The sequence below is a fragment of the Pleurodeles waltl genome, chromosome 1_1 (assembly GCF_031143425.1).
Source record: "Pleurodeles waltl isolate 20211129_DDA chromosome 1_1, aPleWal1.hap1.20221129, whole genome shotgun sequence".
NCBI classification, from domain to species: Eukaryota; Metazoa; Chordata; class Amphibia; order Caudata; family Salamandridae; genus Pleurodeles; species Pleurodeles waltl.
In genome coordinates, this window is record NC_090436.1 from 632737313 (window position 1) to 632881491 (window position 144179).

The window sequence follows — 144179 nt, forward strand, 5'->3', positions numbered from 1 at the left end:
TCAGCAATAAAGTTGTCTCTACCGGGTATATATTCTAATTCAAAGAAATGCATTTGCAATTTGGAAGCAAGTCTTGCCAGTCTTGGAGATAAATTCCGCCCACCGCCTGGTTGTAAAATATTTACTAGAGGTTTATGGTCCGTACGCAATTTAAACTTCCTTCCCCACTCGTACATTCAGAATCTTTCCACAGCCCATGAAGGTGCTAACAGTTCTTTTTCAATCACTGAGTAATTTCTCTTAGATTGTGAAAAAGTGCGCGAGGCATAATCTACAATCCACTTCTCAGAACTATTTTTCTGCGATAAAACAGCCCCAATGTCATAATTACTTGCGTCAACCGCAATCACACAATCAGCATTTGTTACAAATGGTTTCAAACACGGGGAATGCACAATTTCTCGTTTGTTGCAATCAAAACATTCCGATTGTTCCTGCCCCCATACAAATTGAACATTTTTCTTAAAAAAATGTCTTAAATTCTCCACTTTGGTTGCATAATTTTCTATGAACTGTGAATAAAATTCGGTGAGACCCAAAAATGACATCAATCGTTCCTTACATTCTGGTTTAGGAGCTTCTACAATAGCTTTCACATGACTCACTTTAGGACGAGTACCTTCAGAGGAAATAACATGTCCTAAATATTCCACCTGAGGCTGGCCAAATCTACACTTATCTTTCCTTACAGTTAAGCCATTTTTGCCAAGCAATGTTAAAACATTGTGACCTGTGTAACTTCCAGGATTTACATCAGAAGATATTAACTCTCTACCAGGCCACAAGTTCCTAAACTTACTCAAACACATGATCGTAAACCACGCACACAAATCAACCATGGCCTCCTTCCACGGAATACCCGACTTTAAGGCCAGTTGTATAGTTTCTTTAACAACTCTGTTAAATCTTTCAACAAGTCCATTCGAGGAAGGATTATACAAGGCTACCCTGACATGTTTAATACCATTCCTTTCCAAAAATGCCACAATTTTTTCAGAAGTAAACTGCACACCATTTTCAGATACTAATATCTCTGGGACCTCTTCTCTAGGAGATTCATTTTCCAAAAATTCTATGACAACTTCAGTGGAGATTTTGCTTACAAACTCAAACTCTGGGCATTTGGAAAAATAATCCATCAAAACAACAGCATAAGCTTCTCTTGCTTGCAAAGTGGAAAACGGACCTATAAAATCAAAAGCTAATTTCCTCCAAGGCCTATCAGGTAGTTCATCCGGCAATAATGGTGCAGAACACGGTTTGGCACTCTTGTCACTTTGGACACAAACAGCACAATTTCGCACAAACCTGTTTACCATTACGTCCACACCTGGCCACCAGAAAAATTCCTTAACTTGCCATTTATTCCGGGACATTCCACTATGTCCAACATGACTCCTTCTCACTAAACCATCACATACCCCTTTCGGGGGAATTATTCTGTCTCCACGCATGATTATACCATTTTCTAAACTAAGTTAATTCTGTAATTTCCACAACACTGCACTCTCACCCCTGAAGGATCGCTCACTGGGCCACCCATTGCTTCTATATTTTCTAATCAACTGCATTTCGTTATCTTTCATCATTTCGTCTTCCCATACTTGTTCAGTTAACACTGTTTGTTCGGTCTCACTGTTCACCTCGGAACCAGATACTACATCAGCATACGTATATGCAACATCACATTCCATGTCCTCATGTGCGTCTTGAATAGGTAATCTGGACAATCCATCAGCAATAAAGTTGTCTCTACCGGGTATATATTCTATTTCAAAGAAATGCATTTGCAATTTGGAAGCAAGTCTTGTCAGTCTTGGAGATAAATTCCGCCCACCGCCTGGTTGTAAAATATTTACTAGAGGTTTATGGTCCGTAAGCAATTTAAACTTCCTTCCCCACACGTACATTCGGAATCTTTCCACAGCTCATGAAGATGCTAACAGTTCTTTCTCAATCACTGAGTAATTTCTCTTAGATTGTGAAAAAGTGCGCGAGGCATAATCTACAATCCACTTCTCACAACTATTTTTCTGCGATAAAACAGCCCCAATGCCATAATTACTTGCGTCAACCGCAATCACACAATCAGCATTTGTTACAAATGGTTTCAAACACGGGGAATGCACAAGTTCTCATTTGATGCAATCAAAACATTCAGATTGTTCCTGCCCCCATACAAATTGAACATTTTTCTTTAATAAATTTCTTAAATTCTCCACTTTGGTTGCATAATTTTCTATGAACCGTGAATAAAATTCGGTGAGACCCTTACAGTTAAGCCATTTTTGCAAAGCAATGTTAAAACATTCTTGAGAACTTTGTCGTGCTCCAGCTTGTGCTTACCATATATCAATATGTCGTCCTAGAACAGCCGCAGATGCTCTGGCAAGGCCAAAAGGCATCCTTTTGTATTGGAACACACCTTCAGTCGTTACAAATGGCGTATAATGCTTTGAACACTCATCCAGTTCAATCTGATGGTATGCACTAGACAAATCAATGGTGGAAAAACTTGAGGCTTGGCACACAGATGAAAACAATTCCCGCAAATTTGGAAATGGAAAGGTATGAACCCAAATCACCTCATTGAAAGATCTTAAGTCAACGCAAAATCTGAGATCTCCATTACTCTTAAGAGATAAAACTATCGGAGATATCCAGTCAGAACTTTCAGTCGGCTCGATGACATTTTTGTCACACAAATCCTTCAACAATTCCTTTAATTTAGGTCTATAATTCACCGAAACGTTGCGTAATTTATGCCTCACAGGGCTTGCATTTTCTTGTAGTATAAGTTTGTGTTTAAATCCTTTCAATTTACCTAAAGATTTCGAAAATACTGTAGGAAACCACTCATCTAACTTGTCGTACTGCAACTCTCCCAGGGAATCATGCTCCAATACAACATACACAAGATAAGGTTTTGTAGGATCAATCTTAATCCCTAATTCCTTTATGTGTGGCCATTCTAATATAGTTTGGCCCCTTTCAGCTACGTATAGTTTACCTTTGCACTGGTTCTGTCCAAACTCAATGCATACATTGGCATAACCAACTATAGGTATTTTGTGACCTGTGTAACTTCCAGGATTTACATCAGAAGATATTAAATCTCTACCAGGTCACAAGTTCCTAAACTTACTCAAACACATGATCGTAAACAACGCACACGAATCAACCATGGCGGTAACTACCATGCCGTCTATGCGAAAGTCACAGGTGGGTAATCCAGAAGACCGATCCAGAGAAATTTCATCACCATCAGGTAAAACACTCAAAACAACTTCTTGCATTCCCACACAATCATGATCTTCTTGCCTTGAAATGTAACTGACCCCCTTCAAATTACTCTTACACACTTTACTAAAGTGTCCTATTTTTTTACACAAATTGCAACACTTATTAAGTGCTGGACACTTCTTAGAATTTGTCAAGTGGTCGGCAGCACCACATCTGTAACAATACTTTGTAGTACTTTTTTTCCATTCAATTCTCCTTTTAACATTTTTCGAGTCTTTAGTTATAGCGCTAACATCAACTACACCATGCTCAGAATCATTCACATTTTTTCTCACAGTTTGTTTACATTTTTCAGACACTTGAATTGTACGCGCCACATCAATTGCATGTTTCAAAGACAAGTCACTATCACATGACCATAATTTCTCTTGAATTTTGCTAGACTTTGTTTTCATTAAAATCTGATCCCGCAAAACTTGGTTTTAGGACATTTGTTCAAAATTGCAAATAACAGCTAAACCTCTAAGAGCAGCTACAAATTGGTCAATATAATTCTTCATCCTGTTGTGATCTGGAATAAAATTTGTAGTGTTCCAATACTATGTTTATCTTTCTGCCATATCGTTCCTGAAGCTGCTTCTTAGCAAGTTCATAAACGTCGACATTTCCAACGTTCTCAAATGGTGCCAGTTTTTTTAATTCTCTCAATCCGATAGCGCCCAATCTATGTTTCAATAACACCTAATGTCTTTCAGGAGAACATTCCTGATCCTCTAAAACCTCTACGTAAGCTTTGAATAAGTCTATCCATAGTTCCCATTGAATAGGAGGTTCACCAGGTTCAGCAAGAAAAATGGTGGTGGTTGGATGTTTGACATTCTGACGTTATATATTGTTGTTACAATAGTACTGAATTTTCCACCAAAGTTTCAAAATGGAAAAGAAGAAAACAGGAGAGAAAAAATATATATATAAAATACTTCAATGTGAATCAAAACAACCAACAATGATTCACACATTAATTGCCATTGTAAAAATATATTAGGGTTAGAACACCAAAGTTACAAAATATCTAAAGCAGTTAATGGCTGTGTTGCATTATAACAAGGAATCCTTCTAAATTGCGTGTTCCAGTTAAAATCTAGTATAAGTTACTGTACAATTGCTGTACAATTGTATTAGTCTGAAGGGATACTTCAAGATGGCCGCCGCCGCTTCTGTGGACACGTTCTAGATGTTAGGGAATAAAACTGCACTTGTTCAATAAGCCGGTGATACTTCAAGATGGCCGCCGCTTCTCTAGACGTGTTCTAGAAGTTAAAAATGCATAAGATCGCGTCAAATTTCAGTTGCTCAGTAAGCGTCTCAATAAACTTCAATAAGCATAGTCGGAAATGTCTTTCGCAAATTCAAAAGTAGCGTGGATATCCGGCAGTGCCAATCCGTCGTCAATCCAGTCGTCCAGACATCGTTCGTCTGACTTCGACCATCAACGACTGTACTCGGTGCCGCAGGAAGGTAGAGAAAGTTCCCGCTCCTCGCCAATGTTGAGATCCAATAAGGTAAGGAACAAACTCAGTGCTGCGTAGTAATATTTATTGAGTAAAATCCGGAGAAAGCGGCACCGACTGAACAGAGCAAACTCCACTGCCAACTGCCGCAATTCCGTCACCCCACATTCCAATCCCCCAATTGCCAATATTCCACGTTCCAATTCCGACCATTCTAATACACGTTACCACACAGAGGCTTAGCTCAAAGGCAGGGGTGGATTGTAGTGGGGCTCCACAGCATCACTACCAGTGGCGGCCACCGCAAACCTCAAGGGGGGGCCATGGGTTGGGGTAGGTGGGGGAAAAATGGGACAGGCATGGGTGGAAAATAGAAATGTACCTGTCCTGGTGCCGGCCACCTCGCACCCCTTGTTCCTGCTGCTGATGGTGTCCCAGCAGGCCCTAGTATACCGGCACAGGCTCCCCACACAATCCTGGCACTGCTCTCATGCAATACCTGGCATGAGAGCAGCACCAGGATTAGTCTGAGCGTCTTGGTCTGTGGCTCAGACACTGCATGGGTGTCTGTGCTGTTTCCCCAACTTGGCTGTGTAACACAGCTGGGTTGGAGAAACCTAAGGGCACATTTACAAGCCCTTTGCACTCCTTAGTATCACTGTATCATCATTTGTTTTATGCTATGGTGGTGCTAAACAGGCCCTCACCCAGGGCTGCATTTACAAAGTGGTGCAATGGTGCTACTTTGTAAATCCTTGTGCCACATTATACCTGCCCAAGGTATAATGTATGCAAGGAAGGTGTTCCCCCGCAGGGAGGCCCAAGCAAATGGTGCAGTGAAATTCACAAGCTTTCACTTCACCAATCTAGTGTCATTTGTCAATGCCTACCGAGGGCATGCATTAAAGTGATGCTAGTGCTTTATCCTATGGGCCTCCATAAGGTTTGCTTGAGACGTGCGAACATTTTTGGTGCTAGTCTAGCAAAGCACCACAACTGCACCAAAACTTTTGGTGAAGTGTAGTAATGAGTGCCATGGTGTGCTGTATTGTAAATACAGCACTACCATAGTGTTGTTAGGGAGTGCAGGGCAGCAGAAGGAAAGGGGTGCAACAGAGCCGATGCACCAGTTCCTTGTAAAAATGCCCCTACGTGTGCGTCTGTTTGGCCGGTCTAAGCCAGCCGGCCAAACTAGCAGGCATACTTAAGTGTATTACACTCCACTCCTCCTTCACCCTCCCATGGCCCACCCCTGCCCCTTTCCGCATCCCGTCCTAGCTGAGCCAGCAGCTAAAAAAATCTAATGAAATATTGTTTTATTTTTCAATTGCTGGCTCTTAGCCAGTGAGGCAACGCTCTTCTGCCATTGCGGAGAAGCCACTGCTGATCACTACGCTGCCCGGCCCAGGGATCTGCTGAGCAGAGGAAAAACAAAGGTGGCAAGGGAGGAACGGAACTTCGATTAGTAAAGGGTTGTGGATGTCTATAAAGGCAGATACATACAAACAAGGGGAAATATGGGTATGCTTCCCCTCATGGGTCCTGCTTGAGGAGGAGGTATAAAATTTTTTAATTACTTATGAAAGTTGCCTTCAGGGTGGTGGGGTCTCCTCATAGTAAAATACCAGGAATCGGGAAGACAAATGAAGAGGTAATCCTCCTAATTCTCGCCTAAATTGCCTGATGTTACTGATTTGGAAATATGACCACTAACACTGTTTGAAATCACAACTATCCATAGTCCAGCACAAATACTTCTTAATTAGGCCTCTGAAACAAATTGTGATCAGTAGAGTCCATATTTAAGGGCTTAATACGCAGTCCCTGTTCACCTAGATTTAAACGTTCATGAGAAATTAATTGATGGGAGGTCTGAAGTAAGCATGCAATCATGACCTGCTTGACCAGAATATCCCATTCATTCAATTTGCCTCTCCCTACTCTCTGTTTAGTTGTTTTGTTCGGCGACGGCGGTGGACCCTGCATTTTGTGTCAGTGTGTATCTTGTGGGAGTGACTTAGACATTGATCTGCTTTCTCTCTGCAACAGATAATATCAGAGCACAATTGTATCTGCTTCTGCAGTGTTTTTTAGTGCAGAGCAAGTCAGAAGTCCGGGGAATGCTCGCGTTGTACAATACATGTTTAGAACTATCAGTTTATCTGAAAAAGACATGCTATAAGGAACACTATCAAATGCAGATTAATGACATTTTGGGAATATTCTACTCTTGATGAACACCGATACAAATCTTCTCAGCGTATTGTTACTAGGTGTTTCAATAAAATAACCAGCACCATAGTAAGCTGTGCATCACATAGCACAACAGCAGGTTGTGTGAACCCTCTAATTTGATTAGAATGCCATGATTCTCATCTCATTCTTGTCTGGTCCCACATTTAAAGTCTAACGATAATTGGGGAAGGGAAAGAGAGTCTGTTCTAGGTATCCATAACTTTAAGGCACAGGAAGCACAGTTATATTTTTTTCTTATTTTTCCAAACATCTGCAACTTTATGTCCTGCCAACTAAGATTGGGTTTGATGCTCAACTGTATTTATTTCACTTTATCCAGCTGTTCATCAACCCCACTAGTATCCGATTGAAGACACCCCTCCACCCAAGCACTTTTCATCTATGGCATGCACTGAAGCTGGCCTATCTATGTGTGGGAGAAGAAGACTGAAAGTAACACTTACTTAACTAATCACTGAGGTGAAATGAGGATGTGACTTGTTCAGTCTTCTGGGCTTGTAGGACCGATGTCAATGGACAGACCCATTCTCTTAACTGTCTGGAGCAGGTGATTCTGTAGTTTCACAGTTAGGTGGATCTTGTGTGATGTGACAGACTCCTGCCCTTTTGTATTGGATCCCCGAGGTCTGTGTGGTGTGCAAAGCATCCCCTTGTGGGAGCAGATATTGGTGGCCAGAGTAAACCTGATGAGGTTTCTAGTTGTGCTGCAGAAGTGGGTGCCTTTACCGGTTAATGAGAGAAAGGTCGGTGCCAACACAGAGACCAGAAATACTCTGTTTCGAGTACACAGCAGGCCTAACAGACATCGACTGGGGTGCATATAGAACTTTTTGGAATAAGAAACGACAGAGGTCAAGTGATGAAATGGTAGGAGGGAGGTGGTAATCTCTTTTCAAAGAGTATCCCCTGAGGATCTAGACCATAGAATATATACTCTGGGAAGCCTCACAAGTTTACAAGAGGGTCCAAAAAGTTAGAGATAGGCACATCTCTTTCGGTGGTGGATGGCTGTTGAAAACTAGAGTCCCTTTGCCAAGAAGACTGTCGTAAAGGTGAAAGCGATGACTTGTGAGGAATTTATGCTCTGCGAAGTAAGCAACATTGAATTAGCATCAACAGTGAGAAGTAAAGACCTTAGATTGTCCTCCATATATATTCACCCTGCGTGTCTTTCTCTGACAGAGGCTGACAGGAATCCATATGATCCAGCTTTAAAGAATAAGGGGGTTATTCTAACTTTGGAGGAGTGTTAATCCGTCCCAAAAGTGACGGTAAAGTGACGGATATACCACCATCCGTATTACGAGTTCCATAGGATATAATGGACTCGTAATACGGCTGGTGGTAAATCCGTCACTTTTCCGTCACTTTTGGGACGGATTAACACCTCCTCCAAAGTTAGAATAACCCCCTAAATCTGCATGGAATGGAATTGTGTGTCAGTCAGAAGAGCAATGGTCAAAGAGCCTTAAGTTACCTGACTCATTCAAAGGTTTCCCTTCACTCACGAATTGTCTTGAATGTACTGGAGTGGAAAGTTGACTTCCCCCCCCCTCGATTGATCATTTTGCCCGGGCGAGAAGGGATGTTAAAATTGGAGAATGATATTAAGGGTAATGATGATAACGAGGTTCCCAGAAGTGGTGACATAAAGGGACTCACAGACAAAATATAAGCAATAAGAGAAAAAGTCTGGAATGGGTGTCAGACCAAAATACCAGACTGAAGGGGTTGTAGGATTAGATGCATTAGAGATCTCAGTGATGCCTGGTAAAATATAGATTGATGTAAGAGCATAAATCGTAGAAGAGAGCCATAGATGCCCCACATAATGGAAAATTTATTGTTTTTAGAACAGTAAAAGAGAATGTAACTTTTGTTTTCTTAGTGATCCCAGAGCAAAACAAAAAAACTGGTGAAGGATTTTGTCAAAAACATTTTTGCAGATAAAGAGGATCACAAACATGGACTGGTAGAGCACATAAAAAACTAACAGCGCTAGAAGAATCCTGAGCATGATTGTGCCAAGTTTATACTGCTATACTAGGAATGCAAAAGAGCTAGAGAAACTGAGGGTCCAGCCATTAATATCTTACTATGAGGCTCAAATGATGATTTTCAAGGACTTACCCAAATATATCCTTGTGTAACTTAAGGAATGTAAAGCACTTGCTTTAAGATTGAAGGAGACATTATTAGGAGATTCCCATTCTCATTGTCATTGAAAGTGGGTGGCGAGCAATATCACTTAGTTACTTCTGCAGGCGTTATAAGTGCAAGACCTGGCCTCTTGACCTTTGTTCCCAGTCCAGTCCTTGGAGGAAAACAAGGCTGCCATAATTGTTCCGTAGCTAGCTAGAACTGCAAGGCAATGCTTTAAAGAAAAAAAGTATATTCAGCAGCACCAATTTGGAGTCTATCAGAGGACATCCCCAGGATGGATGGATCTCTTGAGAGCCAACTATACAGCACAGAAGCTTTCTGTGTCCAAAATGAGATTAAAAAAGAGAATATATCTCGCCAGCTAGAAGAAGCAATTTTGTTTCAATAACATTTTCTATTTTGGGGCTTATAAGGTACTCCAAGGTTTCATTGAGTTAACCAGATGTGACTTGACAGTAAGACCACCTTCAGTTCAGATACCTTGAGTATGACTTTGTTGTATTTGCGCGCGTAGCCTCGCGCACTGCCTCGCGACTAGAACCCCGATGGTGAAGGGGTTGCTAGGCGCTCGATGGCAGCGCGTGGACAACGCGAAGAGGACGGTTGGGAGACGGAGCAGCGAGCGGCTTTGCCCTGGGGGCGCTCGAAGACTTGGGATCTGTTTATGTTTATCAATTAAAATAAAAGCATTTTAATCTTACCGTGCTCCTCGCTTCCATCATTGTGGTGACGAGGTGGTCCGGTCTTCGAGCACTGCAGGCCCACGCATCAGCTGATGAGCAGCTTTCAACGAAGTCGCCTCCAGCGCCTGTCTCGGTGCCAGCAGGATCATTAGTGGATCTCCTCCTACACAAAGACGGCAGGCGTTTCCTGTCAGAAACCGGTTTACTCCACCTCGTGGGAGGGGTTTCCTGCTCCGGTGTTACTCCAACCAACCATGGAAATCACCTTTTGTGTTTTTCGATGTCGAGAGGTTACACAAGTGAAGGTGAGGCATTGCTAAAGAGGAGTTCGGTTCTGTAGCGCCTCTGCTGAACATTAAAAAAAAGTTAAGATTTAAAATTTTAAAAGGAAAAGAACACCTCTACTCCCTGTGGACGCGTAAAGGTCACTTGCAACACATTCAAAGAGATATTTATTTATCTTCAACTTACAAAAACATTTACAACAAAGGGCGTTACGTTTTTGTTTTTGTTTCCAGGAATATATATATATTTTTTTTTTGTGGGCACCATGCAATCCGTTCTCCCTCCACCACCATTTCTAGAGAGCCCTGGTGAACCACATATAGGGGGTCATTCTGACCCCGGCCGGCGGCGGAAGCCGCCGGCCTGGCTGGGACCGCCAGAATACCGCTGCGCGGTCAAAAGACTGCCGCGGGTATTCTGGGTTTCCCGCTGGGCTGGCGGGCGACCGCCAGAAGGCCGCCCGCCAGCCCAGCGGGAAACACCCTTCCATGAGGATGCCGGCTCCGAATGGAGCCGGCGGAGTGGAAGGGGTGCGACGGGTGCAGTTGCACCCGTCGCGATTTTCAGTGTCTGCATGGCAGACACTGAAAATCTTTGTGGGGCCCTGTTACGGGGGCCCCTGCAGTGCCCATGCCATTGGCATGGGCACTGCAGGGCCCCCCAGGGGCCCCACGACACCCCATACCGCCATCCTGTTCCTGGCGGCCAAAACCGCCAGGAACAGGATGGCGGTATGGGGGTCGGAATCCCCATGGCGGCGCAGCAAGCTGCGCCGCCATGGAGGATTCCCCAGGGCAGCGGGAAACCGGCGGTACACCGCCGGTTTTCCGTTTCTGACCACGGCTGTACCGCCCATGGGAGCACCGCCAGCCTGTTGGCGGTGCTCCCGCGGTCATTGGCCCTGGCGGATTTTACCGCCAGGGTTAGAATGACCCCCATAGTCTGGAAGCAATGGTATGATGCCTTTGAGACATATTTAGGGGCGATAGGGGCATCACGGTACAGACCAGAACGCAAAAAGTGTCTTCTTCTGCATTCCATTGGCTTCGAAGGGAGGGCTATTTTTAAGCACCTGCCGGACTTACAATTGGACGATGGTGAAATGGATGAGTACCAAGTAGCTGTGAAAAAAATGAGCATCAGGTTTGATGCACCTCCCAGCTTTGTGGTGGCTAGGCATACGTTTTTTAAGAGAGAACAACGCTCTGGCGAAGATGTTGACACTTATTTTTCGGCGTTGCGTCTTCTGGCTGCGGAATGTCATTTTGGAGAGCTGAGTGATCAACACATTAGAGACCAATTTATTTGTCAAGGGACAGACAAGTCTATCAGACAGAAATTGTTATCGTTGGACAATCCAACATTGATTGAAACTATAAGATTTGCAAAGAGCATTGAATCTTCGATCAAGTCCACCAGAGAAACAGAACAGGCAACGGCTAGCAGGGTTAACGCCGTCATCAACAGAGAAGATAAAAACCAATACTCAAAGCAAGTGGACAGAAGAACATTAGGTTTGCCAATTCGAAAGTTTTTTTTAAACAAAAGAATGTTTGTTTTAAATGTGGAAATGCGCCTCATCAAAAAGGGTTTAAGAGTTGTCCTGCATGGAATATCCAATGTAGGAATTGTGGCAAAGTTGGCCTTTTGCTAATGTGTGTCAAGGTGGAAAGCGTGAATCTGTTATGACAGTGATGGATGAGAATGAAGAAGCAGTAGAGCACCTCATGAGAGAGGTTCAGGATATGGTTCTAGTTGTTGATAGTGGAGTGGTTAAGTCTGGTGATCCAGATAACTGTGTGGAACCGTATGTGTGCATAAGAGTTGGTGACAAGTCCTTGCGTTTGCTTGTGGACTCAGGGGCTAGGATAACCATGATTACTCTAGACTTGTTTAAGCAGAATTGGAAACAGCGAGCTCTTGAGCCACCGGACAGGGCTCCAATGTCCTATGAAGGGAGGAAGATTGAGCTCCAAGGTTTTTTTGAGGAGATATTCTTGAGTTTAGGGGAAGACGTATACATGGGAAAGTCTATGTAGCAGCAAAAGGTTTGTACATTTTAGGTTGGTTCCATCAGGGTTTGTTTGGAATGGTGTTGCGACCAGGTACATCACAACAGGTTGCAGTGATTAGAGAAACGGATGTGATTGAAGGTCTACTCAACGAGTTTCCTAAAGTCTTCTCATGTGAATTGGGAAAGCTGAAAGGTTTTAAACATAAGATAAAAGTGAAAATGAATGCCGCCCCAGTCAAACATAAGATTAGGTCTGTGCCTTTCAGTGTGAGAGAAGATCTGGAAATAGAATTAGAAAGTTTACAGAAGAAGGGGATTATAGAACCCATTGAGTCCTCTTTGTGGCTTTCTCCATTGGTAGTAGCGAAGAAAAAGAATGGAGATTTGAGAATTTGTGTGGATCTGAGAGCGCTCAACAGAGAGATATGGGTGGACTCACATCCCTTACCTAATATAACAGAAATGTTGTCTACCATTAAAGGCGCAAAGGTGTTTACGAAGTTAGACTTGGCCAGTGCGTGTCATCAGGTGGAACTGGATCCGGATTCCGGGTATTTGACAGCATTTGTATCGCCTTTTGGTGTTTTCCAGTTTTATTGTGTGCCCTTTGGGCTGGCGTCTGCAGCCTCAGTGTTTAAAGGATTATGTGTACACTTTTAAAAGGTATTTCCAATGTGCTGGTGTTTCAGGACGATGTTCTAATTCACACCCCTGATCTACAGGTGCATAACAAGATCCTCAGACAGTTGTTGCAGAAATTCAAGGATCATGGCATCGTTCTTAGAAAGTGCCAGTTCATGAAATCCTCTGTGGAATATTTGGGTCACGTGATTAGTCAGGAGGGAGTTAGCCCAAAACCTGGTTTGAGTGATGCCATCAAGGCAGCACCCCCACCCACTGACAAAGCAGGGGTGAAAGTGTTTTTAGGCATGTGTGAGTTTTACTCTTGGTTCATACCGGAGTATGCTAGTCAGGTTAGAGTCTTGTGGAATTTATTGAAGGATAAGACCAGTTTTGAGTGGAGTGCTGAGTGTGAACGAGCGTTTGAGGATATCAAAGTCCTGTTAACACAAGCCAAAGTGCTAAAACCGTATGATCAACGGTTCCAATGTTGCCTAACGGTTGATGCCAGCAATATTGGACTGTGGGCTGTGTTGACTCAAACTGTTGAGAGGGAGAAAAACACCATTGGTTTTGCGTCTAGAGTGTTAAGGGCACCAGAGGTGCATTACTCCGTCATTGAAAAGGAGTTGTTGGCCTGTTTGGGCCATTGAAAAATTCAGAAGCTATGTGTGGGGGAGGCATTTCGTATTAAAAACTGATCATAAGCCTTTGGTTTCTATCTTAAAAGGGACAAACGATAAGACTGGTACACCTATGATTGCTAGGTTAGTAGCTAGACTGATGCAATACGATTTTGAGGTCATGCATATTCCTGGTGGAAGGAATATAAGAGCAGACTATTTGTCGAGATTTCCCAGTCAGACTAGCCCGACGACTGATGAAATGGTGGACGATGAATGTTGTATGATTGCAACGGTTGAGGTTGACCATGTCTGTGTTTGCTCTGAGACAGAGTGGAAGGAGAAGTTGACTGGAGACAATGACTTGTGTGCTGTAATGAGGTTCATTGTTGAAGGCTGGCCATATGAGAGAGATTTGACGATGGCGATTCAGCCATTTTGGAAAATTTCAGATGAACTTACAATTGAGGAGGGCATTCTTTTGAGAACTGATAAACTCATTCTTCCGGAGGAATTGAGGAGTTCAATAGTGAAGAAGGCGCATGAAGGCCATTTGGGGGCCACTATGACCAAAAGACGTATACGAGACAGCTTTTGGTGGCCACGTATGGACAGTGATATTGAGCAATTGGTAAAAAATTGTGCTGTGTGTTCCAATTCTGACAAGTGTTTGAAATCTGCGACACCACCCCTTAGTCCGATTGCGTGTCCTGGAGGTCCGTGGTGAAAATTGGGGGTGGATATGGTGGGACCCTTTTACTTGCTTAATTCCAGTCTACGGTATGCATACGTAATGGTGGATTATTTCTCGAAGTGGCCATATGTCAAATTTGTACAGGAGCCTAATGCTAGATCTTTAGTGACTTTCTTAAGAGAAGTGTTTATGAATGAGGGCTTTCCGGAAGAAATCATTTCGGACAATGGGGTTCAGTTCGTGTCTGAGGAGTTTAAAACATTTCTGAACCAAGGTTCAGTCAAACACCTGAGGTGTTCCCTCTATCAGCCTCAAACAAACGGTTTGGTGGAGAGATTCAACTGTGTGGTGGGGGACTGTACCAGGTGGGCATTGAAGAATGGGTGTGATGTGTTGGCGTCGGTACAGGCTATGCTTTGGTTTTACAGAACAACTCCTCATTCTACCACAGGGGTATCTCCTTTTGAAGCTCTGAAAGGGAGAAAGCCTAATACCCAAATCAAACCTGGGTGGATGTCTAAGTTTTTTTAACAAATGCTAGTCGGAGAACGTGCTGATGTTATCAAGGCCAATGTGGAAAGCAAGCAGTTTACACTAAAGAGATACTTTGACAATAAGAAAGGGGTTAAAGAGTCACTTATTGCCGAAGGTGATTGGGTAGTGATAAAACTGCCAACGTTTGTTAAGAAAGGTAATGCCAAGTTTTCCGAACCTGTTTCTGTTGAACGTGTTTTGGGCAATGCAGTGAGGGTTCAAGGCAACAAGTGGTGGAACAAATCCAAAGTGGTTAAACTGAAGGGGAACTGGGATCCTCAGGTTGTGACCAGGCGAGAGTTGGTGTTAAAATCGGACCTGAGTAAGAGTGGAGACGTTGGTCTTGTGTTGCGCAGGAGTGATAGAATACGAAAGTTACCTTGGAAACTGCATCAATGAGAGTATGGGTTACTATTCTGGAAACTGTGTCAACAATAATGTTTATCTTTAGCGTTTTAGTTCCATTGCTTTTATTTTTAGTGGGATGTTTGATAATATTTATGAAAAATGTATTAAAAAAACAATAAAACTCAATGTTGTATTTGCGCAAGTAGCCTTGCGCACTGCCTCATGACTAGAACCCCGAAGGTGAAGGGGTTGCTAGGCGCTCGACGGCAGCGCGTGGACAATGCGAAGAGGACGGTTGGGAGACGGAGCAGCGAGCAGCTTTGTCCTGGGGGCGCTCGAAGACTTAGGATCCGTTTATGCTTATAAATGAAAATAAAAGCATTTTAATCTTACCATGCTCCTGGCTTCCATCAGACTTCCTGCAGAATCCCTCGGACCTCAGATCAAAAGCTCAGGGAGGACTAAGTCACTTCTGGTAGCTGTGGTTAGAAGCAGACTCGATGGCTTGGTTGTTAAAGTACCTTCTAGTGCAAAGGGGGGAAGGCATTTGATTGAAAATTGAAAAAAGGAAAAACAGTAGTTTTATTCATTCGAGTTATTGCTGTTTTTCAGCAACTGGTTTACTTAGTTTGTAGTTCACTGATGTCACCAGTTCCTTAGCGACAGGATACATTTTTTGTCTTTTCAGCACAAAAATCATTGAAGCAAGCTTTCTGAACAAGGGAGGGTTCAAATATTCCTGATAGGCAAATTATTGAGGTACTAATGGCCCTAGCAAAAGTTTTCAAAAGTGGAATTATCATACTATTGGAAAATGATTAAAGAACAATTACTAAAATAATGATCATGTCTCTTCGTGATGGAGGATGTTTAATAGCTCTTCCTGTAAGCAGTCCTCATACACAAGTGCAACTAGTTGGCTTTCTGAGGACTTATCAGCTAGCATCCTGCTCTCCTCAATTCTCACTGATGGTGCCACCTCTCTGGTCATCCCTCATCCCCTTTGTGGTTCTTAGGGCCTGTTTTTCCAGCACACCTCAATGGTGAAACAACTATGATATCAAAGTCTTTCTTACTCTCCAGCATGCCGTATACTGACTGCTCAACCCTACAAGAGAATGCCCTCCATAGTCCAATTGGCAAAAGTGCACATGGTTTAATTATTGGTTCCTTTCCGGATCTCTGCCCCTTTTCGTCTTCTTTTCTTTCTTCAACTTTGTGATACCTCTTCTGGAGCCAAAAGTCACTTCCCGCAAGCTGAAATGTAACCATGTGCTTTTGTCAAAGGGCCATTCTTCCAGAATCCTCATAATGATATGTTGGTCATCAAGGGATGCTTTGGAAAAGTGTGTGCACCAACTTTAATCTATAGTAAGAAAATATCTGGGGGCTTGGTGCGCTGTGTATCAAACAGTGAAATGCGCCAATAAATAAAAAACAAATAGACATAAAAAATGAAATACATGCACAGGAAAATGGTCAGGGCATAATGTAGAACTGTGCTAAATCTTGTTTTGGATGCTAGTCATACTGTACCATGATTTGAATCAAGCAATACATGCCAAATAAATTTTTCACATTAAAAAATATTGGTCTCAGGACTGTATTGGTCCTCCTCCTGTATTGCACAAACTACAAGAAAAAGAAACATAGACCTTCTGTAATTTCCCTACAGGATGTTGTTTTATTTCCTGACCCAAATTAAACTAGCTGATTCATTTGGTTGACAAATCACCGGTTGCCTAATTGCTATATGCCAGTCCGTTTTAAGAGTCTGTGATTTGGGCCAAAAGTATCAGTCACACACAAAATAACACAAGGGCGGAATGTTAGTGCACCCTAACATCACGTGTATAAGAAAGAACACAATATTATCAGGTTATAGCAATATAGGCTCATTTGATTCTTACACTCTCCAGTGACATTTGTATTCTGATTTGATACACTACCGCACGCCATGGCTCTGTGATGATTGCATTCAGAGAACACCGTAAATTGAATGAAGGCGCAATCATAACATACGTCCCCACAGGCGGTGCAAAGCGGGGCACAGTACCCTCAGGATTCATTGCGTTTTCTTCAGCTTTTCCTCATGCAGATATCACACTCTTAGCAAAGGGCCCCATCAGATCTTTTCAATCCCCTCAATCCCCATTTAGTCTAGATCTGTGAAATATGCGTGATTTTCAAACATACTACGACAATGCGAGCCCCTTTCTGCCAATGTTACCGATCCCTGACTCGCCTGTGAGGTAGAAACACCACACTGTTTCGAATTCGATCCAAGCAAGCGTCTGAAATTCTTCATCGCACACGCTATTTGAAAATGCCTTTTGAGATTCTGTCAAAAATGTATTTTTGGCCAACTGCTTTTTCTATCCATTTGTCCAACACCAGAAAAAAACGTACTCTTTCTTTCCTTTCTAGAATTTTTCTATGGCGATTCAATTTCTCTACAGTTTGTCAAGAACAGGAAATAACGACTGTAAAGAGCGTGCCCAATGTGCCATCTAAGAACAATGAAAACATAGACTTTACATAGGATTCGTACATGTATGAGAGTGCAACTGTATTTGCTGAGTTCAATCCTCGCTCCACTGGCGTAACAATAGCCCCACTGCCACCAAGGTGCGGGGAGCGGGGCCCGAACTCCACAGGGCCTCTTCAGCACAGTACACTGTGTAGGGGCGGTAGGCCCCTGACCTGAAAGCTTCCGACTGTGTGGAGGAGGGGACTGTTCCATTTACTTTCCAGGGGGAAAGTGGGGCTCAAGTTTCCTCATGCCACTGCCTTGCTCAAACCCAAGATAGGATTCATGACCATTTACAAGGTAGAAGTTTTGGGGTTTATTAATGCTTATCATATGGAGGGTGTTGGAAATGGCCCTTTCTGCAGGGTTATCCCCAAACCTGTTCCCGTCCTCCTCCTATTTTTCTGACCCTTTTGTTGGCTTTAGGACACTGGGCACTTTACCACTGCTAATCAGTGCTAAAGTGCATGTGCTTTCTCCCCTAAAACATGGCGTGATTGGTTTACACCTGTTTAGCATAATTGATTTTCCTCTAAGTCCCTTGTAAAGTGGTATAACATCTACGAAGGGCCTGTAAATTAAATTCCTTTAGTGGGCCTGCAGTGCTGATTGTACCACCCACATCAGTAGCCTTTCAAACCTGTCTCAGGACTGTCACTACAGGCTGCAGGGTCTGCATGCGCAGTTTACTACCACCTTGACTGAACATTTCAAACCACTTGCCAAGGCTTAAACTCCTCTTTTATTACATCTGAGTCAACTCTAGGTAGGCCCTAGGTAGACCTATGGGCAGGGTGCAATGTAAGTAAAAGGTAGAACAAGTAACTTTATATTTGGCATGTCCTAGTAGTGGCAAACAGTCTATTTTGTTCTTCACTACGCTCATAGGTTAACATTGTGAAATCTCTTATATACATTTAGTAGGTATTTCTTTTTATATGAAAGGAGTAGAGTTGCTATATTTGGTATGTTTGGAATGGTAGTGAGAAGTACTGCTTACAGGTATAGTTAGACTTTACATTACTATTTTAGAAATGGCACTTTTAAAAAGTGGGCATTTCTCTGTTCTTGTAACTCTATGTGCTTTGTAGCCTGACTTTAATCCATGTCTAGGGCTAAGTGACAGCTAGAGCTGGTGCATACTCTCCAGACAGTCATAACATCGGAAGGGTTGGGTTTGATAACGGATACATCTGCATTCATCTACATACTGACAGTCTTCCCTGGCTGGAAGATGGAGAGGTCATTCACACCTTACATGTCAATAGGTTGTGTCCTGCCCTCACACAAAGGGCTGATTTACCCCCTACTGATGTCAGGAGCCAGGGCTGGGTTTAAAGGGGTTTTAAACTTGAAAGGTTTCTTTTGAAGGTACCCTGCACATCAAAGGCATTTGTGAGTATAGGTACAGGGGCTCTGATCCCATCTTTTTCAGAGCACATTTTGGATCTGGAGCTGACACTCTGTCAGAAGGACTCCTATGCTGCCCTAAGGACTCAGTTAGACAGCTCTTCTGCTGTTGCCCTCCTGCCTGCTACTTGCTGAGTGGCCTAAAGGACTCACTGGATTGCTTTTCTGTTGTTGACCTACTTCCGGCTGCTCCCTGACTCTGTTCTGCCAAGGCACCTTGTTGCTGCCAGGAGCGATCACTTTTAGGACTGCTGGTTCTGTTGTGCTGGTCTGTCTGCCTACTGCTGCCCAATGTGTGCCCAAGTGTTCCACAAGGGCATGCTGTTCTGCACTCTGCTGTTTTCCGCAGTCTTATCCTGAAAGATTGCCTCCGAGCACCCCTGCCATGGGGCTCTAGTTCCTTTGAGTTGAGCAGCAGTCTGCTCTACCCAAGGAGTTGTGATTGATCCTCTTGTGTCCTTAATTGGCACATGGGGAGCACTTCATGAATTAGAGATCTGCCTGTCCCTTCCACGCTTGCAGCCTTGAGCTAGCATCTTGAGGTTGTACTTCTCACTGTGCTGTGTCTGGGCTCTCTGTTTCCCACTGGGGGCTGATTACTGAGGCATGGGGCCTCATACGGAACTCTTCACCGACTGCTCAGGGAGCGCCTGCGTTGTGAGCACTTCCCCAGGACAAGTTGCCACGGCATGCCACCTTTTCCCCCAGTTCTATGTTCTGCAGGATGACAGAATCACTGATGCACCAGAATGAGCCCCGGCCTCATCAGGCAGGTTGCCCAACAACAAAGGAACCCTGCTAGTGTCAGCACTGGGCAGAGCACGTTCTATGACACCTCTGCATCGCTTAGGAGAGCAATGTGCAATGATGCGCTGTAGGAGGCTGGCCTGGCTTATAGTGGGTACCTGATGGTACTTACCCCTTGTGCCAGGTCCAGTTATTCCTTATTAGTAGATTGGTAGTGTTCTAGCAGCCTAGGCTGATAGAGGTAGCTATAGCAGAGCAGCTTAGGCTGAACTGGGAGACATGCAAAGCTCCTACTATACCACTTATATCATATAGCACTACATCATAAGAATCACAATACTCAGAGTTACTAAAAATAAAGGTACTTTATTTTAGTAACAATGTGTCAGAAATATCTCAGAGGATATACTCCCTTAGGAGGTAAGTAAAATACACAAAATATACACACAAACCAAAATCAGGTAAGTAAACAGTTAGAAAAGTAGTGCACACACTGTGGAACACAATAGGATGCAATAGACCTAGGGGCAACACAAACCATATACTCTAAAAGTGGAATGCGAACCACAACTAGTATAGTGTGTAGAGGGTCGCTGGGAGTGTAAGAAAGACACTAAGGGTGTCCAATATACCCCACCCTAAGACCCTGAAAAGTGGGAGTAAAGTGACCCTACTTCCCCAGAAACACACTAAAGTCGTAATAGGAGATTCTGCAAAGACAACAACTGACTGCAAAGCACTGAAGATGGATTCCTGGACCTGAGGACCTGTAAAGGAAGGGGACCAAGTATAAGAGTCACAAAAGTGTCCGGGGGGGCAGGAGCCCACTACACCCTGGATGAAGGTGCAAAAGGGCTGCCTCCGGGTGGAAGAAGCTGAAGATTCTGCAACAACGGAAGATGCCAGGAACTTTTCCTTTGCACAGAAGATGTCCCACAGTGTGTTGGAGGATGCAGAGTTGTTACCACGCAGAAAGACCGCAAACAAGCCTTGCTAGCTGTAAAGATCACGGTTGAAGAAAATGGGTGCTGCCTGGGCCCAGGAAGGACCAAGAGGTCGCCCCTTAGAGGAGGAGACAGAGGGGGAACTCAGAAGCACAGAGAGCCCATGCATAAGCATGCAGCACCCGCAGAAGCACTTGAATAGGCATTCAAGAAATCTGAGCACAGCAGTCGTCTCAACACTACAAAGGAGGGTCCCACGAAGTCGGTGGTCAACTCAGTGAGTTGAGCAATGCAGGACGGAGTGCTGGGGACCTGGGCTATGCTGTGTACAAAGGATTCCTGGCAAAAGTGCACATAAGCCCTAGCAGCTGCATATCACAACGTACACAGAATTACTGTCTGGCGTGGGGAGGCAAGGACTTACCTCCACCAAATTTGGACAGAAGGACCACTTGACTGTCAGGGTCACTTGGATCCAGCTCCTGTGTTCCAGGGACCACGCTCATCAAGATGAGTGGGAACCCAGAGGACTGGTGATGCAGAAGTTTGGTGCCTGCGTTAGCAGGGGGAAGATTCCATCGACCCACAGGAGATTTCTTCTTGGCTTCCAGTGCAGGGTGAAGGCAGACAGCTCTCAGAACATGCACCACCAGGAAACAGTTGAGAAAGCCGGCAGGATTAGGCACTACAATGTTGCTGGTAGTCGTCTTGCTACTTTGTTGTGGTTTTGCAGGCGTCCTGGAGCAGTCAGTGGTCGATCCTTGGCAGAAGTCGAAGAGGGAGATGCAGAGGAACTCTGGTGAGCTCCTGCATTTGTTATCTGACGTGAAACCCACAGTAGAGACCCTAAATAGCCCTCAAGGAGGATTGGCCACCTAACCAGGTCAGCACCTATCAGGAGGGGTCTCTGATGTCACCTGCTAGCACTGGCCACTCAGAGGCCTCCATTGTGCCCTAACACCTCTGCATTCAAGATGGCAGAGGTCTGGGACACACTAGAGGAGCTCTGGGCAACACCCCTGGGGTGGTGATGGATAGGGGAATGGTCACTCCCCTTTCCTTTGACCAGTTTCGCACCAGAGCAGAGGCTGTGGGATCCATGAACCGGTGTAGACTGGCTTATGCAAGGAGGGCACCATCTGTGCCCTTCAAAGCATTTCCAGAGGCTGGGGGAGGCTACGCCTCCCCAGCCCTTAACACCTATTTCCAAAGGGAGAGGGTGTAACACCCTCTCTCAGAGGAAATCCTTTGTTCTGCCTTTCTGGGACTGGGCTGCCCAGACCCCAGGAGGGAAGAAACCTGTCTGTGGGTTGGCAGCAGCAGTAGCTGCAGTGAAAACTCCGGAGAGCTAATTTGGCAGTATCCGGGGTCCATGCTGGAGCCCCGGGGATGCATGGGATTGGCACCCCAAAACCAGATTTGGCATGGGGACAATTCCATGATCTTAAACATGTTACATGGCCATATTTGGAGTTATCACTGTGAAGCTACATATAGGTATTGACCTATATGTAGTGCGCGCGTGTAATGGTGTCCCCGCACTCATAAAGTCAGGGGAAATTGCCCTGAACAATGTGGGGGCACCTTGGCTAGTGCCAGGGTGCCCTCACACTTAGTAACTTTGCACCTAACTTTCACCAAGTGAGGGTTAGACATATAATACCCTGGGTACATAGGTACCATATACTAGGGAATTATAAGGGTGTTCCAGTGTGCCAATCAGAATTGGTGAAAATGGTCACTAGCCTGCAGTGCCAATTTTAAAAGCAGAGAAAGCATAAGCACGGAGGTTCTGGTTAGCAGAGAGCCTCAGTGACAGTTAGGCACCCCACAGGGAACACAATCAGGCCACAAACTATGAGCACTGGGGTCCTGGCTAGCAGGGTTCCCGTGAGACATGTAAGACACACTGACAAATAGGTTTTAACTATGAGCACTGGCGTCCTGGCTAGCAGGATCCCAGTGAGACAGTAAAAACAACCTGACATATACTCACAAATAGGCCAGAAGTGGGGGTAATAAGGTTAGAAAGAGGCTACTTTCCTACAAGCGCGCTGGCACCATGAAGACAAGAAGTACCTGCACAGAGTGAAGGAGTTCAATCCTAGAGCCTGTCCCGAGATTACGGGGGGGCCAAAGCACGGTGCTCTTCACCCAGTTAAAGGTACTATGGGGACCGGGGAAGTATTGCCATTCCGCTCTCTTTCGTGGATGTCTGGTTTTCCTGCAGATTCACCGTGCATTTACGGGCAGCTGCTCTGTTTACTACTGCTTGCGGGGACCAAGCGAGGTCCTCACTGGGCCCTGCAGTATGTGAGTGTCCATTTGTTTGGTGACATATGATGTTTCTCATGTTTATTTCCTAGTCTGTCGCAATTCATGCTTCAGCTGTTAACTAATGTTATGATGCACATCATCTTGGTCATTGCCCTATCAGAGACTATCAAATTCCATTTCAATCTTTACATTATCCGTCGAATAGTTATGATCTATGTCATTTGGTTAATGATATATATATATTTATAAATAGGAACCATGTTTTTTTATAATCCTGTATGGGGCAGTGTTGCTCAAACGCTTTACACATTGCCTCTGAAGAGAAGCCTGACTGTTCTGTGCCAAGCTACCAGAGCATGAGCACAGGTTATCTTTGGTGTGTAACTTACTTGCCCTGACTAGAGTGGTGGGTTCTGCCTGGCTTAGGTGCCAGAAACCCAATTTCTAACAGAGGGCTAAAAGTCTTTGAAAAGGTAAGTTTTCTGATTCTTTCTCAATTGCACAAAGGTAGGATTAATTCTAATGCTGAATCCGATGTCACTAGCGACAAGGAGTGTGTAGATCCAGTCTGACAATGTCATGACTCGTAGAGTGCCATTGTCCGCTAGACATGGGTATTTAATAGACCAATCATCTAGAGGCACTTTTTCTCATTTCCTTGTGCAGAATGCAGATGATCTTAAATATGATGCACGTAGTTCATTCAGTTGAGAGTGATGTGGTTAAAGGTCTTTATACCTTTTTTGAGATAATATGTAATGTTGTGGTTTTCTTTACAAAGTGTGTTTTAAAAAAAAAAGTGGGAATAATTTGTGAGCAACCGCTCCCTATGCACTATCCCAAGATTAAACCTATACACATGACACATGGGAAGTTGCTCTTTTACATTCCTCGGCCCTAAGCTCTGAACACCTGAGATCTTGCACTTCGCTCCCCACTTTTCACAGACAAATAAAGACATGGCAGTTTTGAGTCACCTGAGCCAAGAGAAACTTTATCTTTTGTAAAAAGAGCCAGGAAACCCTGAGTGTGTAGCTGTTCATGCTATATATAAGCCTTTTAACTAACTAGCTAACTAACAATGAATCCATGTAATTGTGTATTATCTGTCAGCTGGAAGGCATACAGGGAGCGAGTCAGCAATCCTTATGTTTTGAAAAGCAGAATTGAATCTATGGATGATTCATGCTCTAGGTGAGAAGTAGGATTTCTGTCTTGGTCAGGTTGAACTTTAGATAGACACAGGCAAGATCCAATTCTGGCAATGTCCTGACTCCAAGCGTGTTAAGATAAAATCAAGGCAAGGTTTGAATCTCTAGATTGATTTTCAGGTAGAGTTGTGTTGAGGAATATGAACGCTGCTGTTAGTTGGGTTCCACTGGGATACACTTAGAGATTGAAGATGTAAGGAGGGTATGGTGGAGTCCTTGTCTATGCATAATAGGAGTTTTAAGGATCCTGAGGCTGGCATCAGGATGATTTGGTGGTAGTTGTCAAGATAGCAAGTAAATCATCACAAGGGCATAGCAAAGAAGACTACAAGTTTTTAGTATGTAAATCAGTACATACTGGTCAACTATGTCAAAGGCTGCAGACTGAGAAGTATCAGGAGTCAGGATGTGATAATTAGGAGAACAATGCTTTACTTTCTGAAGAGTGGCAGCCTTCATGTGTTAGATTGCGGAGGTTATTCTTGTTGATCGGATCTTGTAGTTGGAGGCTGCCTCCTCAATGATTTATCTGATAAAAGGTAGGTTGATGATGAGGCCATAAGTAATGAGATTGTCTGTGTTTAGTTGGTATATACAGCAATGGGCCATTTGACATGCTGAGGGAGGAGTTGACAATATAGAGGAAGGACATGAGTAAATCTTCATGTACAGACTTCATGAAGGATAATTGTAGAATATCATATTTGTAGATGGTACCTTTTAGGGAGTCGAGTTTGTTGGGGAATTCAGTTGTGGAAGGATGGATAAAGATCCTCACTAGGGGTGAAACATTGGTCATCATTAGGAAGTAGAGGTCCCTATTTAGGAAATATGTGGTTTCTACTTGTGTGAGTCTTTCCACTGAAGAAGTGATTGATAGTGTTATATCTGTTGAATGATTTTGGAATTGATGGGGAGGGGCCTGACCTAGTGCTTGCTTGGCTTGAAGAATACTTTGCAGTTTCTGGTCTGTTTGTTGTAGTTTTGTTAATGTTGTCTTCAACTGTAGTGATAAAGAATCTGCATTCAAACTGGAGTGTGTTGAGTTGGAGGAGGTCGTATGGGGCGTTGGTCGTCTCGATTTCTCCATTGAAATACTCGTTATCGCATCCTAAAAGTTAGACTTGAAGGAAAGTGTTTTTAATGATGTGTTGAAAACTAAGGGGGTCATTTTGACCCCGGCGGTCGGTGGTAATGTGGTAGTGATGCTGCCAACAAGCTGGCGCTACATACTTCCACATTATGACATTGGTGGGTTGGCTGAAGCCAACCTGCCAATGTAGCACTCCGACCACCATGGTGGTAGCAGCCGCCGGGCTGGAGATAAGAATCTCCAGCCTGGCGGCCGCTATCATCTTACCTCAGGAATTTTGACTCTGTCTACTGCCATGGTTTTTGTGGCAGTAGGCCCTATCAGTGACCGGGAATTCTATTCCCGGTCATAGATAGGAGGCACCTCCTCCTAAACACTCTCCAGATGACCCCCACCTCCTCCATTCACTCTCCCCCTTCCAATACCTCACCCCAACACACATACACGCAGACACGTGCCACGCATTCATGCACACATCCGTACCACATTCACACTGACACGAAGACACGCATTCACATATCAATTCATACATGCATTCTCACACAAGCATACACGAACGCAAACAACACTACACATACATTTTCAGTCACACACACACTCACAATTTCACGCCCACCCCACACACACAATACCGCCCCCCCCTGTTGTAGACCCAACTTACCTGTATCCTGGGAGTCTTCCGGCAGGGGAGTAGACGGGACTCTGCTACCGCCAGGAGCACCCGCCAGCAGAACACTGCCACGCTGTAATATTTGTCATAATGCGGTCTACTGGCGGTGTGCTGCTGGTGGCAGCAGCGCCACCTTAACGCCATCCGCCAACATGGCAACAGACAGATTTCCGCCTTTCTTGTGGCAGAAATCCGGCTGTCGTCATAATTTGGAGGACGGCTGTTAGCCACGGCGACTGTCTTTTGGCGGCTGTCACCACAGCGGTAGGCGGCATTTACCGCCATTGTCAAAATTAGGGCCTAAATGGTTAATCAGGGTGGAGTTTTATATGTCAAGAACTGCGTGATATGGGCTGGTAGGCATTGGGTACTAAAAAGATTCAGAAGTAAGCATTTATTTGCAAGCTGACAAGTAAATCCCCCACAGAGATTCAAACATAATTACATTCTATCATGTACAGTCTAACTTCCGTAATTCTGTTCCTATAACATATACCATTCACATGACCAAACACATTCCTCCCTCATAATAGATAAGACCTACAAAAGGACATACAAAACAACACTTAATAAGACACACAACAAGCAGGAACCACAACAACCAACAAAAAACACATTGAACACTTCAAACTGTGATGCACAAGACGGAGGTTCAAGACGCATAGGCCCATATTTAAGAAAAAGTGGCTTATCAGCTGTGATGCGCAACCTTTCTTGTGCCACCCTATTGGCACCGAACAACACAACTGTTGTGCCATATTTATAATACGGAGCACTGTGGCGGCCATTAGCACAATAACACCAACATTTTTTACTCTATTATGCGCTTTGCTACACTCACGTCAAAAAGTTTGACGCTAGTGCAGCAAAGTGTAAGGAGGCCTATTGGTTACTATGGGAGCATCATTTTAAGACCTGCTCTGAGTGTGTGTTAAAAATGATGCCAAAATGCGCAGTGAAATCTCTTAAAATTCACTGTGCCATTTTTACGGGTCTCCTAGCTCCGGAATGCCCCCTTGCTTACATTATGCCTGGCACAGGCATAATGTGGCTTAAGCAGAAAAGCCACTTTAGCCCTGCTTTAGCTTAAAAAGTGACGATTTGGTGGCGCTAAGGTGGCTCTAGGGGCTCCTAAATATGCCTCATAATTTTTGAACGTGCTAGGTGGAATAAATGTTTATTGGTGATTCTAAAACATGATTTATAACCGAGTAACCGACGAATAGTGGAGTCCATGCCTTGCCCGGAGGAAACGACAGGCAACTTCCCCTTGTTCCAATATTTCTCGTCTTCCAACCTCGCCATCTACAAGCTATTCATCTTGGAACCAGTCATCTTTGCCTTCAATAACAGAAATTGGAAGAGCTTGGTTAGCGTTGGGAGTAGTCTAAATGACCAACAGCAAACTTCATTTTTCAAATCAAATCTAAATCACTGCCCTCAGACAATGGAAAGCCCTTAATGACATTATTGCAACTCACCTCCAACCTATTGCTTGTTGAGTGACATAGTGAAGTGGTGGTGTGCTTAACACCTAAGCTCTTGAGAAGCTCCTAAACAAATATCTGCAGACAAATTGAGTATTATTGTCAGTAACCCATCAGGAACCCCTTCCTGAGTTGATAAACCAACTAAAAAAAACAATTACCTTGCTGATAGTGACAACATTGACAATAGGGCAGGGAAAGAGGAACCATAATCAATTGCCACTTTGCCACAATTGACCACGCCTCTGAAGATATTCAAAATACCAATGATATTAATAGCTAATTTGGACAAGGCCTTATCTGGGATAGCAACTGACTCCTAAGGGTTCTGAAAAGTAACCTGTGAATTGTTGCTAATGGTACACAACAGACCACCTCTAAAATACTGTTCCTCACAACTTTCCAACCCTGGCCACAAAAATAAATCCTCAATCCTTTTCTTCATTGCTTTCATTCTTATTTGGCCTGCTTGAGCTAATGCCTCTATTTTACCACACAAGGAATTAGGTACAACTAGAACATTCTGTTTTCTAAGGAGACTATTGATGACAGACAAAACTGAAAAATGTGACAATACACATCCACATTTGCATCAGAAAACTTAGCAGTAGACCACTGATTATTTGTGAATTGCACCACCTTAACTAGAGTTTCATCACTTGTAGATACATTCGCACATTCTGCCTTTGAGGCCACACACTAAGTTACATTTGAAAGGGGGCTAACTGCCTGTTTATCATTATCCTGGTTTTCATCATCCAACTTCTCAGCAATCCTAGGGCAATCTTGAAAGGTAATCAGCAGTATTACTCTTTGAATGAGGAATGTACTCCACTCAAAAGCAAAATTCTATAATGCAGCATTGTAATTGTGGGCATAGACTTTGCAGTATCTCTAGTAGTTAACAAATCCTTCAAGGACTTATGGCCCACTTGGATTTTAACTTCTGTGCCCCAAAGATACTATCTAAAATGGTTTACTACCCATCAACATGAAAGTGCTTTATATTCCATTATGGAATAATTGGCCTCTGCACTTCTCAAACTGCGACTGTCGAATGCCACAACCTCTCGTTTCCTTTTTCTGTATTGCATTAACACGGACCCTAAACAGCATTGACTAGCATCAATAACATCAAATCTGGGGTCCTTAGTATTGAACTGCTTGAGAGGAACAGCTGCTTCAACATCCTTCTTGACTTAGGGGAATTCATCCTCAAATGCTTTATCCCATATGAACCTCTCCCCCTTTTTCAAATGTTTGCACATGGAATCCATTTTCTCAGCACACCTATGGATAATACAAGCATAATATTCAAGAAGACCTAGAAACAATTGCAACTGCTCCTTACATTCTGGGCTAGGCACACTCACAATATTGTGAATAAGGCTATCCTTCAGTCAACATTGTAACCTAGATAATCAAAACTCTTTACCTCAAATTTACATCTCTGTGCTCTTAAAGTAATACAGTTTTTCTGCAGAATGGAGTCAACTTGTAACAATTTCCTGTCATGAAAACATTTGTCCGTCACCTATATCAGTGCAATGTCTTGAAAACAGATAACACCCTTGATGCCCCTAAATAAAACCTCTGTTAGATGCTAGAGGATTGCAAAGGCACATGTTAGCCCAAAATGCATTCAACTAAAAGGAAATGCCCCTCCTGGGGTAATTAAAGAAGTTAAATGACAGAACTCCCTAGGCAGAACAACTTGACATGCCAAACCCATATTCACAGTGGAACAAACTTTGGCACCCCTAAGTTGTGACAGCTTTTCCATAACCTTGGACAAGGGATGTCCGTCAATTAAAATCCGGACATTTAAGTCCTTCAAAGCTACACAGATCCTGAGGGCCCCATTGTTCTTGCATGACAAGACCACGGGTGAGAATTACTGTAACCTCTCAATATCCTGTGTTGGGCACATAAATTATCAAACTCCTTCCTTAATTAAGCCCTCACAGCCAATGGAACCCTTCTATGTCTTTATGTCCCATGGGTTCTTCCGTGGATCTCAACTTCATCAAGTGTGTAAAACCATTGCATTTATCCTACTTTTCTCTACACACTTCAGGAAACTTCTGCTTTCTTTCGATAAATCAGCTGACACATGCCTAAGTTCTCATACCTCAATCGAATGTTAACATGATTGTTGGGATAGAGAACGATTTCCAAAATGTTAACTGATATAGCCACCCCAACAGACGAGTCATTTTGCCCACATGGAGTGGCCCAGGCCTGTCATTACATTTAAACTACAGAACAATGCCAAATTCCTAAAAACCATCTGTGTTTTTTCAACATATAATATTGGTTGGATTCCTTAAGGGTTATATGCCCACTCATCAACTCCAATAAAAAAAAATTGAATCTGCGATCATACTAAAATCCATTCCCCCAACATGATAGTAGACCTCTGTCAGACCTGATATCCTTAAGGTGGTCTTACCCAAGACTTTTTTGGCGTTCACCTCCATTTTTTACCTTATATTTTGTTGGCCTGTCGACTCTGAGCACTTTACCACTGCCAACCAGTGCTAAAGTGCATGTGTTTTTCCCCTAAACAGGATAACATTGGTATATCCACAATTGGCATCGTTAATTTACTTCTACGTCCCTTGTAAAGTAGTATACCATATTCCAAGGACCTGTAAATTTAATGCTACTAGTGGACCTGCAGCACTGATTGTGACACCCACTTAAGTAGCTCTGAAAACATGTCACTGCCACTTCGACTTAGCATTTAAAACCTCATGCCAAGCCTTAAACTCCCCTTTTATTACATATATGTCACCCCTAAGGTAGGGCCTGGGGAGCCCATAGTGCAGGGTGCCATGTAAGTAAAAGGCATGACATGTACTTTTAAGTTATACATGTCCTGGTAGAGAAAAACTAAATTTGATTTTATTAGTGGTATGTCTATGTCATATTATGTAATGGTTTATGGTTTTAATTGACTAATAAACCCACCATTTACGCTGTAATACCTGATCAGAAAGAAGTAGCTGCATCATGTTTCATATCATTTGAATGGTGATGATAAGTCCTCTTTACTGGTGAAGTTGGATTTAATATTACTATTTTACCTTCTGAAAGTGAGCAATTCTCAGCTCTCACTGCACTGTGTGCCTGACAGCTACTCTCCTGAGTCTAATGTTTTCTTACTGTTGCACCGACTAAAGTGGGAATAGTAAATTTTACCCCTCCTGAGTCTAACACTTTCCGTACTGCTGCATTGACTGGATTGGAAATAGTAAATGTTACCTCTTCTGAGTCCAGTGTTTTCCCTACAGTTGCACAGACTGGAGTGGGGGTAGTAAATGTTACTCCTCCTGAGTCCAATACTTTCTCTACTGCTGCGCAGACTGGAGTGGGAATAGTAAATGTTACTCCTCCTAAGTCCAATACTTTCTTTACTGTTGCACTGACTGGAGTGGGATTAGTAAATCTTACCCCTTCTGATTCCCTACTGTTGTACTAACTGGAATGGGAATAGTAAATCATACCCCTTCTGAGTCCATCGCTTTACCTGCTGTTGCACAGACTTGAGTTACAATTTTGTTTATATTGCTTAGAAATATATTATTATTATTATTATGTTTTAGGTATTTAAAATTCCATTTGTTTTAATTTCTAATGTTTGCAATATTTTTTGATAAAGTGTATGTTTTTCTTTTATAGTGGGTATTTTTTGTGTAAATAAATTGGTGTGTATTATATATTTTTTCCAGTGTATTTGTTACAACAGTTTATATATATATATATATATATATATATATATATATATATACATATATATATATATATATATATATATATATATATATATATATGTATATATATATATATATATATATATATATATATATTCTTCTTTACAACTCTCCCTTCGATCCAAGGAAAACCAGGACACCTCCAATGTTTTTCGGCCGTAGCCTTTATCATGGATGGAGTACGTACATATTTAAATAGCCAAAGTAAATAAAACAAAAAACTGACAAACTGTCAAAATATCAATGCAATATTTGCAGTCAAATGTTTGAGGAAAAAACGTGGCGGGGTGCAAGGTATAGTTACCTTATTGCATGCGTTATAGTTACTTGAGATAACTATAACTGGTGAATTTCTGTGGTTTGGTACGTTGAAAATGTGAACTTAACGATAACCTCCATTTAATGTTTGTTTTTTTGCAGTGAACTTCTATGTTTTTTAAAGTATAGTAATTTTCTTTACTAAATGTTAATCCAACCGCCGTGGATGGCCTTCGGCCGTGCATGGTGACGGTTGGTTACAGGACCTGGCCTGCAGCCAGGCCCTGAGGCCAACCCCTATAAGCAACCAACCTTACACCGTGCACTGGCCTTCGCCCATGCGCAGTGGAGATTGCCTGCAAGACCTGACCTGCAGCCAAACCCTGTGGCCAACCCCCTAACCACCCAACCCCATGCTGTGCATGGTCCTTTGGCTGTGCTCGGCGGAAGTTGGCTGTGGCCTCTCTGGATGTCAGAATAGTTGTGAGAGAGTTATCTGAGGGTGAGAGTGGCTGTGAGAGTGTCTAGGTGTGAGAGTGCATACATCAGTGTTTAATGGGTGCGTCAGTGTGTGTGCGGGTCTGTGAGTGGGTGCATGATGCTGTCAGTGGGTCTGGGAATGAATGTGTGAGAGTCTGAGTGGGTCTGTGAGTTGGTGCGTAGCTATCTGAGTGGGTCTGTGAGTGGGAGTTGGAGGGTCTGACTGGGGCTGTGAATGGGTGCACAAAGTTCTGATTGGGTCTGTGAGTGTGTGCATGAGTGTCTGAGTGGGTTAGTGAGGGGGTACATAAGTGTCTGAGTGGGTGAGTAATTAGGAGAAAGAGCTTGAAAAAGAGAGAGAGAAAGTGAGGGGGAAAGAGATAGCAAGATTTTTAGGCGTTGATGTATGATATACATAGAATGAGATATTTCTGCACAATTTGAAAAGAAAAATGTATTTGTTATTTAAGAAGAGTAAGATCACCTTTCAGTATGAGCCTTAAACATTTTTACTCGAAAAAAAAAAGAAGGGAAACGAGTCCGGCTGGACTTGCCCCCTGAACATTCAGTGTGAAGGTATGCAACTTTCACCCTTGAGCTGTAGCTTTAAAAAAATATATATATAAGTATTTTTTAACCCTTTATGGGCTATCTGGACTTCGGGGGAGCCCTCAAGGGCTCTCCCTCAGTCCCTAAATTTTTTTTTTGTTTAATTGCTATTTTAAAAGAAGCCCTTAATGGGCTCTCTGGGACCATGGGGGAAATCTCAAGGCCTCCCCCACTGTCCCATAGCTTTAGCAACCACAGATCTGCTTTAATTAGTAGGTCCGTGGTTGCTGAAGCAAACCTTTCATTTCTGTTCTCTGAACGCATATCTGCATCCAGGGAGCAGAGATGAAAGCTCCACTTTTTGACATCGGGACCTGTTTGACAGGTTCCACTGTTAGAAACTGGAGCGTTTGCTGTGGCTCCAATGTGAAGATAGCCCAGGGTGGTGATGGTCCTTGGGGCTAATAGGGGTCCGAAATAGACCCACTTTACATTATTTAGTATGTAACCAGAGGAGGTGGTGGTCCCAGAGGCACGGGGCCACGCGCCCCCGCTCATATTTCATTATAGCCCCAGGGAGGTGGTGGTCCCTTGGTCTGCGGGGGAAACCATCAGGCCTCCCCAACTTATTGAAAGCATTTTTGCCCAGGGGGTGGTGGTCCCTGGGGTGCAGGGGGGCCGTGCAGCCCCCTGCTCATATTTCATTATAGCCCACTGGAGGTGGTGGTCTTTGGGGCTGTGGGGGAGGCCATCTGGCTTTCCCCACTTATTAAAAACATTTTTTCCTCAGGGGTGGTGATCCCTGGGGCGCAGAGCGCTGTGCGGTACCCCGCTCAAATTTTATTATGCGTCCTGGGGAAGTGGTGGTTCCTGTCGCTGTGTTGGGGCCAGGACCCGGCCCACCCAGAGGCTTTTTTTAAAACAAATGCGGGAGCCCACACTTGATTTTTTTTTTTATTCTTACCGTGGATTTGTGACCTCATCGTGATTCTGCAGTAAAATATTTTTAAAAATGTTTTTTAGCACCCAAGCTAAGGGGTCACGGTGTTGGTACCCTGGCCCCTTTTGCATTTTTTATTCTTTTATTCAGGGACTCGGCTTCAGTCCCAAGATGGCTGACAACACTTCAACAGCTTCCTTTTTGAAGAGTTGGCAGCCAATCAGATCTCAACATGATGTTGGGAGTGGTCACAAATCCTTTGAATCCCTATGTATAGAAATTTAGATTTTCTTTAATTTCTCTAAAACCACTGCACAGATTTACACAACTTACACATCTTTCTGGACCAAGACCTACCTTTCTACCTAATTTGGTGTAATTCCATCCAGTAGTTTCGGTGTTATTGCTGTTCAAAATCCCTATGGAAAAGTGAATGGGGAAAACGTGTTTTGGGATCCCCCCTTTTTCTCTTCCCCCCAGATGGATCACCCTGAAGCTTTCCAGACAGTATATATATATATATATATATATATATATATATATATATATATTTTGTTAGAAATGGGGTCATTGGTTGGCAGTCAGGTTACCCCCTGTCCAAGCAGCAAGGACCCTCACTCTAGTCAGGGTAAGTCACACACAATCCAAATTATCTGGTAGCTTGCACTGAGCAGTCAGGCTTAACTTATAAGGCAATGTGTAAAGTATTGGTGCAATAAATCATGCAATAACACAGTAGAACACAACAGAAAAACACCACACAGTGTTTAGAAAAATATATATAATATTTATCTGCTAAGATGCAGGTCAAAACGATCAAGATTCAATAAGTATATGTTGAAATATCACTCTAGAAATGATATAAAGTGTCTTTAGTCTTTAAAAAGCAACAAGTGTCTCTTGCAAGCACAAAGTACCTGGTTTGCATTAAAATTCTCCTCAAGGGACCGCAGAGGAGGAGATGCGTGGAAAATGGGGAGGTGTGCATCGATTTTTCTGGTGCACACAGACGAAGCGTCAGTGAGTTTTTATGCAGGGCAGGCTTTGCATCGATTTCCGGCGTGTAGACTGGGATCCTCTTCGGGTTGCAGGTTTTCGGACGCCCCGGGGTCCTGGGTGTGCAAGACGAAGTCACAGGGGCTGCGTCGCTCCGGTGAACGACGCATGGAAATGTCTACCTCACAGCAGGCACTGCATTAATTCCTCTCAGGAAGTCGGACAGCATTGTTCTGGCTCGGCTTTGTGTCAATCTAGCGGGCTGTGCGTCGAATTTCCGGGTGCAACGCTGGCGCTGCATCGATTTTCTCTTGCGGTCGGGCTGTGTCGATCCAGTTCAGTGTGCAGTGATTTTCCCACCGCGAAGCCGGCTGTGTGTAATTTCTTGCAGGCTGTGTGGCGAATATTTGCCGCATAAGGCGTTCTTTTGCAGGATGAAATCTTTTTGGCCCTGAGACTTCAGGAAACAGGAGGCAAGCCAGTCCTTTGGGCAGCCAGGCAGTTCCTCTTGGCAGGTTGCAGGTTCTTGTTCAGGGCTTCTTCTCCAGTGGTATCTTGTCCAGAAGTGTTTGAGTTGGTAGGGTCAGAGACCCTGCTTAAACACCCAAATGTGCCTTTGAAGTGGGGGAGACATCTAAGAGTGGCTTAGAAGTGCACAAGGCCCCCTTTCAGTTCCATCCTGTCTGCTAGGGCCCCAGTAGGAGGTGTGGCTTTCCTTTGTGTGAGGGCAGGCTACTATCCTTTGACATGTAAGTGCCAGGCCCTCCACCCTCCCAGCTCAGGAAGACCCATTTGATATGCAGACGTATGCAAGTGTGACTGAGCATCCTGTGTTTGGGGTTGTCCGCGTGAACTGCGGGGGCGGTCAACTAACCCAGCCACACGTGGATTGTAAGGCACCGAAGGATTTAAGTGCAGAGAAATGCTCACTTTCTAAAAGTGGCATTTCTAAAATAGTAATATTAAATCCAACTTCACCTGTCAGCAGGATTTTGTATTACCATTCTGGCCATACTAAATATGACCTTGTTACTCCTTTCAGATCAGAATGTACCACTCAAACAGTATATGAGGGTAGACCTAATGTTAGCCTATGAAAGGAGCAGGCCTCACTGCAGTGTAAAAATGAATTTAGGAGTTTTACACTACCAGGACACATGAACTGCACAGGTAAATGTCCTGCCTTTTGTCTACTTAGCACCCTACCCTGTGGGTTACCTAGGGCCTACCTTAGGGGTGACTTATATGTAGAAAGTTAAAGGCTTGGCAACTACTTTTAAATGCCAAGTCGAAGTGGCAGTGAAACTGCACACACAAACTGCACACACAGGCCTTGCAATGGCAGGCCTGAGGGATGGTTAAGAGGCTACTTATGTGGGTGGCACAATCAGTGCTGCAGGCCCAATAGCAGCATCTACTCTACAGGCCCTGGGCACATGTAGTGCACTTTACTGGGGTCTTCCAAGTAGATTAAATAAGCCAATTGTGTATGAACCAATGTCACCATGTTTTAAGGGAGAGAGCATCTGCACCTTAGCACTGGATAGCAGTGGTAAAGTGCGCAGAGTCCTAAAACCAACAGAAACAGTGTCCAAAAAGTGGAGGGAGGCAGGCAAAATGTTAAGGGTGAACACCTTAAGGGTTTCTAAATTTAGGTGGAGAGCAGCTCCAGTACAGAGTGCTCTGCAACACCAGCAACACTCTAGATTTGCTCACCTCAAATGTCTGTTTTTCTAGCAGTCTTTAAGCATAGGATGATCTCGTCATTTTCTAGCTCTGCATGGATGGCACTGTATTAATCCTATCCTATGTTAGTAGTTTTATGGGCCTGTGAATGAATATGTGAGTAGCAGTGTGAGAGTTGGTATGGGGGTATGAGTGGGTGTGTGAGTGATTTTGTGTATGATGCCACCAGTGGTGTCATCAATGATGTCATTTGAGATGTTATTAATGATGTCACTTACCTGTCATGAGTGATGTAATATGTGAGGTCATAAGGAATACATTACGGGACACAAGTTATAGTTAGCTCAGGTAACTATAACTGCTGAATTAACATCCCGGTAACCTATGGATTTTCAATTAAATTTCTATGTTTTATTAAATTGCATTTCCTAGCTATAATGTCCCTGTAACCTTTGGTCTTTTTAAGTGAATATGTGGTATGCTTTTAAGGTGGTCAGCCGAGGTGACTGTATCCAACTGATAGTAGGTTTTTGAAGGACACTCAAAAGAGAGATCACAGCTGCCGAATGCCGGCTTGCGGACCTACGGAAAGCAGCAGACCACAATCCTACATTAACCACAAAACTTGCAACAGCAAAAACATCATATGCTGCACTATTAGAGCGCCTTTGTTGCTTTAACGTTACAGCCCATGCGGCAAAAGTCCACAACAAAGGCAACAAATACGGTAGCCTTCTGGCTTGACTGATTCAACAAGATTGCATGATTACCCCAGTCACTGAGATAATAGCACCTACAGACAACACAGTCCCCATGCCGGAGGGAATACTCCAATCCTTCTATGACTACTATTCAACAGTACAAAGTGCCTTGTCTGGCTCTCTGGAACAGTACTCTCTATGTTTCCTAAATGGAATTGAGATGTCCTGAATTCCCACTACAACCTGTCTTGCCCTTGATGCTAAAATAACCAGTGAAGACATAGTTCAGGCAATCCAAGATCTTGCCCGCAACAAGGCTGTATATATATATATGAAGTGGTGCTGACGGCAAGGAAACTCCCCCCTCTTAGTCTCACTATGCGAACCAGGCAGAGACCCCATGCAACTATTGACATATCACCTGATAGCAATCTTGGGTGCAGATTATAAAATACTCGGGAAAATCCTAGTTGATCATTACGCTCACATCCTCCTGGAACTTATTCATAGAGATGAGGATGGATTTCTTCCAGTATGCAGCACATCAAAAAATATTTGCCATCTATTCCATTTACAAGATTTGGTCGAGGGACGATTATCACAAGCAGCATGTCTAATACTAGACCTTGAAAAGGCATTTCATACACTGATGTGACCTTTTCCTTGTGCTCGCTTGCCTGGGTGTAGGCCCAAGACTACTGTTTTATACTGAACTACTTTACACTAAACCGACCTCCAGAGTATGACTGGGTCGGACTGTCTCTGTCTTCTTTTCAGTGCACTGGGAGACCATACATGGGCAACCTTTATTGGCTCTGTTATTTGCTCTCACAATGGAACCCCTGGTCATACAACTGAGGCCAGAGGGTCACAAATGGATTATATCACTAGTAGTTAGGATCCACTCAGTGTCATTATATGCTGATGACTTGCTGATATATCTCTGTGACATCACTTTGGATCACTCCCCAACACAAAACACCTTGACTAAGTTTGCCACAGCTGTAGGGTTATGAGTGAACTCAGAGAGATTTGCTATATACCCCTTCAATCATGCACGATCCATCTATCTGGGCGAAACTCACCTTCTTTGGCAAGGAGTAGCGCAGTGTCAGGTGGGGGTTCCTTTATACCAAACCTCAATTGACATATATGGAGGTAACCTTTGTGCAGCATTGCCAGGCATCAGGGTGCAAATGCATTCCTGGCAGTCACTCCCTCTGGGTCCAATTGGATGGGTAGCCCTGGAAAACATGGTTCTATTACCTTCACTCCTTTACTATTTTGCCAATCTTTCACTTTTCCCAATGCACCTATTTTTCAAGGAATTAGATACTTTACTGGGAAATCTTATCTGGGGCATGCATGACTGGTAGACTGAGGCGGTCTGGGCGCTTCATCTTTCCTGGCCTACTAATTAGCAGCTCAACTGCAATGGTTTTCACAATGGGCTACCACATGACATATGGGCAAGACTTGTGGCGATGAGTGAGTTCTATCCCCACCCTTTATTCATGGCTTCCTGCTCCCAAAATCCAAACTCTCCCCTTCACAGCCATTACAGTTAGTCCACATCTGCTGTACCCAATGGAATACCGCGAACACAGAACTTGACACTCACCCAGCACAGCAGACTGCACTTATAATTGGAAATGGCCAGCACCTTATCACTTGGCTTTAAAGAAGCCATTGAGACTTGTTGGCGGGCCCCCTAGACTTGCTCTGGAAGAAATAATGAGGCTGGGAGAGTGCTTGATAAAGAATGGATGCAAGCCAGAGAATTCCCTCAGCAGGCATCTCTAAACTCTTACATACAATTCTTTCTTCTGCATAGAGCGTATCTTAAACCAGCTAAAATAGACTGCTATTTCACCCACGGGCAAGCAAGCTGCCTACGATGTCAGGCACCAGACATGGACTTAATACACGTGTTTTGGTCCTGTCCAGTCCTCCAACCCTACTGGAAGGGAGTCCACAACATCCTTTGAGAGGTCACGGAGCTGCCTGATATACACACCTGTGAAGCATGCTCGTTCTGCAACTTCAAGCACCACAAACAACACAAGTGTGCACCTGCTTCTCCTTGGTGCTCCTCCTTGCTTAATGCGCACTCACCCTACATTGGTGCTCCCTTACAGCCCTGCCATTAGAAGCCTGGTATGGTGCAGTGCATACATGGGAGATGGTCAAGGGCCTACACAAACAACCCATATCCTCCCATGCACTAGGTGACCTTCTTAACAGACTTTTTACAGCATACTAAAAATGACAATCTTACCCCCTAACCGTGTAGATCCTCCTCATCACTTCCACCACTCCAAGAACCCCTGAAGCTTACCTAGTTCACAGAGCGCATTGATGTGGTTCCCACATTTAGGTCCTCCTCTCTGTGCTCATCCCACCTTACTCTCCCCCACGCCAGCTGCCATGGTGTCCTACTGCCACCACCCTCAGTTCGTTCCATCTAGGACAGCATGGTTTATGAACCTATTCCCAAATTTATGTTTACTCTTCTCATCATTTCAGTACACTATTATTTAGTTTACAGTCTCACTGATCTTTGATGTACAATCTTACTATATTGTGCACTGTACTGGCAACCAGTTGGTGAAGTTCTTGAAAAACCTAATAAAATAATCAATATATATATACATATATATATATATATATATATATATATATATATATATATATACACATCCCAAACACGAAAAGCCCAGGCACCAGTCCATGTTAAAATCCAAGCATTTAATAGCAATTCTGAGCAGCAAGACAAAAATCCTGACGCTTTTCGGCAACAGCATGCCTTGTTCACAGGTAAGAGCAGGTGTGAGTGAGCCAGTGCTTTTTAAATGCACAGTCATGTGACTTCAATAACCAAACTACAACTCCCATAATGCACAGTTCCATAAAATAACTTCCTGAACTGGAGAGCTTAATTTCCATATAGCTGCAATAGCGTCACAGGCAAAGTAAGAGGAGAGGCACACTGTCTCCCTCCTATCCCTTGCTCACCTCCATTGCAATGTATTTCTCGGATAAATGCCTTGTTTGCATGAAGGTGAGCGGGTCGGGCCCCTTCCATAAAACTATCATTGTCACCTCCTGCTCTGTAAGGGGCCACAGACCCTGCAGGGCGGCCTGGGTTACTGGGGCGAAGCATCCCACAGAAAATATCTCCCAAACACGAAAAGCCCAGGCACCAGTCCATGTTAAAATCCAAGCATACAATAGCAATTCTGAGCAGCAAGACAAAAATCCTGACGCGTTTCGGCAACAGCATGCCTTGTTCACAGGTAAGTAAGAGCAGGTGTGAGTGAGCCAGTGCTTTTTAAATACACAGTCATGTGACTTCAATAACCAAACTCCAACTCCCATAATGCACAGTTCCATAAATAGCTGTTATCATGCTGGGCAGCAACTGCAAAAGCAAGTGGACTATCAAGTAATGGATACCTAATGCACATAAGAACATTTGTATGGTGAACTGAAGTGCCTGTGACGCTATTGCAGCTATATGGAAATTAAGCGCTCCAGTTCAGGAAGTTATTTTATGGAACTGTGCATTATGGGAGTTGGAGTTTGGTTATTGAAGTCACATGACTGTGTATTTAAAAAGCACTGGCTCACTCACACCTGCTCTTACTTACCTGTGAACAAGGCATGCTGTTGCCGAAACGCGTCAGGATTTTTGTCTTGCTGCTCAGAATTGCTATTAAATGCTTGGATTTTAACATGGACTGGTGCCTGGGCTTTTCGTGTTTGGGAGATATTTTCTGTGGGATGCTTCGCCCCAGTAACCCAGGCCGCCCTGCAGGGTCTGTGGCCCCTTACGGAGCAGGAGGTGACAATGATAGGTTTATGGAAGGGGCCCGACCCGCTCAACTTCATGCAAACAAGGCATTTATCCGAGAAATACATTGCGATGGAGGTGAGCAAGGGATAGGAGGGAGACAGTGTGCCTCTCCTCTTACTTTTCATGTATTCCTTGTATAGCTGTTATCATGCTGGGCAGCAACTGTAAAAGCAAGTGGACTATCAAGTAATGGATACCTAATGCACATAAGAACATTTGTATGGTGAACTGAAGTGCCTGTGACGCTATTGCAGCTATATGGAAATTAAGCGCTCCAGTTCAGGAAGTTATTTTATGGAACTGTGCATTATGGGAGTTGGAGTTTGGTTATTGAAGTCACATGACTGTGTATTTAAAAAGCACTGGCTCACTCACACCTGCTCTTACTTACCTGTGAACAAGGCATGCTGTTGCCGAAACGCGTCAGGATTTTTGTCTTGCTGCTCAGAATTGCTATTAAATGCTTGGATTTTAACATGGACTGGTGCCTGGGCTTTTCGTGTTTGGGAGATATTTTCTGTGGGATGCTTTGCCCCAGTAACCCAGGCCGCCCTGCAGGGTCTGTGGCCCCTTACGGAGCAGGAGGTGACAATGATAGTTTTATGGAAGGGGCCCGACCCGCTCACCTTCATGCAAACAAGGCATTTATCCGAGAAATACATTGCGATGGAGGTGAGCAAGGGATAGGAGGGAGACAGTGTGCCTCTCCTCTTACTTTTCATGTATTCCTTGTATAGCTGTTATCATGCTGGGCAGCAACTGTAAAAGCAAGTGGACTATCAAGTAATGGATACCTAATGCACATAAGAACATTTGTATGGTGAACTGAAGTGCATGTGACGCTATTGCAGCTATATGGAAATTAAGCGCTCCAGTTCAGGAAGTTATTTTATGGAACTGTGCATTATGGGAGTTGGAGTTTGGTTATTGAAGTCACATGACTGTGTATTTAAAAAGCACTGGCTCACTCACACCTGCTCTTACTTACCTGTGAACAAGGCATGCTGTTGTCGAAACGCGTCAGGATTTTTGTCTTGCTGCTCAGAATTGCTATTAAATGCTTGGATTTTAACATGGACTGGTGCCTGGGCTTTTCGTGTTTGGGAGATATTTTCTGTGGGATGCTTCGCCCCAGTAACCCAGGCCGCCCTGCAGGCTCTGTGGCCCCTTACGGAGCAGGAGGTGACAATGATATATATATACATATATATATGAATGACCAAGGCGCAAGTTATAATTACCTTAGGGTGTAAGTTATAGTTACTTGAGTAACCATAACTATAACTGTTGAATTTCTATGGTTTTGTGTGAGGAAATTCAGAACCTTACTATAACGTCCCTGTCACCTTTGTTTTTTTTCAGTGAATTTTGATTAAAAAAATTAGCACACACAGACATAAATATAACCAGCACCCCAAATGGCCTATGGTCAGGCCCGGCGGCCAACCCTCCTAAATGCACCTAAACCCATGCTGCACACAGCCAAAGGCCATGCGCAGTATGAAGCTGGATGCAGTGGGTGGTTTTTTATTCAATTTTTCTCTGGATTCACCAGTGGATCTTTGGGTCCACGGATTACTAACTATCACTATATATATATATATATATATATATATTTGTTCACATCAGTCCCTCCTCCAGGGTCAGATTCACAGCATCGCAGACACCATCTTCAGTTTGCCAATATAATTTATTTGTTTTCATATTTCATTGTCCGTGCTTTCATAAAGTGCAAACAATGCAAAGGGAAAAGGGAATTGGGGTTGACACATTTTGGCATTATGGGCCTGATTCTAACTTTGGAGGACGGTGTTAAACCGTCCCAAAAGTGGCGGATATACCACCTACCGTATTACGAGTCCATTATATCCTATGGAACTCGTAATACGGTAGGTGGTATATCCGCCACTTTTGGGACGGTTTAACACCGTCCTCCAAAGTTAGAATCAGGCCCTATGTCTTTGAATGGACCATATAGTCCTAAATTATTGATAGTCTAATTTTAAAGGTGTACACTCAGTGCAGTCCCTTAACCATGTCCATTAAAAGACTGAAGTCTAAATCTTGCTTTTCACTTCGTCGTAATTCCAGCGCCATGTTTGTTGTAATTCCTGTAAAGTACAATGGAAGCACATACACTTCTTTTGAGCATGTAATTTTTATATTCTTATAACATTTTCTACTTGATTTTAGTTTCTAGCATCTCCTGGCAAAAATTACATCATATAAAATGGGCATCGAATATTAATCATAAAACTTTCTGTTTGGAATGTCTTTCTATGACCAGACTCGTGACAAACAGGGATCATGTCTATTGTCATCATCCTTTTGAAATGTGGTAAAGCGCACAGTGCATTTTACAAATTCCAAATTAAGAAATAAGATAAATATTCAGCAATCATCAATATGTAAACAGCGAGACACCATATTGTTAATTATCATGTGTTTACAACTATTTTCATTTCTTAAAAAAGGTTTTTTAAGTGCAAATGTTTCAAGTGTAAATATTCTCCTATTTATTCTATTTAAAATATATAAATACACCATATAATCCCCAATTTTTTAAAACAAATTCCAAAATTCAGAAATTCAATGTGTGCAAACCTCGCAAATGCAATTTAAAGATTTTTAAATTTATCTAATCCAATACAACTATTTATCATTTATTTTGGTGATTTCCTAGTAATTTTTTTATAATTTTTTCAATAGTTTTAGCAAAAGCTTTTCCAAAAAACACAATAGCTATTGATCTAAAGTAGACATTCACGTTCTTAAAGTGTGTTCATAATTCAATGCATAATTGATTATTTTTCCAGGGAATTCTATGTGGGTGAAATTCATCAGATAAAGTGAAACATCAGTAATCGTTACCAAAATTAAATTGCTGTATATCTAGGGACTCTAAATGAGTTTTTTCCAATTTCAAGTCCTTTACTATTGCACTGCCCATTTGTACATAAATGCTGCACACAGTTCAAGAGACTCATCTGCTTAGAGTGGATTGGAGGTGCTTGCACTCTAAATGGTTTGTCCGGCAATACTTCACCTCGGGCCCTAAGAAAACAGCTGGAGTGGCAATCCTAGTGGCCACACATTTGTCAGGCCAAGTGATTCAGACTCAATTTGAAAGTGCAGGCAGGGTACTCTCTCTGCGCATTACCACTCAAGGACACACATTCACATTAGCAAACATTTACGCACCAAACTCCCAGTGAGAGGCATTCTTAGAAGAGGCTATAGGGCAAATACTGACCACGCCAGAGAGGGATATTATGATCGAGGGGACTTTAATTTGGCTCCTCATGCTACTTTGGGCAGGACCATGCAGAAGGTAGGACAAGTGGGGGCACACTCCTTGCCATTCAAACAGTGGCTGACAGAGGCGGGCCTCATAGACATTTGTTGGCAACATCACCCCCTAGACTGAAGCTACATCTTCTTTTCTGCGGTCCCCCAGTCCTACACCCAGATTGATTGGTTTCTTATCTCACAACATTTGTGTACATACACCACACCGGCAGACATCGGTGTGCCAGCCCTGTTGAATCATTCACCCGTCACAATCACCTGCCGCATGCTAGGGTCACCAACACAACAGAACTCCTGTTGCTTCAACCCTACACTTCTGCACAAAGATGAAACAATATCAGAAATAACTCTAGAAATCAAACAGTTCTTACAAATTAACGATAACCCAGAAGTCCTGATGCCCCTGCTATGGGACACACTGAAGGCAGTGATCTGCAGCGTCTTCATTTCAAGGGTGGCCAGGTTGAACAGGGATAGGAGAGATAAAAAGGTCCAACTGGAGTCTGAGGTCAGAGACTTGGAGGAAGAACACAAACGCACAGGCGCATGCAGGATCAGGAGACAGCTGATGGCTGCTCGCAAACAGCTTAAAGCCCTAGATTTAGGAAAAGCGGAATACACTCTCCTGTGTTTAAAACAGAAATTGTACTTAGGAAGCAATAAAGTGGCTAGTCTACTTGCACACCGACTCCGTGGCCAAACTCTCCAGCAGCGGGTAGCAGAGGTGACAGACTCTCAGGGCAATAGGGTAACCCAAGATACCCACATAGCACAGGTGTTTCAACACTTCTACACCACACTATGCGCATCTGACAGCTTAGATCCCAACCAGGCAGATTCCTATATCTACCAGCTGCCTCTGAAGAGTCTCACCACTCTGGAATCCCTGGCTTTGGAGGAGGATATCGGGGTTAGGGAAGTGCTGCAAACCATACAAACATTGGCCTTAGACACAGCACCAGGCCCAGACAGATATACGGCAGCCTTTCATAAGACCTTTGCTCCAACACTAGCGTCTATCCTAGCAAGACTCTACAATGTATTTAGTGTAACTGGAACCCTAATAGACTCTATGCTCCAGGCCACTATTATTGTCATTCCCAAACCAGGCAAAGACCTGATAAGGTGCTCATCAGACTGCCCCATCTCACCATTAAATGTAGATGCAAAGATATTAACGAGAATTTTGGCAGCGCTATTAGACCCCTATATGCAACACCCAATTGATCCAGACCAAGCAGGTTTTATCCCCAAGCGGAATTGCAGTGACAACACTAAACGCCTGTGTCACTTGATCGACATTGCTCATCGCTCCCACACTGCCATGGCACTTCTCTCGGTTGACGCAGAGAAAGCACTTGCTAGGGTACACTGGCCACAACCTACAGTTGGTTCTCACTAGAATTGGACTGGGGGAGAGATTTAGAAGATGGGTGGGTGGGCCAGTTACTGATCCCCAAAAGCAGCAGTCAGGGTAAACAGCATACTATCGCCCACCTTCGCTATCAACAGGGGAACTCTCCAGGGTTGCCCATTGTCACCTCTACTGTTCGCCCTCTATATGGAGCCGTTTGCAACCAGGGTGCGACTCAATCGGGATATTAAAGGCCTGATAATGAGCGGTAGTGGGCACAAACTAGCTCTATATGCCGATGACGTGATGCTGGTGTTGACGGATCCCAAGTCTACCCTACCCCCACTGATGGGGGAACTGGAGAGATTCGAGGAGGCCACAGGTTTTAGAATTAACTACGCGAAATCCAGCATAATTAATGTCACGTTTCCAAAAGTCAACCAGACATATTTGGAACAAAACTTTCCATTTACATGGGCATCTCAGGGAGTTACTTATCTGGGATTACACATACTCCAGACGTTGGGGCAGACCATGACTAGCAACTACTCAAAACTCTTACAGGGGGCCAGGGCAGACCTATTAGCCTGGAAGAAATATCTATTATCTTGGCTGAGGAGATTAGCAGGTGTGAAGATGTCACTGCTTCCAAAGATGCTGTACATCATGCAAACCTTGCCACTACAGCCTCCCCCCTCAGTCCTTGCTAAATGACAATGGCTAATAGATTAGTTTATTTGGGGAAGCAAAAAGGCATGAATTGCAGGGAGATACACATACCTGGCTCCAGGGGAGGTAGGACTGGGCATCCCAGGTGTAAATACAGCTGCAATACATGGTGGAGTGGGCCAGAACCCGCAAGGAGAAGCACTGGTGCCTCATTGATCAAGCAGTGGCCGGCATCCACATATGGAAGGTACCCTGGCTACTGAAACCCCAAAGGCCATCGGCACCTATATCTCCCCAGTTTTGAGGGCTACGCTGGGAGTCTGGGATGCAGTCCAGACAAAACACAACCTGTCCACTCGCATATCATCCCTGACCCCTTTCATAGTAACCCAGAGTTTCTCCCCGCAGCAGAGGGTGCCTCCTTCGACATTTAGCAAAGGACAGGTTGCAAGAGGCGGAAGATGTCTTTGATGTGGAGGGCCTCATGGACTTTTCGCAACTGCGAACAAGCTACGAGCTGCCCTCCAATGCTCGATGGCAATACTTAGCCTTAAGGCATTGGCTTTTACAGCCTAACATCCACTCCCATGCGAGCCACCCCATATCCAGTTTTGAAAAGTGGCTGATTACCCGCTCAGATGACAAGCGTATCCTCTCAGGTATCTTCAAATTCCTAAACACCCCTTTAGGAGTTCATAAGACTCCGGCACAGAAACGTTGGGAACAGGAGTGTGAACGCACCTTCACAGGTAAGGAATTAAGGGATATCAGGCAGAGCCCACAAATCGGTGACTAGCACGATGGGAAAGGAGGCATTGATCAAAACAGTTTATTATTGGTATTACTCACCGGCTAGAGTGGCCAGTTGGAAGAGGGGTGTGAATGGCCTCTGTTGGAGACACTGAGGAAAGCCTGGCAACTTAGTGCATGTGTTGTGGCAGTGTCCCCAGCTACAGTCTTACAGGGAGGCAGGGCTTGCTGACATCAACAAAATTTGGAACACAGACCTGCCGTGATTCCCCAGTTACATTCTTCTGGGCCTGCCAAACCCACTCACATACCAACTCGCATCACCAAAGGGGCGAGCGATTACCCAGGCACTAGGCGCGGCTAAACAGGTCATACTGGCAAACTGGCGGACCGATCATACTCCAACACATTTGCAATGGATCCATAAACTGTGGGATCTTCTGGGCAAGGAACAATTAACGGTTAGCATAATACATACCTTGCCACAATTTGAGAAAACCTGGGGAGGATGCGTGCACTTCCTATCTGATGAGTTTAGAGAACTCACCTGTCCAGCCTACCTACGCATTTAGGCCTCATGCGACCCCGCCCACTTCCCCATGAGCAGGAAGGGGTCCTCCCTCCCTGTTGACCTTGCACATGCCCCAAAATACAGGTTGAAGCAGCACTTTGTGAGGTTGTTTAATGTAATTTTTCCCACCCCTTCCCACTCCCTAACCCTAGTTTAGTATATGTTTTACCCACCAACCATTGGATGTCAGTGGTTGTATGTTGTACTGTTTGAAATATGAATAAACAGATTTGAATTGTAAAAAGAAAGTTGAAATCTAATAGGGTAGTGAAGGTATGGAAGAGTTCTTGAGGGTTTTTAATATTTTACTTATTATCATGCAGGTACATAGTTTCAATAAATGAAAAATTCATAGATATATCACCATGGATAGGTATAATTGTAGATATATATACGTCCATAAAATAGCAGGGCCCAGATAATTTTACAAATTCTCGACTAGTCGTCTAAATAGATACCTAGAATAAATAAGTAGCTAAATAGCAATGCGTTAATTGCCTCCGTTGTTTCCTAAAAAGTTTTAAAAGTTCTACACTAAAACTTAGATCTCCCCCTCCCCATATGCTTCTAAGCTTCTGAATTGCTTCAGTACGCTAAGCATACAGTTGGTCTTTATACTGTACTATTTTCATTTTACACTCCTAAACTTCATATGATGGGGGCGTTGTTGATTTCCATAATTTCAGCTTTATTGATTTAGCTATTAAGGAAGCAATGAAAAAGTTCTGCTTTGATCAGGTGGGTAACCTTCAGCAACTACAAATCCCCAAAAGAGCTCCTAAGTGGTCCGGGTATAAGAAGACAAGTATCTTAAAGCACAGCGATTGAAAAACTCTTCACCAAAGCTCTGCTGGGTTTGGACATGTAAAACATACATGTAGCCAGTCTACATAGCTATGCTTGCATCAGAAGCATTCCCCCGAAGCTGAAGGAAATTCTTTCTTGTTCCGAGCTGCTGTACAGTAGAGTATCCCTTTTATGAAAAATGAGATGCTTTTAAAGTTTGCTCCCCTTATTGCTTTATCAGAAAATATATTGTACTGCCTCCAAAGTTGTGGATCTATCTTGCACCCCATTGTGTTCTCAGTCTTGGTCCATGATTTGTGAACTATTTTTTCATACAGTTCCTGCTGCAGTATACAATACCAATTTCCCAACCCTAGTTGACTGTTTACATAAAAAGTTTGGGTGATTGTGGAAGTCAGTGTGTCTGTCGGCATCTCAGTTGCTTGAATGAAGTGATGAATGTGCACATAGGAAAAAACTATGGAATCAGGGATGGCTGTATTACTATCTCTAAGCTGTTCCCATGTCTTGACTTTCCCAGCCACCATGAAGTCATTGAACCTTGAAAATCCACATTTTTTCCATTCTCTAATATTGTTTGGACCCACCTGCAAACCCAGTGCCTCAGATTCTTGCAGCAGAATCGAGGGGTGGAATCATGAAAAATTGTATTTCTCTTAGAGCTCAACATACCTCAACCACACTCTGGAGAATAGAAATAGAAATAAGGGAAAAATCACAATTTTTATGAATGCAATACGACCTATGATTGTTCACAGAAGAGACTGCCAGTTGTGGAGGAGGTCTTGGGCTTTTTTGAGAGAAGACAGATAGCTAAGTTGATCTGCAAAATCGTGGGAGACATGGAGGCCCAGGTATCTGATGAGACAGGAGGCCTGGGAGAGTATCTGCATTTCATTTGGCAAAACTAATTAAAACAAAAGTGCCTCTGACTTTGTATGACTGACCCTGCAGCCCCCTGAATCTGTATATACCTTGATCCTTGCAAAATCCCCTTCTTCATTCTGCATTTCTGCTGCTAAATACAAAATCATGTAATCAGCAAATATTTTCAATTCGCTGCATCCTGCAAAGGTGCTATAATGAAGGCATCTTGTTGTAACGCAGCTGTCAGTGGTTGAATGAAGAGTGCAAAAAGCATGGGAGACACCCCTGACAAATCCCTCAACATATTGTTCCAGTCCGACTATATGTGCCTTGACTAAGATCTTAGCTTCAGCCTTCTGGTATATGTTTTGGAGCAGCCTAACTATTTTGGGGGGAAAGTTGAACCTAAGCAAGATTAAAAGCAGCACTTACCATTGAACTAGGTCAAAAGCTTTTTCCATGTCCAACATAATGATTGCAGCCCTGATCTCAGTTTTTGGAAAACAGTCAATAAGCCTGTAACAGAAAATTAGTATTGGTCGATATAGTTCTTCCCTGGAGAAACCCACATTGGTCCCTGTAGACCACATGTTAAACCAATGGTGTGTTTCTGGAGTCCAGGATCTTTGTAAATAGCTTGTATTCATGGTTCAGTAGGCTAATGGGGCAATAGGAGTCCAGGTGTTCAGCTGATTGGCCCTTCTTGAGAAAGCTGACAATTACTGCTCTGGTAAAAGAGCTGGGCATCTTGCCCCGTTGAATATATAGTTAAACAAAGTAACTGGAAAACCTGCAATTTGCCCAATCAGTGCCTTATATAACTTGGCTGGCAGCCCATCCTCCCCACAGGCCTTCCCGTTAGGGAAGTTAATGATTGCCTCCTTTACTTCCGCCAGCCCGATGGGTGCCACAATGGATGCCTGGAGTTCTTCACAAAGAATGGGTAAACTGACGGACCCCAGATATTAATTTACCTAATCTGCAGAAACCACTCACTTAGGGGTATATAATTTAGAATTATATGCCAGAAAACCCCATCTATTTTAATGGATTTTTTCACAGTGGTTACCTGACCCTCATCAAAGACAGATTTAATGGAGGCATTATTACTCCTTTTTTGCCAGCCGAGCCAAGAACCTGCCAACATGTTCATTTTCTTCATAATATCACTCAAAACATGGATTCTGATTGACCACTTCCTGGGATGGATAGTACTCTATTATATTATATCATACCACCTTCACTCTGTCTGCTGAGGTCTGGTTGTGAGCAATCTGATGAGCTTGTGCCACTTGGTCAAACTCCTGTTGCAAAATCATGGCTTTCTCTCTTCTTAACTTAGTTATTTGTGCCTTGTAGGAAATGGCTACTCCCCTCATATAAGTCTTGCATGCTTCCCAAATTAAAAAATAGAGGCCGACTGTAGGTTCCTCTCCAGGAACTCTGTGATGGAAAGCTGTAAGGCCACTATACACCCTTCATCAGTCAAAAGAGACTTATCTATGATCCACCGTGGTTGTTCTATTTGTCTAACAGGGACAAGTAATTTGTTGAAAGGAACCGAATGATCAGAGGACAGGTTTGGCAGAATAGGTGTACCGACCCTAGCCCGTTGATGTGAAGTTAAAACAAAATCAATCCTCGACGCTGAGTTGCATCTTTTGGAAAACAGGTACATTCTTGAGTGTGAGGATGATCAGCCCTGCAAGGGCCTACTAGGGCCAGATCTTTAATAAATTTAGCAAAAAAGCGAGATGCTCTTAGTTTGTTCTGGGACCTATTCTTGTGTAATGCATCCATTCTTAAATCTTGAATGATATTAAAGTCCCCCACTACAGCTAAAAGACCAGGGAGCGAAATCATGTGATTATGTACTTGCTGAAGAGAGATTGTCTCACCTTCTATAGGACCATAGAAACTTGTGAAATGTACATGCTGACTTTCAAGTTTAAAGCTAACTATTATCCATCTAGCATGGGGATCTCTGAAGACCTGATAGGTTTTCCCCTGGAATTCCTGTGTGATCAATAGGCTATCCATTGTACTGTTGTACTAGTCAATGCAAAAAAAGACTGAAAAATAAAACCAGGTAATTTTGGTGTTTTGGCCTGTGCTTTAGGTGAGTTTCCTGAAGGAAAAGTATCTGCACCTGAGATGATCTTAGCCAATTAAGTATGGCTGTAAATTTGGTCTGGTTGTTTACCCCATTTACATTACATGAGGCTATTATCAAATTTTGCTCGCCATCTGTCTGAGTATTTTATCCACCTGCTCTCCTAGCTACTCTGCTTTTCAGACCTGGACAGTTGGTTAGAACGTTTTCTCTCTGACCATGCCCCCTATATAGAGTGGCTTCTCCTAACCAAGAGTAGAATAGAAAAAAACCATCTCATTCTTCATCACCATCTTTTCTTTTTTTATTCCCACCCTTCTGAACCTGAACCCTTCTCACCATTGTGTTCCTCCCCCCCACTGTTCTCTATGGAGCTCATACCCTCATGGGTTTCCTCCCCTGATGTGAATCCCCCCATACCCCTCACCCCATCCTTTCCCAGAAATGGAGTGCGTAGACATGGCACTCCCAAACCTGCATCTAGGAAGCAACAGCAGATGATCATGGTTGAGCATTAAATTGGTCTATGCAACCTTACACAACATTATATTAAATCGATCTTCGTCTATCCCCTCGTCCAAGTTATGATTTGAAGCCCTGATCATGGGCTATAACTTAATGGACTGTTGAATTATGCCCCTGGTGCCCCTTGATTTTTGAAGTCATCAATCTGTCCTATGAGCTCTCTTTGATGCTGGGCAGCCTGAACGGACATGTCAGAAAAAAAACAGAAAAGCTAAATTATTAGCTGATTTGCGTTTTTAGATCTAACAGCATGCAGCAGGATTTGTTCCTTAATTCTGAAGTCACAGGAAATTGACCAGAATATTACATGGGAATTTCACATTTGGAGATCTCGTTGCAGGTACTCGATGTGCCTGCATAATTGTTGGATCTGAGCTTGCTGGAGACTTGTCTGGAAGAATATATTGATGGAGAAGTTCTGAAATTAACTGTGGTCACAGCCTCATACTCTTCAGGAATGCCTACACATCTTAGATTTGAGTGTTGTGACCTATTGTCCATCCAGTTTTATCTGAAGATCTTCCAGTTCTACTTGCATTTTTGCTATCCCAGTTTCATGTTTAGTACTTGAGTCCTTCAAGTTAGAAACTCCTTGCTCCACCTGGGACATACGAGAAGAAAGTTGAAAAATACTATTAATAATTTGACTCAACTGCTCATTTGTTTTTTATAGGCCTCTTCCTGGGATATTTCCAAGTCTTGTAACTCTTTTAGGATCTGACTAAGCATCACTTCAACAGATGATTTTTCAGAGGACTGTTCTAGAAGAACAAGAACAGCCAGTACTCTATCTAGGTAGATGAATCCCTCAAGATAAATGGAAGAGTCGGTTCTGAAGAGTACAGGGGTTTTGCTTGTACTTGGCTTGAGTTAGCTTCCGAGTTCTGTAAAGCCTGTGGTGGCACCATAAAATAATTCACCAAAATGTCAGACAATATAATGCTGGAACTAGACTGCTGATCCATTGTTTGGGCTATAGATTGAGACACAGGTTCAGATGGTTCAGATGAAGCTGTCTCCTTTTCAGATCCTTCCACGTTGCTCAGAAAAAACAATGGGTAGGTAGGCTTTCCCTTGGAGGCATCAGTGTTTGAGAGCTGGAGGTTGTAAGGGGAGTCCTGACTTTGTTTTCTGCCTTTGACAGACCCTTAGAGGGGAGACTCCCCTGCTCAACATTTGAGGAAAGCTGGAGTGAAGATTGTTTTTCGGTATGTGAAGGCTCTAACCCTGATGCTTTTATTACACTTGGTAGTTTTGGGACCACCGAGAGGACTACAGCTGGCATCTGCTGTTGTGACGGCATTTGCTGCAATACCCCTAAAGAGTAATTTAAATTAGTTTCCTTACTTGGAGGCATGCTGGGGCCCTTGCTTGTTGTTGTAGACATTTTAAAATATTTATTGGGCTTCAGAATTTTGGCTGCAACTCATGATTTTAATGGCCCATCCCAAGTGAGGCATTTCGTCTTCTTTACAATATTTGTTTGCTGTAAGTGGGGGATGCCAGAGTATCAATGGGGAGCTGCAAGCCACATGTTTGCTACAAGGACAGTTTTTTTTTTTTTTTAGAGAAATAGCTAGCCACTGAACGGTGATGCTTTTGGTCGGGTCAGGCTACAAAGTGCTTTTTTGGCAACTTCAACAAGCCTTGTAATGAGCTGGAGGAGGGGGGTGATTGCTTGATGATGCTGGAGCTTCGCAGAGTATCAACAGTTACACCCAGCTAGCCCCTGGGCCGAATCGAAGCGTTGCGCTAAGAAGTGCTCTTAGGGGTGTGTCAGAGTCTCTTTCAAATTCATTGTTTGTCCCGGCCCCGCTGCGCTGCTCCCATATAGCTGTTGCAGAGCATGGAAGCAAGCCTGCTTTCCTTCACCAACCCCCCACCTCCATGCCTCCTCGCCACTCACCATCCTTATCGCCCTTGTCCAAAAAAAGCCTCCAGCTTGCCACTCATAAAATCCTGCCAATGTCGAGATGGCATCTACTGGCACTTGTTGCACGTTGGAGCCGTGGCCACATCCCCCATTCTGCTGCTACACATCCAGCGGCCATTTTGCTGTTCTGTGGACACTGATTCACCCACAGAGCATTACAGGAGCTCAATGTGAGCCCTCTTGAGGGTTAAAAAAGAGCTAAGTCAAGCTCCTTGCCTTCAGGCCTATGATCCAGGAATTGACACAAAAATAGTTGTGATGCAAGTACAAAGGGTCTGTGAGACCTTCTCATTGAAATGAGAGATGGTTGAGAGAAAATAATTGTGTGCTTGTTGAGAGCACTGAAAATGCTGAATCTAATTATTCATTTTTGGGAAGCAGTCACTGGCAGTGGTTTGCGCAATAAACAGATTCAAACAGTTTTTGTGGGAAATGAGATCTATAGTAGAAACTGATCACAAACCATTAGTGGAGGTATTCACAAGGAAGGGTCTTGATAGCATCTCTTCACATATACGTAGATGGGTACGCACACAAATCCCTCCACAACACCGGCCCAATCTACCTCAATGAAAGAGTAAACTTCCACACTCCCACATGCAACCTCCGATCAGCCGACCTCGCCCTAGCCACAGTCCCCCGCATCCAGCACACCACCACAGGAGGCAGGTCCTTCTCCTACCTCGCCCCCAAAACCTGGAACACCCTCCCCATCGACCTTCGCAAAACCAAAGACCTACTGGTCTTCAGAAAGAACCTCAAGACTTGGCTGTTCGACCAGTGACCCTCCCTGCCCCCCCACCCCAGTATCACCCCCCCCCCCCCCAGGGCCTTGAGACCCTCACGGGTGAGTAGCGCGCTCTACAAATTTCTTTGATTGATTGAATGATTGATTGATGGGTGATGAGTTTACAAGAATACAGTTTTACGGTGCACTACAGCCCGGGGGCAGGCAATTGTTTTGCAGACTCTTTACTAGGGATGATAAATATAAATGGCTACAGTGATGTAGACCTGGAAGAGAAATTTGATGACTCTGTCAATGCCTGTGAAGTAGCTCATGGAAACATCATTTAGTAGCAATGATTACAAGAACTGGAGAAGGATCCCACATTGAAAAAAAAGTGATGGACTTTGTGTCTCAGGAAGAACTCAAAGAAAAAGATTTGAAGAAGTGTCGGAGATGTGGTAGATGGGTAGATATGAGCTCCTTTTTGACAGTGTTGTCTATTTAGAGGTACAAATTTGGTTTCCCCTCAAATCTTGCTGAAGAGACTACTACAGTTGCACATGAGGGACACCTCGGCATAGTAAAGACCAAAAGAAGAATTTGCAAAGATTTTTGGTGTCCGTCACTAGATTATGATGTTGAACACATGGTGAGGGAGTGTGTGGAGTGTCTGAGGTATGACAAAGGCCTACGAACTAGCAATATACCCATGGTTTACAGGAACGTATCTTCCCATCCATGGGAAGAGATAATAATGGACACTTTGGGACCAACATGCAACCCCTTACACAATTGTTCTGATGGATCTATACTCAAGGTGGGTGGAGGTGTCATGTGTGCGCACACACCCTCAACAGTGGTCATCAAGTTCCTGGATGATATTCTCATAAGAGAAAGCTTTCCACAATATTTTCTCACTGACAATGGGGGTGAAGTTTTGCTTTGGTCAAATGAAGACACATTTGAATGAATGTGGGATTACACATAAAACTTTAGCCTTGTATCATCCCTAAACCAATGGTGCTATTGAGAGGGTGATAAATACATTAAAAGAAGGGATACAGTTAGCCAGGGTGAACTATTCAGAAGAATAGCAGGGAATCAAATGTCTTCACATTCTACTACTGGAAAATCTTTATTTGACTTGTTCAAGGGTGGAGCTCCTTCCACAAAGGTGTGTCCTGCTTGAATGTTTTGGAACAAAGGTTCTATAAGTAATGCTTCTGGAGTGTTGAGAGCGTGAGAGATTGATCTACAAATAAAAAGAAAGCAAGTGTATGTCCAACAGAAGAAGGTGAAGGATGTGATGGTGAAACTGTGAGACTATGTAAGAGTGAGAGCACAAAAGGTTGTGCAGATTGGACCAAATTAAAAAGAAAATTGGAAGTGGTTAAATTATTAAAAAATGCAGTAAAGACACCCAATGGCAGAATTTGGAACAAGACCAGAGTGGCTGTTTCACATGAACCACAAAAAAGATAAACAAATAAATTAACTTTGTGATGTTGACAAGGAACGAATGGAAGATAGTGCAGAGATAGTGGACGTGCATAAAGGCCCGCCTCAAGTTACCACAGAAAAAATATTCAGAGAATCAGTTAGAAGCCCTCTTAGTTGCAGGATTTTATGGTCCATTAAGAAGCCTTTGCATTTAGATTCTATAGTCCAGCAACTACGATGATCTTCTTTCTCTTTTATTTGTTTATTTTAACTATGTATTCTATGTTACGATATCTTACATCTTATCTGGTGTGTTGTGTTATGGGAGGGAGAAGTGTGGCATATTGTGCTTGGGAAGAGCCCAGGATTCTCAGCTTGGAGTGGTGTGATATGAAAGACTGCGAAGAGGTAGTGGGTAGAGAATGTGCAGGAGGGACGGTTAAGGGAACTCTCATTTGGTGGCTGAAGTGCTTGAATACAGAACTACCTCTTCATTCCTAGTCTTTTTGATGAAGATACCGCAACATACTTGCTTTTGAGAAGAACCAGTATTCTCAAATTAAAAAGCATTGCGCTTCTGCTGAAAAGTGCAAGTTCTCTCCCATTAAAAATAAAAAAGTGCAGGTACTCAATAACTGACAGCACCGGTTCATTTAAATCACTAGCTCGCATGCATGAGCAAGATGTTTATGGTTTCTGTACTTCCGCTTTAAGCAGCAAGGAGTTTCTTTCAAATACTGACGCTTACAATACGCATATAAGTTAACGTCCATTAAGTCAGTCGATGCCACAAGTCCACCGCTTCTGTTTTGTTTACCCTTGGGGTGATGGTGATGGTGATGGTGTTGGACACCCTGATCAGAGGCTGTTAAGGAACCACTTGAATTATGGATAACCCTGCTATTCCCCATTACACTCTCAAGCCTGAAGTCCAGCAGAGAAGACACAATTTAAATATCCTGCTCTAAAACCTCGCAGCTCTTACGCAAGCAGCTACCCAAAATTGTGGCCCGTAGAAACCAATGCTGTATTTTAAAATTCATGCTTTCTGGTTATTTTTATATATTCCAAACCCGTGCAGGCTTGTCAGATTTTTCTAGGGTGTTTAATCAAAGCTGTTAATGGTGTGCCATAATTTATTGATAGCATTGGGCTGAATAGAAATGACTTATCCGTCATTTCCAGTAGCCATTTCTCTCCGACGGTCCTTTTGCAGTTTGCAGATGGCCTGATCATACAAATCTCATTTCGGGAAAGCAGATGGATGGGGACGTTTTCATCTGCAGCGCTGGCAGACACCTGTTCGCGTCCATCCCTTGCCCGGCCACGTTCGGGCTGATATGAAGATAAGCAGGTATGCCCCCGTGAATCGGATTCTCTCCCTGTTCTCATTTATTATTTGACGTCATTTACATCGTAATGTCACTACCCGACTAAAGAGCCGTACTTTAATGCCCGAGAATATATAATTCAAATTGATAGAAAAGATTTGTAAGTCTGTCATACGCATAAATAACCAAAATCACTGTGGATACCATGCATTTAACCTAGTTTCTCTCTCACAGATGTAACAAGAAATAAATGCCTCATGTACATCACGTCGAATGTAGGTCAGTGTCTAAAATAATGCAAAATCCCTTGATAATTGAATACAACATATATATTGTAAATGGTTCCGATTTCTCGTTGTCCTTGTTTACATCAAAGTTTAGGCAGAGAAAAATTCTAAGTTAACAAAATGATTACCACAATTGACACAAGCCTTGTAAGCAATAACAGCATACAAATAGTCATAGTAACTCTAGCTAGTGTTGAGTAATAATTGCAAAGCAACAGTTTTTTTGGGCCAACCACATTTACGTAGTTAGCACAAAACGTTACTAGAAAAATATACATTCTTGTAGGATGTTTTGAGTCGATTCTTCAAATGGGCCAGAATGCGTAAATGGGCGGGCCCACAATGTGAATTTCCCACTTGAATGTAATTTGCAATCTTTGCTTAAGTGCACACCAAAAAACGCTGGAAAGATTTACATTAAACGTATATACCAGAAGTTAGTGTTTGCTATTACACTGTGTTTGCTATTGCTTATGCAAATCCTTCCAACAGTTTTTGGTGTAGCTGTATCGCCACTGGTGTTGGGAAATTAGAGTACAGTAATCTGGCAATATTATTTAAATAACTCTTAAAAGTACCCCAGAGATCTGCATGCTCCTCGGGCTTCCTCTACTATCATGGAATCCCGTTTAAATAAATACTTTGATTGCACCAACATAATGTGACCTAATTTGATTCGGTTAAAGGAGAGCTAATTGCCAGACACAAAACGAGACATATCCAGTTTTAGAAAAAGTTGAAGACACAATAATTTACAAATGATAGCTCAGAGTGCATTTACAGTCCACTTCCGTTCTCAGATGCCAAAAACTCCTTCAAACGCTCATTGACTTTTGCTATTGACTCTCAATAGAGCTCCACTTCCTTTTGGCTAGGTTTGAGCTATATAAATACCTGCACGTGTGCAACATGCTAGGCTTCTTGCAGCATAGGGACATCAGGAATCATGGATGTAGCACATGAGTTCACAGTGTCCAGACAGAAGTGCGTGCACAGCACAATTAGAAGTTTGGTAATGCATTGCCATGGGCAGAGTGGAAACCAAAAACAGCCCTGACAAAAATGTTCAAAGCAGCCCCCTCCCTTCTACCCCACTCTTTCTCTTTCTAGTACAGCATCCTTGCATATTCTATCTCCCTCGGTCTTTCCTCTCTCTGATTTCTATCAATCCTCTCTTTTACTCCTGTCTTTGGTTGTGCTGCTCAGCGCACCTCTTGCAATAAATTGAGAGAGGGCACAGCATCGATCCTGGGACTTAAAAAATAGGCTTCAAAGGCTTCAGTCCTCCAAGACAATTCCAGATGAAATAAAAGGACTGCACAGCACTGGTCAATGTGACTTTAGTTAAAACAGAACTCAAGTTTGCGAGTGATTCAACAGCCCAACAGCCACACCCAACCTTTGACCCCTACACAAGAACTCTGCAACAACCACTCGACTTCGTCCACAGAAAAAATCACCAAGATCTACAGTAACTTCAAACCCAAGCCACCCTCCATCGACCTTCCTAGCTTGCTAATCTCATAAACAAGGGACAGCATGGCCCTCAATCTATCGAGGACACTGCAGCAATAATGAAGACAATCCACTCAGGGGCTCCCACAGACCCTTGCCCCCACCATATCTACAACCTGGGAAGAGCAACGAGCAGCACTGCAATCAACTCTTCCTCAAGACAGCCACCTTCCCAGATAGCTATAAACATGCCAAAGTCACCCCTCCTCAAAAAAATGCTCACCCACCCCCAAAGTACTTAGTAATTACTGGCCCATGTCACTGCTCCCATTCCCAGCCAAAGCCTCTGAGAAGACCATCATCAGACAACTCTCTGACCATCTAGAAACCTACCAACTCCTTAATGAAACAACCACAGCACCGAAACAGCCCTCGTAGTTGCAACAGATGATATAAACACCATCCTCGACTGTGGACAGACCACTGCCCACATCTTCTTTAGCCTCTTGCCGCTTTTGACACCCTCTCCCACAACACATTCATTGTCAGACTACACACAGCCTACAGCAGTATTACAAGGACCAGCACCCAAATGGTGTTAGAACTGTCAGCCTTAGGGTGGTCTTCCCCAAAACTGTTTACCTACTTGCCTCCATCTTGTCAGGATTTTTGCTCTGATGGCCTTAGGGCTCTTTGAACTTTACCACTGCTAACAGTGCTTAATTTGTGCTTGTTGTTTCCGGTGCTGAGTACCGGCACTTATTTTTGAGGGCCGGCGCTTATTCTTCTGCCTCAAGCATTTGCTGCGAGCAAAAGACACATATGGGAAAGACAGAGGAAGGGAAAAACAAAAAAGTGTCACAAAGGTAGAAAGCAGAACGTTGCCAGAGTGAGCTGAAGGGGCAGGGAGTGGCTTTAAATGGGTTGAAGAGGCCCGAGATGGCTTCAGGATTATGCTGCCTCAGTATTCCGTGCTCACACATTAAATGCAGCAGCCGCAAGTTTCAGAGGAGGGATTTGGGCACCGGCACATTTTTATTTACAAATTAAGCACTGATTGCTACCCAGTGCTAAAGTGCATGTGCTCACTCCCCTAAACATTGTTTTATTAGCATATACTAGATTGGCATTTTTAATTTAAATGTAATCCCTTGTAGAGTGGTATACCATATTCCCAGAGCCTGTAAATTAAATGCTACTAGTGGTACTGCAGCATTTATTGTGCCACCCACTTAAGTTGCTCCTTAAAACTTGTCCCAGGCCTCCTACCATTGAAGCCTGAAGGCAGTGTCCCATACCCATGTCAAGTTGGCACTTAAAACGCCTTGCTAAACCTTAAACTCCCCTTTTATTATATGTAAGTCACCCGTAAGGTAGGCCCTAAGTAGCCCATAGGGCTGGGTTCTGTGTGGTTTTTTAGGTTTACATGTCCTAGTAGTGAAAAACTCCCAAATTTGTTTTCTCACTACTGAGAGGCCTACACCTCCCAATATAATATTGAGGAAATTCCTTATTAAAATGAATAGGTTGTATTTCCTAAACCAGAGATGATAGATGTGTCATGTTTGGAACTTGTAAACATAAACCCTCTTCCATGGTAAAGATAGGTTTATCATCACAAGTTTGAAAATGTCACTTTTAAAAAGTTGGCATTTTCCTGCCTTTAGCTCTCCGTGCCTGTAACCTGTCTTAGGTCACATGACCAGGTGTAATTGACAGTTGGGACTATGTGAATTCACCCCATATAGTCACACAATAGGGGGATTAGCGGAGCCTAAATAGGTCATTAAATGACTTGATGGGGGAGGGGCTAAGCATCCCCCCACTTACAATGAATAAAATGGGCTCTGCCACCATACAAGAGACTTAACGACCCTGTATTGTCAGTGCAGCCAACTAGCAGCCAAGGCAGGGAAGGCAGGAAATTCCTGGAACGTCAGAGAACTGTTCTGGAAACCTCTCCCAACTTCAAGGAGCAGGGCACCAGGGCATAAATAGAGTGTCTCAGACATGCTCCTCAGTTCATTACTGGACCTGTGGAAGGACTCTAAGAGGACTGCCTGATGATGTGATGTACTGTGTGCTCTGCCAGATTGCTGCTGTACCTGGAAGGACTGCTTCGCTGTCTGAAGCCTGCTTGGGATCTTCAGAGACCAGCCCTGGTGCAGAGCCCTGCACCACCACCTATACCCAGGACTCCATAAGTTACTCCAATGACTAGTTAAGCTGGTCTCCTGTTTTGAGCCACAGGAACATAACAGGCTCCCACCATCTTAAACCTACACCTGGAACCAGCCTGAGTGAGTCTTGCACCCCCAAGAGGTCTTCCTCTACTCCTGGACCCTTGGTTGTGGAGCTAAAGGTACCCAGGTGACCATTTCCTAAAACTGAGGACCTGCTATTTTGAAACTTAAGCTTACAAAATTCAGAACTCTGGTTCTACTAAATCAGTTTTCTTTGTTTTTGTTTCAAATAATTAATTGAAATCTTCTCAATTTTTCTAAATTGGTTTGGGATTTTTTTTTGTGTTGTGTTTTTACTGTGTTGCTGTTGTGTAATGCATAAATACTTAACACATTGCCTCTAAGTTTAGCTTGACTGCTTTTTGTTTCTAGCTGCCCAGGTTTCAGCACAGGTTAATTTAGTGACTTTTGGTGGTCCACCTTGCAAGGGATTGTGGCTGTTGCTTGGCCAGGGTTCATACCCCAGTCAACCAACAACCTAGTTTCTCACAAATGGATAGCTTCCTTCCTACTTGGAAGAACACAACAAGTTAGGCTCTCTTCATTCACATCAGAACATAGGACATCATCTGCAGAATCCCACAGGGATTATCACTCAGCCCCACACTTCTAAACATACACTTGATCCTCTGGCAAATATTATTGGAGCTCTTGGAATCAACATCATCTCTTATGCCAACAACACCCAGCTCATTTCTTTCCTCTCAGGTGACACCATCAGCACCAAGACAAATTTCAAACAATGTATGACCAGCGTGAAAGAAAAGTGCCTCAAACTCAACTCTGATAAAATGGAACTGCTAATCTTCGGCAAAAAGAGCTCATCTTATGGTCTGCCGATCCTGGACCGACACTCACCCCAATTGACCGCGCTAGGAACCTAGGCCTCATCCACGATACAAAACTCACCATGAAGTTCCAGGTCAACACCATCACCTCTTCATGCTTCCACATCGTCCGCATGTTGTCGAAAATCTAAGTGACTCCCACTAGACTCCAAACATACCATCACACAAGCCCTAATCACAAGCAGATTGGACTACAGCAATACAATTTAAACTGATATCCCAACCTGTCTTCTTCTCACACTTCAAACCATACAAAATACTGCTGCCAAACTTGTCCTCGACCTCCTGCACTAAATTCACATCACTCCTCAGGGACCTCCACTAGTTCCCCATTCAGAAGCGCTGCCAGTTCAAACTTTACACACATGCATTCAAATCACTACACAACATGGGACCCATATACCTCAATCACCTGCTTCACTTCCACCAACCCACCAAACAACTTTGGTCACCATCACTCACACTTGCACACACACCCCACATCCACGGAAGCAGAAAGGGAAGTACATCATTCTCCTACCAAGCCAGCAAATCCTGGACCGATCTAACCCCAACACATCAGGGTCTCTGCCTCACTTCATGAATTCTGCAGGAAGCTGAAGACATGGCTATTCAATTAGTCTCCTTGAGGGGCCATTGAGACTGTCTGTATTCAGTCCCTGCTTCACCACACACGTACATTCACCTATTTAGCGCCTGGCTACTCTCATGGATGACAAGCAGTGTTTAAAAAATCCAAAATAACTGTGAATGTTATGTAAATATTCACATTTTTGCATGGCATTGAACTTGTAAGGCAGGCACAAGGCCCTAAAAGTGGGAGATGAGATTCCTCTGAACAGTGTTGATTTGATTTGGAGTCACCAGTGATAACCTCTGATTATTGATAATTTCTAACATTATTTGGTGACAAAGAAAAAATATCTTAAACATTATTGATTTAACTAGGTGACATTTTTCAGTACCTTTATGTTTATGAGAAGCAAAGGATTAGTCAACTCAAGGGACATAGAAAAAAGAACATAAGCCTGATCATTGGCACACCTTAAGTCTAGGGGTAAGAACAGCACTACAGTAGCTAACTAGCCTAAACCAAAGGTGGCACGGTTACTAGTTGTTAATAAAGCCTGAAGAGTTATATGTACAAGGAACGAAAGATTACTTAGGTGTTACATACTTGTTACTTACGTATTCTAATCCTAGTTTTATATTACCAACATTTTCTTCATTATTATAAATGGTAGAATATTTCCACCCTTTCACTGGATCACTGACCACATTTTAAATTTCAAAGTCTATGCATTTAAAAATCATTTATTCATACGAAATATGCCTGTAGAGACAATGCCTTTACCCTTTCTACCCAGGTAAAAAATGCAAACATAGTTAAACTTGAATTGCTTTTAACATGGAGAGGAAAAATTACCCTTTACCAATACACTCTGCACTGTTGTGTGATGCTCTTCAAAGTCACTTAGCCTGTTCACTTTTGTTTATGTGACTGTCTGGATAAGGATCTCTCACTAACAATATATTCTGTTTACCATAGTCTACAGCAAGAGTGGAGAAATGTTCATGAAATCAAATATAATACCCATTATGAAGAGCCCACGCCAAACCAGGTGGTATCCAATTTTCAGGATACATATTGTGATCTGTAGGTCTACGTTAGACAGACACCGAGGCTGGTGCAGCGGTGTCTGCAACCTAGCATGGTGAAACAATTAGAAGTAATAATCAATCAATCAGGATTTATAAGGTGTGGCTAATCACCCGATAGGGTATCCAAGCACTTGCAGGTCCCAGAGGCTTAATCAAAGAGTCAGGTCTTGAGGACTATTCAGATTACCAGAAGTGAGGTGATGGTTCGTAAGTGCATGGGGAGGCACTTCCAGGTTTTTGTGGCAATGTAAGACAAGGAGCATCCTCTACTTCTTCTTCGATAGACACAGTAGAAAGGGGCAAGTGAACGTGAGGAGCATAGACTGCTCAATGGATGGTGGTGATTAACATACGCATGTCCTTGGTTGTGTAGAGCCATGTGTGTGTGTATGTCAGTCACTTGAATTAGCATATCTTCTGTACAGGGAGCCAGTGAGTTGCCTGAGGTAGGTGTGATATGGTTAGTCGGAGAAGGTCGAGGATGAGCCTGGCTGCGGTGTTCTGTATGTTCTGAAGTTTACGTAGTTGGGTGTTGTCTGCTTAGGAAATTATGTGGAGATCGTGAGCCAGCAGGATCAAATATGTGTTGAAGAGAATGAGGCTGAGGAATGAGCCCTGCCTTGGGTTCAGAGTTGAAAGGTGAAAGATTGATCCTCTGGGTTCTTCAGGTGAGGAAGGAGGTGATCCATTTGTGTGCTGATGTGGTGGAGTCTTTTGATCAGCATGTGGTAGTATACGTGTCGATGACTGCCAAGAAGTCAAGGAGGATCACAGCTGCTGTTTCTCCTCGGTCGAGGAGGGTTCAGAAGCTGTTGGTGGCTGTGATCAGGGCAGTTTCAGTGCTGTGATTGCTGCGGAAGGCGGATTGGGAGGCATTGAGCAGCTGGTTCTGCTCCAGGTATGTCATGAGTTACATATTGATGATGTTTTCCAGTACCTTTGCTGAAAATGTAGCAGAGAGATTGGGAGGTAGTTTTTCGGTATGCTGGGGTCACCTGAGGTTTTTTTGAGTAGTGGTCTGACCTTAGCGTGTTTCCAGGTGTCAGGAAATGTTGCAGTAGTGATAAAGGGTGATGGTTCCTGGGTGGGGAGTTTCCTGGCTGATCCTTTGGCTTCCAAGGCTGAAGATGTGGTGCAAGCATGGGCCTCTTGGAGCTCCCGAGTGGAGGTGATGTCCTGGGTGGAGAGGATGTTCCAGGTGGTCAGTGTGTGGTTTGCATTGGTTACAGTGGTGGCATATCTATTGAGGAAGCCCATAGGTATGGGTTGGAGTTCGAAGTTTCTGTATATGGTTGTGATTTTGTCATGGAAGAAGTGGGCAGTAATTAATAATGATTAATCTAATTTTGCGTTGCTTAGTGTTACCATATATTTATGATTCCCTCCATCCACCTTTATTTTTTTTAATTATTTGCTTACATGGGATGTATTGAGCCATAATTGACTGAACTCTCATAGTCAAAGCCAGTACTGCTTTTTAACCAGTACGCTTTTCCGCATAGTTCTTGCAAAGACCTGACTTCATTATTTGTTTTGCTGGATGAGTCTACTTCAAGAATAGACAATATATTAGTATCCAGAGAACCCGAGCTGTAGTAGTGGGTGCAATATTAATGTCACTGAACATAGTCTGTACGGACTACATCAAAATGAGTGAATAGGTTTTCCATGTTGTCAATCTTCTTTAATATCTAGTTTGTTTGATTGCCATCCAGATTGTACCCCTTTTTTGAGGGAAAAGTCATCCTATTATTTTCCCCTGTTCTGCTTTGCTTACGCACGTTCTGTTTCACCAACCAGGATCATTGGTGAGATATAATAGTTTACTAATAGTAGCACAGCTAGTTAGCTTCAGTTATTGTTGAGAATGTACATGACAAAATTCTGATTCAGAGAGCATGACAGCTATTTCAATTGTAGGACTGACTTTTATTTTCTCCTCTGGCAAAGAACAACTGTTCTGTCTTCTTTATCTTCCCTGCTCTGACTCATGTTCCTCACCTTATTAGTTGTACTATTAATATATTTGTTTTGTTTCATGTTTAAATCTTTTAGGTAAAGTTTATGTTGACTGAGGATACTTTACAACTAGTAAGTAACATAAGTGAGTAACAAACATTTGTTAAAGCGCAAACATTCATCTAACAGGTATCTTGGCGCTGAGGAACTATTCCAGTAAAAAACCTGTAGAAGATTAGCTCATTTCAGAAAAGGAAAGGAATTATCAACATTAGTCGATATTAGAAAGAGTTTATAGTCATTGTGGGAATAGCCAGGTCTTCAAGTTCTTTCTAAAGCCAGAGAGGTTTGCACTAAATCTGAGGGAAACTGAGAGAATTCCAGAGTTGAGCTGCCTTGACTTGAAAATCTCTTCCTCCTAATCTGACTCAGGATGGAGACCAGGTTTGCAGAGCATAACTCTCTCTGGGGTTTGTAACATTTAAACAGATTTTGAAAAGCCTTGGAACCTAATTTGTCGATGGCCTTAACCCGTTCGCTGCCAGGCCTTTTCCCCCTCCTGTGCCAGGCCTTTTTTGGGCTTTTTTGGGGCAGTTTGCGCTTAGGCCCTCATAACTTTTTGTCCATATAAGCTAGCCAAGCCAAATTTGCGTCCTTTTTTTCCAACATCCTAGGGATTCTAGAGGTACCCAGACTTTGTGGGTTCCCCTGAGGGAGGCCAAGAAATTAGCCAAAAAAATGTGAAAAAGTGGCGGCAGAAGAAAGCTTGTGTTTTTTCCCCTGAAAATGGCATCAACAAAGGGGTTGCAGTGCTAAAATCACCAGCTTCCCAGCTTTCAGGAACAGGTAGACTTGAATCAGAAAACCCAATTTTTCAACACAAATTTGGCATTTTACTGGGACATACCCCATTTTTTTAAAATGTTGTGCTTTCAGCCTCCTTCCAGTCAGTGACAGAAATGGGCATGAAACCAATGCTGGATCCAAGACACCTAAACATTTCTGAAAAGTAGACAAAATTCTGAATTCAGCAAGGGTTCATTTGTGTAGATCCTAGAAGGGTTTCCTACAGAAAATAACAACTGAAAAAGAAAAATATTGAAATTGAGGTGAAAAAAACATCAATTTTCTCTACGTTTTACTCTGTAACTTTTTCCTGCAATGTCAGACTATCGAAAGCAATATACCGTTACGTCTGCTGGACTCCTCTGGTTGCGGGGATATATAGGGCTTGTAGGTTCATCAAGAACCCAAGGTACCCAGAGCCAATAAATGAGCTGCACCCTGCAGTGCGTTTTCATTCTATACCGGGTATACAGCAATTCATTTGCTGAAATATAAAGAGTCAAAAATAGCTATCAAGAAAACCTTTGTATTTTCAAAATGGGTACCTGATAAGGTGTTGAGGAGCAGTGGTTATTTGCACATCTCTGAATTCCGGGGTGACCATACTAGCATGTGAATTACAGGGCATTTCTCAAATAGATGTCTTTTTTACACACTCTCTTATATTTGGAAGGAAAAAATGTAGAAAAAGACAAGAGGCAATAACACTTGTTTTGCTAATCTATGTTCCCCCAAGTCTCCCGATAAAAATGGTACCTCACTTTTGTGGGTAGGCCTAGCGCCCGCGTCAGGAAACGCCCCAAAAGGCAACGTGGACACATCACATTTTTTTAAAGAAAACAGAGGTGTTTTTTGCTAAGTGCCTAGCTGTAGATTTTGGCCTCTAGCTCAGCCGGCACCTAGGGAAACCTACCAAACTCGTGCATTTTTGAAAACTAGAGACCTAGGGGAATTCAAGATTGGGTGACTTGTGGGACTCTGACCAGGTTCCGTTACCCAGAATCCTTTGCAAACCTCAAAATTTGGCTAAAAAACATATTTGCCTCACATTTTGGTGACAGAAAGTTCTGGAATCAGAGAAATTTCCTTCAAGCCAGCGTTCCCACAAGTCTCCCGATAAAAATGATACCTCACTTGTGTGGGTAGGGCTAGCGCCTTTGACAGGAAATGCCCCAAAATGCAACGTGCACACATCATATTTTTTGAAGGAAAACAGAGGTGTTTTTTGCTAAGTGCCTACCTGTAGATTTTGGCCTCTAGCTCAGCCGGCACCTAGGGAAACCTACCAAACTCGTTCATTTTTTAAAACTAGAGACCTAGGGGAATCCAAGATGGGGTGACTTGTGGGGCTCTGACCAGGTTCTGTTACCCAGGATCCTTTGCAAACCTCAAAATGTGGCTAAAAAAACCACATTTTCCTCACATTTTGGTGACAGAAAGTTCTAGAATCAGAGAGGAGCCACAAATTTCCTTCCACCCAGCGTTCCCCCAAGTCTCCCAATAAAAATGATACCTCACTTGTGTGGGTAGGCCTAGCACCCGCGACAGGAAATGCCCCAAAACGCAACGTGGACACATCACATTTTTTGAAAGAAAACAGAGGTGTTTTTTGCAAAGTGCCTACCTGTAGATTTTGGCATCTAGTTCAGCCGGCACCTGAGGAAACCTACCAAACCTATGCATTTTTGAAAACTAGAAACCTAGGGCAATCCAAGATGGGGTGACTTGTGGGGCTCTGACCGGGTTTTGTTACCCAGAACCCTTTGCAAACCTCAAAATTTTGCTAAAAAAAACACATTTTCCTCACATTTTGGTGACAGAAAGTTCTGGAATCAGAGAGGAGCCACAAATTTCCTTCCACCCAGCGTTCCCCTAAGTCTCCCAATAAAAATTATATCTCACTTGTGTGGGTAGGCCTAGCGCCCGCGACAGGAAATGCCCCAAAACGCAACGTGCACATATCACATTTTTTGAAAGAAAACAGAGGTGTATTTTGCAAAGTGCCTACCTGTAGATTTTGGCCTCTAGCTCAGCCGGCACCTAGGGAAACCTACCAAACCTATGCATTTTTGAAAACTAGAGACCTAGGGGAATCCAAGATGGGCTGACTTGTGGGACTCTGACCAGTTTCTGTTACCCAGAATCCTTTGCAAACCTCAAAATGTGGCTAAAAAAACACATTTTCCTCATATTTTGGTGACAGAAAGTTCTGGAATCAGAGAGGAGCCACAAATTTCCTTCTACCCAGCGTTCCCCCAAGTCTCCCGATAAAAATGATACCTCACTTGTGTGGGTAGGCCTAGCGGCCGCGACAGGGAATGCCCCAATGGCCTCTAGCTCAGCCGGCCCCAAGTGGGGGCAGAAATGGCCTAAAATAAATTTGACCCCCACCCCCGCAAACCCCCCTCCGTCCGGGAGTGACCCTTGCCTACAGGGTCGCTCCCCCGCGTGACATTGGCCCCAAAACAAAAAAAAACGGTGCCTAGTGGTTTCTGCCCCCTTGGGGGCAGATTGACCTAAAATCGGCCAATCTGCCCCCAAGGGGGGCAGATATGGTCTAAATACAATTTGCCCCCCAGGGGAGCGACCCTTGCCTAATGGGTCGCTCCCCATCTCTAAAAAAACAAAAAAAACAAAAAAAAATGCGCCCTGGCGCCTGAAGGTTTCTGCCCCCCCGGAGGAAGATCGGCCTAATAATAGGCCGATCTGCCCCCGGGGGGGCAGGAATGGGCTAAAATAAATTTGACCCCCCACCTCCCTCCCCGGGGAGCGACCCTTGCCTACGGGGTCGCTCCCCCTGCGTGACATTGGCACCAAAAACAAATCCCCGGTGCCTAGTGGTGTCTGCCCCCAAGGGGTGCAGAAATGGTCTAAATACAATTTGCCCCCCAGGGGATTGACCATTGCCTAAGGGGTCTGTTAGACCTGACAGCCTTAGGGTGGTCACCCCTAACTTTTTGCCTTCCTCCCTCCACTTTTTGGACACTGTTTTTGCTGGCTTTTAGACTCTGCGCACTTTACCACTGCTAACCAGTGCTAAAGTGCATATGCTTTCTCCCTTAAAACATGGTAACCTCGAATCATACCTGATTGGACTATTAATTTACTTATAAGTCCCTAGTAATGTGCTCTCTATGTGCATAGGGCCGGTAGATTAAATGCTACTAGTGGGCCTGCAGCACTGGTTGTGCCACCCACTTAAGTAGCCCCTTTTCCTTGTCTCAGGCCTGTCATTGCAAGGCCTGTGTGTGCAGTTTCACTGTCACCTCGACTTGGCATTTAAAACTACTTGCCAAGCCTAAACCTCCCCTTTCTCCAGATATAAGTCACCTCTAATGTGTGCCCTAGGTAACCCCTAGAGCAGGGTGCTGTGTGGGTGAAAGGCAGGACATGTACCTGTGTAGTTTACATGTCCTGGTAGTGTAAAACTCCTAAATTTGTTTTTGCACTACTGTGAGGCCTGCTCCCTTCATAGGCTAACATTGGGGCTGCCCTCATACAGTACTGAAGTGGTAGCTGCTGATCTGAAAGGAGTAGGAAGGTCATATTTAGTATGGCCAGAATGGTAATATAAAATCCTGCTGACTGGTGAAGTTGGATTTAATATTACTATTCTAGAAATGCCACTTTTAGAAAGTGAGCATTTCTTTGCACTTAAATCTTTCTGTGCCTTACAATCCACGTCTGGCTGGGCTTAGTTGACAGCTCCTTGTGCATTCACTCAGACTCACCCCAAACACAGGGTACTCAGCCTCACTTGCATACATCTGCATTTTGAATGGGTCTTCCTGGGCTGGGAGGGTGGAGGGCCTGCTCTCACACAAAGGACTGCCACACCCCCTACTGGGACCCTGGCAGACAGGATTGAACTGAAAGGGGACCTGGTGCACTTCTTAGCCACTCTTTGAAGTCTCCCCCACTTCAAAGGCACATTTGGGTATAAAACAGGGCCTCTGCCCTACCTCATCAGACACTTGCTGGAGAAGAAACCTGAACCAGAAACTACATCCTGCCAAAAAGAACTGCCTGGCTGCTCAAAGGACTCACCTGTCTGCTTTCTACAAAGGACTGCTGCCTTGCTGTTGGCCTGCTGCCTTGCTGAACTCTTGTCTGGCTGTGAAAGTGCTCTCCAAGGGCTTGAAGTCTCAGGACCAAAAAGACTTCTCTTTTTCACTCGGACGCTCCGTGCGACGAAATTTTCGACGCACAGCTTGTTCCGCAGCGAGAAAGACGCCGCACACCGACGCTAATCGACGCGACGCCTTTGGGACGACCGGAACTTCGACGCATGGCTTCGCAAGGACAACGCCGCCCGACCTCCAGAGGAGAAATCGACGCGACGCCTGCCGTGAGATCGTAATTTCGACGCGCAGCCCCGCAGAACGACGCGCAGCGGGAAAACAAGCAGGAAAATCCACGCACAGACCCGGGACATCTGGTAATCCCCGCGATCCACAGAAAGAGACTGTCCACGTGCCGGAAAACGACGCACGACTTCCCCACGTGAAAAATAACGACGCAAGTCCGTGTGTGCTGGGGAGAAATCGACGCACACACCCTTTTTCTACGTATCTCTTCTTCTATGGCCCTCTGAGGAGATTTGCCACTCCAAACCAGGTACTTTGTGCTTGAAAGAGACTTTGTTGGCTTTTTAAAGACTTAAGACACTTTGGGGGTCGCCCGCCTGGAGGGAACCGCCAGAAGACCGTACCGCGGTCAAAAGACCGCAGCGGTCATTCTGTGTTTCCCACTGGGCTGGCGGGCGACCGCCAAAAGGCCGCCCGCCAGCCCAGTGGGAAACAGCTCTCCATGAGGATGCCGGCTCCGAATGGAGCCGGCGGAGTGGAGGGTGTGCGACGGGTGCAGTGGCACCCGTCGCGTATTTCAGTGTCTGCAATGCAGACATGGAAATACAAAGTGGGGCCCTCTTACGGGGGCCCCTGCAGTGCCCATGCCAGGGGCCCCACAACACCCCTCTCTGCCATCCTGTTCCTGGTGGGCGGAACCGCCAGGAACAGGATGGCGGTGAGGGGGTCGGAATCCCCCATGGGGGATTCCCAGGGCAGCGGAAAACCGGCGGGAGACCGCCGGTTTTCCTCTTCTGACCGCGGCCCAACCGCCGCAGTCAGAATGCCCAAGGGAGCACCGCCAGCCTGTTGGCGGTGCTCCTGCGGTCCCCGGCCCTGGTGGTATTTACCGCCAGGGTCGGAATGACCCCCTTTGTATCACTTTTCAGTGATATCTCTACAAATTCACATTGCAACTTTATTCATTTTGACCTACAATTATCCTGATAAATATTCTATATTTTTCTAAACACTGTGTGGTGTATTTTTGTGGTGCTATATGGTGGTATTGTATGATTTATTGCACAAATACTTTACACATTGCCTTCTAAGTTAAGCCTGACTGCTCGTGCCAAGCTACCAGAGGGTGGGCACAGGATAATCTTGGATTGTGTGTGACTTACCCTGACTAGAGTGAGGGCTTTTGCTTGGACAGGGGGTAACCTGACTGCCAACCAAAAACCCCATTTCTAACAGGGTCGGTCCCCATCTAAAAAAAAACTAACAAACAAAATAATTGCCCTGGCGCCTAGAGGTTTCTGCCCACGGGGGGGGCAGAAATGGCCTAAAATAAATTTGCCCCCCCAACCCCCACCCCCCCGGGAGAGACCCTTGCCTACGGGGTCGCTCCCCCTGCGTGACATTGGCGACAAAAAACAAATCCCCGGTGCCTAGTGGTTTCTGCCCCCTTGGGGGCAGATTGACCTAAAATCGGCAAATGGTCTAAATAAAATTTGCCCCCCAGGGGAGCGACCCTTGCCTAATGGGTCGCTCCCCATCTCTAAAAAAACAAACAAACAAAAACACAAAACACAAAAAAAAAAATGCCCTGGCGCCTAGAGGTTTCTGACCCCTCTGGGGGCAGATCGGCCTAATAATAGGCCGACCTTTCCCCAGGGGGGGCAGAAATGGGCTAAAATAAATTTGCCCCCCCCAACCCCCACCTCCCCCGGGAGCGACCCTTGCCTACGGGGTCGCTCCCCTTGCGTGACATTTGCGCCAAAAAAAAAATGCCCAGTGCCTAGTGGTTTCTGCCCCCTTGGGGGCAGATTGACCTCAAATTGGCCAATCTGCCCCCAAGCAGGGCAGAAATGGTCTAAATACAATTTGCCCCCCAGGGGAGCGACCCTTGCCTAATGGGTCGCACCCTATCTCTAAAAAAACAAACAAACAAAAAAAAAATACACATTTTTTTTTTTTGCCCTGGCGCCTAGAGGATTCTGCCCCCCCTGGGGGCAGAAATGGCCTAAAATACATTTGTCCCCCCAACCCCCACCCCACCTACGGGGTCGCTCCCCCTGCGTGACATTGGCGCCAAAAAACAAATCCCCGGTGCCTAGTGGTGTCTGCCCCCTTGGGTGCAGATTGACCTAAAAACGGCCGATCTGCCCCAGGGGGGGCAGAAATGGCCTAAAATAAATTTGCCCCCCCATTCCCCCTCCGGAGCGACCCTTGCCTACGGGGTCGCTCCTCCTGGGTGACATTGGCGGCAAAAATAAAATCCCAGGCGCCTAGTGGTTTCTGCCCCCCTTGGGGGGAGACGGTCGATCTACAATTTTCCCCTCCAGGGGAGCGACCCTTGCCTAAGGGGTCCCTCCCCTTGCGTGAAATTCACGAAAACAAAAAAAACTCCCTGGTGTCTAGAAGTTTCTGCCCCCATTGGCCTCATCAAAATAGGCCAATCTGCCCCCAAGGGGGTCACACCCTTATGTCTATTTCAATAAAAAATAAAAAATCCCTGGTGTCTAGTGGGCGTTTCAAAAGCCGGATTGCAAGCAATCCAGCTTTTTAAACGCTTGGAGAGACTTCAAAGGGAAGGAAATACATTTCCTTCCCCTTGAAGCCTCTCCGGGCCTCCCCCACGTGAATGAAAGAGAAATGCTGAGCATTTCTCTTTCAATCGCGCTGGAAGCAGAGCTTTCAGCGCGATGGGGGAGACCCTGTGACAAATCAGCGCGTGCTCGCGTGCCGACGTCACAGGGGGGATGTGGGGGGGCTAGTCGGGGGTGGAAGGGGAAGGGCTTCCCCTTCCATCCCCGCCTTGGTGGGGTGGGTGGGGTGCACAGGGGGGGAGCGCTAGCACCCCGTCCAAGGCACACCGGAACTGTAGCCTTGAACGAGGTCACCTTGTCCAAGGCACAGAAGCGGTTAAATGCTCCAGCATGGACTTGAAAATTATTCTCTCCTTGATAAGAGCCAATGTTCTTCTCTTTAAGTTCTAGATGATGAGTCAAATCTGGATTTATTAGCACAGGCTTAGCAGCTTCTACTTGATATAACCTCTTTATTAAATACTCCAGGACTCCCAGGAGAAGAGCATTGCACTAATTGATTCAACTTAGAATCATGATACGAACCACTAGTTTCCATGCTGGCTATGGTAAGAGTGGTACAATCTTCCTGAGGTTCTGAAGCAGCCCAAAACAGATGCTGGCAGTTTTATTAATATGGGACTCCAAAGTCAGCTTATTATCCACGCAAATTCCAAGATTCCTGACTGTCTTGAAAATTCTAAGATTGTCTGTAGAGGTCCAAGGCCAGAAATCCTGTTGGAGATAATAGGACTCTTTGGAGGGTGCGCAACAGAGAAACTCAGATTTCCCTGTGGTAAATTTCAGCGAGTTTCTATAAAGCCACTTGGCTATCTCATTAAGGCAACTATGCAAGCCTTTCTTTGGGGTGAGGTTGTTTCTATCTAGGGCCAGGATTGGCTGCATATCATCTACACAGTTTACAAATGAAATCCCATATGATTTGATAGGGGGTCAGCAGCGGTCACAGATAGATATTGAAGAGTATGGGAGTCAGAGCTTAGCCCTGGGATACCCCATTTTCTGTTCTCTTAAATTCCAAATGGAAAGGCCAAAGGAAGATTGCCTGCAATCTATCTGTCAAATAGGATTTTAACCATTTTAGGAGAATGTCATCAACCCCTATCTCCCAAAGCCTATGGATCAGAGTATGATGGTTTATTGTGTCAAACACAACCAACATAACTAATAACTTCAGAATTGCTGTTTGACTATTATCCATTCTCATTTTTAACTCATCTAAGGTGATGATGAGTGCAGATTCAGTCGTTCAAAAGCCCATTTTCCCCCACTCCAGCAAATTCTGTTTTTCCAGATGTTGCAACAAATTTTTGCTCATGTACTTCTCCATTATTTTTATTGGGAAAGGAAGTTGTGAGATCGGTTAATAGTTACTGGAAACATTTTTATCTGCTGTTCGCTTCTTTAGCAAACAGGTGACCAAGGATTTCTTCCAGGCCAGAGGTACTGTGCCTGACATCAAGGATTGGTTGAAAATTTTAACTAAAGAAGGTAGCAGTTCCTCTCCCCTCTCTTTCCACAACGTAGGTGGAACAGGGTCTAGGAGGGAACCCGAGCTGATCATCAGGGTCAATGACTTGAAATCCTCCTCCTCCTCCCAACTTTCACATCCCTCTAGTTTATTGAGACCCTCTTCCATAAATGTCACCACGGGAAATCCTTCCTCAGGTGCCTCAGAGATTTCCTTTTTGTGTATCACTAGGTTCCTAGAATCTCCATTGATGTCTTGTAGGAGAACCTTAACTTCATTATGAAAAAAACTCTGACAGCTTATCACAGAGCGACTGTAATGGCTTTATAGTTTGCTTCATTTAAGCGGGCTGCTAAGTCCCTAACTTGACCAAACATTTTTCTTGTTTTATGTGTTGCTTCAGTGATTGCCTTTAAGTAGAAGCTTGATTTCGCTATCCTAATTCCATTCTTATATAGTTTTAGAGAATTTTATTAAAGGCAGTTTGTCTGTTCCGAGTAAGACCTCCTCCAGATCTTTTTAATTTTTTACATTGTGTTTTCATATCCTTCAATGTATTCATATATCAGGAAGTGGAGGGTTTAGCTCTATGAGACAATTTTCTATTGGAATTATAGCACCTAGAGTTTTTATTATCCACTTGAAAGGTTTTGTAGTTCTCCTTAACTGTAGAATCCTTTCAACAGCAGTTTAAGGTGTCACATATCTTGCCTTCCCTGAGTTTCCTTAGCTTGTACCAGCACTAACCTGTGATGCCAGATTTGTTGTTTTACCTTCCTTCACGGCCTTAGCCGCATGAATTTCATAATCAATTAGTATGTGATCTGACCTGCTCAAAGGAATGCTATCCTTTACTGTGATCAGGCTCATTGAAGCAAAAAATAAATCAAAAGTGTGTCCCTTTTGATGAGTGGGACGATCACCAAATGATCTAACCCAATGATTTTACAGGTGCTTAACAATTTATGACAATGGGTCAATGAGAAATCTTCTGCCCATAAATTAAAACCCCCTAAAATTATAAGATTAAAGTGGAATAGCGCCAGATTAGTGGCTATCTTAATGAATGGCTGGAGAAAATTATTACATGGGCATGGCAGCCTACAGCATAATATGCCTGAAAAGGCTGTCCCACCATTCATTTTAAGAGTGAAATCCATCAGTTCCAGTTTCTGAGATTTATCAAAATGTATGGCATTTATCGCTTAGGATATACCTAAATCCACCTCCGAGTTGGGGAAATCCAGGTTTCACTAATAAAAAGGATATCCCATTCATTTTACTCCAATAGCATATTAAAATCTATGGCATGTTTCAATAAAGAGTGGGCGTTTAGTAAGCCACATTTTAGTCCCTCCACTTCTGATTGCATGCTGACCAGGTCCAGGGTGTTAGTCTCTACATGTTCACCCTACCCCCTCTATCTTTACTTTCAGAAGGGCCCTAATCTAACTATAAGTAATTTTTCCTCGGAGTAAACCTTCCTCCTGATAGAAACTTCTTCACTAGTCTAAACTGGCAGCATGGCTGGCACCGTGGATGGCTTAGATGGACTTGCCTTTGGCGCACCTTCAGTGCACCCACTGTGTGGTTGTGCCATCATGCTCATTTTCATAGTCCCACCTGTACCCAAGAAAAACAACTAAACCACTCACTAGAAATGAAATAGTGGCGGCCATCAAGTGGCCCTATTGGAAGGAGGAAAACACAACAAAAGCATAACAGAGTCCCTCAGACCACTTAACCGAAAACCTTTTCATTTCTGTAAAAAAACACAAATTCAAAAAAAAATGTTAAATAGCAGTTTTGTATTTTTCCCAAATTTCCCCCAGACACAACAGTTATAAAAGTGAGGAAAAAACAGGCGGTTTTACTGGTGACTCCAGTGTGACTGCACCATCTTGTTAATTTTTATAGTCCCACCTCCACCCAAGAAGAACAACTAAACTGCTCACTAGAAGAGAGATAGTGATGGCAGTCAAGTGGCCCTATTTGAAGGATGAAAACACAACAAAAGTGTAACAGTGCCCGTCAGCCCTCTTAACCAAAACCTTTTTTGTCTCTGTAGCAGTCGTTTGAATTCTCGTTCATAGTCAAGGTCACATGCTTAGGGAGCCATTTTATTTAAGGTTTTGACGGCCCGTCCCTGCTGTCTGATTTCACAATTGTTATCCTATCAAAAGGAAACCTCTTGACACATGTTCACCTGATTCCGACAGTGAAGACAATGCTGGACCTCTAACCTCGCCTGGGGCAGAGAATTAAAAGTAATAACAACCTTAATTTACTAACTAACGCCGAGATGAAGGGGGTTGGAATAAAACAAGAAAAAAAATTGACTTGCATCACAGGTTCTAGTCTGCTGGTTTGTGACACTGCACAGGAGAATCTGCACTCCCTGGACCTTTGTGTGTAGATGCAGGTGCAGTGCACTAGAAACCATAAGAAGAGTATATTACTAACAATCCTTATCATGTGTTTTTTTAAACAATTATTTTAAACATTGACACTTACAGGCTTCATCCAGAGATTTCTGGCACTTAACTGAATGTCCAATATAACAAAGTTCAGTTAAAAAGTTTGAGAATCACAATTATGCACTCTTCTTTTTGGGAGTACAAACATGAAGACCATTAGATCAGAGTCAAATATAGCTCGGAGCGCCCCTTAGCTAAAGTGTAGGAGCACTAGGACTTTCAAAATGTAGGCATAACTTTGGTTCATGTTCAAAGAATGGGCTGATTCTCCTCAAAGGAACTCAGTCATAGATGTTCTGGGGTGAATGAAAATGCTCTCAAGACTCCAAAATGACATCACAGACTCACCTTGCCAATCCAAAGACAGCATTCACTAATTGTTGGGACAGGAAGAAGAACACTGCAGAATGCACCTCAGCCCTGCATGACCTGCCTCTACGTTTTTTCTCAAATGCCTGTTCACAGACAGGCCTTTTTATACACATCAGTACAATACTTTATTACCTGTGATCAATAATAGATAACTTGCAAGTTCATGGAATAAAATGGAAAAACACTCAAAAACACATGACCTCATAAACCCGGATTCTAAAGCTAAATCTTTTCTCGCTCATTATTATACATTCAACAAAGATTTATGACTGAGCATTCTTTGACCTATAAATGGGTACATGCTCATTTGTAAATGTAATTTATTTGAAGCGTGTGCTGATAGCATTGTTTGTCTGGGACTTATGAGTGTTCCGAATTTGGGGGCTTATTTACAAGCTCCTTGAGCCACCTGTGCATCACTTTTTATATGGGAAAAAATGATGCACTGGTGGCACAAGGGTCTTGTAAATAAGCCCCTTGGTTTCTTCCCTGCTCCAACTGTAAGTCGTGCACCTGTGTGCTTTGGGCTAATTCAATTATGAACCCATTGTCTAATCAGTCTGCAATGTGTTTGTAGTCACATAGACTGTGCTGGAGACTTGTGCGCTGATGTTGTAAATACTTGCAGGTTGGTTAGACATGAGTTGGACTTGTACAGATGACCCTTTCAAGTTACTTATTCCGTTACATCCTTGAATGAAACTTTCACCTTGTGCTTGATGCTGCATAATATTTTCACATTTCATATTTATGGTAGTGCGCTTACTTTTTACTTTTCCTATAACATTCCCCCCTGTAGTTGATAATTCAACTACCTTATTTAGATCTTTGTCTGCATTTGGTACCAGGTGATACATGTTGCCTTGGAAATCCATTACTTGTGTTGGTGTCCTAATTGAAAACATCCCTCCCATCTTAGTGCCTATTCTCCCAACACATGGTAATATTGTCTGCGTACACACTATATTGGTAGTAAGATCACAGTCATTGGTAACAGAGCCCCCAACATTCCTGACATCCAGGATGGCAGTGATGAAAACCAACTACTGAACCAATTATCTGGTGCACCTGCTTCATCTATCATTTTAGTTTACAAATTATGCAGTGTTTGTATTGCTTCTGACAAAGTTCCATTCTCTGCGTCATATGCTAGAATAAACATGCAACACGCGGTACCTATCTTCTTACAAACACCTTCTTGCATAGCCGTCATAAGGTCCAGTACATAGCGGTGGTGCAGCACCATTATTCATAGGGCATGCAGTTCTTCAGTTATGGCACTGAAGCCCTGATTCATGGTGTTAATGACCTTGAGGAGTTCCCAGCTTGTGATGTGGAGCCAAAGAGCTGTTTCCTTAACTGGGACAAGTGGCAAGATGCTCCCAAAGAAAAGTACAGAGTGATTGAATAAGCGATACTCTTGAGGAATTGCATTCCAGGTGTTTGTGCCATGGCATTCTGTAGTTCTCTTCCTTCAACTTTGATGTAACAAGGTCGTTGGATGACTCATGGGGTGCTTATGCAAAATACACATGTTTATTCCCAATATTACTAAAACTGAAGTGTGCAAAGTTACTATGGAACAAATGCCTATTCAGTTAGATTGTAACTGGGCATACAATAGCTCTCTCCATGGCCAGAAGAAATCCATAAGGCTGCAGGTGCCCCACGGCATGTCAGCATGGAAGACTGTGACCTTGCAACCAATATTCTGACCTACATCAACAATCCCATTTCCCCTGAAACATAAGGAGACAGAGGTTAGTTTCATGACAGTCTGAGGAATTATAATACTATCTGCCCAGGAATAGCATGGAATTTTTTCGTCCCAGATGGGTGTACATTTCATTATTGCATCCTGGCTATCATAGGTGCCATTGCATAAAGACATAGCCCTGCAGGAAAATTCAATGTTGGGATGCCATTGATGTATGAGCAAAGACTGACCCTCTTACTCTGAACCCTGGCCTACAGACACAATCTGGGGATAAGGGGTTTGAAAAATAGCTGTTATTTTCGATTGGTGGGTGTGTTACTCCTAGGAAACCTAGATCCAGGACCATCTCGGTCCAATCTACAGTTGTGGGATGTCCTGTCTTTCTCATGTGTGGTGTTTAATCTCTGATATTTTGTCCATCTGTGAGGATGTACAATACTTTCGGGAACGGTGTCGTATCTTGTAGCATTGACTAGGAAGCAAATTACTTTGACATGTGTCAACAGCATTTGGGCTTTTACTCTATACAAGTGCAATCAGCAGTGAGTTATGTTTGGTGGTACTTCCTTGGTGGAATGAAGTCTATCTGACCCGGTAGCATGGGGAATTAAGATTAACACAAAGCATGACTCATTTGTTGTCTCTGCATCTATTTCTGATACTACATGTAGTCTGACAATGGGTCAAAATGTTACTAGAGAGCTCTCTCCAGACCTAAAAGATATTAGAATTTGGGAGTTAGAGTTAAGAGACAAAAGAGAAATACAAAAAGAAAAATGCATATCTTTTGTAATGCCCATTCAAAAACTAGTCCAAAAATATAGTTGAAGGGGCCCATTTAAGGTGATATTTTTTGTCCCTCCTCTTGTTAATATGAACACTTGGGCGGTCATTACAACAATGGCGGTAAAAAACGCTTACCGCCGTGCAGAAGACCGCAAACAGACCGCTGCGGAATTCCACCACAGCTACTATGACCCACAGCACGGAATCCGCCAAAATTCAGACACCCACACAAGACTGCCACACCAAAGGTCAGTGATAAACTGGCGAAAAGAAATCCTCCACCGTCACGCCAACAGAAATACGCCCACACTATCACGACACACGAATCCACGCAGCGGTCTTTCAACCGCGGTATTCCATTGGCGGTACACACCGCTGTGCTCAAAATACACACACTCTTACAAAACACAGCCACATTGGACAATTCCAAATACACGCACCTGATACACATACACACAACACTCCCACACACCCAATACAATATAAAACACACACCCACATCACCCACAAACCCCTACGACCACAATTACAGAGAGAAGGCCAAAGAGAGACACTACAAACTACTACCAAGCATCCACAGGCACACAATACCATCACCCACAGAACATCCACGCACCTCACACAACACACCACTAAATATCACCACACTTATCACTACACACACCACCCCACACATCACCCACACCACCCCATGGCATGGCAAAGACACCCCAGGTTCTCTGAGTAGGAGCTCAGGGTCATGATGGAGGAAATCTTCCGGGTAGAGCCACAGCTATTCGGAGCACAGGTGCAGCACACCTCCATAGCTAGGAAGATGGAGCTATGGCGAAGAATAGTGGACAGGGTCAACGCAGTGGTACAGCACCCAAGAAATCGGGATGACATCAGGAAGAGGTGGAACGACCTGCGGGGGAAGGTGCATTCCGTGGTCTCAAGACACCACTTTGAGGTTCAGCGGACTGGCGGCAAACCCCCACTTCCTCCCCCACAACTAACAACATGGGAGGAGCAAGTCTTGGCGATTCTGCCTCCTGTGGGCCTCACAGGAGTAGATGGAGGAATGGACTCTGGTAAGTCAAATCTTAATTATTGCATCCCCCACCCTACCTGCATGCCAAACACATACCCCCACCCTCACCCTCACCCCAGCACTCCAACTCCTCACAAATGTCCCAGCATCACAACCCACCCATCCCAACACCAAGCCCTGCATGCAACAACAAAGCATGGACACCCTTCACCAAAGCGTGGCCATTGCACATACCCATAAACCCCCCTAAACCACCATCACACAAGGACGTACACAGGAATGCAATCACTGGGGTACACGGTCACCCACCTATTGCACACCATGCCACACACAGATGTAATAAACATCCTTTTATACCCCTGCAGGGCCCCTACCCAACGTCACCGGACAGGAGGGTCCACACATGTCCACACCACCAACAGAAGAGGCCCACAGTGATGACAGCAGCTCTGTCCAACTGGATCTAGATGGCCAGCCCAGCCCATCGGGGACCTCGGGACAGTCGGTTCCCCTCACACAGTCACAGGCCACTACAGAGCTTCCCCCTCTGGAAACACCATCACAGCACCCAGCCAGTGGGCCCATACCTCTGTCGCCAGGACACGTCAAGCAGCAGTGTGTCCACCACTACAGGGAACTCAGGCTAACCCACCACCCCAACAACAGCAGGGACCTGGGGGCAGTCGTAGTGGGCACACGGTCCAGGGAACGGAGGCACAGGAACACAGGGGAACTGGGAGAGCTGCTGTGCGACAGGCGGAGGACAGGCCAAGGGAACCCACTCTCCACGAGGCCCTCTCCTCCATCATGGGAGCCTACCACCACTCCCAGGAGATGATGGCAACTGTACTGGCCAAGTTTCAGGAGACCCAGCGCCTGCAGGAGGAACATTATTTGGGCTTCAGGGAGGAACTCAGAACCATCAATTCCATCCTGGGCACCCTCGTAGGGGTGCTGAAGGTAGTACTCAACACCAGGAGGGACACCGTGGCACAACAAGGTGCTCCTGACACTAGCATGGACGATGAGCTGCCCACAACCTCCGCCGGCGCTAGTGGACAGGAGGCACCGCCACAGGACCACCACACCAGCACCCCACCCCATGCAGAGGGAGAACCACCCCGCAAGCGGTCCCTGAGATCCAGGACAAAGACAGAGAACGATGCCAAGACGCCCACCAAGAAATGAGACCACCCTGAATGTCATCCTTTTTGTCCCACTTCGTCACCCTGTCCATCCTCAAACTGCCCCAGCTCCACATACTATGCACATGTGGACAATGCACCTGTGAGACTAATAGACTGGACTCTGCCATGGACATTCCTCCACGATCACCCCTCACCATTTTACAACCCCCTCCAATATTGAGCACTTAAATAAACACCCTTGAAGCACAAAACAATCTGGAGTCAGTCTGTGATTTCGAATTAGTGTATTAGCAATTACAGTGACAAAATGCTCTTTCAATTGTAATGTCAACATACCTATGTCACACAGCTCTAGTCCATGAGGAAACAAAGCAGATGTCACACAGTGGGACCCACATCTGTGAAATCGTAAGGGAAACTGACAACTCAGTGACCATACACTGGGTGAAAACGACAGACAGTAGAGAGGTAGTAGTGTTATAGTACATGTAGTAGGCAGGTCTGTATTCTTACCTGTGTCTCACTGTAAATATTGCAGTATCACTGAGTTCCTGTTGTCCATGTCCTCTTCTTCTGCTTCCTCTTCTTCACTGTCCACAGGCTCCACAGCTGCAACAACACCGCCATCTGGACCACCCTCCTGCAGAAAAGGCACCTGTCGTTGCAAAGCTACGATGATCTGGCACACCTTCTTTGGTGAGTAGAATAGGGATCCATTTGTCATACGGAGGCACCTGAACCTGGCATTCAGGGGGCCGAAGGTCTGCTCTCTAATCCGCTGAGTGCGCCCATGGGCCTCATTGTAGCGTTCCTCTGCCCTTGTCCTGGGATTCCTCACTGGGGTCAGTAGCCATGTCAGGTTGGGGTAACCAGAGTCACCTGCAAATGGCGAGGGACAACTGTTAGACACACACTAACCTATAGCGATATCCCCAGACCCAGACAACCATTCCCACTGTCTTGCTTCCAGGTGCTCACCTAATAGCCACACACGGTGCCTCTGAAGTTGCCCCATCACATTAGGGATGCTGCTATTCCGCAGGATGTAGGCATCATGCACTGAGCCAGGGATCTTGGCATTAACATGGGAGATGTATTGGTCTGCCAAATACACCATCTGCACATTCATGGAATGATAACTCTTCCGATTTCTGTACACCTGTTCGCTCCTGCAGGGGGGTACCAAAGCCACATGTGTCCCATCAATGGCACCTATGATGTTGGGGATATGTCCCAGGGCATAGAAATCACCTTTCTGTAGGCAAATCCTCCACCCGAGGGAAAATGATGTAGCTGCGCATGTGTTTCAGCAGGGCAGACAACACTCTGGACAACACGTTGGAAAACATAGGCTGGGACATCCCTGATGCTATGGCCACTGTTGTTTGAAATGACCCACCTGCAAGGAAATGGAGTACTGGCAGCACCTGCACTTGAGGGGGGATTCCTGTGGGATGGCAGATAGCTGCCATCAGGTCTGGCTCCAGCTGGGCACACAGTTCCTGGATTGTGGCACGGTCAAGCCTGTAGGTGATGATCACATTTCTTTCCTCCATTGTCGACAGGTCCACCAGCGGTCTGTACACCAGAGGATGCCGCCATCTCCTCACATGTCCCAGCGGACGGTGCCTATGAAGGACAACAGCGAGCACAGAGTCAACCAACTCAGAGGTACATACCCACAGCTTACAGAACATGAATCATAATCCGAAAAGTGGCCTGTATGTGTGTTGAGGCTAGGCCTAGGTATGCGTGACGCAGTTAAACATGAAGCCATGTGGGCCCCTGAAATGGCGGCTGCCTGACCTGTAAAGTGGGACAAAGGGATGTGAGGTAACTGCGCTGGCGTTGTACACCGTTGCGGTAGGTGGTCGAAGACCGCAGCGCAATGCTGCATTGGTTAACATTGGACCCTATGGGTCCCAGGAGCCAATGACGATGTACGCCGGCGGTGACGGTACGCACCGCCGCGGACGTGACTGCCATTTTCTATCTGTTCAATCACTCGTTACCTGATCTTCGACAGGAGAGGACCTACAATGCAAGTGCTGCTGTGACCTCGGTCTGGAAGAGACAATGGCTCGAGTGTCTGGGGTAAAGGCCCCTGCCTTCACATCGGAGGAGTTGGAGAAACTCGTGGACGGGGTCCTCCCCCAGTACATGCTACTCTACAGTCCTCCAGACAAACAGGTAAGTAAACTGGGAGCATGCTGTATGGGCTATGCCTGTGTGGAGTGGGGTGGATGAAAGATGGGCGGAGGGAGATTGAGGCGTGCGTGAAACGACGATGAGTGCATGTGCCACATGGCAAGGGTAGGGATGGGGGCCAATGACTGTGACGGTGCATTTGGTAATACCATTTCTTTTCCCCCTCTACAATTCATGTAGGTCAGTGCCCACCAGAAAAAAGATATTTGGCGTGCCATCGCGAAGGACGTCTGGACCCTAGGGGTCTACCACAGACGGAGCACCCACTGCCGGAAAAGATGGGAGGACATTCGCCGCTGGAGCAAGAAGACGGCGGAGGCTCAGCTGGGGATGGCGTCCCAACGTGGGAGCGGTGCCCGTCGCACCATGACCCCCCCTGATGTCCAGGATCCTGGCGGTGGCGTACCCGGAGTTGGATAGGTGCTTGGGGGCATCACAGCAGCCACAAGAGGGTGAGTACACTCTCATCCTGCTGATTTTGCACGCAGTGGAGGTGTCTGGGTGGGGGAGGTGGGCTGTGGGTTTCTCTAGGCCAGGCCGAGTTTAGTAGGCCAGGTACCTCCGTAAGGCAGGCCATGTGGCACCCCACCCCACCTGTGTACAGTGCCAAGTACACCTAGTCATGCTCCTGTGTCATCCATGTGTGCAGATGTCGTCCATAGCCTTGTAGGACATGTCCCAGGGATTGAACAGTGGAGCCAAAGAGCGCTACATAGTGCAGGGGGCTTCTGTGTCTGTCGTGTCCGCCAACGGTAGCTGTAATGCATGCACTCAACATGTCTTTCTTCTGTCGTCCCCCCTTTTTGTGGTCTCCCTGTTCTTGTGTGCATTAACATCATCAGGCAGAGGAGCAGTGGTGCCGGAGCAGGAGGGAGCTGCATCTCACATGGCCCTGGAGGGCGACACCACAGAGTCGGATTTCACCAGTGGGACGGAGGGCGAGTGGAGCTCCACGGTGGGGACAGGAGCTGACACCAGTGACACGGACTCGTCCTCTGATGGGAGCTCCCTTGTGGTGGCGGCAACATCTGTGCCCCCGCATCTACAGGTACAGCCGCCACCCCCCCTACCAGCACCGCCCTCCCAGCAGCCACTCAGCCTTTGCCCCGTGCCCGCTCACCCGGGAGGGTGGGCATCACCTTCGCCCCAGGCACCTCAGGCCCCGCCCCAGTCACCCCTGCTGCACTCAGTGAGGAGGCCATTGACCTCCTCAGGTCCCTCACTGTTGGGCAGTCTACCATTTTGAATGCCATCCAGGGTGTAGAAAGGCAGTTGCAACAAACAAATGCATTCCTGGAGGGCATTCATTCTGGTCAGACGGCCCTTCAGCGAGCTTTTCAGACTCTGGCCTCAGCGCTGATGGCCGCCATTGTCCCTGTGTCTGGCCTCCACCCTCCAACTTCCTCCACCCAGACCCAATCCCCTGTACCTCAGCCTATCCCAAGCGCACCTTCAGACCAGCATGCACACACGTCAACACACAAGGGAAGCTCAGGCAAACATAAGCACCACACATTCCACAGGCACTCACGCAAGCATCACACACATGCAGACACACCAACATCCACTGCCTCCACTGTGTCCCCCTACTCCTCGTCTCCCTCCTCCCTCCCAGTCTCGTCTACACTCACAACTGCATGCACTACATCTACAGCCACTACTGCCATCACCAGCACACACAACACCAAACTCCGCTCACGTGCAGTCACCACCCCCACTACCATTCACACGTCCCCTGTGTCCTCTTCCAGTGTGTCTGTGATGCCACCTCCCAAGATACACAAACGCAGGCACAAACCCACCCAACAGCCATCCACCTCATGCGCATGCACCTTCACCCAAAGTCACCAAACGAACACCTCCTACAACCACAACCCCTTCCTCAACTCCCAAACCCCCTCCAGCTACCCGTCCCAGTGTCTCCCAAAAACCTTTCCTGTCCAACCTTGACCTCTTTCCCACACCTCGCCCACCCCATCCATCTCCTAGGGCCCGTCTCTCCAGGTCCCAACCTAGCACCTCGGCCACAACATCTCCGGGACCAGTGGTGCCTGTAGTCACCGGAATATGGAGTGCACCAACCACCAGGGTAGCCAGTGTGGCACGGAGCTACAGCACGGACGGTCCCCCACCTGTGAAGCATCAAAAGTTGGCCAGTGCCCGGCAGGAGAGGGGGAAGTCTCCAGCCACCAAACCCGCTCCCAGGGATCCAGGTGGGAGTGTGGAGTCAGCTACGACACCTTCCAAGGTGGGGAAGGGCCACAAGAAAGTCAGCAGGTCTGGAAAGTGCAGCACGGCGGAGAAGACCGCCATAAGCCCTGCTGCCCAGGAGGCCAGCACCTACACTGCTGCCCAAGAGGCCGCCGCCATCATCCCTGCTGCCCAGGAGGCCACCGCCAGCACCTGCCCTACTGCCCAAGAGGCCGCCGCCATCATCCCCGCTGCCCAGGAGGCCACCGCCAGTACCTGCCCTACTGCCCAAGAGGCCACCGCCATCATCCCCGCTGGGCCAGAGAGGACCGCCAGCACCAGCCCCGCTGGGCCAGAGAGAACCGCCAGCACCAGCCCCACTGGGCCAGAGAGGACCGCCAGCACCAGCCCCGCTGGGCCAGACACGACCGCCAGCACCAGCCCTGCTGGGCCAGAGAGGACCGCCAGCACCAGCCCCGCTGGGCCATGAAGGACCGCCAGCAGCTGAGTCACTGCAAAGGAGCCCGCCCTCACAAGCACCGCTGAACAGGGCACCGCCACAACAAGCACCGCTGAACAGGGCACCGCTGCTACAAGCACCGCTGAACAGGGCACCGCCACCACAAGCACCGCTGAACATGGCACCGCCGCTACAAGCACCACTGAACAAGGCACCGCCGCCACAAACACCGCTGAACAGGGCACCGCCGCAACAAGCATCGCAGGCCCATGAGCGCCAAAAGCTCTCACGCTACTGAGGCCACCACGAGCAGGATTAAGCTTTCTGGGCACCAAGCCCCCTCCAGAACCAGTGGATAAAGGCATCCACTGCCTCTGTCCTTGGCAGGATGAAGCACTCTGGGCACAAAGCCCCCTCCAGAACCAGTGGAGAAAGGCATCCACTACCTAGAGTCCTTGGCAGGATGAAGCACTCTGGGCACCAAGCCCCCTCCAGAACCAGTGGAGTTTTACATCCACTACCTCAGTCCTTGGCAGGATGAAGCACTCTGGGCACCAAGCCCCCTCCAGAACCAGTGGAGACTGTTATCCGCTTGAGAGACTGTGGCTTTTCACTCCCCAGGATGGAACATTGGGCAACCCACCCACTTGTGAGACTTGAGAGACTGTGGCTTTGCACTCCCCAGGATGGAACAGTGGGCAAACCACTCACTTGTGAGACTTAAGAGACTGTGGCTTTGCACTCCGCAGGATGGAACAGTGGGCAAACCACCCACTGTATAGACTTGAGAGACTGTGGCTTTGCACTCCCCAGGATGGAACAGTGGGCAAGCCACCCACTGTATAGACTTGAGAGACTGTGGCTTTGCACTCCCCAGGATGGAACAGTGGGCAAGCCACCCACTGTATAGACTTGAGAGACTGTGGCTTTGCACTCCTCAGGATTGAACAGTGGGCATGTGGCACCCTCATGGATTTGGCGTCGTGCACTCAACCGGCCGAGGTGCCCCCCCTTTCCCTCCCCCTGAGGTGCCTGTTTTATTGCTATCTGATTCCCCTGCAGTGTTCTCTCTGTCATGGTCGGGGATCTTGTGTGAGCCTTGCCCATACCGTGTGGGCCGAGTGTTCCACAGACTTAATTGGAGCACTACCTGGACTACTATTCTTGGTGTATATTTTGTTTATAGTGTATCTATATATATTTTTACGTACTGGATTTTCATATATTACAATGGTTACGCTCATTTCCTTTTGTCTTTGCATTCTTCCGGGGGGCTGGGGGTTGTAACTGTAATGTATCATGCTGTATTAGTGTGTGTGTTGTGGTGGGTGAGGGTGGGGGTGGGGGTGTTGCATGTGTGTACCCTGTTTTTTCCCTCCCCCATCCCCTGTGTCGTAGGTGCAGTACTCACCGTGGTCTTCGCAGCTGGCGTTCGTGCTCCTGGTAGAGGAGCAAGAAGATAAGGGCTGGCAAGATCTGCAGCTCTAGTTGCATGGCATCAAGATTCCTCGTGGGGTGTGTAGAGGTGAGCGTTTTCCCTTCGAAGTCCTGTTTCCGCCATGTTTTTGTCCGCGGTGAATTTGGCCCGGAAAAGGTGGCGGATTGATAGGTTGTGATACTGTTGGCGGTACATTGTCTACCGCCTGTCTGTTGGCGGTGACCGCTGTGCTGTTTGTTTGTACCTCCGTGACGGTTGGAGTGTTAAAGTGGCTGTCTTTGTTGGCGGTTTCCGCCACGGTCGTAATTCCATTTTTTTTACCGCCGGTCTGTTGGCGGTCTTACCGCCGCTTTAACACCGTCCGCCATGGTTGGAATGACCACCTTGATCTCCTACTTTCACTTCTGGGTGGTTAACCTTGACATTGGCATGCTTCTCTTTTCCTTAGGTTACCTGTTTGGAAATGAACCTTCCACATTTTATTAATTTGCACAAATACATATGCATTTCATCATTCAATGCATGGGGCACACTTTCTCCCTGAATTGTATTTCAGTGGCAGGGACTTGGTGCTAGATGTACGAAGCATTTTTCTTGTCGCAAAGGGGCCAATTTGCAGAATTGGCCCGTTTGCGACTTGAAAAATGCTTTTGGGGATATACAAAGCCCAAACTGCATTGCAGTTTGGGTTTTGCGATTTGGTAATTGGAAGGGACGTGTCAAGGGCGTCCCTTCCTAATACCGAATCCAAATGGTATATATGATTGTTTTGTGACCATGAATGCGGTTGCAAAACAATCACAGTTAGCACCAATTTCAAATTGGTGCTAACCCATTGCGAAAGGGAAGGGGTCCCAATGGGTGAATGCATGCGAAAACATTTTTTCAGAGCAGGCAGTGGTCCAACGGAAAAAATGAAAAGAATACTTTTCATTTTTGTTTTCAAAATGCATTCCGTTTTCCTTTAAGGAAAACAGGCTGATTTTGTTTTTTAGAAAACTGCTTTATTTGAAAGCAGTCTCCAGCAGGCCACCATCCCTGTGAGGGCGGCCATTCCCAATGGGGTCTCAAATTGCAACCTACCTCATGGATATTCATGAGGTAGGTCATTTGCGACCCCATTAGGAATCGCAAACAGTATAAAGTACACTGTTGTACATTTGGTTTTGCGAGTCGCAAATTGCGAATCGCTAAGACTCGCAGTTTGCGAGTCGCAAAACGGATCGTTGTACATGTAGCCTTTGGACATTTATGGATCTCCCTGTCACTATTTGATGAGGAGTCAAGTGATGGTCTGAGCTCGGGGTATTCCTCAGGGAAAATAGTGCTATTGACAAGTAGTGTAGCCACTTTTTATTTAAGGTGCTGCCCAACTTGCTGATCTTGCTCTTCAAGAGGCCATTCAGGCATTATACTACTCCATTACTTTGTGGGTGATACAAGGAGGACAGTTTGTACTTTATCCCTAACAGTGCTGTTGGGTGTTCAAATATTGTACTAGAAAAATGAGTGCCGCTGTTGGATCTTATGACTCCTGGGATTCCCCCATCAGAAAATCACTTCCTGAACTAGGAATGTGGCTGCTGACTTGACATTACAATGGACACATGTTTCTGCCTTAATCCATCTAGAGAATGGGCAGACCACCACTATGAGGTACCTGTAGTTGTTGCACCTGTCAATCATATCCACAAAGTCCAAATAAAGGGCTTTAAATGGACCTTGTAGTTTTGGAATAGTGGAGCCTATCAATTTTTCGAGTGGGATTGAGGTAATACTGGTGGCAAATCATGCATCTATGTAAATACATGGTTACTGTGTCATGCAAAGTGGGGACAAACTAGTCTTGCTGAATGATCCCTGCAAGTGTGAAGTGGTAAAGGAATCTGATCCAGGGAGATTGCAAACAAAGCTTATGGCATTACTGGCTTTCCTGTAGATAGCTGTCTATGTACTATGCCATCGCCTGACTGGATGCACCCTCTATTTTCCCAAAACTGTTTTTCACATAATGAAGCACCTTCCTGTAGTTCCCTCAGGTGTAACCTTAGTGACTCATTGTAATGAGGTGTGTCCTTGTATATGGTAGTCTTTGCTTTGGACTTCGTTTGGTGAGGCAGTCTGGGCCACCAGGACAGAGGCAGGTTGTGGGTCTGATGGTACCTTTGGGGTATACATCGGGCTGCATCCTTAGCTGCTTGATCTGCCCATGCATTACCCAGGGACACAAAATCATGTCCATTTGTGTGCACTGCACATTTTACTGTGGTAGTGCAAGTGTCTCTAATAGAACCTCTTAGAGCTTACTTTGCATCAGAGAACTACCATCTGATTTAAGGAACCCTCACCTACTCCATCTCATGAAAATGGAGTGTACAGTGGTTGTTATGTAATGCTGTATCTGAGTATGTTGTAATTATCTCTCATGCTTCTGACTTGAGGGCCCCTATTAATGCTGTCAGCTCTTCTGCCGGTAACGAATAATGTGGGGGCAATGTCAATTTTGCTATGACCTGTAGTGTATCCAAGGAACTGTGTAACTGAACCCTGACTACTGCTGCCCGATGTGCCTGATTTCTGTCTCTTGGTCAATCATGGAGGAACCATTAACAAAATAGACAACGCTGTGTGGTATAGGGTATTTTGTGGCTGGACTGCATTGGTTGAGACTATGGCCCTCATTGCGAGTCTGGCCGGGGGTGAAGGCCCGCCATATTATGACTTCGGCGCTTTAGCCGAAGTCAAACTGCCGAAATGCCACCTGCCACCTGTCGGACCGCCTGACCGGAGGTGAGCACCTCATGCCCGGGGGTGAACGTGGCTTTGGCAGTCTTTGAAAAAGACCACCAAAGTCATAATGAGAGCCATAGTGTCTCTTCTACACTGCTGTGTGGTAGGACTACAAACCAATATTTCATCAACATATTGCATACACAGTGCTGTCACATTGAAAATTAGGCAGATGATTATTTATTGCTCTGTTGAACCCGCTGGGAGACTTGCAACACCTTAGGGCAAACTAGAGTACAAATACTGAGTCTGGCGATATTAGAACGCTGTCAGATAGTGACTATCTGCATGCAGAGAAATTCTGAAGAAGGCATTCATAATATAATTGACTGAAAAATATCTGTTATCCTGCGGGATGTCAAGGTGATGGGGGGTTGTAGTGCTTTCCTCTTATCTAGTTTCTAAGCACTAACATAACACACCAGAAATGCACTTCTGAGGTCAAAGAAGACTTTTATTGTTGTTAATTCTTCCCCAACCCCAATTTTTATGTATGACGAATTAGTAGCTTTCAAGTCCGCGTTAATCAAACAAAATATATCAGTTTGCAATATACACAGCAGGTTATATTTATAAGATATTGAATGCAAAGCAAAACAAATACTTCACCGTGTGGGAAACTATCTACAGCTTCATCTTTCTAAGGTCTGCAAGCTGATGACCCCTTGTCAGCCGCGAGAAAGAGATTCATCTACCCACACGGGATTGCTGGCAGCTGGCGCCAAGCTCCAGCACGAGGTCCGGCAGATTCGAATCTGACCCTCTGCAGCCTGTTACATTCGTTACAAAGGTGTGCCCCCTCCTCTCAGACCTGGGAAACTGAGCAAGCCTTTTGGAGACTGGCCAGGTCTCCAAGACTACTCCTGTTCCCAAGCTCAAGCAGAGAGAACAACACCATGTACCCTCTCTTATCAGGTCTAGTCTACTGTGAGAAAAACATCTTGGTTCTCTGGTGCAAAAACACAGCTTGGAAAAATACAGCTTGGATTCTCAACTGCAAGATCTAACTCCACGTTAAAGGCAATAGGCAGCTAACCTAAGTATCAAATGCAATGTCATGTTAAAGGCAATAGGCAGCTAACCTAAATATCAAATGCAATGTCTAGTGTCATGTCAAAGCCAATAGGAATATCATGTCAAAGCCCATAGGCAGCTGAGCTGAATATAAAATGCAATGTATAGCTGAATACAAAATGTAATATATGATATCATGTCAAAGCCAATAGGCAGCGGAGCTGAATACAAAATGTAATGTATAATATCATGTCAAAGCCCATAGGCAGCTGAGCTGAATATAAAATGCAATGTATAATATCATGTCAAAGCCAATAGGCAGCTGAGCTGAATATAAAATGCAATATAAAATATCATGTCAAAGCCCATAGGCAGAATATCTAATAGCATGTCAAAGTCAATAGGCATGCAATGTCAAAGCCAATAGGCGGCTAGACTGGATACAGCATGTCAAAGCCAATAGGCAGAATACAGAATGTAATGGCTAATGCAATGTCAAAGCCCATAGGCGGCTCAACTGAATACAGAAAGTAATGGCTAATGCCATGTCAAAGCCAATAGGCAGAATACAGAATGTAATGACTAATGCAATGTCAAAGCCCATAGGCGGCTAAACTGAACAAAACATACCATGTGCTACTGGTGAACATTGAGCAACTAATATGCGCAGTGGTGAAACACAAAGTCATTGGTCAAAACAAACTCCATCAAATGGCAGTACATTCCGCCCTTTGACCAATGAATTTTTGTTTCACATATCTCCTGTTTCAAACAAAAACAAAAAACAAAAAAAAACATTATCAGCAAGTCACATTTGAATGATCAAAGCAATCCCTGTAAAGCAATAGAAGTGAATTAACACATTCATTTCATAACCTTTCACATCAGATACATCTACATAGAAAAGACTGGGCAATTTTTATACTCTGAATGAGTCTCTAATTCAACAGTGTTAGGAATTTGATGTGGCATGAGTTCTACTCATGTAAAGATGCACGGTCCACCTGAAAGGTTTGCTGGAAGGTAAGCAAAAGTCAGAGTTCCATACAAGAGGGAAAAAAAAAAAAAACACAGCTTAGTTCCAGTGGAAGAATGCAATCAAACAAGTTGAACTTGAACTGAAGGCGCAGTTTGCGCAAAATGGATCCATGGTGCTGGCACTTTACTCAGCCAGGTTCAGGTTGGGGATTCGGTCCCTTCCCCGACCCCACACGCACACACCGGAAGGGGGACCACACAGCACACTCAGGGACAGTAGCGAAACGTGGTAGGATCTGCAAAAGAAACAAGTATGACTTTTCTTGCAAATAACATTTTTCATTTAAACTGCACCCTTCCTCTTTCTTTCCCTGTATTATAATCAGCAGGACGTTTTTGGGGCCCTTTGTTATAATTTCTGCAGGTTTTGGAGGATCACTTGGGGCTTCAGCCCACACATCAGCACTGAGGTTTTTATCTGCTGCACCACAGCTTCCCTTTTCTTGCACTGTCAGAAGGGCTGGGGCAGACTCCTTCTTTACCAAACCTCCATTCACTGCATTTTTGTCAATTTGGGCCATTCTGTCTCCAATTTGTATGAATGAATCAGATTCTTTTCTAGGTATCAGCATAATTTCGATTTTTCCTTGGTAATCTGCAGCAATCACTCTCCCTAAAACCTGATCACTTTGCCATTCCTGTCCTGGTAACGTTCCTCTCCCCAACTGCTCTGTGACTGCTTGCATGACAGATTGCTTTTGTGCGTACTGCACAGTTTTTATCAAATCTAGGGGAATGTGCATCTCTCTCATCTCTGCCCACCTGTAAGTGGCTTTTTCTCTCAGCTGTTCACATTTCTGGGGCACCCACTTAGCCATCCCCACTAAGGCAGAATTCTGGGTGTACACTTCTCTCTCTGAATTTTTCTCATTAACATCTGCAAGGTAATTGAACCAGTTAGGTGCTAAAACATTAGCAATGAACCAAAAATCAGTGTAAAAATGACACATCTCACGTAGCTCTTGCTTTAAAATCTGACACACATTATACAACGCTGTTCCTTCTACTGTGCCAGAAAGCAACATTTCAGTCAATGAATCATTAGTAAAACAAACATGCTTTTTATCTTCAGTGGACACGAATTCAAATGGTGCACACAATTTCATTGGTAACTCTTTTACCTGTGGTACTCTAGCCCTGTCTTGCAAGTACCAGATCCATTGTATGATTCTAGCTAGGGGCACTATTTTCTTTCCTTGTTCTTGATTTACATGTACATCAGTTTTTCCTTCTTGCACTGCGCAGAAACCTAAAGTCTGCATTATTTCATTTGCCAAATCACAAGCGCGCAACTGCATATAATTTTTCACAGTGACCATATACAAAAGTGTTAGGATTTCACTCAAATGAGAGCTATTCTTTTTCCAAAAATCAAACAAGCTAATGAAACTCGGGGTGTCTTGCTCTAAAATCCTTCCTTTTACTTGTGCATTTTGCAACGGTAACTCGTAAATCACATTCTGGTCTCTCTCGTCCGTGTTATCAGTTAAGGAATGCATTTTGTCTGCCAAAAACCCTGGCTCACACGAAAACTCAGTGCAGCTCGGAGCTGTCTTAACCCCCTCATTACTGGAATTGGGAACAAAAGATTCTTCTAAACCAACATTTTTATAACTTTCAGCATTATTTTGAATTATTGTATCCTGGCTAATTTGCTCACGTAAATTCCTATTTTCATGTTCCAACTTCCTACATTTCTCCTGCATTTCTCTGTAAGCAGATAAAGGTATCCAGACCTTTCTGTCATCATTACTTCCAAAAGGCACTTTTTCTACATATGTACAACAGAAATTATTTCTCAAAACACTATCTGTAATTCCCCAAACAGAAAACAATTCACAGTTTTTCCGAGCACCATCGGGCAGTTTACCAACACATGCATTCTCAGACATGGTCTGCCGTGCTACTGTGATTCTCCAAAAAAAAAACAATTTCTGTAATTCTCCAAACAACAAAAACAATTACACTTTTAAAGTGTGCACTTAGAAATCTACCAACTCGTCAACACCCTCTTAATCACCTCTTAATGACCGACACCCCACGCCTTCTGGTACCAATTGTAGTGCTTTCCTCTTATCTAGTTTCTAAGCACTAACATAACACACCAGAAATGCACTTCTGAGGTCAAAGAAGACTTTTATTGTTGTTAATTCTTCCCCAACCCCACTTTTTATGTATGACGAATTAGTAGCTTTCAAGTCCGCGTTAATCAAACAAAATATATCAGTTTGCAATATACACAGCAGGTTATATTTATAAGATATTGAATGCAAAGCAAAACAAATACTTCACCGTGTTGGAAACTATCTACAGCTTCATCTTTCTAAGGTCTGCAAGCTGATGACCCCTTGTCAGCCGCGAGAAAGAGATTCATCTACCCACACAGGATTGCTGGCAGCTGGCGCCAAGCTCCAGCACGAGGTCCGGCAGATTCGAATCTGACCCTCTGCAGCCTGTTACATTCGTTACAAAGGTGTGCCCCCTCCTCTCAGACCTGGGAAACTGAGCAAGCCTTTTGGAGACTGGCCAGGTCTCCAAGACTACTCCTGTTCCCAAGCTCAAGCAGAGAGAACAACACCATGTACCCTCTCTTATCAGGTCTAGTCTACTGTGAGAAAAACATCTTGGTTCTCTGGTGCAAAAACACAGCTTGGAAAAATACAGCTTGGATTCTCAACTGCAAGATCTAACTCCACGTTAAAGGCAATAGGCAGCTAACCTAAGTATCAAATGCAATGTCATGTTAAAGGCAATAGGCAGCTAACCTAAATATCAAATGCAATGTCTAGTGTCATGTCAAAGCCAATAGGAATATCATGTCAAAGCCCATAGGCAGCTGAGCTGAATATAAAATGCAATGTATAGCTGAATACAAAATGTAATATATGATATCATGTCAAAGCCAATAGGCAGCGGAGCTGAATACAAAATGTAATGTATAATATCATGTCAAAGCCCATAGGCAGCTGAGCTGAATATAAAATGCAATGTATAATATCATGTCAAAGCCAATAGGCAGCTGAGCTGAATATAAAACGCAATATATAATATCATGTTAAAGCCCATAGGCAGAATATCTAATAGCATGTCAAAGTCAATAGGCATGCAATGTCAAAGCCAATAGGCGGCTAGACTGGATACAGCATGTCAAAGCCAATAGGCAGAATACAGAATGTAATGGCTAATGCAATGTCAAAGCCCATAGGCGGCTCAACTGAATACAGAAAGTAATGGCTAATGCCATGTCAAAGCCAATAGGCAGAATACAGAATGTAATGACTAATGCAATGTCAAAGCCCATAGGCGGCTAAACTGAACAAAACATACCATGTGCTACTGGTGAACATTGAGCAACTAATATGCGCAGTGGTGAAACACAAAGTCATTGGTCAAAACAAACTCCATCAAATGGCAGTACATTCCGCCCTTTGACCAATGAATTTTTGTTTCACATATCTCCTGTTTCAAACAAAAACAAAAAACAAAAAAAAACATTATCAGCAAGTCACATTTGAATGATCAAAGCAATCCCTGTAAAGCAATAGAAGTGAATTAACACATTCATTTCATAACCTTTCACATCAGATACATCTACATAGAAAAGACTGGGCAATTTTTATACTCTGAATGAGTCTCTAATTCAACAGTGTTAGCAATTTGATGTGGCATGAGTTCTACTCATGTAAAGATGCACGGTCCACCTGAAAGGTTTGCTGGAAGGTAAGCAAAAGTCAGAGTTCCATACAAGAGGAAAAAAAAAAAAAAACACAGCTTAGTTCCAGTGGAAGAATGCAATCAAACAAGTTGAACTTGAACTGAAGGCGCAGTTTGCGCAAAATGGATCCATGGTGCTGGCACTTTACTCAGCCAGGTTCAGGTTGGGGATTCGGTCCCTTCCCCGACCCCACACACCGGAAGGGGGACCACACAACACACTCAGGGACAGTAGCGAAACGTGGTAGGATCTGCAAAAGAAACAAGTATGACTTTTCTTGCAAATAACATTTTTCATTTAAACTGCACCCTTCCTCTTTCTTTCCCTGTATTATAATCAGCAGGACGTTTTTGGGGCCCTTTGTTATAATTTCTGCAGGTTTTGGAGGATCACTTGGGGCTTCAGCCCACACATCAGCACTGAGGTTTTTATCTGCTGCACCACAGCTTCCCTTCTCTTGCACTGTCAGAAGGGCTGGGGCAGACTCCTTCTTTACCAAACCTCCATTCACTGCATTTTTGTCAATTTGGGCCATTCTGTCTCCAATTTGTATGAATGAATCAGATTCTTTTCTAGGTATCAGCATAATTTCGATTTTTCCTTGGTAATCTGCAGCAATCACTCTCCCTAAAACCTGATCACTTTGCCATTCCTGTCCTGGTAACGTTCCTCTCCCCAACTGCTCTGTGACTGCTTGCATGACAGATTGCTTTTGTGCGTACTGCACAGTTTTTATCAAATCTAGGGGAATGTGCATCTCTCTCATCTCTGCCCACCTGTAAGTGGCTTTTTCTCTCAGCTGTTCACATTTCTGGGGCACCCACTTAGCCATCCCCACTAAGGCAGAATTCTGGGTGTACACTTCTCTCTCTGAATTTTTCTCATTAACATCTGCAAGGTAATTGAACCAGTTAGGTGCTAAAACATTAGCAATGAACCAAAAATCAGTGTAAAAATGACACATCTCACGTAGCTCTTGCTTTAAAATCTGACACACATTATACAACGCTGTTCCTTCTACTGTGCCAGAAAGCAACATTTCAGTCAATGAATCATTAGTAAAACAAACATGCTTTTTATCTTCAGTGGACACGAATTCAAATGGTGCACACAATTTCATTGGTAACTCTTTTACCTTTGGTACTCTAGCCCTGTCTTGCAAGTACCAGATCCATTGTATGATTCTAGCTAGGGGCACTATTTTCTTTCCTTGTTCTTGATTTACATGTACATCAGTTTTTCCTTCTTGCACTGCGCAGAAACCTAAAGTCTGCATTATTTCATTTGCCAAATCACAAGCGCGCAACTGCATATAATTTTTCACAGTGACCATATACAAAAGTGTTAGGATTTCACTCAAATGAGAGCTATTCTTTTTCCAAAAATCAAACAAGCTAATGAAACTCGGGGTGTCTTGCTCTAAAATCCTTCGTTTTACTTGTGCATTTTGCAACGGTAACTCGTAAATCACATTCTGGTCTCTCTTGTCCGTGTTATCAGTTAAGGAATGCATTTTGTCTGCCAAAAACCCTGGCTCACACGAAAACTCAGTGCAGCTCGGAGCTGTCTTAACCCCCTCATTACTGGAATGGGGAACAAAAGATTCTTCTAAACCAACATTTTTATAACTTTCAGCATTATTTTGAATTATTGTATCCTGGCTAATTTGCTCACGTAAATTCCTATTTTCATGTTCCAACTTCCTACATTTCTCCTGCATTTCTCTGTAAGCAGATAAAGGTATCCAGACCTTTCTGTCATCATTACTTCCAAAAGACACTTTTTCTACATATGTACAACAGAAATTATTTCTCAAAACACTATCTGTAATTCCCCAAACAGAAAACAATTCACAGTTTTTCCGAGCACCATCGGGCAGTTTACCAACACATGCATTCTCAGACATGGTCTGCCGTGCTACTGTGATTCTCCAAAAAAAAAACAATTTCTGTAATTCTCCAAACAACAAAAACAATTACACTTTTAAAGTGTGCACTTAGAAATCTACCAACTCGTCAACACTCTCTTAATCACCTCTTAATGACCGACACCCCACGCCTTCTGGTACCAATTGTAGTGCTTTCCTCTTATCTAGTTTCTAAGCACTAACATAACACACCAGAAATGCACTTCTGAGGTCAAAGAAGACTTTTATTGTTGTTAATTCTTCCCCAACCCCACTTTTTATGTATGACGAATTAGTAGCTTTCAAGTCCGCGTTAATCAAACAAAATATATCAGTTTGCAATATACACAGCAGGTTATATTTATAAGATATTGAATGCAAAGCAAAACAAATACTTCACCGTGTGGGAAACTATCTACAGCTTCATCTTTCTAAGGTCTGCAAGCTGATGACCCCTTGTCAGCCGCGAGAAAGAGATTCATCTACCCACACGGGATTGCTGGCAGCTGGCGCCAAGCTCCAGCACGAGGTCCGGCAGATTCGAATCTGACCCTCTGCAGCCTGTTACATTCGTTACAAAGGTGTGCCCCCTCCTCTCAGACCTGGGAAACTGAGCAAGCCTTTTGGAGACTGGCCAGGTCTCCAAGACTACTCCTGTTCTCAAGCTCAAGCAGAGAGAACAACACCATGTACCCTCTCTTATCAGGTCTAGTCTACTGTGAGAAAAACATCTTGGTTCTCTGGTGCAAAAACACAGCTTGGAAAAATACAGCTTGGATTCTCAACTGCAAGATCTAACTCCACGTTAAAGGCAATAGGCAGCTAACCTAAGTATCAAATGCAATGTCATGTTAAAGGCAATAGGCAGCTAACCTAAATATCAAATGCAATGTCTAGTGTCATGTCAAAGCCAATAGGAATATCATGTCAAAGCCCATAGGCAGCTGAGCTGAATATAAAATGCAATGTATAGCTGAATACAAAATGTAATATATGATATCATGTCAAAGCCAATAGGCAGCGGAGCTGAATACAAAATGTAATGTATAATATCATGTCAAAGCCCATAGGCAGCTGAGCTGAATATAAAATGCAATGTATAATATCATGTCAAAGCCAATAGGCAGCTGAGCTGAATATAAAATGCAATATATAATATCATGTCAAAGCCCATAGGCAGAATATCTAATAGCATGTCAAAGTCAATAGGCATGCAATGTCAAAGCCAATAGGCGGCTAGACTGGATACAGCATGTCAAAGCCAATAGGCAGAATACAGAATGTAATGGCTAATGCAATGTCAAAGCCCATAGGCGGCTCAACTGAATACAGAAAGTAATGGCTAATGCCATGTCAAAGCCAATAGGCAGAATACAGAATGTAATGACTAATGCAATGTCAAAGCCCATAGGCGGCTAAACTGAACAAAACATACCATGTGCTACTGGTGAACATTGAGCAACTAATATGCGCAGTGGTGAAACACAAAGTCATTGGTCAAAACAAACTCCATCAAATGGCAGTACAGGGGTCTGGAGGGGTTTAGGACAATTGGGAAGTCTGGTAACACAATATTGTTCAAAGGGTGCAGGTCTTGAACCATGCACCAAGTATTGCCCTTAGCTTTGATAACTGGGTAAACAGGGTTGTAACAAAGTGACACTCTACGGTAAATTACTCCTTGTCCCAGTAATGCCTGTATAGCGAGGCGATGCCCTCATCTGTGTCCTTGAACCAGGGGTATTGTTTCACTCTGGGTAGGATGGCACCTTTCTTCAATGTAATCTGGAATGGTACGGCAGTGCAGATGAGGACATCGTGAGGAGCCTTAGTCCACAATGTGTCTGGCATCTGTGACAGATCTGCTTCTTTTACTGAGTCAAAAGCTCTGCTTGGTGTGGGACTGTTAGCACAGTCCTCAGTGATATGTCATCCTGGAAAAGTATTATCCTTTACTTGGGGCCATCATCAAATAGCCCGCCATCCAGTATCTCCCTAATCGTCTTTCTTGGCTCGAGGAAGATGATGCATGCCCACAAAGCAGCATTATGGTTGTTGGCTGTCAAGGTGCCATAGGTAGGTGTTAGTTCCAAAGCCACTATCTGCAATATTACATCCACTTCTGATAGCCCGGAGTCCTGTCCTTGTTGCATAAAAAGGAATTTGGGCAATTGAACATCCCTCCCTAATAGTTCTGGTGTCTCTGCTATGATGCTATATACCGCTGCAGTAAATGCCTCCATTTCAGCGGGTTGTGCTCTAGTCTGATCTTTGCTGGAGGAATCCACTGTTAGTACCATTATGCTAGAAGGTGAAACTCCAGGTGTAGAGCAAATCATGCTACAGTGTGGCTTAAAATGAATTGTCATATTCAATTTTGCCATCAGGTAACTTCTTTAAATAAATGCTAGGGCAGCTGGTGAGAACAGTAAGCAGTCATCAATATGTCTCCCCCCTGCTTCCATCTCTACTGACATGGTAAAAGGGAGCCTTATAATTTTCCTAGAGAATCCCTGCATGTCCATAGATCTGTTGGAAATCAGAAGGCCTCCCTCTTTAATACAGGGTTTTGTTGCTCCTGTATCAGTGAGGAATGCATATCTCTTATCATTGATGGACACCGTCACAGTAGGTTCCTTATCTGGACTGCACTTAACTGACAAAACTGGACACATAGAAATACTCTGTGGGCACCGTCCGTGTGTATATTCACTGGCATGGTTCACCTGGAAAGTATTTCACCCTCTCTCAGCCATCCATCCTTGTTCATTTTGGGGTGGGATTTCCGTGGAGGGTACTAGATAGTTCTAGTGAGGCATACCTTGTTGTGCTTGGGGCATTCCTAGTGACTGCACATTTTGAGAGGGTGTCTGGGGCACATATGTGATCTGTGAACTTTGTTGTGGCTTTACAGTAATATTTCCAGATGGACCATAAATTCTCCTACTTCCATTTTGCTCATCCCATCTCTTCATGTTACAGTCTCTAATAAGATACCCAAACCTCTGGCAATAATAACATGCCTGATCCCTTCTTGGAGCACCCATCCTACCTCTTCCTGCTTCTCCTTTTCCTCCTCTACTATTTAGTTGTGTCCTTATGTTGCCTTGCTGCTGCGGATACACTCATTGGGTGACCCCTGGGACTGTTCCCTCAGATATTGCAGTCATCTGAGTGGCCGCTGCCATCACAGGACCTTACATTGCTCCCTTCTTCTGTAACTTCTGGTGCACCAACTTGGCTGTTGCTTTCTCTGCTACTTCCTGTTTACTTTTCTTCTTCTCCTGCTTCTTCTTGCAGAAATAGATGATGTGTGCTTGAATTTTTGTCCAGGGCTTAGCTTCTAGTGCCACAATGTTATGTAAGCTGTCATGTACGTCAGGAGGCAGTCCTTTCTTAACTATATTATAGAACAATATAGCATTACCTCATGTCACTTGTCAGTCCTGACCCACTTCCTGGGTCAATTTTTCTTTTATCTTATTGATGTAAGTGAGGGAGGGATCCTCATTCGGTTGCATAGACAGAGTCATGAGAGATCCGATGTCTGGCCTATCGGGGTACATTTTTTTCAGCTGATCCCACAGAATAGATCTGACCAGATTAAATGGCGATCTGTCACACTTAATCTCAGTGAGGGTCACATTTCTAACTCCAGCCTTTTGAAATACTGTGTCTGTTTTGTTCCTTATGAGGGAACTAAGCAGGCTTTTTACATCCCCTCCTGGTAGGGTGATAACCCGGAGTTTGCATGTCAAATGCTCTGATCCATTTCCCTGCTCCTTCTGTAAGCATTGGCAAAAGATACATAGGATCAATGACTGCACCAACACTACCGTTGGCGTACACAGCACCCTCACACACAGGGAACAGGCCTACACAATATGCATTGCACTACCAGTGAAATTGCTAGTCACCAAGGAATGAGGAGGGGCACACACCGCCAACTGCAGCACCTGGGACCCCCACAGCCCTGCCCAGAAGTGAATACTAACAAGCTATGTAAGCAGTATTTTGCATTCAAACCCTTAGCCACCAGAGGACCTATGCTGCTATGTCTGGCCTGGCCTAGGGGCACCTAAGGACACACATCCACCACTCAGATACCACCCCACCAGCCGTAAGTTGTAATGATAGCTACTAAACTCACCCACTTGTGGCTGCTGTGATGCCCTCAAGCGCCCATCCAGCTCAGAGTAGGCCATAGCCAGTATGCAGGCCATCCGGGTGGTCAGGGTCCGACAGGCACCCCTTCCTCATTGGGAGGCCATCCCCAGCTGGGCCTCCGCGGTCTTCCGTGCCCAGCGTCTCAGGTCCTCCCACCGTTTCCGACAGCTGGTTCTCCGCCTGCCATAGACCCCCAGGGTCGGCACCTCCTTGGTGATGGCATGCCATATACCCTTCTTTTGATGGGCGCTGACCTGCAGAGGCAATACAGACAGGAGAACACCATTAGACAAACAGTGCAGCCTGTCACAGAAATGGCCTACCATACCCGTTTGCATCACCATTGGCACACACCCAGCGCACAACAAGTGCACCGCCAAGAGGACATCCACCCACCCCCTTACACAATGCCTTCACACACAACTCCATGCATTCATGCCACATGCATACTGCCCACAGTGTGCTCACCTGTTGGTCTGGAGGCCCATACAGCAGTCAGTACTGGGGTAGGACCCCATACACCAGTCGCCCCAACTCCTCAGAAGTGAAGGCTGGGGTCCTTTCCCCAGTCACACGGGCCATGGTAGGTTCCAGACACAGGTCACAGCAGCACATGCAGTGTAGGTCCTCTCCTATGGAAGGACAGGAAACAAGTGAGGAATCAGATAGAAAATGGCAGTCATGTCTGCGGCAGTGAATACCGTCTCCGCCGGCATAGATACCCATTGGCCACTGTACCCCGTAGGGCCCAGTGTTATCCAATGAGGAATTGCACGGCAGTTCACGGCCCCCTACAGCCACGGTTCACAATGTCGGCGGCATTACCTCACTTCCACCTGTCCCATTTCAGGGGGGTGAACAGGCCTATCGATAATTGCTGCATCACAGGAGAAATAGACACATACTTTATAAATTACACTGTCCCATAACATGTTTGCATGATGTGGACTGCTGTTGTGGCTCCATTGTTCAGTTTGTGACAGCCTACTCACTCTTGTGTCCGTTAGATACCTACAGCTACAGATAAATAGGAGATGGAGACATACCCCTGTGTACAGACCCCTGGTGGACTTGGCTTCACTAATGGACAGGTACATAATACTCACCTATAGACTGGACAGGGCCACTATCACAGAGCTGTGTGCCCAATTGGAACCTGACCTGATTTCAACCATCTGACATCCCACTGGGATCCCCCCTCTTGGGCAGGTTCTATCAGTGCTCCATTTCTTGGCAACTGGTTCTTTCCACGTGACAGCAGGCTTGGCAGCAGGAATGTCACAACCAAGGTTCTCAATCGTGCTAGCAAGAGCCTTGTCTGACCTGATAAAACACATGTGCAGCTACATTGCTTTCCCCCAGGTTGAGGATTTGGCCACTGTAAAGGCTGGGTTTTAAGAAATGGCACATATCCCCAAAATAATTGGGGTGATTGACGGAACATATGTTGCATTTTTACCCCCCGCCAGAATGAACAGGTGTTCCGGAATCGAAAGAGTTTCCACTCTATGAATGTGCAGATGGTGTGGCTGGCCAACCAGTACATCTCTCACGTCAATGCTAGGTATCCAGGGTCGGTGCGTGATGCCTTTGTCCTGAGGAATAGCAGCATCTCAAATGTGATGTCCCAACTACATAAGCACAGGGTGTGGCTAATAGGTGAGCCCTGGTTCCCACCCAGTATTGTTGGTGTATGCCTATGGTGTTGGCCATAAAGGATGTGTGTGTCTAAATGTTGTCCCTCAATAACTGCAGGTGACTCTGGTTACCCAAGCCTATCATGACTGCTGACACCTGTGAGGAATGCCAGGACAAGGGCTAAAGAATGTAATAATGTGTCACATGAGTGAACCAGAAGGATCATTGGAAGGACCTTTGGCCTCCCGAAGGCCAGGTTCAGGTGCCTTCATCTGACAGGTGGATCCCTGTGCTACTCACCCAAGAAGGTCTGTCAGATGGTAGTGGCATGCTGCATGTTGCACAACCTAGCCCTCAGACGCCATGTACCTTCTCTTCATGAGGAGGAGACTGGAGATGCCCCTGTGGCAGCAGTGGACCCTGAGGACAGTGAGGATGAGGAGGCAGAGGATGAGGATTTGGACAACAGAACATCAGTAATATGTCAGTACTTCCAATGACACACGGGTGAGACAATGCAACTTCACATTTCTATGACTATTGGTGTATTCTGTGTAGCATTGGCATGCTGGCATTACCCACTTCTTTCCCCTACTCACTGTTACCTATGGATATTCAATTTGCAGATGTTGGTGATATGACAACTTTCTCTGGTGTGATCTCAACAGCCAGCTACAGGTCATTAATTCTATGCTCATACTATTTACAGTTTATTTGCAATGGTTGTAGCTGTTTCAATCAATACAAATTTGCAATACATGAAATATTAGGAGTTGAGTTTTATCCAAGGGTGTTTATTGTTGTGCTAATATATAGAGGGGAAAGTGCAATGGAATGGGTGATGATGGCGGCAAGTCCAGGCTATTGTTCCAGTCTGTTTGTAGAAAGGAGAGCAATGGCAGTTCAAGGTGGACAAGGTGACTGAGTGGGACACAAGGGGGACAATCAGGAGAGTCTAATTTCCTGGTGATGGTCTTGGCAAGTGTCACTAGCTTCTGTCTGGTTCACAGGGAATGTTTGCAGGGTGGTTCACCTTCTGCAGGGGGAGGGGTGCTGGTGGCCTGTTGGTCCTGTGGAGTGGCTTCCTGGCCACTAGCAGCAGCGGAAGTGGAGGGCTGTTCAGATGAATGGCTAGTGGCAGGGACCTGCTGGTGTGCTGTTGCCTCCCTCATGAAGTTGGACATGTCTGCCAGCACCCCTGCTATGGAGATCAGGGTGTTGTTAATGGCCTGCAAGTTCTCCCTGATCCCCTGATACTGTCCCTCCCGCAGCCACCTGTTCTCCGGCACGTTGTCTAGGATCTGGCTGATCATGTCCGGGAATGTTGGTAGGCTCCCAGGATCTCGGAGAGTGCCTCCTGGAGATTTGGTTCCCTGCTCCTGTCCTCCCACTGGCATACATCAGTCCTCCCAGTGTCTCTGTTGGCCTGTGCCTCTGTCCCCTGAATGGTGTGCCCACTGTCACTGACCCCAGGTCTCTGATGGTCTTGGGGGCGAGGTGTGGCCTGGGGTCCTTGTACAGGTGGGCACACTGCTGATTGACATGTCCTGGGGACAGAGGTGTGGGTACGCTGGGTGGGTGCTGTGGTGTTGGTTCCTGATGGGGGAGGCTCTGTGGTGGTCTGTGAGTGGGCTTGGATGACCGGCTGTTCAGTGGCCCCTGATGGGTCAGGTAGATTGTCCAGATCATAAAGTCCTGTCCAGTGGCCCCTGATGGGTCAGGTAGATTGTCCATATTATAAAGGCCAGAGTTACTGTCATCACTGTGGTCTCTTCTGTTGGGGGACTGGATAGTGGTGGCCCCTCCTCTCAAGTGATATTGGCTGGGGTATCTGTGGGAATGTAAATTATGTATTATGCTTCAGGTCTCTGACATTTGTACTTCTGTAGCTTCCCCTCTATGGCTGTTTTTCCACTGCCAGCTTTTGCTTGAGTATGTTGGTGTATTGAGGTTATTTAAGTTTCCCTATGCTGTGCATGCTTTGGTGATGAGTGTCCATACAGGGCTGGGAGGGTTGTAAATGTATTGGTACAGCATGCAGGACCTGGTGTTAAGATTAGTGAGATGTGATGGTGGAGTGTGTGGAATGTGGTGGAGTGATGGGAGTGAGGGTGAAGGTGTGTGATGGCATGCAGGTATAAGGGTGATAATTGTTTAAAGTAGACTTACTAGTGTCCAGTCCTCCACCAACTCCGCCCAGTCCCTCAGGATGCAGGAATGCCAAGACTTGCTCTTCCCATGCTGTGAGTTGTGGGGGAGGAGTTAGGGGTCCACCGCCAGCCCTCTGTTGGTGTCTTGCTGCAATGAAACGCACCTTCCCCCGTAGGTCGTTCCACCTCTTCCTGATGTTATCCCTTGTTCTTGGATGCTGTTCCACGGCATTGACCCTGTCCACAATTCTCTGCTATAGCTCCATCTTCCTTGCTATTGACATCTGCTGCACCTGTGCTCCAAACAGCTTAGGCTCTACCCTGACGATTTCCTCCACCATGACCTTTAACTCCTTCTCAGTGAAACGGGGGTGCCTTTGTGGTGCCATGGGTGTTGTGTGATGTGTGTTGGTGAGGGTGTGCTGGGTAATGTGGTGTGCGTGATGGGTGCATGGGTGTGAGTGGTGTGTGTGTCCAGTTATCTAAGTGGTCTTGGTGTTAGTCTGGTGGCAATGATTTGTATTCATAAAGGGTTGTGGGTAATGTGGGTGGGTGTTTTATAGTGGTGTGGGTGTGGTCTGTATATGGGTGTTAAGTGTGTGTTGTTTGAATTTGTCAATGTAGTGTTGCTTGTATGTGGCAGTCCATTGTGAGCGCGACGGTATATACCACCAATGGTTTGCCACCGTTGAATGTCCGCTGTGGTGATTCGTGGGTCATAATGTTATGGGCATTTTTCTGTTGGCATAACAGTATGAGTTTTGGAACCGCCAGTTTATCACTGACCTTTGGTCTGGCAGATTTGTGTATGTGACTGTATTCAGTCAGATTGGTGTGTGTGTGTCATAATATGTGGCAGTCCATTGTGAGCGCGATGGTATGTACCGCCAATGGTTTACAGCCGTTGAATGTCCGCTGTGGTGATTCGTGGGTCATAATGTGATGGGTGTTGTTCTGTTGGCATAACAGTGTGAGTTTCGGAACCGCTAGTTTATCACTGACCTTTGGTCTGGCAGATTTGTGTATGCGGCTGTATTCAGTCGGATTGGTGTGTGTGTGTGTCATAATATGTGGCAGTCCATTGTGAGCACGACAGTATGTACCGCCAATGGTTTACCGCCGTTGAATGTTCGCTGTGGTGATTCGTGGGTCATAATGTGATGGGGGTTGTTCTGTTGTCATAACAGTGTGAGTTTTGGAACCGGCAGTTTGTCACTGACCTTTGGACATCCCAAAAAAAAAAAAAAAGGGAGCACACTGCCTTGCATTCAAGCAGAAAATAGCCCCAAGGCATCATGGTAAATGCAGTAATTTAAATATAAATAGCGAGAAATTTTCAAAAATTATTCACCCTAAGTAGGTGCAGCAAGTGCTGTATCGCTGTAGAAAGTCTTTCACCTAAGGTAGGTGCAGCAAGTGCCGTATCTCTGGACACGTGTTTCTGGCTTTCGCCCGTCATCAGCAGAGAGAGTATGTAACTGAAGGGGTCGCTTGAAATGCCGCCAAACGTCTTCACAGGTTTTTGTACCACTCAGTAGGCGCACAGGTGCATTGCCAGTGCTCGTCAGCAAGAGGCTCACGGGAGCCGTCATTTAGACATCCAAAAAAAAAAGGGAGCACACTGCCTTGCATTCAAGTGGAAAATAGCCTCAAGGCATCATGGTAAATACAGTAATTTAAATATAAATAGCGAGAATTTTTTAAAAAATGATTCATCCTAAGTAGGTGCAGCAAGTGCTGTATCGCTGTAGAAAGTCTTTCACATAAGGTAGGTGCAGCAAGTGCTGTATCGCTGTAGAAAGTCTTTCACCTAAGGTAGGTGCAGCAAGTGCCGTATCTCTGGACACGTGTTTCTGGCTTTCCACCGTCATCAGCAGAGAGAGTATGTAACTGAAGGGGTTGCTTGAAATGCCACTAAACATCTTCACAGGTTTTTGTATCACTCAGTAGGCGCACAGGTGCATCGCCAGTGCTCATCAGCAAGAGGCTCACGGGAGCCGTCATTTAGACATCCCCCAAAAAAAGCGAGCACACTGCCTTGCATTCATGCGGAAAATAGCCCCAAGGCATCATGGTAAATGCAGCAATTTAAATATAAATAGCGAGAATTTTTCAAAACTGTTTTCAACCTAAGTAGGTGCAGGAAGTGCAGTATCTCTGGACACGTGTTTATGGCATTCTGCCGTCATCAGCAGAGAGCCTATGTAACTGAAAGGGTCGCTTGAAATGCCGCCAAATGTCTTCACATGTTTTTGTACCACTCAGTAGGCGCACAGGTGCATCGCCAGTGCTCGTCAGCAAGAGGCTCACGGGAGCCGTCATTTAGACATCAAAAAAAAAAAAGGGAGCACACTGCCTTGCATTTAAGTGGAAAATAGCCCCAAAGCATCATGGTAAATGCAGTCATTTAAATATAAATAGCAATAATTTTTCTAAAAATTATTCACCCTAAGTAGGTGCAGCAAGTGCTGTATCGCTGTAGAAAGTCTTTCACCTAAGGTAGGTGCAGCGAGTGCCGTATCTCTGGACACGTGTTTCTGGCTTTCGCCCGTCATCAGCAGAGAGAGTATGTAACTGAAGGGGTCGCTTGAAATGCCGCCAAACGTCTTCACAGGTTTTTGTACCACTCAGGAGGCGCACAGGTGCATCGCCAGTGCTCATCAGCAAGAGGCACATGGGAGCCCGCATTTAGACATCCAAAAAAAAAAGGGACCACACTACCTTGCATTCAAGCGGAAAATAACACCAAGGCATCATGCTAAATGCAGTAATTTAAATATAAATAGCGAGAATTTTCCCCAAAATTATTCACCCTAAGTAGGTGCAGCAAGTGCCGTATCGCTGTAGAAAGTCTTTCACCTAAGGTAGGTGCAGCGAGTGCCGTATCTCTGGACACGTGTTTCTGTCTTTCGGCCGTCATCAGCAGAGAGAGTATGTAACTGAAGGGGTCGCTTGAAATGCCGCCACACATCTTCACAGGTTTTTGTACCACTCAGTAGGTGCACAGGTGCATCGCCAGTGTTCGTCAGCAAAAGGCTCATAGGAGCCATCATTTAGACATCCAAAAATAAAAAGGGAGCACACTGCCTTGCATTCAGGCGGAAAATAGCCCCAAGGCATCATGGTAAATGCAGTAATTTAAATATAAATAGTGAGAATTTTTCAAAAAATTATTCACCCTAAGTAGGTGCAGCAAGTGCTGTATCGCTGTAGAAACTCTTTTACCTAAGGTAGGTGCAGCGAGTGCCGTATCTCTGGACACGTGTTTCTGGCTTTCAGCCGTCATCAGCAGAGAGAGTATGTAACTGAAGGGCTCGCTTGAAATGCCGCCAAAACGTCTTCACAGGTTTTTGTACCACTCAGTAGGTGCACAGGTGCATCGCCAGTGCACGTCAGCAAGAGGCTCACGGGAGCCGTCATTAGACATCCCCCCAAAAAAAAGGGAGCACACTGCCTTGCATTCAAGCGGAAAATAGCCCGAAGGCATCATGGTAAATGCAGTAATTTAAATATAAATAGCGAGAATTTTTAAAAAAATGATTCACCCTAAGTAGATGCACCAAGTGCCGTATTGCTGTAGAAAGTCTTTCACCTAAGGTAGGTGCAGCGAATGCTGTATCTCTGGACATGTGTTTCTGGCTTTCGGCCATCATTAGCAGAGAGAGTATGTAACTGAAGGGGTTGCTTGAAATGCCGCCAAAAGTCTTCACAGGTTTTTGTACCACTCAGTAGGCACACAGGTGCATTGCCAGTGCTCGTCAGCAAGAGGCTCATGGGAGCCGTCATTTAGACATTAAAAAAAAAAAGGAGCTCACTGCCTTCCATTCAAGCGGAAAATAGCCCCACGGCATCATGGTAAATGCAGTAATTTAAATATAAATAGCGAGAATTTTTCATACAATTATTCACCCTAAGTAGGTGCAGCAAGTGCCTTATCGCTGTAGAAAGTCTTTCACCTAAGGTAGGTGCAGCGAGTGCTGTATCTCTGGACACATGTTTCTGGCTTTCGGCCATCATCAGCAGAGAGAGTATGTAACTGAAGGGGTCGCTTGAAATGCCGCCAAGCGTCTTCACAGGTTTTTGTACCACTCAGTAGGCGCACAGGTGCATTGACAGTGCTCGTCAGCAAGAGGCTCACAGGAGCTGTCATTTAGACATCCCAAAAAAAAAGGTGAGCACAGTGCCTTGCATTCAAGCGGAAAATAGCCTCAAGGCATCATGGTAAATGCAGTAATTTAAATATAAATAGCGAGAATCTTTCAAAAAATTATTCACCCTAAGTAGGTGCAGCAAGTGCCGTATCGCTGTAGAAAGTCTTTCACCTAAGGTAGGTGCAGCGAGTGCCGTATCTCTGGACACGTGTTTCTGGCTTTCCGCTGTCATCAGCAGAGAGAGTATGTAACTGAAGGGGTCGCTTGAAATGCCGCCAAACGTCTTCACAGGTTTTTGTACCACTCAGTAGGCGCACAGGTGCATCGCCAGTGCTCGTCAGCAAGAGGCTCACGGGAGCCGTCATTGAGACATCCAAAAAAAAAGCGAGCACACTGCCTTGCATTCAAGTGGAAAATAGCCCCAAGGCATCATGGTAAATGCAGTAATTTAAATATAAATAGCGAGAATTTTTCAAAAAATGATTCACCCTAAGTAGGTGCAGCAACTGCCGTATCGCTGTAGAAAGTCTTTCATCTAAGGTAGGTGCTGCGATTGCCGTATCTCTGGACACGTGTTTCTGGCTTTCGGCCGTCATCAGCAGAGAGAGTATATAACTGAAGGGGTAGCTTGAAATGCCGCCAAACGTCTTCACAGGTTTTTTTACCACTCAGTAGGCGCACAGGTGCATTGCCAGTGCTCGTCAGCAAGAGGCTCACGGGAGCCGTCATTTAGACATCCCCCCAAAAAAAAGGAGCACACTGCCTTGCATTCAAGTGGAAAATAGCCCCAAAGCATCATGGTAAATGCAGTAATTTAAATATAAATAGCGAGAATTTTTCAAAAAATTATTCACACTAAGTAGGTGCAGCAAGTGGCGTATCACTGTAGAAAGTCTTTCACCTAAGGTAGGTGCTGCGAGTGCCGTATCTTTGGACACGTGTTTCTGGCTTTCGGCCGTCATCAGCAGGGAGATTATGTAACTGAAAGGGTCGCTTGAAATGCTGCCAAACGTCTTCACAGGTTTTTGCACCTCTCAGTAGGCGCACAGGTGCATCTCCATTGCTCGTCAGCTAGAGGCTCACAGGAGCTGTTATTTAGACATCTAAAAAAAAAAGGGGGAGCACACTGCCTTGCACTCAAGCGGAAAATAGCTCCAAGGCATCATGGTAAATGCAGTAATTTAAATATAAATAGCGGGAATTTTTCAAAAAATTATTCACCCTAAGTAGGTGCAGCAAGTGCTGTATCGCTGTAGAACATTTTTCACCGAAGGTAGGTGCAGCGAGTGCCGTATCTCTGCACACGTGTTTCTGGCTTTCCGCTGTGATCAGCAGAGAGAGTATGTAACTGAAGGGGTCACTTCAAATGCCGTCAAACGTCTTCGCAGGTTTTTGTACCACTCAGTAGGCGCACAGGTGCATCGCCAGTGCTCGTCAGCAAGAGGCTCACGGGAGCCGTCAATTAGACATCCCAAAAAAAAAAGGGAGCACACTGCCTTGCATTTAAGTGGAAAATAGCCCCAAAGCATCATGGTAAATGCAGTCATTTAAATATAAATAGCAATAATTTTTCTAAAAATTATTCACCCTAAGTAGGTGCAGCAAGTGCTGTATCGCTGTAGAAAGTCTTTCACCTAAGGTAGGTGCAGCGAGTGCCGTATCTCTGGACACGTGTTTCTGGCTTTCGCCCGTCATCAGCAGAGAGAGTATGTAACTGAAGGGGTCGCTTGAAATGCCGCCAAACGTCTTCACAGGTTTTTGTACCACTCAGGAGGCGCACAGGTGCATCGCCAGTGCTCATCAGCAAGAGGCTCATGGGAGCCCGCATTTAGACATCCAAAAAAAAAAGGGACCACGCTACCTTGCATTCAAGCGGAAAATAACACCAAGGCATCATGCTAAATGCAGTAATTTAAATATAAATAGCGAGAATTTTTCCCAAAATTATTCACCCTAAGTAGGTGCAGCAAGTGCCGTATCGCTGTAGAAAGTCTTTCACCTAAGGTAGGTGCAGCGAGTGCCGTATCTCTGGACACGTGTTTCTGTCTTTCGGCCGTCATCAGCAGAGAGAGTATGTAACTGAAGGGGTCGCTTGAAATGCCGCCACACATCTTCACAGGTTTTTGTACCACTCAGTAGGTGCACAGGTGCATTGCCAGTGCTCGTCAGCAAGAGGCTCACGGGAGCCGTCATTTAGACATCCCCCCAAAAAAAAGGAGCACACTGCCTTGCATTCAAGTGGAAAATAGCCCCAAAGCATCATGGTAAATGCAGTAATTTAAATATAAATAGCGAGAATTTTTCAAAAAATTATTCACACTAAGTAGGTGCAGCAAGTGGCGTATCACTGTAGAAAGTCTTTCACCTAAGGTAGGTGCTGCGAGTGCCGTATCTTTGGACACGTGTTTCTGGCTTTCGGCCGTCATCAGCAGAGAGATTATGTAACTGAAAGGGTCGCTTGAAATGCTGCCAAACGTCTTCACAGGTTTTTGCACCTCTCAGTAGGCGCACAGGTGCATCTCCATTGCTCGTCAGCTAGAGGCTCACAGGAGCTGTTATTTAGACATCTAAAAAAAAAAGGGGGAGCACACTGCCTTGCACTCAAGCGGAAAATAGCTCCAAGGCATCATGGTAAATGCAGTAATTTAAATATAAATAGCGGGAATTTTTCAAAAAATTATTCACCCTAAGTAGGTGCAGCAAGTGCTGTATCGCTGTAGAAAATTTTTCACCGAAGGTAGGTGCAGCGAGTGCCGTATCTCTGCACACGTGTTTCTGGCTTTCCGCTGTGATCAGCAGAGAGAGTATGTAACTGAAGGGGTCACTTCAAATGCCGTCAAACGTCTTCGCAGGTTTTTGTACCACTCAGTAGGCGCACAGGTGCATCGCCAGTGCTCGTCAGCAAGAGGCTCACGGGAGCCGTCAATTAGACATCCAAAAAAAAAAAGGGAGCACACTGCCTTGCATTTAAGTGGAAAATAGCCCCAAAGCATCATGGTAAATGCAGTCATTTAAATATAAATAGCAATAATTTTTCTAAAAATTATTCACCCTAAGTAGGTGCAGCAAGTGCTGTATCGCTGTAGAAAGTCTTTCACCTAAGGTAGGTGCAGCGAGTGCCGTATCTCTGGACACGTGTTTCTGGCTTTCGCCCGTCATCAGCAGAGAGAGTATGTAACTGAAGGGGTCGCTTGAAATGCCGCCAAACGTCTTCACAGGTTTTTGTACCACTCAGGAGGCGCACAGGTGCATCGCCAGTGCTCATCAGCAAGAGGCTCATGGGAGCCCGCATTTAGACATCCAAAAAAAAAAGGGACCACACTACCTTGCATTCAAGCGGAAAATAACACCAAGGCATCATGCTAAATGCAGTAATTTAAATATAAATAGCGAGAATTTTTCCAAAATTATTCACCCTAAGTAGGTGCAGCAAGTGCCGTATCGCTGTAGAAAGTCTTTCACCTAAGGTAGGTGCAGCGAGTGCCGTATCTCTGGACACGTGTTTCTGTCTTTCGGCCGTCATCAGCAGAGAGAGTATGTAACTGAAGGGGTCGCTTGAAATGCCGCCACACATCTTCACAGGTTTTTGTACCACTCAGTAGGTGCACAGGTGCATCGCCAGTGTTCGTCAGCAAAAGGCTCATAGGAGCCATCATTTAGACATCCAAAAATAAAAAGGGAGCACACTGCCTTGCATTCAGGCGGAAAATAGCCCCAAGGCATCATGGTAAATGCAGTAATTTAAATATAAATAGTGAGAATTTTTCAAAAAATTATTCACCCTAAGTAGGTGCAGCAAGTGCTGTATCGCTGTAGAAACTCTTTTACCTAAGGTAGGTGCAGCGAGTGCCGTATCTCTGGACACGTGTTTCTGGCTTTCAGCCGTCATCAGCAGAGAGAGTATGTAACTGAAGGGCTCGCTTGAAATGCCGCCAAAACGTCTTCACAGGTTTTTGTACCACTCAGTAGGTGCACAGGTGCATCGCCAGTGCACGTCAGCAAGAGGCTCACGGGAGCCGTCATTAGACATCCCCCCAAAAAAAAGGGAGCACACTGCCTTGCATTCAAGCGGAAAATAGCCCGAAGGCATCATGGTAAATGCAGTAATTTAAATATAAATAGCGAGAATTTTTAAAAAAATGATTCACCCTAAGTAGATGCACCAAGTGCCGTATTGCTGTAGAAAGTCTTTCACCTAAGGTAGGTGCAGCGAATGCTGTATCTCTGGACATGTGTTTCTGGCTTTCGGCCATCATTAGCAGAGAGAGTATGTAACTGAAGGGGTTGCTTGAAATGCCGCCAAAAGTCTTCACAGGTTTTTGTACCACTCAGTAGGCACACAGGTGCATTGCCAGTGCTCGTCAGCAAGAGGCTCATGGGAGCCGTCATTTAGACATTAAAAAAAAAAAGGAGCTCACTGCCTTCCATTCAAGCGGAAAATAGCCCCACGGCATCATGGTAAATGCAGTAATTTAAATATAAATAGCGAGAATTTTTCATACAATTATTCACCCTAAGTAGGTGCAGCAAGTGCCTTATCGCTGTAGAAAGTCTTTCACCTAAGGTAGGTGCAGCGAGTGCTGTATCTCTGGACACATGTTTCTGGCTTTCGGCCATCATCAGCAGAGAGAGTATGTAACTGAAGGGGTCGCTTGAAATGCCGCCAAGCGTCTTCACAGGTTTTTGTACCACTCAGTAGGCGCACAGGTGCATTGACAGTGCTCGTCAGCAAGAGGCTCACGGGAGCTGTCATTTAGACATCCCAAAAAAAAAGGTGAGCACAGTGCCTTGCATTCAAGCGGAAAATAGCCTCAAGGCATCATGGTAAATGCAGTAATTTAAATATAAATAGCGAGAATCTTTCAAAAAATTATTCACCCTAAGTAGGTGCAGCAAGTGCCGTATCGCTGTAGAAAGTCTTTCACCTAAGGTAGGTGCAGCGAGTGCCGTATCTCTGGACACGTGTTTCTGGCTTTCCGCTGTCATCAGCAGAGAGAGTATGTAACTGAAGGGGTCGCTTGAAATGCCGCCAAACGTCTTCACAGGTTTTTGTACCACTCAGTAGGCGCACAGGTGCATCGCCAGTGCTCGTCAGCAAGAGGCTCACGGGAGCCGTCATTGAGACATCCAAAAAAAAAGCGAGCACACTGCCTTGCATTCAAGTGGAAAATAGCCCCAAGGCATCATGGTAAATGCAGTAATTTAAATATAAATAGCGAGAATTTTTCAAAAAATGATTCACCCTAAGTAGGTGCAGCAACTGCCGTATCGCTGTAGAAAGTCTTTCATCTAAGGTAGGTGCTGCGATTGCCGTATCTCTGGACACGTGTTTCTGGCTTTCGGCCGTCATCAGCAGAGAGAGTATATAACTGAAGGGGTAGCTTGAAATGCCGCCAAACGTCTTCACAGGTTTTTTTACCACTCAGTAGGCGCACAGGTGCATTGCCAGTGCTCGTCAGCAAGAGGCTCACGGGAGCCGTCATTTAGACATCCCCAAAAAAAAAAGGAGCACACTGCCTTGCATTCAAGTGGAAAATAGCCCCAAAGCATCATGGTAAATGCAGTAATTTAAATATAAATAGCGAGAATTTTTCAAAAAATTATTCACACTAAGTAGGTGCAGCAAGTGGCGTATCACTGTAGAAAGTCTTTCACCTAAGGTAGGTGCTGCGAGTGCCGTATCTTTGGACACGTGTTTCTGGCTTTCGGCCGTCATCAGCAGAGAGATTATGTAACTGAAAGGGTCGCTTGAAATGCTGCCAAACGTCTTCACAGGTTTTTGCACCTCTCAGTAGGCGCACAGGTGCATCTCCATTGCTCGTCAGCTAGAGGCTCACAGGAGCTGTTATTTAGACATCTAAAAAAAAAAGGGGGAGCACACTGCCTTGCACTCAAGCGGAAAATAGCTCCAAGGCATCATGGTAAATGCAGTAATTTAAATATAAATAGCGGGAATTTTTCAAAAAATTATTCACCCTAAGTAGGTGCAGCAAGTGCTGTATCGCTGTAGAAAATTTTTCACCGAAGGTAGGTGCAGCGAGTGCCGTATCTCTGCACACGTGTTTCTGGCTTTCCGCTGTGATCAGCAGAGAGAGTATGTAACTGAAGGGGTCACTTCAAATGCCGTCAAACGTCTTCGCAGGTTTTCGTACCACTCAGTAGGCCCACAGGTGCATCGCCAGTGCTCGTCTGCAAGAGGCTCACGGGAGCCGTCAATTAGACATCCCAAAAAAAAACGGAGCACACTGCCTTGCACTCAAGTGGAATATAGCCCCAAGGCATCATGGTAAATGCAGTAATTTAACTATAAATAACGAGAATTTTTCAAAAAATTATTCACCCTAATTAGGTGCATCAAGTGCCGTATCGCTGTAGAAAGTCTTTCACCTAAGGTAGGTGCAGCGAGTGCCTTATCTCTGGACACGTGTTTCTGGCTTTCGGCCGTCATTAGCAGAGAGAGTATGTAACTGAAGGGGTCACTTGAAATGCCGCCAGACGTCTTCAAAGGTTTTTGTACCACTCAGTAGGCACACAGGTGCATCGCCAGTGCTCGTCAGCAAGAGGCTCACGGGAGCCGTCATTTAGACATCCTGTATTCAGTTTGATTGGTGTGTGTGTGTGTCATAGTATGGTGATGGGATATTTGGCAGTTGGCGGGCGTCAGCGGGGGGATAAGCGCCATTTACCGCCAATGTCATAATGAGGGCCTTAACCGTAGAAAAAAGTGAGAATGCTGTTGTTACACAAAGTACCTGGTTAACGTAAAAAATAAAGTTGCATGGGCGAGCATGCATCGGAAAAGGGTAGCGATGCGTTGATTCCTTATTTGCAAGTGAGGTCATGTATCGTTTCCTTCTCTGGTCTGGTTCCGATACATTATTTTTCTCCCTTACAAGAGAGCGATGTGTCGATTTCCAGATGGGGCACTTCGGATCTGCGCAGAGTCGGGTTGACTTGGAAGGCCAGGGACAATGCATAAGAGATCCAGTCGCACGGTATCAGAAAACTGCGCTGTGTGGGGTTTGCATCAATATCAGCCTACGTAAGAGAGTGTTGCGCATCGTTTCTCCAGCCGCGATGATTCGATCTCCCAACCGAGATGCAGGTGGAGCGCCGATTTCAACTGCAGGATAGCCCACTAAAGCATAGTCACAGACAGAGGCAGCACTTCTCCTCAGCTCTTCTCCTTGACCGGGGTTCCTCTTGAATCCAGAGGTGATCTAATTTTCAGGGGTTTTGGGTCCACTACTTATACCCCTTTCTGCCTTTGAAGTAGGGAAACTTCGAAAGAAAAGTCTCTGTTTGTAAGATACTGCCTTGCTCAGGACAGACCCCAGACACACACCAGGGGGTTAGGTACTGCATTGTGTGTGGGCAGGTACAGCTCTTTCAGGTGTGAGTGACCACTCCTCCCCTCCCTCCCAGCCCAGATGGTTCATCAGGATATGCAGGCTACACCCCAGCTCCCTTTGTGTCACTGTCTAGAGGAGAGGTGCAAACAGCCCAGCTGTCATACTGACCCAGACAGGAAATCCACAAACAGGCAGAGTCACAGAATGGTTTAAGCAAGAAAATGCCTACTTTCTGAAAGTGGCATTTTCAAACACACAATCTAAAAACAACCGTTACCAAAAGATGTATTTTTAAATTGTGAGTACAGAGACCCTAAACTCACATTTTCTGTCTGCTCCCAAAAGGAATCTGCCCTTTAATAACATTTAAAGGCAGCCCCCATGTTAACCTATGAGAGAGATAGGCCTTGCACAGTGAAAACCAAATTTGGCAGTATTTCACTGTTAGGACATATAAACCACATTAGTATATGTCCTACCTTAAACATACACTTGCAAACTGTCCATGGGGATACCTAGGGCCTACTTTAGGGGTACCTTACATGTATGAAAAGGGAAGGTTTAGGCCTGGCATGTGGGTACACTTGCCAAGTCGAATTGGCAGATTAAAACTGCCCACACAGACACTGCAGTGGCAGGTCTGAGCCATGTTTACAGGGCTTCTCATGTGGGTGGCACAACCAGTGTTGCAGGCCCACTAGTAGCATTTGATTTACAGGCCCTGCACACCTCTACTGCACTGTACTAGGGACTTACTAGTAAATCAAATATACCAATCATGGAAAGCCAATTACACATACATTTTACATGGGAGCACTTGCACTTTAGCACTGGATAGTAGTGGTGAACTGCCCAGAGTATCAAAAACAGCACAATCAGAGTCCAACACACATCAATAACCTGGAAACAGAGGCAAAAAGTTAGGGGAGACCACTCCAAGGATGGCAAGTCGAACACATGCCCCCCCCAGCTGAAAGTGGGGAGCAAATACCCAGCCTCATGGGAGTTCTCATCACTAAGGTGGAAGAATCTGGACAGACCATCAGCACTGGCGTGTTCTGTGTCACAGCAGTGTTCCACCGTAAAGTCCATCCCCTGTAGGGAAATGGACCACCTCAACAGTTTTGGATTCTCACCTATCATCTGCATTAACCATCTGAGGGGCCTGTAGTCAGTCGGAACCTGGAAGTGAGTCCCAAACAAGTAAGGTCTTAGCTTCTTCAGCGCCTAGACCCGGGCAAAAGCTTCACGTTCTATTGCATTTCACCTACAGTTCCCTGTGAAGTAACCTCCTGTTAATGAAGGCTAGAGGTTGATCTAGCCCCTCTTCATTAAGCTGTGAGAGTAATATTCCTATACCATGCTCTGATGTGTCTGTTTGGACAACAAACTCCTTGGAGTAGTCAAGTGCCTTCAGCACAGGTGCTGTGCACATGGCAGCCTTCAGAGCATCAAAAGCGGTCTGGCAAGTCTCTGTCCAAATCACCTTCCTTGGTTGCTTTTTGGAAGTCAACACATTCAGGGGGCAACAATGCTCCCATACCCCTAACAAACCTCCTGTAATAGCCAGTGAGGCCTAAAAAGGCCTTCACTTCAGTCTGGGTCTTGGGAGGCTCCCAAGCCAGAATTATATCAATTTTTGGCTGCAGGGGTGCCACCCGGCCACTCCTTACCTGGTGTCCCAATTACACCACTGAACCCTGCCCTATTTGGCACTTGCTTGACTTAATAGTGAGGCCTGCTGTTTGCAGGGCCTCCAACACTCAGCAGAGGTGCTGCAAGTGTTCCTACCAAGTGGTACTGAACACTGCAATGTCATCCAGGTAAGCTGCGCTGAAGTCATTCAGCCCAGTCAACACCTGGTTGACCGACTTCTGAAATGTGGCAGGGGCATTTTTCAGCCCAAATAGCATCACTTTAAACTGGAAGTATCCATCTGGGGTATAAAATGTTGACCTCTCCTTGGCCCCCTCTGTTAGGGCAATCTGCCAATACCCAGAATTCAGATCAAATGTGCTGAGGTATTTAGCAGCTCCCAACCGATCGATAAGCTCATCAGCTCGGGGGAAGGGGGTGCACGTCGGTTTTAATGACTGCTTTGAGACACCAGAGTTCTGGGTGGCACCAGAAGCAGCAGCCTTTGGGACCAAGACCACAGGTCTGGCCCAAGGACTGCTAGAAAACTCAATTACCCTTAGGGTTAACATCTTCCTCCTCCTTCACCAGACTCAAACGTCCCCTGACAGGGTGGCCATATAGTAACTCAAAAGCACTAAATCCAAGCCCTTTTTGAGGCACCTCCCTGTAGCCGAACAGAAGGCATGGCAAGAGAATTTCCCACTTCCACCTCAAGGGCCCTGACAGGCCCATGATCATGCCTTTTAAGATGTGGTTGAATCTTTCAACGAGACCATTGCTTTGTGGGTGGTAAGGAGTGTGAACTTATACGTTACCCCACACTCCTGTCACAGAGACTTCATATAAGTAGATATGAAGTTGGTACCCCATTCAGATACCACTTCCTTGGAGAACCCCATGCGGGTAAAACCCCGCCATCAATGCACGATCCACCACAGGGGAGGTGGTTGACCTTAGAAGAATGGCTTCTGGGTACTGGGTGGCATGGTCCACCAAGACCAGGATGTACCTGTTGCCCATGGCTGTCCTGGGATCCAGAGGCCCCACAATGTCAATACCCACCCTTTCAAAGGGGGTACTAACCACTGGAAAAGGTTGGAGGGGAGTCTTGCACTTCCTCTCACTCTTGCCACTTGCCTTACAAGTCTGGCAAGATCTGCAATGAGCATCTGAGTGCCTGTGCATCAGGGGGCAGTAAAAGTGGGCAACAAGCCTGTCTTGTCAAGAGGTCTTGTCTTGCCCCAGAAGTCTAGCTAAAGGCACATCAAGAGCCAGACCCAGTAGGAGGACTCTGAAACACTGGGGTACCACCAGCATATGGGCTGACCCAGACTCAGCAACCTTATGCTCACTATAAAGGAGGCCGTCCTCCCAATAAAACAGGTGAGATCCTGGCTCCTTGCCAGCCGCCTGGTCTGCAGCCTGCTGCTGCAAACCCACTAGAGTAGGGCATGTCCTCTGTGCCTCACAGAATGCCTCCCTGGTGGGCCCCCCTTCCTGCTGCCACTGTGACAGGTCAGGGACCTCCCCCAGCTCATCCACCTGTTCCCCGGTAGGCTCGGGGGCATCACCGCCTCCTCCTGACGTGGGAACTTTTGGGGCCAGTTTCCCGCGCCCTTCCCCTTCCTCTTATTGGCAGCCCCCTGGGCCACTGTTTCAGGCTCCAGAGGCTTCTGACCACCCTGACGGGGTGCCAATGACCGGGTAGATACGCATACCCATGCAGGCAGACCCAACATCTCCAAGTGTGACATGTGTTGCACCTCCTTCCAAGAGGAATCCTCCAGTTCATTGCCAAACAAACAATCCACAGGCATATTTTGACTTACAGCTACTTTCAAGGAACCTGAGACCCTCTCCATTTCGAGGGAACATGCAGCACTCTGCACAGGTGCTCTGACTTGTCCACTGCAACTACTTGGTGAAGTACACCGGGATATATCTGCTCTTCAGACATCAGGTGACTCCTCACTGTAGTCACACTGGCTCCTGTGTCTCTCAGAGTCTCCACCCTCTGCCCATTAATGGTCACCCACTGCCTGTACTTTTAAGTGTTCTTAGGCACTAGGGTTCTCTGGACAATCTCAGTGTCCCCTAGTGAGACAAGGGTCATCTCAGCTGGCTCCCACCCACTTGGAACCAACTCCTCCCCAAGTGCTACACTGGCCAAACCGTGGGACTGAGCACCAGTGGGTGCTGGTGTACCCTTGAGACATTTGAGATTTCCTCTCACATAACCCACCTGGTCACATGCATAACAATTACGGGGAGACCCCCTGCCACAGGTTTCCCTTTGGAGAACTATGGTTTCTTTTCACTGGGGATCTGGGAATCCTTACCCCGGAAACTAGTTTAGGCCCCTTTAGAGAACTCTCCCTGTTTACCCTTACCCTTACCCCTTTCTTCTGAGAGGGACCCTGCACACCCTTGGTGTGGTCTCCCTCATACCTCTTCTGGACCCTGGTGCTCTCCAAGTGGTCCACTTCCTGCGCAAGCTTCCTGGGATCAGTCAGCTTGCTGTCAATCAGGTGCTGGTGCAGCTCTGGAAAACATCAACTCTATAAGTGTTCCCAAGCAATTCAATTGTAAAGCCCCTCATACGAAGGCACCTTACTGCCCTTCACCCAACCATCTAGTGAACTGCAGAAAGAATCAATACATTGCAACCATGTTTGGGATTCCTTCTTTTTATAGGACCTAAAGTTGTCCTTATAATGCTCAGAGGTGAGACCATACCTTGTGAGTAGGGCATCCTTCATGATAGAGTAAGTTAGCCCCTGAGGATCCCCTAATGATGTCAGAGTATCCCTCCCATCTACCTGAAAGTGCTTCCACATACCCGCCCCCCAATGAGCTTCAGGGACCAGATTCATAGGAAGAGCAGACTCATACCCCTTGAACCACAAGAATATGTCATCCTCCCTTTTGTAATCGTTCATAAGGTCACCTTGTGCACCCTCCTCTCAGGCTGCACTGTGATATTGCTGCCACCATCCCTACTGGACTGGTTCCTCTGATCCAACTCCCTCAAGCTGAACCCATGAGCCAGCAGTATCTTCTTTTCCTCTATGACCATCCTTTGCATCCTAAACTTCTCCAACTCCAGCTGATGAGCCCTCTATGTATGTCTGTCCTGTTACTCTTAAGGAGTCAGACCTTTGGATGACACACAGCTACCTGCCCTGGAGACTCTTTCCCTGGACATAAAAGACCCATCCATTATACCATTGTGTATGGATTGCACCTTTTCATCCTTCTCCTCCCCCTCTGTGTGCCTACTCAGTTTCCTTGCTGTCACCCAGAGCCTCAGTGCCTTGTGCAGCTCCTCCTTCCTGGTGGAGCCCTTAACTGGACAGCGAAGATTTTTGCAGAACTGCCTCAAATGAGCAACTGTATAGCTCTCCAGTTTCTCTAAGTCTAAATCAGCTCCAACTGATGCGTCTCCAGATTGAGACATGATAAAGAATCAACAGAAGTGCAAAGTTACAAGGCAGAAAAAGAGTTCCCAATGGAGTTCAAAAGTTAATAACAGATCAGCAAAAATATGGAAATAGGGAAAAGAAATCCAAAAAGAGAAAAAGCAAAAACAAGCTGTATGTGGTCACGTAATGGTCTGCACTGAAAACAGTAGTGTACACTTAATCACTGTATGTCAAGTACAAATACAAGTTAAATCCTCACCGCTGATCACCAATGTTAGAAATTGGGTCTTTGGTTGGCAGTCAGGTTAACCCGTGTCCAAGCAAGGACCCCCACTCTAGTCATGGTAAAGGAGAATTACACTCAGTTAACCCCCGCTCACCCCCTTGGGAGCTTCGCACGAGCAGGAAGGCTTAACTTCAGAAGCAATGTGTAAAGTATTTGTACCAACCCACACACTAATACAGTGAAAACACTACAAAATGGACACCACACCAGTTTAGAAAAATAGGTGATATGTATCTAAATAAAACAAGACCAAAACGACAAAAATCCAACATACACAAGTTAAAATGTGACTGATTCCAGGCGGGACACCTCAGATATGTGCAGAGTTGGGTTGACTTGGACGCCCAGGGAAGTTGCGTGGGAAATCCAGTCGCACGGTATCAGAAAACCGCGCTGCATGGGGTTTGCGTCATTATCAGCCTCCGTAAGTGGGTGTTGCATGCCGTTTCTCCCACTGCGATGCATTGATCTCCCAGCCGCAATGCAGGTGGAGCTTCGGTTTCAGACGTGAAGCGGACGGCGCGTCGTTTATCAGCCACGTTGCGAAAGGTGCGTCGAAAATGTCCCTGCATTGCATTCTGTGTGTGGATTTTCAGTTCTTGTCTGACAACTTCACCTTTCAAGGGCCCAGGGACTGGATAGAGGCACCACTTGGCAGGGCAGGAGACTCAGCAGAGAGTCCAGGTGCTGGCAGGGGAAGTCTTTGATGGTCCTGAGACTTCAACAACAGGAAGCAAGCTCAGTTCAAGCCCTTGAAGATTCTTCTCAAGCAGGAATGCACAGCAAAGTCCAGTCTTTGTCCCCTTTCACAGGCAGAAGCAGTAACTGCAGGATAGCCCAACAAAGCACAGTCTCAGGCAGGGGCAGCTTCTCCACAGCTCTTCAGCTCTTCTCCTTGGCAGAGGTTCCTCTTGAATCCAGAAGTGATCTAATTTTTGGGGGGTTTGGGTGCACTACTTATACCCCTTTCTGCCTTTGAAGTAGGCAACCTTCAAAGGAAAGTCTCTCTTGTTTGTAAGATATTGCCTTGCCCAGGCCAGGCCCCATACACACACCAGGGGTTAGAGACTGCATTGTGTGAGGGCAGGCACAGCCCTTTCAGGTGTGAGTGACCACTCCTACCCTCCCAGCACATGTGGCTCATCAGGATATACAGGCTACACCCCAGTTCCCTTTGTGTTACTGTCTAGAGAAGAGGTGCAAACAGCCAATTGTCAAACTGACCCAGACAGGGAATCCACAAACAGGCAGAGTCACAGAATGGTTTATGCAAGAAAAAGCCTACTTTCTAAAAGTGCCATTTTCAAACACAATCTAAAAACTACCTTTACCAAAATATATATTTTTAAATTGTGCTTTCAGAGACCCTAAACTCCACATGTCTTTCTGCTCCTAAAGGGAACCTGCCCTTTCATAACATTTAAAGGCAGTCCCCATGTTAACCTATGAGAGAGATAGGCCTTGCACAGTAAAAAACAAATTTGGCAGTAGTTCACTGTTAGGACATATAAAACACATTAGTATTTGTCCTACCTTAAACAAATACTTGCACCCCTTGCCCAGGGGGCTATCTAGGACCTACCTTGGGGACACCTTACATGTATGAAAAGGGACTGTTTAGGCCTGGCAAGTGGGTATACTTGCCAAGTAGTATTGGCAGTTTAAAACTGCACACACAGCCACTGCAGTGGCAGGTCTGTGCATTGTTTACAGGGCTACTCATGTGGGTGGCACAACCAGTGCTGCAGGCCCACTAGGACCATTTGATTTACAGGCCCTGGGCACCTCTAGTACACTGTACTAGGTACCTACTAGCAAATCAAATATGCCAATCATGGAAAGCCAATTACACATACATTTTACATAGGAGCACTTGCACTTTAGCACTGGATAGCAGTGGTAAAGTGCCCAGTGTATTAAAAATAGCACAAATAGAGTCCAGCACACATCAACAACCTGTGAAACAGAGGCAAAACGTTAGGGGAGAACACAGCCAAGAACGCCAAGTCTAACAGACAGTCTTTCGTCCTGCTAGACTGGTACACACTGTTCCACTAAAGGCAGCTTTACTACCTGGCATAAAGTTATTCTCAAGAATCAAATGTTACTATGTTACAGTTCTACCAGTGCTTAATTTGAGCCGGTGGTTTCTGGTGTGGGGCACCGGCACTTATTTTTGAGGGACGGCACTTATTTTTCTGCATCAATCATTTACTGCGAGCAAAATACATTAATGGGAAAGACAGAGTAAGAGAAAGGCTAAAGAGTGTTGCAAAAGGAGAAAGCAGAAAGCTGCGGGAGTGAGCTGAAGGGGTATGAAGTGTCTGTAAATAGATTCAAAAAGGCCCGAGATGGCTTCAGGATTAGGCTGCCTCAGTATTGCCTGCTCGCACATTTAAATGTAGCAGCCGCGTCTTTCAGAGGAGAGCTCTGGGCACGGCATGTTTTTATTTACAAATTAGGCACTGAGTTCTACTCACGCTTCAATGACTTCTGAAGGAAGTCAAGGGTGTGTGAAAAATGAATTGTTGAGTGCCTAGAGCCCTTCACGCTGCCACCCTAATCTACGTGGTGTAGAATGTAAGTACCCACCCACTTAAGAACACACAAATAAAATCAGGAATTCCCGTACTCTGTGGCGCCTCCTCGTATTCTGCATTCAAAGACTTTGAAGTGAAAGTTCCATCAAACAAGTGTTTTGGGCATTTAATGGAGACAATCCAAACTCTTATAATCATACAAACTTTTATTTTCCTTTCAGTGGACCCCGGATCACTTTTTTCCAACTTATAAAGCAAAACATTTGTCAGCCTCCAACTTTCTCGCTCCTTGAAATTCTGTGATATCTTCCAAGTGAAATAGGGGAGCATGTTACTTTATGACTTTTGGGGGGCCACATTCATTAGTGTGAGCCCAATCAAATGTAATTTCTTTATACATAATAGTTGCAAAACAGATGTATTGAGCCATGGCTTCATACTTGTCCTCATAGCTGAGGTCTCTGGTGCTGTCAAAACATGAAGGAGGAGTGAGTGCTTGATATTGTGAATGTATAGCTCCATGAGTGCGAGTCATACTTTAGGCCCACTACCAGGCATAACACCTGTCACGTGTATTTTGATGTGCAAAACTTTCATAGGAGTCTTGCCATCATGCCACTTTTTCATTAAATCCCAGGATGCATATCACCACCTCATGGTATTCAATATTGCAGTGAACTCCTGCCTTCTATTCGGCTGTTATGATGCACTGAGGTCACCACAATGTGTGACTTTCCCTAAACTACATTTCTCTTCCTCTTCATGAATACTGACACCATCGTGTCACTGTTACTCTAGGCTGATTTGTAGCAGAAATGAAAAAGGTGAAGACACAGATGCACTGCCATTTGTGTTATTCGAGAATCATTGAGTGGTCGCGTAAGCTTGTTGTCAGGTGTAGCTGCACCATCTGATTGTAGAAGGCATCATTCTATTTCATGTCAGCAAAAGGAAATGTGTGGTACCAGGATTTGCATGAACACTACTATGAGTAGCATTATTACACTCATCACAACTGGCGCACGCTGCTCCTCCACAAACTTTGCATATATCAAAGGAATAGGACTTGTTTTCATCATCAAGTACTGGCATACATTACATTACGTGAATAATTTTAATGAACGGAAATAATTCTGAATTGTATGATTGTGCAAGTTCATAAGAAGGGCCACTGGAATTATGCAGCAAGGTTGACTAAATTATGCGGCAAGAGAAGGAAAATTATGGGTGAAATGCGGGCCTTTTTCTGATAGCATTACTTTCTCATTTTTACTCTTGTTAACACTGTCTGGGCATAGGTTGCACCATAGTTTAATACCCAAACATTGACATAAGCAACAGAAAGGTAATTAGTCAACCTTACCAAAGGACTTCTCACTGCGCGTGTCACTGCGATTTTAGTAAGTTTTGAAGCTAGAAACAGTCTTTTTATGAAAATCTGCAGATCGTGCTGCAGATGATGGATTATGTGGCAAATGTGGCAGATCCATAATTATGTGGAAAAACACCATAGCTGCACAATCACATAATTCTAGTGGCAGCAGCACAATCACATAATTACAGTTGCCCTGATCATCAGGTTATGCGTACATATAACATTGCCTTTTGTTTTGGGTTATATGCTTTGAAACAATTTGCAGATAGATTTCAATGATGATCCCTTACATAAGTAGGTCCTTGGCATTTTCAAACATACTATACCATAGCAACTGTCTATCGCAAGGGAAAGAGGGGCATGATAATCTAGCAATGTGGCACATTATTTTCTCTCCCCACACGGAGATGTAAGGATCTGAGGACATACTTCAAAAGTGGTTACACAGTGAAACTGTGAAATGTGAAAATGCTTGATCATTGGCTAATGTACAATGCAAAAAGCAAATCCTGAAGAATGTAATACAATAACAAAAATTGATAAAGTCAATATGGGCCAGGTGTACAAAAATGCAATTTTACATTTCTTAAATGGCGACTTCATAGAAATTGCTATTTAAGACACACAAAATGCTATGTAAAAAGATAATGATTTCCTAATAGTGATTCCTACACAGTAGAAATCGCAATAAGGAATTTGGTATTAAGAAATCCAATTGCATTTGAATCAATGGGCCAGTTTTGCATTTCCTAAATATCAACTTCTTATTAAGAAATTGATATATAGGAAATGCAAAACCAGGGATGGTAATGGGAAAAAGGCTCCCCTAGGTGCACCTCGAAAATAGGGATGCACCTGTAGAGCACACAGATGCCTAAGGGGCTTGTGTGTGCTCTATTGCAATTTAAAACAAGCATTTGCAATGCAATGGGTCTCGCATTTGCTCGAGTTAGCGCTGTTAACGTTGTAAATTCCTAAGTGGACTTTTCTTGGCACTTAATAATTTGAAAATGAAAAGTAAAACAGTTGACATAAGCAAACCGACTCAAAGTGCCAGGGCCGCCATGAGCATGAGCGCAAAGGAGAGACACAAAAGGAAAAGGAAGTTTGCTCACAGTCAAACGTATCAGCAAACGTGTGATTATCCATGTAACGGGGCGATGTCAAAGGCGGTAACCAAACCACCCCAAGAAGGCACTAATGTAAAGCATTTACCAATAATAACAAAGGATTTTTGAAAGGCAAGCCCATAAACATGTGATAGTGATTGGCGTGAGGTGGGCGTGGTTAAAAGCCCACACATAGATTACAACAGAAATGCGCTCAATCTAAAACTGCAGTTTACCCGTAATTGTCCTAGTCCAAGCAAAAGAAATGCAGTGCAATGCTTCCTCTTTAGGAGATATGCAACAGAGGGGTGTGTGCCACCTGGTCCACTCAGATCCTAGCGGCATGCATTCTGAAATGGTCCTTTTATTCTGTCACAAGGGCCAACGTGCATTTCTTTGTCATTCATTAATTACACAATAAGATGCTAAAGTGCAGTGTACTTCTCATTTGTCAAGTTTTAAATGATGGAGGTGGGAAACCAATCATGGAAGTAGGTTTTATAAGGACTCCATCATGATTCCTGAAGATTGATTTGTGGTCGGTTCCATAAGAGAATCCGCTTTTGAAAGAACTTTGGAAAAACATGCCATGGCTTGTGGTGTCAGCCCTTTCATGCAGATCAGGATTGCTTGGTGACAAGACCTGATGCTGTTTGAATTAAAGGTATTTCGAAGATAGATTTTGCACCAATGTAATAAAACTGGAGACATGCATAATATATGCAGGAAATCTTCCTGTGGATGTTGGCAAAGCCTGCACTCATTGTTGTTTATAAGTTGGTGCCATTTTGGAAGTGCTTTGAGTGATGGTAGGAGCCCAAATCTGGCTTGGAGCATTTTTCAAGAAAATGTGGTCACTTTGTTCAGTTTGGTACCAGGATAACTCTTTGTTGTGCAAGAGGTGTGTGTGTGTGTCAGTGCCTGAGAGACAGAGGTTCACAGCTCACGGGGTATTCATTCTTCCAGTGTTAATGCATTGAGAATAACATGTTGTTGTAGCGCATTGGTGATGTGATCCCCCGCTCTAGCAGCTACAGTGTTAAGCACAATGGGCTGCTAAACTAGGCCTCACTAAAATGCTAATTGTTTTTTTTATTGGCCTATTCTGACATCAGATCTATAGACAAAAGTTGAACTGAGGCGCATAGAGATCAGCGCTGCCAGTGAGCCAAGTACAGTGAAGTTGATGAAGAGAAATGATGAAAATGTATAAAAAGGGAAGAGAGAGACTAATTGAAAGAGCAACAAGTGAAAAGTGAGAAAGGGCTAGGCAGTAAAGAAGAAAGAAAAAGAGAACAAGAAAGGAAAAAGTGAAAAGGACAGAGGGCTAAAAGAATAGAAGGGTGAAAAAGAGAAAGTGAAAAAAGGTGAAAGAATGGATAGGAGGATGGAAAAATCGATGGGGAAAGGGTGGATGGACGGAAAGATGTAAGGATGGATGGATGAAAGTTTGAATGGGTGGATGGCTGAAAGATGCACAGCTGACTAACAGAATGGATGGAAGGAAGGAAGGGTGAAAGAATGGATGGATGGATGGATGATAGGATGGACTAGTTGTTATGCATATGGGTGAATGGCTGGTTGGCTGGATGGAGGAGTCAAAGGATGGATGATAGATTAACAGGCGAAAGGAAAGATGAACTGGTGAAAGAATGACTGGGTACACAAATGGAAGGATGAATGGATGGATTAGTGAACGTCAAAGGATGGATGATAGATTAACAGGCGAAAGGAAGGATGAACGGGTGAAAGAATGATTGGGTGAAGAAATGGAAGGATGAATGGATGGATTAGTGAACGTGTGAATGCAGGGCTCAGCGGGCTGTCCTATAGAGAAAAAGACTGAGTTCTTGTACAGTCAAGCTGCCGTGCTGCAGCATCAGGGCGGTATTACACATACTTGGTTAAATACGCCCATACTTCACATCCTGCTGCTCACACTTTCTGAGGCAGCGTTTCAGCTTTATTTTTCTCGCCCTCCTCAGCTACAGTTTTCACAGCGTGCCTGAAATTGATGTAGACTAATATCGGGGATCGAGGCTGGAAACTAAGGCCTGTGAGTGACCTGTTGCAGGGTGCTGCCATCTCTCTCTGGCTCTCACAATTTTAACAAGTTAATTGTCATGTTTTGACAGCAGCGCCCATGAGCAAAAACAAAACAAAACGAGTTAGAGCTATTAGCATTGTATGCAGCTCTGAATGCAGGCTGCAGCAGCACTTTGGAGTACTGAATGCAGGCTGCCTACAGGATACAAGGCGCTCGCTGCAGCTCCTTGAAGTCCCCGTTCCCCAAAGAGCACAGGCCGCGCATAGATGGCTATACAGTTCAAACCTGTCAATCCCCCTGAGAACCGGCGCAAAGGCACTAGAGCGCATTAAAGGCTGTTTCTCGTGGCGCTCCTCCTACTGTGTGTGTCCAGATTCTCAGAGCATCCACCACTGTTTTTTTGCTCGGGAAAAGCCCGAACCTGCACCGACGGCCGCCCCACAGGCTCACACGGCTATAATCATGCCAGTAATTACAGGGGCGAAATAAAGCGCCACGGGAGCATTTGATGCGGTTTCTATTCTCTCCCGCAAGGTCTGGGAAGACTCCTTTCGCGGGTGGGTTAACGTTTCATTTTCAGGAATGAATGGCGCTTTTTATTAACAGAAACAGGGCTTACTTACTGAATACCTGGGGATCTGGAGGAAGGAAACAGGTGGGGGGTAGGCAGGGCTGAGAGCTAAACGCAGCTTTTGAAAATCATTAACTCAAATTCATGCTGGGCGCTACCTTTAGGAGGGTGTGGGGGCTTTAAGAGTCAGATATGCCTGAATCGGAACTATGAACTACTCCTGCGCTTTAGTATCTGGAGAAACATGAAGGCGTGTTACCTCTCCACAGCAGCAAATCACATGTGCGCCAAGGGAGGGTGAACCAGGGTGGAAGGAGATTGTTTTTGAAACAGAGACATCCAAAGGCGGGTGAGAAGAGGTCTTGTGGCTGGCATGCCGACCTTGTGGAGTCAAGATTTATAGATCTTAGGCGAATTACACCATCTCCTGTGTCCGTCAGGTCCCACATATGTAAAACAAGGGTGGTAGTGGGAATGTGGTGTGTGGCGGGGGGAAGGAGGAGCAGTGTTTACAGTTCCTATTGAAAAAACTGTTCGGCTGTGAGGGCACAAAATAACAAGCATTTGGAATGCAATGGTGTCATGTTTGCTCCAGTTGGAGCTCTTAGTGTTGTAAATTACTGACTGGACTTTTATTGCCAGACAGACTGAAAATAACAAGAGGAAGAGAGCGAGAGGAGCTGGCCCTGGAAAAGCCCCCCTCTGTTTTTGTTATGTTTGCAGAGGGAGCTGGTGGGGAAGAGGGACTGAACAAGCACCCACACTGTTGAGGTGAAACTGGCAAATGCCAAAAAAATAGTCCCTTACAGAAGAGATAAACAGGACATAGCGTAATTACACAGTACTTTGTGCTGCTCCCAAAGTGAAAACAGGCAGGACAAAGAGGCAAACTGACCACTAGCAAGCAAGGATTTTTGAAGGACACTGCAACTAACCAATCAGAACGCTGGAACTCACTCTATTTAGTATACAGCAGGCCGAACGCTAACGCTCGACCTAAAAAGCACCTCAGTGGGCTTTTTTTAAATTGCACCTGGTTACCACTGACTTCAAGCCAGTGGCAATTGCATCTTCAAAATGCCCAAATCGTATTTTAGAAATGCAGGGTACATCAGGTTAGGAAATGCAAATAGGAAATCCCTATTTGCATTTCCTATTCTGGGAACCGCAATTTGCGATTCCATAAACGGCTTCGTACATTAGAAAAGCCCAGTTTGAATTTTTTAACGCCCCGAAAAAACAATTCAGACCATTAAGAAATGCAAACAGACTTCATACATCTGGTTCTATGTTTTGCCTATGCAAATTTAATTGAGGTTGTCAATTTTTTTAACATATTGCACAGCAGTTGACCTGCTGTGCAACATGGCATAAAATAATAAAAAACTTTATGATGCATTCAATGCTGGCTGTGTCGTAGCATGTTTGTATTTACTGTGTCATAGTACTTTTTATTTTTTGTTTTAAGCCATGTTGCACAGCAGCTCAACTGCTGTGCAAAATGTAAAGCAAACAATTTCAAATCCAATAGATTTTGCATAGATGAAACCTGTCAGCTTTACAAGTGCTTTTTTTTTTTAAAAAAAAGCATTTTTGTTTGAGGTCAAACTTGAAATATACCTAAGATCCAACAAAATCTACTGAAATGCAGCAAATAGCGTGAGCATTTCTTGCAGCTTTGAGCAAGGTTTGCAGCTAATGTAGAAATTCAGTGCAGTGCTCTGTCTCATCAAACTTTAAACTGTGGCAGTGGTTCTTTCAGGTATTGTACAGCTGCAAAATGTGATCAAGCAGGCTTGCCTGTGAACTGTTCCATATATCTTTGAAGATCAGCAGTCACTTTCTTATAAAGACACCCAATAGTGTTTAAAGAGCGGCTTCAAACATACGCTGTTATTAGAAAACCTTTCTTCATTGGACATAGCTAAACGAGACGAGATGGAGGGAGAGTGAGAGAGCGAGAGAGTCAGATAAAGGAGTGTCAGATAAATGTGGAGTGAGACAAGCAGTGTGTGCGACTAATGTTGCCACAGGAGAAATGAGTGGGGAGGTAGAGCGTAGAACAAGTTGGTTTGAGTGAAGGAGTTGAAATAGTTCTCGGAGACAGCATTATGGGGAAGAGAACAAAAATGTTCAGAGAGGCATCTAGCAGTAGAGCTGGAGCAAAGGTCTACATGGACTGAGGTGCCAAAATAATTGAAGAAGATGACCAAACAGAGCTTAGAGCATCAATAAGAAGATGGATGGATTGTGGAGTAGTTGCGGGGAAATGGGATTTGGAGCAAACAGTGAGGAAAGAAGACAACATTAGGGGGTAGTACAGAGAGTGTACCTGAGGGGGGGTGTAAATAGGTGGAGACAAGAGGACTTAGTAGAAGGAAATACGTGATAAAGAACAAACACAGCTGTGATGGGAGTGGAGGAGCAGGCTGGGTAGGGGACGGTGTTAGGTGAGGATGAACATTTGGATAGTTAGAAAAGAAGATGGAAATTTGGAGCTACGGGGTGTAGGAAGGGCAGAGGACAGGAGTGCTTTGATGAAAAGGAAGAGTGAAGTCTACAAAGAGTTTGAAAGTAAAGGAACTGGTCTAGGCACAACCAGATGAGCTGAGTGGTTGGTAGATGTATAAAGGAAGACAATTAAAAAGCAAGTAAAAAATGAGGGGTGTGAGAAGGATGAGGAATGGGACACTGCAATGGGAGTATCTGTATATGAGGAGAAGTGGAAATAGTCGAGCGTATGAGCAAGGGTGACTTTATGAAAGGAAGATAAGGCGATGATAACTGCTTAGCACCAATATAAGCCTTCATTTAAAAGGTGTTGGAAGAGGAGTGGCGCTGTAAACTTTTATGATAATCATATTGCAGGACGTTTTCTACTTCTTTGGTTCCCTCAGTATAACGGGAACTATTGCAAAAGTGCACAGTGTACTGCCACTGCTCAAAGATGCAAGATCCCCCAAAGGTAACATCAGTACCTTAAATTGTTTCTCATATTTTACACAAAACCTTTAAAAACAACCAGTAATTTTAACGTCGCTGCTTGGTGTATCTGGTAGCCAGTTGAGCAGAGAGTGGCAGCACAGGAAAAAGTATGGAGCCAGAGAGGAGGTAAGACAAGTATTGGCAAATCCAATAGGTCTTGTCTCTGCAATAGCTCTCAGCTTTGTTATTGTTTCATTTAGCCATATTGTACAGTAGTGTGACTGATGTGCAGCATTGCTGAAAATAAAGGAAAAAACGCTGAACGTGTTTAGCTCCTTTTATAGTCTTTACTTTCAACCTTGCTGTACAGCAGCTGTGCATCCTGGTTTACCAATGCTTTTTTTAATAAGACTCACTTAGGCACTTAGGAGGTACATTCTCTTGTCAGCCCAACACAGAGGAGGGTACAGCGGTTTCACTCTATGGCTATGCACGAGTGCGGGCATCCTGAACTGCCGCACTCTGTTTAAACTACACAAAGCTGTCTCAATCAGTTTACTAAAGTATACTGCAAGATTACGGTGCCCCATGCACCCTCATATAAAACCCTAAAATGTCCACAAAGTACTCAATGTGAAAGCCAGCATTCGGATGCCACAAGCAGTGTACAAGTTGAAACATACCTGTGCCAGAGAGTACCACTGATATGCAGCATTACTGTACTCAGCACTGGTAGGTTTAAGGCTCCCGTGACTACCACCCGGTTGTGAAAGACTGTTTTAGGATGCAAACTGGGATTCAAGGCTTATGTTTCAAACCTCCACACAGCCACTCTAAGGGCCAGATGTATCAAGGGATTTTGCATTTGCAAACGGTGCGAATCGCAAAATTCGGCCGTTTGTGAATGCAAAAATGCCTTTCAGAATGTATGAAAGGCATTCGCAGTGCAATTTTAAGGAATTGCTAAAATAGCGATTCCTTAAAATTGCGACCCCATTTAAAGAATCGCATATTGCGATTCTCTAAATAGGAAATCGCAAATAAGGAACCCTTATTTGCGATTTCTTAAGCACATGTATCAAGCATTTCCTAAATGCGAATTGGGCATTTAGGAAATGCAATTACCACCAACAAAAGTTTGGTGGTAACCATGTGCAAATTTTAAAAATGCATTTTAAATGCATTTTTAAAATTGACATGTAGTGCACACTGCTTCACATGTCCGTAAAAATATTTTTGGGGTGCAGCAGAGGGGGCCTTAGGCCCCCAGCACCCTGGGATTTGCATTTCCTAAATTGCTAATTCCTAAATGGAATTCGCAATTTAGGCAATGCAAAACCATTTGCAGCAGGCCCATAGGTGCAAATGGAGTTGGATTCTCTATTTGCGATTCGGTAATAGCATTTGTGAATTTTAAGAAATCACTATTACCGATTCACAAAAATCATACATACCATTTTGCATTTCTTAAATAGCGATTTCTTAAAAGTCGCTATTTAAGAAATGCAATTTGGTTTTTTGATACATCTGGCCCTAAGTTTCACACTTTGAAAGGGTTCTTATGGTCTCCTGAGAAAGGTGGTCTGATGCACTTCTGTGACAGGAGCGAGTTGAAATATTTATGCCAAGACATAGCAGTCCGTCGATAGCAGCACACCTCTTTAAAAATTATAAAAGCGCTTGAAAGCCTCCTCAGAGGTACATGTAAGTGCCAATAAAATTCAAGAACTGGAATGCCTGCATTCCTCTTTTACAGTGTCTTATTCTGAACAAAAACATGTATTACACATGAAGAGCTGGAGCTTCAAGCTAGTAAAACAGACACATGAATGCAATTTATACTAGAAAACTGCAGAATCTAGGCACTGCAAATCGCAGATGTTACTATAGCTATTGTTTGGTTGTTGTTGGCGGACCAGCCTTAAAACCAGCAATGTGACGCAGAGCGAAAGCACTAATACAACAGGTTGCTTTTCATATTGCTATTCTTGAGGATCTGATAATTTCTTTGTTAATGTCGGCGAAATCGTGCATTAATCACAGTACAAACACAGATCATTTGGAATGTGTGCATTCTCAGCCAGTGCATCAAAAGTCATCCAAAATTATTAAGTAAGCATACAACATTATGGGCCTGAGTACAACTTTGGAGGAGGGTGTTAATCCATACCAAATGTGACGGATGTACCAACGGCCGTATTACAAGTTCATTATATCTTATGGAACTCGTAATACGGTGGGCGGGATATCCGTCACCTTTGGACAGATTAACACCCTCCTCCAAAGTTGTAATCAGGCCCATATATATTTTCACACATGAAGCATAGCAGCCACACCCAGCACTCAATACTTTACTGGTGTAGAGGTCGTGTCATACACACGCATGACACACAGACGAGAAAAGCAGCTCACGAGGGATAGAGAAACGCAAGAGTAGGGAGAGAGCAATGCAGGGTAGTAAGACAAGATGGAGTGGGAGCAGGGAAAATGTGCTGTGCATATGACAGGCACTGTCAGGATGCATTTTTTCAGTTTTCATGTACAGCGAACTTGACCCAAAAGTATTGAAGTGCTTCACATGAGCACCAGTTACACTACACAAGGTTACATAATTTTTTATAGGCATGGGCGATTAAGTGATTTGCCCAAAATCACAGGATGTTAACCCAACACTGAGGCTCGAACCGTGTTGATGTTGTGCAGCATCCTCACTCCTAAGTTCATCACACAGAGTTGTTAGACAGACGCAAATTATCATAGCAATTCTGAGGAAAATGGCATCAAAGTCTCTCCATCATCTTGGTGCAGTAGGGCAGAAGTGTAATGGATAACGCAAATGAATGAGTTTCTGGAGGTGGGGCGCTTTATACAGTGTGCACAGGGAATTGCACTTTAAACAGAAACCCAAGCTATTGGTGCTGTCGGCCCAGCTTGGTTATGAAGATATTTAATAATTGTAGGAAAGTACCATCTTGCCTGGCATGTTACCCCCATTTTTCACTGTATATATGTTGTTTTAGTTGTATGTGTCACTGGGACCCTGTTCTCCAGGGCCCCAGTGCTCATAAGTGTGCCTGAATGTGTTACCTGTGTAGTGACTAACTGTCTCACTGAGGCTCTGCTAATCAGAACCTCAGTGGTTATGCTCTCTCATTTCTTTCAAATTGTCACTGACAGGCTAGTGACCAATTTTACCAATTTACATTGGCTTACTGGAACACCCTTATAATTCCCTAGTATATGGTACTGAGGTACCCAGGGTATTGGGGTTCCAGGAGATCCCTATGGGCTGCAGCATTTCTTTTGCCACCCATAGGGAGCTCTGACAATTCTTACACAGGCCTGCCACTGCAGCCTGAGTGAAATAACGTCCACGTTATTTCACAGCCATTTTACACTGCACTTAAGTAACTTATAAGTCACCTATATGTCTAACCTTTACCTGGTAAAGGTTAGGTGCAAAGTTACTTAGTGTGAGGGCACCCTGGCACTAGCCAAGGTGCCCCCACATTGTTCAGGGCCAATTCCCCGGACTTTGTGAGTGCGGGGACACCATTACACGCGTGCACTACATATAGGTCACTACCTATATGAAGCTTCACAATGGTAACTCCGAATATGGTCATGTAATGTGTCTATGATCATGGAATTGCCCCCTCTATACCATCCTGGCATAGTTGGCACAATCCCATGATCCCAGTGGCCTGTAGCACAGACCCTGGTACTGCCAAACTGCCTTTCCCGGGGTTTCACTGCAGCTGCTGCTGCTGCCAACCCCTCAGACAGGCATCTGCCCTCCTGGGGTCCAGCCAGGCCTGGCCCAGGATGGCAGAACAAAGAACTTCCTCTGAGAGAGGGTGTTACACCCTCTCCCTTTGGAAAATGGTGTGAAGGCAGGGGAGGAGTAGCCTCCCCCAGCCTCTGGAAATGCTTTCATGGGCACTTTTGGTGCCCATTTCTGCATAAGCCAGTCTACACCAGTTCAGGGGACCCCTTAGCCCTGCTCTGGCGCGAAACTGGACAAAGGAAAGGGGAGTGACCACTCCCCTGACCTGCACCTCCCCTGGGAGGTGTCCAGAGCTCCTCCAGTGTGCTCCAGACCTCTGCCATCTTGGAAACAGAGGTGCTGCTGGCACACTGGACTGCTCTGAGTGGCCAGTGCCACCAGGTGACGTCAGAGACTCCTCCTGATAGGCTCCTGCAGGTGTTGCTAGCCTATCCTCTCTCCTAGGTAGCCAAACCCTCTTTTCTGGCTATTTAGGGTCTCTGTCTCTTGGGATTCCTTAGATAACGAATGCAAGAGCTCATCCGAGTTCCTCTGCATCTCTCTCTTCACCTTCTGCCAAGGAATCGACTGCTGACCGCGCTGGAAGCCTGCAAACCTGCAACATAGTAGCAAAGACGACTACTGCAACTCTGTAACGCTGATCCTGCCGCCTTCTCAACTGTTTTCGTGGTGGTGCATGCTGTGGGGGTAGTCTGCCTCCTCTCTGCACTAGAAGCTCCGAAGAAATCTCCCGTGGGTCAACGGAATCTTCCCCCTGCAACCGCAGGCACCAAAAAGCTGCATTACCAGTCCCTTGGGTCTCCTCTCAGCACGACGAGCGAGGTCCCTCGAATCCAGCAACTCTGTCCAAGTGACTCCCACAGTCCAGTGACTCTTCAGTCCAAGTTTGGTGGAGGTAAGTCCTTGCCTCACCTCGCTAGACTGCATTACTGGGAATCGCGACTTTTGCAGCTACTCCGGCCCCTGTGCACTTCCGGCAGAAATCCTTTGTGCACAGCCAAGCCTGGGTCTATGGCACTCTAACCTGCATTGCACGACCTCCTAAGTTGTTCTCCGGCGATGTGGGACTCCTTTGTGCAACTTTGGGTGAGCACTGTTTCACGCATCCTTGTAGTGCCTGTTTCTGGCACTTCTCTGGGTGCTACCTGCTGCTGAGAGGGCTCCTTGTCTTGCTCGACATCCCCTCTCTCTCCTGACGCAATTTGCGACATCCTGGTCCGTCCTGGGCTACAGCAGCATCCAAAAACACTTACCGCATGATTTGCAGCTAGCAAGGCTTGTTGGCGGTCTTTCAGCAAGAAAGCACCTTTGCACGACTCTCCAAGGCGAGAGGGATCGGTCCACCAAAGGGGAAGTCTCTAGCCCTTTTCGTTCCTGCAGAAACCTCAGCTTCTTCTGTCCAGTAGAAGCTTCTTTGCACCCGCAGCTGGCATTTCCTGGGCATCTGCCCATCTCCGACTTGCTTGTGACTTTTGGACTTGGTCCCCTTGTTCCACAGGTACCCTCGACTGGAAATCCATTGTTGTTGCATTGTTGGTTTGTGTCTTTCCTGCCTTATTCCCCTATCACGACTTCTTTGTCCTTTGGGGAACTTTAGTGCACTTTGCACTCACTTTTCAGGGTCTTGGGGTGGGCTATTTTTCTAACCCTCACTATTTTCTAATAGTCCCAGCGACCCTCTACAAGGTCACATAGGTTTGGGGTCCATTCGTGGTTCGCATTCCACTTTTGGAGTATATGGTTTGTGTTGCCCCTATCCCTATGTGTCCCCATTGCATCCTATTGTAACTATACATTGTTTGCACTGTTTTCTAAGACTATACTGCATATTTTTGGTATTGTGTACATATATCTTGTGTATATTTCCTATCCTCTCACTGAGGGTACACTCTAAGATACTTTGGCATATTGTCATAAAAATAAAGTACCTTTATTTTTAGTATAACTGTGTATTGTATTTTCTTATGATATTGTGCATATGACACTAAGTGGTACTGTAGTAGCTTCACACGTCTCCTAGTTCAGCCTAAGCTGCTCTGCTAAGCTACCATTATCTATCAGCCTAAGCTGCTAGACACCCTATACTCTAATAAGGGATAACTGGGCCTGGTGCAAGGTGCAAGTACCCCTTGGTACTCACTACAAGCCAGTCCAGCCTCCTACAATAATATATAAGTATTTTCATATATTTAAAAACCCAGGAAAGCAAATCTGTCAGTTTTAAAAAAATAAACAAAAATTAATTGTTTGTTATAGTACAGAAATTTGTGGTTGAGATTTGTCATCACTAGTATTTGTACACAAATGCAATGCAAACGTTTAGGGGGCAGTCACTCCAGATGCACTATTGAAACTAAAGTTCCAGTTGCTAGCAATGAGAAAGGAGGGAGGAAGCAAGAACAAGGAAGCAACAGTGAGTGGGGGAGGGTGCTAGCAATGATGCGGGGAGAGCGCCAGAATGAAAGAGACAGCCTGCAAGTGTAGATGAAAAATTTAAGAATAGTACCTTCCAAAGTGCGCAGCCAGTGGAAGGAGACTGGCCACTAGACACTAGCCAGTGACCAGAAGCTGTACTTGGGACATGCTCTACAGCATGAACAGGCAAAGCAAGAAAAGCATGAAGGCATGCAGAATGAAAGCTAACGTTGTGTTGACTAATCAGAAACATGGACATTGCAGTAACCTTGATTCCAACAAATGGAAACTAAAAGTAATAACGAGCGGGTTCTAAGTCCCTTCTATTTATTTTTTTAATACAAGAGATTTTGCAAGCACAAGTATTGTGCAGCAAACCTACAAAATAAAATACAGAAATATGTAGAAACCATCTTTAGGCAAGAGAGGTAATCGGTTAAAATCTTATTGAGGCTACATCAGCCACACAATTTGAGTCTGTATTTGAGCTATCTGCTCTGGAAATATACCAGTGATTAGTCAGATTATAACAGTTTAATAGTCTATCTATAGACCAGGTGAAGGCATATGGCTTAGGATGGTAACTGACAAAGAGGGCAGGCAATAACAAAATTGGTCTATTTCAAAACCTAGTTGAAATGTTGAGAACAAGAATTAAAAAGCAAACTGAGAAGAAAGTAAAATAAAAAATAAGACTTTTTATGGCCAATTCTGAGACTGGCCTTGTATTTCCAAAGCCACCAAAAAGGGCACCCCAGACCTCCAACCCTCACCATGAGCCAGTGGGTCACAAAAATGCCTGGTGAAAAGAGGATTGGATATCAATCTTAACTGTACCTTGACCATCAAAAGCATGGTTTAAAGGAATTAATAGGGAGTCTGTGGTAAAAATAGTGTGTAAGAAATTGGGTTTTTAGTTGGCAGAGGTATGTAACTTGTCCAAGTAGGGACCGCAATCCTAGTCAGGGTAAGTCAGATACATAACCTAAATTAACCTGTTCTCACCCTCTGGTAGCTTGGTATAGAGCAGTCAGGCTAAACTTAAGAGGCAATGTGTAAAGTAGTTGTACAGTGCTTAAATTACAGTAACTCAGTGAAAAACACCACAAAAGACTCCACACCAGTTTAGAACAATAGAGAATATTTATCTGAGTAACACAAGACCAAAACAACAAAAATCTATTAAGTAAAACTCAATATATGATTTTTTAAAGGATAAACTGCAATATAGTTTTTTAAAATCAATGGTGCTAAAAGGTTGCTTGAAGTTGTGCTAGATGTGGGTAAATCCAAAGTTCAGGCCAACCACGATGGAGGGATGGCCAGCTCCAAGACTCACGCAGAGCCCAGTGAAAAAGTACCTTGAATGGTGCATGCGTCAGTTTTGAAGCCTCAAAGCATCGGTTCCGATCAAAGCAGTTGGGTAGATTCATCGTTGATAGCTCCATAATCAGGTTCTGTGTCATTTCTGAATCAGCAATGTGTTAGTGTCGGAGGGCACTGAGTCAGTTCCCAGTAGGCAGCGGCCTTGATGTGTTGCTTTTTGGTAGAAAACAGCTGCAGTACCCACATTTGAGGTCCAGGACTGGAGTTGCCAAATCAGGCAAGGGAGGACTCACAGTTAGCAGGGACCCGCTGCTGAAGCAAAGTTGAAGGAGGTCTTTCGTGGCCCTGGCAAGATTAGGGAGCAAGCCAGCAAGCTCATGGAAAAACCTTGGGTTCAAGGATGTAGAGAGCAGGCCCAGTCCTTTTCACTCCAAGGCAAGAAGCAGCAGGCCAACCCAACAAGGCAGTTAACAAAATGGCAATCCCTCCTGCAGCACAGCAAATCTTCCTTCAGACAGAATGTTCTTGGTTCCAGCAAAGTTCTGATTTGGTGGGGTTTGGGGTCCAGTACATAAACCCAGTTGAGCCTTTGAAGTGGTGGAGAATTCAAAGATAGGCCTTTGAAGTGCACAAGGTCCCGGCCCTTCCATCCCTGGTTACAGACTCTCTGCAAGGGGTTAGTTATGCAGTTCTTTGTGTGGAGACAGGTACAGACCTACTCAGGTGTACGTGTCAGTTCCTCCCTCCCATACAGGCCAGGAAGGCCCATCAGCCTGACGATTGGCCATCAGGATGCAAATGTCACATCCCAGCTCACTTTATATGCGACTGCCTAGAGTGACTGCACAAAGCCCCACTTTCATCCACCCCTAATGTGTATTCAGAGACAGACAGAGTGGTTAAAGTAAGAAAATGCCAACGTTCTAAAAGTGGCATTTTCAGACCTACAATTCAAAATACAACTTCACCATAAGTTGTGATTTTAAATTGTGAGTCTAGAGACACCAAACTCCACATTTATCTATGTTCCCAATTGGAAGTTACACTTGAAGACTGCTTCAAGGTACCCCAAAATTAACCTATGGAAGAGATAGGCCTTGCTGTAATGAAAAACAAATGTTATACTTTTTCAGTACTAAAATATTTTAAAATCAAAAGTACATGCCCAAATACACTGAACCTTGCCCTTGGGGCCATCCAGGGCCTACCTTAGGGCTTACATGTAATAAAAAGGAAGGTTTGGACCTGGCAAGTGAGGGCACTTGCCAGGTCGAAATGGCAGTTTAAAACTGTCCACACAGGCTCTGCAGTGGCAGGCCTGAGACATGTTTACAGTGCTACTGAAGTTGGTGGCACAATCAGTGCTGCAGGCCCACTGGTAGCATCTAATTTAAAGGTCCTGGGCACATATAGTGTACTTTACTAGGGACTTATAAGTATTTAAATATGCCAGTCATAGATAAGACAATATTACCATGTTTAAAGTACAGAGTACCTACACTTTAACACTGGTCAACAGTGGTAAAATGCACAGAATCCTAATGCACTGCCACTTCGACTTGGCATTTAAAAGTACTTGCTAAGCCTAAAAACTCCCCTTTTTCTACATATAAGTCACCCCTAATGTGTGCCCTAGGGAACCCCTAGAGCAGGATGCTGTGTGGGTAAAAGGCAGGACATGTACCTGTGTAGTTTATATGTCCTGGTAGTATAAGACTCCTAAATTAGTTTTTACACTACTGTGAGGCCTGCTCCCTTCATAGGCTAACATTGGGGCTGCCCTCATACATTGTTGAAGTGGCAGCTGCTGATCTGAAAGGAGCAGGAAGGTCATATTTAGTATGGCCAGAATGGTAATACAAAAACCTGCTGACTGGTAAAGTCGGACTTAATATTACTATTCTAGAAATGCCACTTTTAGAAAGTGAGCATTTCTTTGCACTTAAATCTTTCTGTGCCTTACAATCCACGTCTGGCTAGGTTTAGTTGACAGCTCCTTGTGCATTCACTCAGACACACCCCAAACACAGGGTACTCAGCCTCACTTGCATACATCTGCATTTTGAATGGGTCTTCCTGGGCTGGGAGGGTGGAGGGCCTGATCTCACACAAAGAACTGCCACACCCCCTACTGGGACCCTGGCAGACAGGATTGAACTGAAAGGGGACCTGGTGCACTTCTAAGCAACTCTTAAGGCACATTTGGGTATAAAACAGGGCCTCTGCCCTACCACCTTAGACACTTGCTGGAGAAGAAACCTGAACCAGAACCTACATCCTGCCAAGAAGAACTGCCTGGCTGCTCAAAGGACTCACCTGTCTGCTTTCTACAAATGA